This window comes from Triticum aestivum, chromosome 2A (genome assembly GCF_018294505.1).
Source record: "Triticum aestivum cultivar Chinese Spring chromosome 2A, IWGSC CS RefSeq v2.1, whole genome shotgun sequence".
Classification (NCBI taxonomy): Eukaryota; Viridiplantae; Streptophyta; class Magnoliopsida; order Poales; family Poaceae; genus Triticum; species Triticum aestivum.
The window spans coordinates 156361745-156505923 of NC_057797.1; positions in this window are offsets into that span (position 1 = coordinate 156361745).

The following is a 144179-nucleotide window of genomic DNA, read 5'->3' on the forward strand; positions in this document are numbered from 1 at the left end:
TATGCGGTCTGACTGATAAAGATCTTCGTAGAATATGTGGGAGCCAATATGAGCATCCAAGTTCCGCTATTGGTTATTGACCGGAGACATGTCTCGGTCATGTCTACATTGTTCTCAAACCCGTAGGGTCCGCACGCTTAAGGTTTCGATGACAGTTATATTATGAGTTTATGAGTTTTGATGTACCGAAGGAGTTCGGAGTCCTGGATGAGACCGGGGACATGACGAGGAGTCTCAAAATGATCGAGACGTAAAGATCGATATATTGGACGACTATATTCGGACATCGGAAAGGTTCCGAGTGATTCGGGTATTTCCGGAGGTACCAGGGAGTTACGGGAATACGAGGAAGAAGCAATGGGCCTTAACGGGCCTTAGTGGGAAGTACCAGGAGGTGGTGCGCGCCCCTCCCAAGCCCAGTCCGAATTGGACAAGGGATTTGGGGCACGGCCCCTCTCTCCCTTCCTTCCCCTATTCCCCCCTTTCCCCCCTTCTCCTAGTTGGACTAGGAAAGGTGGAAACCTACTCCAACTAGGAGTAGGAATCCAACTCCTCCTTGGCGCGCCCACAAGGGCCGGCCGGCCTCCCCCTTGCTCCTTTATATACGGGGGCAGGGGGCACCCCATAGACACACAAGTTGATCCACGTGATCATATTCTTAGCCGTGTGCGGTGCCCCCTTCCACCATAATCCTCGATAATATTGTAGCGGTGCTTAGGCGAAGCCCTGCGATGATAGTACATCAAGATCGTCACCACGCCATCGTGCTGACGGAACTCTTCCCCGACACTTTGTTGGATCGGAATCCGGGGATCATCATCGAGTTGAACGTGTGCTAGAACTCGGAGGTGCCGTAGTTTCGGTGCTTGATCGGTCGGGCCGTGAAGACGTACGACTACATCAACCGCGTTGCGCTAACGCTTCCGCTGTCGATCTACAAGGGTACATAGATCACACTCTCCCCTCCCGTTGCTATGCATCACCATGATCTTGCGTGTGCGTAGGAAATTTTTTGAAATTACTACAAGGGTACCAGCATGTCATACTTTGGTTCGGCAGTATTGTTGGACGAAGCGGCCCGGACCGACATTACGCGTACGCTTACGCGAGACCGGTTCTCCCGACATGCTTTGCACAAAGGTGGCTAGCGGGTGACAGTTTCTCCAACTTTAGTTGAACCAAGTGTGGCTATGCCCGGTCCTTGCGAAGGTTAAAACATCATCAACTTGACAAACTATCATTGTGGTTTTAATGCGTAGGTAAGATTGGTTCTTGCTTATGCCCGTAGCAGCCATGTAAAACTTGCAACAACAAAGTAGAGGACGTATAACTTGTTTTTGCAGGGCATGTTGTGATGTGATATGGTCAAGACATGATGCTAAATTTTATTGTATGAGATGATCATGTTTTGTAACCGAGTTATCGGCAACTGGCAGGAGCCATATGGTTGTCGCTTTATTGTATGCAATGCAATCGCGCTGTAATGCTTTACTTTATCACTAAGCGGTAGCGATAGTCGTGGAAGCATAAGATTGGCGAGACGACGATGATGCTACGATGGAGATCAAGGTGTCGCGCCGGTGACGATGGTGATCACGACGGTGCTTCGAAGATGGAGATCACAAGCACAAGATGATGATGGCCATATCATATCACTTATATTGATTGCATGTGATGTTTATCTTTTATGCATCTTATCTTGCTTTGATTGACGGTAGCATTTTAAGATGATCTCTCACTAATTATCAAGAAGTGTTCTCCCTGAGTATGCACCGTTGCGAAAGTTCTTCATGCGGAGACACCACGTGATGATCGGGTGTGATAGGCTCTACGTTCAAATACAACGGGTGCAAAACAGTTGCACACGCGGAATACTCAGGTTATACTTGACGAGCCAAGCATATACATATATGGCCTCGGAACACGGAGATCGAAAGGTCGAGCGTGAATCATATAGTAGATATGATCAACATAGTGATGTTCACCAATGAAACTACTCCATCTCACGTGATGATCGGACATGGTTTAGTTTATTTGGATCACGTGATCACTTAGAGGATTAGAGGGATGTCTATCTAAGTGGGAGTTCTTAAGTAATATGATTAATTGAACTTTAATTTATCATGAACTTAGTCCTGGTAGTATTAGCATATCTATGTTGTAGATCAATAACTCGCGTTGTTGCTTTCATATGTTTATTTTGATATGTTCCTAGAGAAAATTGTGTTGAAAGATGTTAGTAGCAATGATGCGGATTGGATCCGTAATCTGAGGTTTATCCTCATTGCTGCACAGAAGAATTATATCCTTGATGCACCGCTAGGTGACAGACCTATTGCAGGAGCAGATGCAGACGTTATGAACGTTTGGCTAGTTCAATATGATGACTACTTGATAGTTTAGTGCACCATGCTTAACGGCTTAGAATCGGGACTTCAAAGACATTTTAAATGTCATGGACCATATGAGATGTTCCAAGAGTTGAAGTTAATATTTCAAGCAAATACCCGAGTTGAGAGATATGAAATCTCCAACAAGTTCTATAGCTAAAAGATGGAGGAGAATTGCTCAACTAGTGAGCATGTGCTCAGATTGTCTGGGTACTACAATCACTTGAATCAAGTGGGAGTTAATCTTCCAGATAAAATAGTGATTGACAGAATTCTCTAGTCACCATCACCAAGTTAGTAGAACTTCGTGCTGAACTATGATATGCAAGGGTTAACGGAAACGATTCCCAAGCTCTTCGTAATGCTGAAATCGACGAAGGTAGAAATCAAGAAAAACATCAAGTGTTGATGGTTGACAAGACCACTAGTTTCAAGAAAAGGGCAAAGGGAAGAAAGGGAACTTCAAGAAGAACGGCAAGCAAGTTGCTGCTCAAGTGAAGAAGCCCAAGTCTGGTCCTAAGACTGAGACTAAGTGCTTCTACTGCAAAGGGACTGGTAACTGGAAACGGAATTACCCCAAATGATTGGCGGATAAGAAGGATGGCAAAGTGAACATAAGTATATTTGATATACATGTTATTGATGTGTACTTTACTAGTGTTTATAGCAACCCCTTAGTATTTGATACTAGTTCAGTTGCTAAGATTAGTAACTCGAAACGGGAGTTGCAGAATAAACAGAGACTAGTTAAGGTTGAAGTGACGATGTGTGTTGGAAGTGGGTCCAAGATTGATATGATCATCATCGCACACTCCCTATACTTTTGGGATTAGTGTTCAACCTAAATAAGTGTTATTTGGTGTTTGCGTTGAGCATGAATATGATTTGATCATGTTTATTGTAATACGGTTGTTCATTTAAGTAAGAGAATAAATTGTTGTTCTGTTTACATGAATAAAACCTTATATGGTTACACACCCAATGAAAATAGTTCGTTGGATCTCGATCGTAGTGATACACATATTCATAATATTGAAACCAAAAGATGCAAAGTTAATAATGATAGTGCAACTTATTTGTGGCACTGCCGTTTAGGTCATATTGGTGTAAAGCGCATGAAGAAACTCCATGATGATGGGCTTTTGGAATCACTTGATTATGAATCAGTTGATGCTTGTGAACCATGCCTCATGGGAAAGATGAGTAAGACTCCGTTCTCCGGAACAATGGAGCGAGCAACAGATTTGTTGGAAATCATACATACTGATGTATGTGGTCCGATGAATATTGAGGCTCGCGACAGGTATCATTATTTTCTGTTCTTCACAGATAATTTGAGCAGATATGAGTATATCTACTTGATGAAACATAAGTCTGAAACATTTGAAAAGTTCAAAGAATTTCAGAGTGAAGTGGAAAATCATCGTAACAAGAAAATAAAGTTTCTACGATCTGATCGTGGAGAAGAGTATTTGAGTTACGAGTTTGGTCTTCAGTTAAAACAATGTGCAATAGTTTCACTACTCACGCCACCTGGAACACCACAGTGTAATAGTGTGTCCGAACGTCGTAATCGTACTTTACTTGATATGGAGCGATCTATGATGTCTCTTACAGATTTACCGCTATCATTTTGGGGTTATGCATTAGAGACAGCTGCATTCATGTTAAATAGGGCACCATCTAAATCCGTTGAGACGACACCGTATGAACTATGGTTTGGCAAGAAACCTAAGCTATCGTTTCTTAAAGTTCGAGGTTGCAATGCTTATGTGAAAAAGTTTCAACCTGATAAGCTCAAACCTAAATCGGAGAAGTGCGTCTTCATAGGATATCCAAAGGAAACTATTGGATACACCTTCTATCACAGATCCGAAGGAAAGACTTTTGTTGCTAAATTCAGAAACTTTCTAGAGAAGGAGTTTTCTCTTGAAAGAAGTGAGTGGGAGGAAAGTAGAACTTGATGAGGTAATTGTACCTGCTCCCTTATTGGAAAGTAGTTCATCACAGAAATCTGTTCCTGTGATTACTACACCAATTAGCGAGGAAGCTAATGATGATGATCATGTAAATTTAGATCAAGTTACTACCGAACCTCGTATGTAAACCAGAGTGAGATCCGCACCAAAGTGGTATGGTAATCCTGTTCTGGAAGTCATGTTACTTGACCATGATGAGCCTACGAACTATGAGGAAGCGATGATGAGCCCAGATTCCGCGAAATGGCTTGAGGCCATGAAATCTGAGATGAGATCCATGTATGAGAACAAAGTATGGACTTTGGTTGACTTGCCCAATGTTCGACAAGTCATTAAGATTAAATGTATCTTCAAGAGGAAGACGGACGCTGATAGTAGTGTTACTATCTACAAAGCTAGAATTGTCGCAAGAGGTTTTTCGATAAAGTTCAAGGTGTTGACTACGATAAGAGTTTCTCAATCGTATCTATGCTTAAGTCTGTCCGAATCATGTTAGCAATTGCCGCATTTTATGAAATCTGGCAAATGGATAAACAAAGCTACACTCCTTAATGGTTTTCTTAAAGAAGAGTTGTATATGATGCAACCAGAAGGTTTTGTCAATCCTAAAGGTGCTAACAAAATATGCAAGCTCTGGTGATCCATCTATGGACTGGTGCAAGCATCTCGGAGTTGGAATATACGCTTTGATAAGTTGATCAAAGCATATAGTTTTATACAGACTTGCGGTGAAGCCTGTATTTACAAGAAAGTGAGTGGGAGCACTACAGCATTTCTGATAAGTGTATGTGTATGACATATTGTTGATCGGAAATAATGTAGAATTATTCTGCAAGGCATAAAGGAGTGTTTGAAAGGATTTTTTCAAAGAAAACCTCAGTGAAGCTGCTTACATATTGAGCATCAAGATCTATAGAGATAGATCAAGACGCTTGATAAGTTTTTTTAGTAAGTACATACCTTGACAAGATTTTGAAGTAGTTCAAAATGGAACAGTCAAAGAAAGAATTCTTTCCTGTGTTACAAGGTGTGAAATTGAGTAGACTCAAAGCCCAACCACGGCAGAAAATAGAATGAGAATGAAAGTCATTCCCTATGCCTTGGCCATAGGTTCTATAAAGTATGCCATGCTATGTACCAGACCTATTGTATACCCTACACTAATTTTGTCAAGGGAGTACAATAGTGATCTAGAAGTAGATCACTGGACAGCGGTCAAAATTATCCTTAGTGGAATAAGGATATGTTTCTCGATTATGGAGGTGACAAAAGGTTCGTCGTAAAAGGTTACGTCGATACAAGTTTTGGCACTAATCCGGATGACTCTTAGTCTTCATCTGGATACATATTGAAAGTGGGAGCAATTAGCTAAAATAGCTCCGTGCAGAGCATTGTAGACATAGAAATTTGCAAAATACATACGTATCTGAATTTTGGCAGACTCGTTGACTAAGCTTCTCTCACAAGCAAAACATGATCACACCATAGTACTCTTTGGGTATTAATCACATACAGATGTGAACTAGATTACTGACTCTAGTAAACCCTTTGAGTGTTGGTCACATGCAGATGTGAACTATGGGGGTTAATCACATGGTAATGTGAACTATTAGTGTTGAATCACATGGCGATGTGATCTAGATTATTGACTCTAGTGCAAGTGGGAGACAGAAGTAAATATGCCCTAGAGGCAATAATAAAGTTATTATTTATTTCCTTATTTCATGATAAATGTTTATTATTCATGCTAGAATTGTATTAAACGGAAACATAATACTTGTGTGAATACATAGACAAACCAAACGTCACTAGTATGCCTCTACTTGACTAGCTCATTAATCAAAGATGGTTATGTTTCCTAATCATAGACATGTGTTGTCATTTGATTAACGGGATCACATTATTAGGAGAATGATGTGATTGACATGACCCATTCCATTAGCTTAGCACCCGATCATTTAGTATGTTGCTATTGCTTTCTTCATGACTTATACATGTTCCTATGACTATGAGATTATGCAACTCCCGTTTGCCGGAGGAACACTTTGTGTGCTACCAAATGTCACAACGTAACTGGGTGATTATAAAGGAGCTCTACAGGTGTCTCCAAAGGTAAATGTTGGGTTGGTGTATTTCAAGATTAGGATTTGTCACTCCGATTGTCGGAGAGGTATCTCTGGGCCCTCTCGGTAATGCACATCACATAAGCCTTGCAAGCATTGCAACTAATGAGTTAGTTGCGAGATGATGTATTACGAAACGAGTAAAGAGACTTGTCGGTAACGAGATTGAACTAGGTATTAAGATACCGACGATCGAATCTCGGGCAAGTAACATACCGATGACAAAGGGAACAACGTATGTTGTTATGCGGTCTGACCGATAAAGATCTTCGTAGAATATGTGGGAGCCAATATGAGCATCCAGGTTCCGCTATTGGTTATTGACCGGAGACATGTCTCGGTCATGTCTACATTGTTCTCGAACCCGTAGGGTCCGCACGCTTAAGGTTTCGATGACAGTTATATTATGAGTTTATGAGTTTTGATGTACCGAAGGAGTTCGGAGTCCCGGATGAGATCGGGGACATGACAAGGAGTCTCGAAATGGTCGATACGTAAAGATCGATATATTGGACGACTATATTCGGACATTGGAAAGGTTCCGAGTGATTCGGGTATTTTCGGAGGTACCGGGGAGTTACGGGAATACGAGGAAGAAGCAATGGGCCTTAATGGGCCTTAGTGGGAAGTACCAGGAGGTGGCGCGCGCCCCTCCCAAGCCCAGTCCGAATTGGACAAGGGATTTGGGGCGCGGCCCATCTCTCCCTTCCTTCCCCTATTCCCCCCTTTCCCCCTTCTCCTAGTTGGACTAGGAAAGGTGGAAACCTACTCCAACTAGGAGTAGGAATCCTACTCCTTGGCGCGCCCACAAGGGCCGGCTGGCCTCCCCCTTGCTCCTTTATATACGGGGGCAAAGGGCACCCCATAGACACACAAGTTGATCCACATGATCATATTCTTAGCCGTGTGCGGTGCCCCCTTCCACCATATTCCTCGATAATATTGTAGCGGTGCTTAGGCGAAGCCCTGCGACGATAGTACATCAAGATCGTCACCACGCCGTCGTGCTGACGGAACTCTTCCCCGACACTTTGCTGGATCGGAGTCCGAGGATCGTCATCGAGCTGAACGTGTGCTAGAACTCGGAGGTGCCGTAGTTTCGGTGCTTGATCGTTTCCGGCCGTGAAGACGTACGACTACATCAACCGCGTTGTGCTAACGCTTCCGCTGTCGATCTACAAGGGTACCTAGATCACACTCTCCCCTCCCGTTGCTATGCATCACCATGATCTTGCGTGTGCGTAGGAATTTTTTGAAATTACTACGTTCCCCAACAGTCATTTCACTAAGTCTGAAACCTGGTATCTTTTGCACTTTTGCCATGCTTGTTTGAACCTGCTATTGAGTGAATTAGCCGTAGCTCAGTGTTCATCTTTTGTTAAGCATCTTCAGTGGATCCCTGCCATGTATTTTGTTGTCATGTTAGAGTGCTGTAGCATGTTGTTCTTGATGCATTTAAGTGGCCTCGTGCTGTTAATCGCAGATCGGTGCCATATTTGTTTTGCTTGTCATTTCCAAACCGTGCATCCGATTCCGGTGATCTTTATATCGATTTCGACCGAAATCAACTCATCTTTCCAGTGGCACTCTTGGTTTTCCAAGTTGAGGCCAGGTTCAATCATTCCTTTCCGAAACATGCATATGCATCGCGTATCATATCCCGCATATCATGCCATGTTTTGCATCATGTTGTTTGTGCATTGCACGTGGTTGATTGTGTCTCCCTTTGCTTGTTGTTCTTGCTTGGGTAGATCCGGGAGACGAGTACGTGATCAAGGAGCCCATTGAGTACGTTTATGAGGATCAAGCTAACGTCAACTCGGAGAACTTTTCAGGCAAGATGACCATACCCTCGTAATCACTTCTATCTTTGCTTGCTAGATCCTCGCTCTTTTGCTATGCCTATGCTACGATACCTACCACTTGCTTATCGTGCCTCCCATATTACCTTGTCAAACCTCTAACTCACCTTGTCCTAGCAAACCGTTGTTTGTGTTAGGGAACGTAGCAGAATTTCAAAATTTTCCTACGTGTCACCAAGATCTATCTATGGAGAGACCAACAACGAGGGGAAGGAGAGTGCATCTACATACCCTTGTAGATCACTAAGCGGAAGCGTTCAAGTGAACGGGGTTGATGGAGTCGTACTCGTCGTGATTCAAATCACCGATGGTCCTAGTGCCGAATGGACGGCACCTCCGCGTTCAACACACGTACAGCCCGGTGACGTCTCCCACGCCTTGATCCAGCAAGGAGAGAGGGAGAGGTTGATGGAAGACTCCATCCAGCAGCAGCACAACGGCGTGGTGGTGATGGAGGAGCGTGGCAATCCTGCAGGGCTTCGCCAAGCACCTACGGGAGAGGAGGAGGTGTCACGGGAGGGAGGGAGGCGCCAGGGCTTCTGGTATGGCTGCCCTCCCTCCCCTCCACTATATATAGGGGCAAGGGAGAGGGGGGAGGCGCAGCCTTGCCCCTTCCTCCAAGGAAGGGGTGCGGCCAAGAGAGGGGGGAAGGAGTCCATCCTCCCCAAGGCACCTCGGAGGTGCCTTCCCCTTTTAGGACTCTTCCCTCTAGGGTTCCCTAGGCGCATGGGCCTCTTGGGGCTGGTGCCCTTGTCCCATGTAGGCCAAGGCGCACCCCCTACAGCACATGTGGCCCCCCGGGGCAGGTGGCCCCACCCGGTGGGCCCCCGGGACCCTTCCGGTGGTCCCGGTACAATACCGATGACCCCGAAACTTGTCCCGATGGCCGAAACAGGACTTCCTATATATAAATCTTTACCTCCGGACCATTCCGGAACTCCTCGTGACGTCCGGGATCTCATCCGGGACTCCGAACAACATTCGGATACCACATACAAGCTTCCTTTACAACCCTAGCGTCATTGAACCTTAAGTGTGTAGACCCTACGGGTTCGGGAGACATGCAGACACGACCGAGACGTTCTCCGGTCAATAACCAACAGCGGGATCTGGATACCCATGATGGCTCCCACATGTTCCACGATGATCTCATCGGATGAACCACGATGTCAAGGACTTAATCAATCCCGTATACAATTCCCTTTGTCTATCGGTACGATACTTGCCCGAGATTCGATCGTCGGTATCCCGATACCTTGTTCAATCTCGTTACCGTCAAGTCTCTTTACTCGTTCCGTAACACATCATCCCGTGATCAACTCCTTGATCACATTGTGCACATTATGATGATGTCCTACCGAGTGGGCCCAGAGATACCTCTCCGCTTACACGGAGTGACAAATCCCAGTCTCGATTCGTGCCAACCCAACAGACACTTTCGGAGATACCTGTAATGCACCTTTATAGCCACCCAATTACGTTGTGATGTTTGGCACACCCAAAGCACTCCTACAGTATCCGGGAGTTGCACAATCTCATGGTCTAAGGAAATGATACTTGACATTAGAAAAGATTCAACATACGAACTACACGATCTAGTGCTATGCTTAGGATTGGGTCTTGTCCATCTCATCATTCTCCTAATGATGTGATCCCGTTATCAACGACATCCAATGTCCATAGCCAGGAAACCATGACTATCTGTTGATCACAACGAGCTAGTCAACTAGAGGCTCACTAGGGACAGATTGTGGTCTATGTATTCACACGTGTATTATGATTTCCGGATAATACAGTTATAGCATGAATAAAAGACAATTATCATGAACAAGGAAATATAATAATAATACTTTTATTATTGCCTCTAGGGCATATTTCCAACAGTCTCCCACTTGCACTAGAGTCAATAATCTAGTTCACATCGATATGTGATTAACACTCAAGGTCACATCCCCATGTGACTAACACCCAAAGAGTTTTGGGTTTGATCATGTTGCTTGTGAGAGATGTTATAGTCAACGGGTCTGAATCTTTCAGATCCGTGTGTGCTTTACAAATCCCTATGTCATCTCCTAGATGCAGCTACCACGCTCTATTTGGAGCTATTCCAAATAACTGTTCTACTTGGAGCTATTCTAAATTGTTGCTCCATTATACGTATCCTGTATCTCTACTCAGAGCTATCCGGATAGGTGTTAAGCTTGCATCGACGTAACCCTTTATGACGAACTCTTTTACCACCTCCATAATTGAGAAAATTCCTTAGTCCACTAGTTACTAAGGATAACTTTGACCGCTGTCCCGTGATCCATTCTTGGATCACTTTTGTACCCCTTGACTGACTCATGGCAAAGCACATTTCAGGTGCGGTACACAGCATAGCATATTATAGAGCCTATGTCTTAAGCATAGGGGACGACCTTCGTCCTTCCTCTTTCTTATGCCGTGGTCGAACTTCATACCTTACAACTCAGGCAAGAACTCCTTCTTTGACTGATCCATCTTGAACACCTTCAAGATCACGTCAAGGCATGTGCTCATTTTAAAGTACTATTAAGCGTTTTGATCTATCCTTATAGATCTTGATGCTCAATGTACAAGTAGCTTAATCCAGGTTTTCTATTGAAAAACACTTTCCAAATAACCCTATATGCTTTCCAGAATTTCTACGTCATTTCTGATCATTAATATGTCAACAATATATACTCATCAGAAATTCTATAGTGCTCCCACTCACTTCTTTGGAAATACAAGTTTCTCATAAACTTTGTATACACCCAAAATCTTTGATCATCATCAAAGCATATATTCCAACTCCGAGATGCTCACTCCAATCCTCAGAAGGATTGCTGGAGCTTTGCATACTTATTAGCATATTTCAGGATAGACAAAACCTTCCGGTTGTATCACATACAACCTTTCCTCAAAAATCGTCGAGGAAACAATGTTTTGACATCCTATCTGCAAGATTTCATAAATAATGCAGTAATTGCTAATATAATTCCAACAGACTCTTAGCATCACTACGAGTGAGAAAGTCTCATCGTAGTCAACTCCTTGAACTTGTCGAAAAACATCTTAACGACAAGTCGAGCTTTCTCAATGGTGACACTTACCATCATTGTCTGTCTTCCTTTCAAAATCCATATGTACCTAATAGCCTTACGACCATCAAGTAGTTCTTCCAAAGTCTACACTTTGTTTTCATACATGGATCCTATCTCGGATTTTATGGCTTCTAACCATTTGTCGGAACTTGGGCCCACCATCGCTTCTCCATAGCTCGTAGGTTCATTGTTGTCTAGCAACATGACTTCCAAGACAGGATTACGTACCACTCTGAAGTAGTACGCATCCTTGTCATCCCACGAGGTTTGGTAGTGACTTGATCCGAAGTTTCATGATCACTATCATAAGCTTCCACTTCAGTTGGTGTACGTGCCACAGGAACAACTTCCTGTGCCCTGCTACACACTTGTTGAAGTGACGGTTCAATAACCTCATCAAGTCTCCACCATCCTCCCACTCAATTCTTTTGAGAGAAACTTTTCCTCGAGAAAGGACCCGATTCTAGAAACAATCCCTTATTGCTTTCGGATCTGAGACAGGATGTATACCCAACTGTTTTGGGTGTCCTATGAAGATGCATTTTATCCACTTTGGGTTCGAGCTTATCAACCTGAAACTTTTCACATAAGCGTCGCAGCCCCAAACTTTCAAGAAACGGCAACTTAGGTTTCTCCAAACCATAGTTCATACGGTGTCGTCTCAACGAAATTATGTGGTGCCCTATTTAAAGTGATTGTGGTTGTCTCTAATGCCTAACCCATGAATGACAGTGGTAATTCGATAAGAGACATCATGGTATGCATCATATCCAATAGGGTGCAGTTATGATGTTCGGACACACCATCACACTATGGTGTTCCAGGCTGTATTAGTTGTGAAACAATTTCCACAATGTCTTAATTCTGTGCCAAACTCGTAATTCAGATATTCATCTCTATGATCATATCATAGATCTTTTATCCTCTTGACACGACGATCTTTCAACTTCACCCTGAAATTACTTGAACCTTTCAATAATTCAGACTCGTGATTTATCAAGTAAATGTACTCAACATCTACTCAAATCATTTGTGAAGTAAAAACATAACGATATCCACTACATGCCTCCGCACTCATTGGACTGCACATATCAAAATGTGTTACTTCCAATAAGTTGCTATCTTGTTCCATCTTACTGAAAACGAGGCTTTTCCAGTCATCTTGCCCATGTGGTATGATTTGCATATCTCAAGTGATTCAAAATCAAGTGAGTCCAAACGGTCCATTTGTATGGAGTTTCTTCATGCATATACACCAATAGACATGGTTCGCATGTCTCAAACTTTTCAAAAATGAGTGAGTCCAAAGATCCATCAACATGGAGCTTCCTCATGCGTTTTATACCGATATGACTTACGTGGCAGTGCCACAAGTAGGTGGTACTATCATTACTATCTTTTGGCATGAACATGTGTATCACTACGATCGAGATTTAATAAACCATTCATTTTAGGTGTAAGACCATTGAAGGTATTATTCAAATAAACAGAGTAACCATTATTCTCCTTAAATGAATAACCGTATTGCGATAGACGTAATCCAATCATGTCTATGCTCAACGCAAACACCAAATAACAATTATTTAGGTTTAACACCAATCTCTTTGGTAGAGGGAGCGTGCGATGCTTGATCATATCAAGCTTGGAAAAAACTTCCAACACATATCGTCAGCTCACCTTTAGCTAGTCTTCGTTTATTCCGTAGCCTTTTGTTTCGAGTTACTAACACTTAGCAACCGAATCGGTATCTAATACCCTGGTGCTACTAGGAGTACTAGCAAAGTACACATTAACACAATGTATATCCAATATACTTCTATCGACCTTGCCAGCCTTATCATCTACCAAGTGTCTAGGGTAATTCTGCTCCAGTGGTTGTTCCCCTTATTACAGAAGCACTTAGTCTCGGGTTTGGGTTCAACCTTGGGTTTCTTCACTAGAGCAGCAGCTGAATTGCCATTTCATGAAGTATCCCTTCTTGCCCTTGCCCTTCTTGAAACTAGTGGTTTCACAACCATCAACAATTGATGCTCCTTCTTGATTTCTACTTTCGCGATGTCTAACAACGCGAATACCTCAAGGATCATCTCTATCCTTGATATGTTATAGTTCATCACGAAGCTCTAGCAGCTTGGTGGCAATGACTTTGGATAAACATCACTATCTTATCTGGAAGATCAACTCCCACTCGATTCAAGCGATTGTTGCACTCAGACAATCTGAGCACAAGCTCAACGATTGAGCTTTTCTCCGTTAGTTTGCAGTTTAAGAAAATCGTCTGAGGTCTTATACCTCTTGACGTGGGCACGAGCCTGAAATCCCAATTTCAGCCCTCGAAACATCGACGTTTCAAAAGCGTCTTTGGTGCCTCAACTCTAAACCGTTTAACTGAACTATCACGTAGTTATCAAAACGTGTATGTCAGATGTTCGCAACAACCACAGACAACGTTCGAGGTTCAGCACACTGAGCGGTGCATTAAGGACATAAGCCTTCTATGAAGCAATGAGGACAATCCTCAGTTTACGGACCTAGTCCGCATAATTGCTACTATCAACTTTCAACTAATTTTTCTCTAGGATCATATCTAAACAGTAGAACTAAAGCGCGAGCTACGACATAATTTGCAAAATCCTTTTGACTATGTTCAGGATAATTAAGTTCATCTTATGAACTCCCACTCAGATAGACATCCCTCTAGTCATCTAAGTGATTACATGATCCGAGTCAACTAGGCAGTGTCCGATCATCACGTGAGACGGACTAGTCAACATCGGTGAACATCTTCATGTTGATCGTATCTTCTATACGACTCATGCTCGACCTTTCGGTCTTCTGTGTTCTGAGGCCATGTCTGTACATGCTAGGCTCGTCAAGTTAACCCTAAGTGTTTCACGTGTGTAAATCTGTCTTACACCCGTTGTATGTGAACGTTAGAATCTAACACCCGATCATCACGTGGTGCTTCGAAACACGAACTGTCGCAACGGTGCACAGTTAGGGGAGAACACTTCTTGAAATTGTTGTAAGGGATCATCTTATTTACTACCGTCGTTCTAAGCAAATAAGATGTATAAACATGATAAACATCACATGCAATCAAATAGTGACATGATATGGCCATCATCACTTTGCTCCTTTTGATCTCCATCTTCGGGGCTCCATGATCATCATCGTCACCGGCATGACACCATGATCTCCATCATCATGATCTCCATCATCGTGTCTTCATGAAGTTGTCTTGCCAATTATTACTTCTACTACTATGGCTAACGGTTAGCAATAAAGTAAAGTAATTACATGACGTTTAAGTTGACACGCAGGTCATAAATAAATAAAGACAACTCCTATGGCTCCTGCCGGTTGTCATACTCATCGACATGCAAGTCGTGATTCCTATTACAAGAACATGATCAATCTCATACATCACATATATCATTCATCACATCCTTTTGGCCATATCACATCACATAGCATACCCTGCAAAAACAAGTTAGACGTCCTCTAATTGTTGTTTGCATGTTTTACGTGGCTGCTATGGGTTTCTAGCAAGAACGTTTCTTACCTACGCAAAGACCACAACGTGATATGCCAATTACTATTTACCCTTCATAAGGACCCTTTTCATCGAATCCGATCCGACTAAAGTGGGAGAGACAGACACCCGCCAGCCACCTTATGCAACTAGTGCATGTTTGTCGGTGGAACCGGTCTCACGTAAGAGTATGTGTAAGGTTGGTCCGGGCCGCTTCATCCCACGATGCCGCCGAATCAAGATAAGACTAGTAACGGCAAGCATATTGAACAAAATCAACACCCACAACTACTTTGTGTTCTACTCGTGCATAGAATCTACGCAATAGACCTAGCTCATGATGCCACTGTTAGGGAACATAGCAGAAATTCAAAATTTTCCTACGTGTCACCAAGATCTATCTATGGAGAGACCAGCAACGAGGGGAAGGAGAGTGCATCTACATACCCTTGTAGATCGCTAAGCGGAAGCGTTCAAGTGAACGGGGTTGATGGAGTCGTACTCGTCGTGATTCAAATCACCGATGGTCCTAGTGCCGAACGGACGGCACCTCCGCGTTCAACACACGTACAGCCCGGTGACGTCTCCCACGCCTTGATCCAGCAAGGAGAGAGGGAGAGGTTGATGGAAGACTCCATCCAACAGCAGCACAACGGCGTGGTGGTGATGGAGGAGCGTGGCAATCCTGCAGGGCTTCGCCAAGCACCTACGGGAGAGGAGGAGGTGTCACGGGAGGGAGGGAGGCGCCAGGGCTTCTGGTATGGCTGCCCTCCCTCCCCTCCACTATATATAGGGGCAAGGGAGAGGGGGGAGGCGCAGCCTTGCCCCTTCCTCCAAGGAAGGGGTGCGGCCAAGAGAGGGGGGAAGGAGTCCATCCTCCCCAAGGCACCTCGGAGGTGCCTTCCCCTTTTAGGACTCTTCCCTCTAGGGTTCCCTAGGCGCATGGGCCTCTTGGGGCTGGTGCCCTTGGCCCATGTAGGCCAAGGGGCACCCCCTACAGTACATGTGGCCCCCTGGGGCAGGTGGCCCCACCCGGTGGGCCCCCGGGACCCTTCCGGTGGTCCCGGTACAATACCGATGACCCCGAAACTTGTCCCGATGGCCGAAACAGGACTTCCTATATATAAATCTTTACCTCCGGACCATTCCGGAACTCCTCGTGACGTCCGGGATCTCATCCGGGACTCCGAACAACATTCGGTTACCACATACAAGCTTCCTTTACAACCCTAGCGTCATCGAACCTTAAGTGTGTAGACCCTACGGGTTCGGGAGACATGCAGACACGACCGAGACGTTCTCCGGTCAATAACCAACAGCGGGATCTGGATACCCATGATGGCTCCCACATGTTCCACGATGATCTCATCGGATGAACCACGATGTCAAGGACTTAATCAATCCCGTATACAATTCCCTTTGTCTATCGGTACGATACTTGCCCGAGATTCGATCGTCGGTATCCTGATACCTTGTTCAATCTCGTTACCGGCAAGTCTCTTTACTCGTTCCGTAGCACATCATCCCGTGATCAACTCCTTGATCACATTGTGCACATTATGATGATGTCCTACCGAGTGGGCCCAGAGATACCTCTCCGCTTACACGGGGTGACAAATCCCAGTCTCGATTCGTGCCAACCCAACAGACACTTTCGGAGATACCTGTAATGCACCTTTATAGCCACCCAGTTACGTTGTGACGTTTGGCACACCCAAAGCACTCCTACGGTATCCGGGAGTTGCACAATCTCATGGTCTAAGGAAATGATACTTGACATTAGAAAAGCTTCAGCATACGAACTACACGATCTAGTGCTATGCTTAGGATTGGGTCTTGTCCATCTCATCATTCTCCTAATGATGTGATCCCGTTATCAACGACATCCAATGTCCATAGCCAGGAAACCATGACTATCTATTGATCACAACGAGCTAGTCAACTAGAGGCTCACTAGGGACAGATTGTGGTCTATGTATTCACACGTGTATTACGATTTCCAGATAATACAGTTATAGCATGAATAAAAGACAATTATCATGAACAAGGAAATATAATAATAATACTTTTATTATTGCCTCTAGGGCATATTTCCAACAGTTTGGCTATGTTACCGCTTTGCTCATCCCCTCTTATAGCGTTGCTAGTTGCAGGTGAAGATTGGAGTTTGTTCCTTGTTACAACATGTTTATTGTTGGGATATCATTATTATATCTTGTCTATTTTAATGCACCTATACACTTGGTAAAGGGTGGAAGGCTCGGCCTTATGCCTGGTGTTTTGGTCCACTCTCACCGCCCTAGTTTCCGTCATACCGGTGTTATGTTCCTTGATTTTGCGTTCCTTACACGGTTGGCTTATAATGGGAAACCCCCGAGATAGTTCGCCTTGAATAAAACTCGTCCTGATGGGGATATTACTACCAGTATGACCCGCCCAGGAGGGGCCGGCTCAGCCCTAATGGCGGGTTACATAAGAATCCCAATATACATTCAAGATGATAAGTTTATTAAACATATAAAAGGCCCAAAGGCCTGGGGCCAGCTTAAGGCCCGATATTGTAAACCGCCGTATGTAAGGAAAGAATTGTAAAGAAAGGCATGTAAAGGAAGTCACCGAGCCGGACATGATTATGAGCCGGCCGGGACTCTATAGGCCACCAGGCGTCAACCCATATATATAAGGGGACGACCCGATGGCGGCTTAGGGCAAGAAACAACCAAATCGATAACCAAGCCGGCGAGTTGAGCCCCATGGAGATCGAAACTTCAGCAATACCAATCCCAACTAGACGTAGGCTTTTACCTTCATCATAAGGGGCTGAACTAGTATAAAAACTCTCTCTTGTGTCCTTTGTCTCGATTAACCCCTTTAAGCTTCCTAGTGCGATGGCCCTACAACTAAGTCCTTGCTCTAGGACATCTGTCGTGTCAACTCCATGACAGTTGGCGCCCACCGTGGGGCCAGCGCACGGTGGATTTGAGTTCTTGAAGGGCCACTTCGAAGGGCTCAAGGGATACGCTGTGGGCCGGATGACCAAGAGTCGTCGCGGCAAGCTTTACATCGATGACGAAGACTGGGGCCCCGAGGCCGGCTCAATCGAGTACGGGTACCGGGTCCCCTTCGGCGGAATTCATGTCTTCATCGGCCGGATCGAAGAGTCGGGCCCTGAGTCGGACGTCCACACCAACCTCATTGAAATGGCTCAGCGAGCCAGGACCACCCGTGTTCAATCTGTCGTGAAGCATGCCTTTGTAGGCTGCATCCACGGCGGTGAACACTCCGAAGGATCGGTGGAAGGCGGGGAGACGGCCATCTGCTCTGATACTGCATCATCAACCGGCGAGACGGACTCGTTGTACCAGCTACAAGACGGCATGCTCGGAGGCTGTTCCGATGGCAGCAGTATTCCGGACCCCCTTGAGCCGCCGAATTGGGTCGGAGTCTTCATGGCGGGGACGCAGCCCGGGCAGAACTCTACAGCATCGGCAGCAGCAACTGCCGGGTCGGCAGCAGCCGGGTCAGGAGACCCTGCGCGCCCCCCGGCTCAGATTCTAATGGACCTCATGGATTGGCTGACGACTCTGTTAACCGCTGTGGTAGAGCCGGCAGATAAAGCCCAGCACAACATAGAAGTGGCACGCGTGCGGGAGGAGATGATGCAAGCTCAGAAAAATCTAGCCGCGAAGGAAACCCGGATGGCAGCAGAACGAGCAGCTCTGGATGCTCGTGCTCAGCAACTTCAAGCAGAAACTTTCCGGCTCTCGGTGGATCTTAACGCATCAAACGAGGTCATGAGGAGGAGGCATCAGAAAACTTAGTCGCGTCTGCCTCTAATGCTGGATTCGAGGAACCTGTTCCATACACTCGAGGCTGGGGGGAGCCACCCGCCGGAGGCAAATCGGGTCACAACACCCGGTGCACCAGTTCAGCCACGCGCCATGGAGCCACCTCATGTGAATATAGCTCCTCCTCGTTATGTGTCAACACCTCCGGGTCACTTCTCCTACCCCTTGGAAAATCTCATCACAGCGTCGGCTCATTTGGCGGCTCTCCCAATGGAAGGCGACTCACCAGCAGCAATTGAAACCCGGAGGGTAAGAGAACTACTTCAGACAGCTCTAGCCCAGCAGGATGCATACTACTACAGTCAAGACAGGATTCATTCAACTCCTCGCCCAAGCCGGAGCCCGAGTTACAGTAGGCACATGGAGTCTGCAGAGATGTCAAGTAATGCTCAACACCACAACCGGCCATATAGGCATGAGCTGGTGCGGGATGGAGCCCTTAACTTGGTGGATCAAGAGAGGATTCGTCAAGAGGCGGAACGAGCAGCTCAAATAGCGGCAGAGCAGCCGGCTCAACAAACCTTTCCGGCTTATCTAGCAACCTCGGTTGAGGCAGGAGTGGCCACAAGAACCGGAGGCGTGCCTTGCTTGATACCGGCCATACGCAATGAGCGGTTACCAAAGGATTTCAAGGGGCCCTGTCGGTGACAAAACCGGCGGATCTCGGGTAGGGGGTCCCGAACTATGCGTCTAGGCCGGATGGTAACAGGAGGCTAGGGACACGAAGTTTTACCCAGGTTCGGGCCCTCTCGATGGAAGTAAAACCCTATGTCCTGCTTGATTAATATTGATGATATGGGTAGTACAAGAGTAGATCTACCACGAGATCGAAGAGTCTAAACCCTAGAAGCTAGCCTATGATATGATTGTTGTTGTGTATGTTGTCCTACGGACTAAAACCCTCCGGTTTATATAGACACTAGAGAGGGTTAGGATTACACAAAGTCGGTTACAATGGTAGGAGATCTGCATATCCGTATCGCCAAGCTCTCCTTCCATGCCAAGGAAAGTCCCTTCCGGACACGGGACGAAGTCTTCAATCTTGTATCTTCATAGTCCAGGAGTCCGGCTGAAGGTATAGTCCGGCCATCCGGACACCCCCTAATCCAGGACTCCCTCAGTAGCCCCTGAACGAGGCTTCAATGACGACGAGTCCGGCGCACAGATAGTCTTCGGCATTGCAAGGCGGGTTCCTCCTCCAAGTACTTCATAGAAGATTTTGAACACAAAGATAGTGTCCGGCTCTGCAAAATAAGTTTCCACATATTGCCATAGAGAGAATAATATTTACACAAATCTAAACTACTGACGTATTCCATAGTGTGACACACCACGGCCAAGCCTTTATCCGAGTCGTTTCATTATCCCACCTCAGCGCGTCATGCGAGGAGGTTTCCTTGGCACGTCTTGTTAAAGTAGAGATCGTGTCCCCTTATTCCAGGATTCTCATTAATACGGGCACGGGTAACCCAACCGCGCCATTGATTACGGCACTTGGAGATAAGCGAGTTTTACCAGGCTGGTGGGGACACGTAGTTGCGTCCACCCATATAAGGGGATAAGGATCCACATTTTCACCTACACCTTCTTCCTCCCTTGCTTATCCATTCTCGCGCACTTGAGCTCCAGCGCCCAAGTCCGCACTCCCCACCTCAACCTTCTCCAGCCATGTCCGGAGCGGGAGGCAAGTGGATGGTCTCCTCCATCACGGAGGGACAAATCAAAAAACTGAGGAAGGCCGGATACTTGTCTAACGGCATTGCGTACCGGCTTCCCGAAAAGGGGCAGCTCATCCCCACCCCTAGGCCCCATGAGAGGGTGGTGTTCCTCCCCCATTTCCTCCGCGGACTGGGCTTCCCTCTTCACCCATTTGTCCGGGGGCTCATGTTCTACTATGGCCTGGATTTCCACGATCTGGCCCCGAACTTTGTCCTCAATATCTCGGCGTTTATCGTCGTGTGTGAGGCTTTCCTCCGCATCCGCCCCAATTCCGGCCTATGGCTCAAGACTTTCAATGTCAAGCCGAAGGTGGTGCGCGGCAACCAGGCGGAGTGCAGAGGTGCCATGGTGGGCAAGATGGCCAACGTCTTATGGCTCGAGGGCTCCTTTGTGGAGACCCTGAAGGGGTGGCAATCGGGGTAGTTTTACATCACCGAGCCGCGCGACCCCGAATGGGTCGTAGCCCCCGTGTTTCGATCCGGACCCCCTACGCAGCTCACCTCCTGGAAGGAGAAGGGCCTGTCTTGGGGTAAAAAAGGAGAGCTGACCGGACTCCAAACATGCATCCAAACCCTGGTGAACAAGAAGCTCAAACTTGTCAACGTTGTCCAGGTTATGCTCATCCGCCTGATCCTCCCGTGTCAGCAACGGGCTTTCAACCTCTGGGAGTTTGACCCAGCGCGGCACCAAACTCTGAGCAGGCTCTTCGACACGACGTATGAAGATGCCTGGAAGGTGCTTTTCAAGGGCGTCGAGGCCCCCGCATCCGCTACCGAGGATCGCAGATTCAGTACGCAGCGTCATGCTCATGCGATAAGCTGCTTTTTCCTTTTACAGGGTATCAGTTTTTCATAGTTTGACTCCATGTGGGGTCTAAGCTCCCTTACCTTTGACAGGATTGGCAGGTGACGTCTGGACAGATCAACTGTCCGGCTCCTTTGCCCGAAGGCCCAGCGGACGCTCGCTTGGCGAAGCTGCTAGTTCCGGCACGCTATGTGGTGCCGGAAAAGAAGGCCGCGAAAAAGGCCACGGGGACTCGAAAGAGTGCCCGGTGCCAGGAGGTGTCGGATCCATCATCCGACGGTTCTGAGGCGCATTCCTCCCGTGAAGACGAAGAGGAAGAAGAAGAGACCTCTCCCCCTCCAGCGGGAGGAGAGAAGAAAAGGAAGGCCGCCCTCTCTGGGGAGGCCGGAGGGTCCAAGAAGGGGAAAACCCTTCCTCCGGACTAATCCACCGACGCCGACGACGGCGGAGAGGAGTGGCCGCCAAGGGCCAAGCCCCTGGCAAAATCGTAAGTATCTGGATACCAGAGTAATTCATAGTATTCGTTTATTGCACAGCTTTCCCTTATGTCGAATATGTTTATGCAGCCCACCCAAAGACCGGCTCGACGCGTCGTCGAGCGGCTCCCTGGACTCGTCGGATGTGAACTCACTTCCGACGGCTTCCTCCCCCCGCCCTACGGACGACACCGAAGTGTTGTCCCAACAGGTTCCAAGCCGGGAGGAGGTGGTCCTGGAGGCGCCGCAAGGCGACCTCCCGGACTCCAGGAGTAAAGGGGATGAAACCCCCCAGGGCTCCAAGTACGGCTCTAGGCCGGACACCGCTCCGGAACCTTCAAAGGTTCCAGAGTCCGGCGGGGGACCTCCTTCCAAGAGGAGCAAGCCCATCGTGCCGGTGACCCCTGTCCAACCGGAGGCGCCGGACAATCTGTTGGAGGCGCTCCAAGGTGCCTCCATCGGCGAGGAGCACCGCACCATTATGAGTGCGGTGGTCCAGAAGGTTCAGTCCGCCAAGAGCGGACTGACTGAAGCTTGTACTAGCCTTTTAACAGGCTTTGAGGTAAGTAAAGCATGTGTAAATAATATTACTGCATAGACAGTAGCCCCTGATGCTCTGTTTGGTGTTTAGGAAGAAAAGCCGAATAGAGGATCAAATAAAATTCGCAGGAGTCTAACAAAAAGGAGTCAATATGTGTATGCAGGCTTCTCTGCTTGCGTCTGCCGCACTGACTGTGGAAGTGGACACGCTAAAGCAGAACCTCGAGCGGTCTGAGCAAGAGCTCGGGCGTGCCAAGAAGCAGCTCGAGGACAATGAAGGTAAGAAATACCTTGTTTAAATAGATATAAAAAGGTGTAATTGCAAAAAATGACAGGATTATCATGGCTATTGTAGGGGCCACGTCTGAGGTGGCGACCCTTAAGCAAGCGTTGGTCGAGGCCGAGAAGAGGGCGGCCACGGAGTGCACCGAGCGGGAGAAGTATGAGGCCGAGGTTGGCAAGGTACGGCAAGAGCTCCAGGCTCTCATGGAAAAACATGAGAGTTTGGAGCTTGACTCAAAGACGCGAGCATCCGAGCTCGCGGTGGCTATTGAAAATGCCAAGTCTGCCAAGGCCGAATCCCAGAAGACCCTCCAGGAGTTGGATGAGGTGAAGAAGATAGCGGCGGGTAAGGCATTCTTTATGCAAAGCAAACACATAAACGTGAGTTACTTGTTACTTACCCGAATCCGGAGCTCTCCAGGAGCGTTCACAGATCTTCCTCGGAGTGTGTCCGATGCCGCCGCATTCTATCGAGCCAAGGAGGGCAGCTCGATAGAGAAGGTGTTCTGGTCTCAGTATGCTGAGGCCGGACACCCCGTGCCCCTAAGCGACTAGCTAAAGCAACTGGTCGAGCTCCACAAGGCGGCCGAACAGGTCATGAAGGGCCTCATAGTTCGGCTGTGGCCTGGAGGGGCTCTGCCTGGGAGCTATTTCGGGCTGGTGCGGCGGCTGGTGGAAGCCTGTCCAAGGCTCGAAGTCGTCAAGCGCTTCTTCTGCATTGAAGGTGCCTGTAGGGCCCTTGCCCGTGCTAAGGTGCACTGGGGCAAGCTGGATGCTGAGAAGCTTGTGAAGGACGGGCCACCGCCGGGGAAAGAGCATCGCAAGCACGAGAATTATTATAAGGATGTCCTGAAGGGTGCCTGCCTTGTGGCGGATGAATGTTCTAGGGATACAATTTTTGAGTGAAACTTGCTCGTTTTGTCCTGTGCGCTGAAAACTTGTTCATATGCGCTAAGCAATGCTGTTGGAATTTAAAATATTACCTTCTGTGCGGCTATTTATCAATTCTGAGAGATGGCAAGTCGTCGGCTTCTACCCCCGTGTGCTGGGGTGTTCGGGGATAAACCTGAGCGCTCTTTTCCCCATGTTTGGGTCCTTCGAGGGAGGCGCTCAGCCCAACGAACAAGGCAATCGGACTATAATGCGTGAACACTCTCACTAAGCCATAGAATTCTATAATTTTAAATTTCGGCGAAGCCCCTGGTATTCAGAAGACCGAGTTTGGGGCGCTATTGATACGTCTCCAACGTATCTATAATTTTTGATTGCTCCATGCTACTTTATCTACTGTTTTGGACTATATTGGGCTTTATTTTCCACTTTTATATTATTTTTGGGACTAACCTATTAACCGGAGGCCCAGCCCAGAATTGTTGTTTTTCGCCTATTTCAGTATTTCGAGGAAACAGAATATCAAACGGAGTCCAAACGGAATGAGACCTTCGGGAATGTGATCTTCTCACCGAACGTGATCCAGGAGACTTGGACCCTACTCCAAGAAGTTTCTGGGGAGGTCACGAGGGAGGAGGGCGCGCCCTCTGCCTCGTGGGCCCCTCGGAGCTCCACCGACGTGCTCCTTCCTCCTATATATACCTACGTACCCCCATTAGACCAGAGACAGAGCCAAAAACCTAATTCCACCGCTGCAACTTCCTGTATCCACGAGATCCCATCTTGGGGCCTGTTCCGGAGCTCCGCCGGAGAGGGCATCCATCACGGAGGGCTTCTACATCAACACCATAGCCCTTCCGATGAAGTGTGAGTAGTTTACTTCAGACCTTCGGGTCCATAGCTAGTAGCTAGATGGCTTCTTCTCTCTTTTTGGATCTCAATACAATGTTCTCCCCCTCTCTCGTGGAGATCTATTCGATGTAATCTTCTTTTTGCGGTGTGTTTGTTGAGACCGATGAATTGTGGGTTTATGATCCAACTTATCTATGAATAATATTTGAATCTTCTCTCAATTCTTTTATGTATGATTGAGTTATCTTTGCAAGTCTCTTCGAATTATCCGTTTGGTTTGGCCAACTAGATTGGTAGTTCTTGCAATGGGAGAAGTGCTTAGCTTTGGGTTCAATCTTGCGGTGTCCTTACTTAGTGACAGAAAGAGTTGCAAGGTACGTATTGTATTGTTGCCATCGAGGATAACAAGATGGGGTATTTATCATATTGCATGAATTTATTCCTCTACATCATGTCATCTTGCTTAAGGCGTTACTCTGTGTTTAACTTAATACTCTAGATGCATGCTGGATAGCAGTCGATGAGTGGAGTAATAGTAGTAGATGCAGGCAGGAGTCGGTCTACTTGTCACGGACGTGATGCCTATATACATGATCATAGCTAGATAACCTCATAACTATGCTCAATTCTATCAATTGCTCAATAGTAATTTGTTCACCCACCGTAGAATATCTATGCTCTTGAGAGAACCCACTAGTGAAACCTATGGCCCCCGGGTCTATTCTCATCATATCAATCTCCATTACTTTATTTTACTTGTTTTGCTTTTACTTTTCACTTTCCATCTTTATACCAAAAATACCAAAAATATGATCTCTATCAGATCTCACTCTCGTAAGTGACCGTGAAGGGATTGACAACCCCTAAGCGTTGGTTGTGAGCTGCTACCGTTTTGCGCAAGTACGAGGGACTTGCGCGTGACCTCCTACTGGATTGATACCTTGGTTCTCAAAAACTGAGGGAAATACTTACGCTACTGTGCTGCATCACCCCCTCCTCTTCGGGGAAAACCAAGGCTAGCTCGAGACGTAGCAGCTATCCACGCCTTGGCCGGACAGAGCCGGCTCCTCGCTCTAAGCGGCATAAGTCTTTAAGGACTCGAAAAACCTCTCGAACAGCGACCAGCTCTCGCTTCATCATGACAGTCAGTTTTAGCTTTCTCCACTGAGGTGCTCGACCCAGCTCAACTGGGGCACAATTGCTGTGGTTCTCCTAGTGCTACCTTAGCCGATATAGCGGAACATAAGGCACCAAAACATAGGAGCCGGGCAAGCCCAACTATTGACCCAAGACATGATTCGGAGCCGATGCATATAATGCTATAAGTTCGGGGTGCCGCACTTGTTAAATTGTTCGGACTTCTCACACCATATTGAGGGGTACTAAAGCCCCTGGCGTATTTTGGTCATAGCAAAGTGTACGGATGCAACATGTCGTTAAGGAACATATATTCAAAAAGAGTAATGCAAAAATACACAAAAGCTATGCATTGTTTATTAAAGAGGGCTGCAATCAAAGCAGAACGATACAAATAATGTGATAAGCAAAATGTTGGACTATGTAACATGTCCGTTCCAGGGGCAAGCTGCGGAACAGGTATACTGTGATACAGACCACCTGGGAGTTCCGTAATGCGCCGTGGCTTGTTTGCTTCCCTGGTTCTTGCATCGTTTGTGCGGCAATTGAACTGCCAAACAGGCCTTCCGAAGAGTGGAGTCCTGAAAGTAAGAGAAAATTAAAAAATCGGCAGCCCCTGGTGCGGTTTAAGCCGTGTTTCGGGCGTGCCATGATGGTGCCCCTCCCCCTGTACCCATGGTATTTCTAGAGCGTAGTTATGTATGCGAAGTACTGGTGTCGCATTTTTGCGAGGACTGGGGTTTGGGCCGCATTGCTACGCCTGCTCGGATCGTGCCAGGCGGTCTTGTTGTAGGTTACCCCAGGCGTGCTTGATGGTGTCCGGTCGTTTAATGGCCGGACAGGAGAACTGCCTGGAGAGGCTGCTTTGTACTTCCGCTGCAAGGGCCGCCGTATGCTCCTCCATTCGGAGGGAGCATTCGGTGTTTCCATTGACCATAATTACTCCTCGAGGGCCTGGCATTTTGAGCTTAAGGTATGCGTAGTGCAGTACCGCATTGAACTTGGCGAATGCGGTTCGCCCGAGCAGTGCGTGATAGCCACTGCCGAATGGGACTATGTCGAAGATTAACTCCTCGCTTCGGAAATTATCCGGAGATCCGAAGACCGCTTCAAGTGTGACTGATCCTATACAGTTGGCCTCTACACCAGGTATTACGCCTTTAAAGGTCGTTTTGGTGGGCTTAATCCTCGAGGGATCTATGCCCATTTTCCGCACTATATCCTGGTAAAGCAGGTTCAGGCTGCTGCCGCCGTCCATAAGGACTCTAGTGAGATGAAATCCGTCAATAATTGGGTCTAGAACCAATGCGGCGAATCCGCCATGAAGGATGCTAGTGGGATGGTCCCTTTGATCAAAGGTGATCGGGCAGGAGGACCATGGGTTGAACTTTGGGGCGACTGGCTCTACCGCGTATACGTCCCTTAACGCGCGCTTCCGCTCCCTTTTGGGGACGTGGGTTGCGTATATCATGTTCATCGTCCGCACTTGTGGGGGAAAATCCTTCTGTCCATTGTTGTTCGGCGGCCGGGGCTCCTCGTCGTCATCGCTATGCAGCCCCTTGTCTTCATTCTCGGCGTTTAACTTGCCTGCCTGCTTGAACACCCAACAATCCCTGATGGTGTGATTGGCCGGATTTCGGGGGTGCCATGTATCTGGCACAAGCAGTCGAGTATTTGGTCCAAACTGGACAGGCCCCTAGGATTCCTTTTGAATGGCTTTTTCCGCTGACCGGATTTAGAGCCTCTGAATCCGGCATTAACTACCGTATCTTCAGCATTGTCGCCGTTAATGCGGCGCTTCTGCTTGTTGCGGCGCAACCTGCCACTACTGTCCCTTGTATCCGAATTGCCAGGGTTCTTGGTCATATTGTTGCTACGAGCAAGCCACCTGTCTTCTCCCACGCAAAAGCGGGTCATGAGTGTCGTGAGTGTTGTCATAGACTTCGGCAAGCCACTCATCACGGATATTGTGCTTGAAGGTTGCTAGGGCCTCAGCGTCCGGACAGTCGACTATTTGATTTTTCTTTGTTAGGAATCGTGTCCAGAATTGCCTGGCCGATTCCTCTGGCTGCTGAACTACGTGACTTAGGTCATAGGCGTCTAGGGGTCGCACATAAGTGCCCTGGAAATTGTCGAGGAATGCGGCTTCCAGGTCCTCCCAACAACTAATTGATCCTGTTGGCAAGCTATTAAGCCAATGCCGAGCTGGTCCTTTAAGCTTGAGTGGGAGGTATTTGATGGCATGGAAATCATCGCCGCGGGCCATGTGGATATGTAGGAGATAATTCTCGATCCATACCGCAGGATCTGTTGTGCCATCATATGATTCGATATTTACGGGTTTGAAACCCTCGCGGATTAGATGATTCATTATTTCGTCTGTGAAGCATAGTGGGTGCGGTGCCTCTGTACTAGGCTATATCACGATGTCTACTGTGTTCGGCCCTGCCGAATTTGTGGCCGGCGTGACGGTTACCGACTCGAGCCGTGGGACGCCCACGCGATCCATAGATCGATCTTGTTTTCCTTGCCTTGTCCTCCAACATATCTCGTAAGTCCAGCGCATATTCCCGTGCCTTGGTACGGGGTGCGGCTTGAGTGGAGGGCCAAGAGACCTCTCTGTCGCGGCCACGAGGTGGCCGGTCGGCCACATCAAGTGCTTCCTCCTCTAATCGGGGTAGCAACCTGCGCTTTGGGTAGCTCTTGGAGGGGCGTTCGAGTTTATGCTCTTCGGCCGCAAGGACTTCAGTCCATCTGTCGACTAGCAAATCTTGATCAGCTCTAAGCTGTTGCTATTTTTTCTTGAGGCTTCTTGCCGTGGCCATAAGCCTGCATTGAAAACGCTCTTGCTCGATGGGATCCTCTGGCACGACGAACTCTTCGTCGTCGAGGCTTGCCTCGTCTTCGGAGGGAGGCATATAATTATCGTCCTCGACCTCTCTGTCTGCCGCTCTCTCATGAGGGCTGGTTTCTCCATCCTCCTATGCTAAATCTTGCTGGAGGGGGTTTTCTTCGGCACTTTCTAGAGTATTATTATCTCCTGTGCTGGAATCACCGTATTTGTTTTGGCGGGATTTTGAGCAGCACCGCTGACGCCGGTGCTTAGGCTGTTTCTTGGAGGGGTCATCCTCCGCTGTTCCATCGCCATCTCCTTCTTTTGGAGTGTCCACCATGTATATGTCGTATGACGAGGTGGCTTTCCAGGGCCTGATAGGCGCTGGTTCTTCATCTCCTTCATCGGCCGTCCATATCGTCGATGTCTTCGGAGTCGAAGTCGAGCATGTCGGTTAACTCGTCGATAGTGGCTACCAAGTGGGTGGTGGGTGGGCTTTGAATTTCTTCATCGTCCAAATCCCAACCTTGCTGACCGTAGTCCGGCCAAGGCTCTCCTGATAAAGAGAGAGACTTCAGTGTCTTCAGAATATCGCCAAAAGGCGAGTGCTGAAAGATGTCCGCGGCAGTATACTCCATGATCGACGCCCAATCAGATTCGATCGGCAGGGGCGCGGAGGGTTCGGAGTCTGGAGAGGAGTCCGGCTCCTTGGAGTCACGAGTCTCGCAGAGTACGGGGCTGGTGTTTGGCTCGCTCGCCATTGGGATCGCAGCCCCCGAGGCGGCGTCCAACCACCCATCCTCGATCGGCGCAGTTGGCTCCGAATTAAGGGTTGAAGCCGATGCGGGTGCGGCCTCCAGGGCACTGTTCGGCGGCAGAGCTAGATCATGCTCGTCGTGACAGTGCGGCGCGCTCGGTAGTGGCTCGAATCCGTCGAAGATCAAGTCCCCGCGGATGTCAGCCGTGTAGTTTAAGCTTCCAAATCTGACCTGACGGCCAGGGACATAGCTTTCGATCTGCTCCAAATGGCCAACTGAATTGGCCCGCAGTGTGAAGCCGCCGAAGACAAAGATCTATCCGGGGAGGAAGGTCTCACCCTAGACTGCATCGCCATTGATGATTGTAGGAGCCATCAAGCTTGACGGCGACGACACAGAGGAACTCTCAATGAAAGCACCAATGTCGGTGTCAAAACCGGCGGATCTCGGGTAGGGGGTCCCGAACTGTGCGTCTAGGCCGGATGGTAACATGAGGCAAGGGATGCGAAGTTTTACCCAGGTTCGGGCCCTCTCGATGGAGGTAAAACCCTACGTCCTGCTTGATTAATATTGATGATATGGGTAGTACAAGAGTAGATCTACCACGAGATGAGAGAGGCTAAACCCTAGAAGCTAGCCTATGGTATGATTATTGTTGTGTATGTTGTCCTACGGACTAAAACCCTCCGGTTTATATAGACACCGGAGGGGGTTAGGGTTACACAAAGTCGGTTACAATGGTAGGATATCTGCATATCCGTATCGCCAAGCTTGCCTTCCACGCAAAGGAAAGTCCCTTCCGGACACAGGATGAAGTCTTCAATCTTGTATCTTCATAGTCCAGGAGTCCGGCTGAAGATATAGTCCGGCCATCCGGACACCCCCTAATCCAAGACTCCCTCAGGCCCCGTAAGGTGCCTAATTACACGGCTGACCTACAGCCGGGGGCTTTGATTGAGAGTTATGAGATGGCTATGGAACTGTTGGAGGTTAGCAATGTTGCAATGGCTAAGTATTTTACCATGATGTTCGATGGAACAGCTCGGACTTGGTTGAAGGGATTGCCAGCCAATTCTATCGGCTCATGGGGAGAGTTGAAAGCGCGGTTCGTCCAGAACTTTAAGGACACGTGTAAGCAGCCAATGTCGATTGTGGACCTGACCAATTGCAAGCAACAGGATGGTGAATCTACAACCCATTGGGCGCGTCGGGTCAAGGAGATAATACATTCATCTAATATGATGGATGCCAGCTCAGCAGTTTGGATGTTGGAGAAAAATTGCCATTTTGAACCTCTGAAGCAGAAGTTGGGGCGGCTTAAACGCGACTGTAATGACATGGGAATGTTGATGGCGGCTCTTGTCAAGTATGTTGATTCTGATACCACCAAGGACCCGGTGTCTGACGAAGAAAAGGCAACGAAGGGAAAGAAGAACGGCAACGGCAAGGGTCACCAGCATAACTCGGCAAATCAGGAAGGTAATAAACATAAGGCTGATGAGTTTGTTGCTAATACTAATGCGCACGGTGGTAATCAGCGGCAAAAGGTAAGACAACCCCCTCGATCGGGCGGGTTAGGCCCCACCCTTGAGCAGTTGTTGAATGAACCTTGTCCAAAACACGGCACCAGGGAGAAACCAGCCACCCACTTGTGGAAGGATTGCACGATCATGAAAGCATTTAAAAATTTAAATGCTTTTGATGGGGGTCATGGCCTAGGTGGCGGTTCAGGTGGAGGCGGCTTCCAGGGACTGGGCGCCGGTTCAGGCAGAGGAGGTTCTCACGGTCAGGGTTATCCTGGTCACCAAGGAGGATATAATCAGCAACCCGACCAAGGGAATCAGTAGCATCAATCCGGTTATCAGAGCAACCTGAAGCAGTTGAGTAGTGGACAGTATCATGTATTTACTACCAGTTTATGTAAGAGGGACCAGAAACTTCACAAGAGGGTCGTCAATGCCATTGAGCTGGCAATTCCACGTTATCTACGTTGGTCAGAGCAGCCTATTGTGTGGAGCGGAGAGGATCACCCGCCCCCGGTTGATAATCCGGGTCACTTGGATTTGGTGGTAACACCTCAGGTTGGTGGATACAAGTTTACTAAGGTGCTCATGGATGGAGCCAGCAGCATCAACATCCTCTACTATGAGACGTTCCGCCGGATGGGATTGACGGATAAAAATCTCAAACAATCCAACACTGTTTTTCACGGTGTGGTACCTGGTAAGTCGGCATACCCAGTTGGTAAGTTGAGCTGGAAGTAGCCTTTGGGGATGAGTATGACTCCAGAGCAGAAAAATTAACCTTTGAGGTGGTTAAGATCAAGACCCATATCATGCTCTGTTTGGGCGGCCGGCTTATGCCAAGTTCATGGCTCAGCCGTGTTACGTATATTTACATCTCAAGATGCCGGGTCATAAAGGCACCATTACAGTACATGGGAGCCGGAAGATAGCCTTGGAATGTGAAGAAGGTGATGCTGCCTATGCTGAATCTGTTTGTGCAATAGAGGAGTTAAAATTTTACAAGGATCATGTTGACCCGGCAGACATGACGTCATTAAAGAAACCAACAACAGAGCATGAGCCGGAGTTAAAATTCAAATCAGCTGATGACACTAAGATGGTTGACTTTGTACCTGCCGACTCATCTAAACAGTTCATCATCAGCGCAAACTTGGATCCGAAATAGGAAAGCACGCTCATCGAGTTCATCCGTGAGAACCGGGACATCTTTGCATGGAAACCTTCAGACATGCCGGGTGTCCCGAGGGAACTTTCTAAGCACACTCTTAATATCGATCCAAAGTTCAAACCTGTCAGACAGTTTCTTCGACGGTTCAATGAAGAAATGCGGAAGGCCATTGGAGAAGAGGTGGCCCGGCTCTTGGCAGCTGGGTTCATTGTGAAGGTCTTTCACCCCAAATGGTTAACTAACCCGGTGCTTCTACTAAAAAAGAATGGCACCTGGCATATGAGTGTGGATTACACCGATCTGAACAAGGCTTGTCCGGCTGATCCTTTTGCTCTCCCCCGTATTTGATCAGATCATTGATGCTACGACGGGTTGCGCACGTTTGAATTTCTTGGATGCTTATTCGGTTATCATAAGATTAAGATGGTTATCAAGGATCAGGAGAAGACATCTTTTATTACTTCTTTTGGAGCTTTCTGCTATGTGTCTATGTCTTTTGGGCTTAAGAGTGCCCAGGCGACTTACCAGCGGTGTGTGCAGAATTGTCTTCACGGTCAAATTGGGCGTAATGTTCATGCTTATGTGGATTATATAGTTGGGCGTAATGTTCATGCTTATTATGTTAGTGAAGTGCTAATTGAGTCTAAGCAACGATATCCACATTGGCAGAAGCTTGTTTATGGGGTGTTCATGGCAAGCCGGAAGCTTAAGCATTACTTTCACGGACATCCAATCATTGTGGTTAGCTCTGCTCCTTTGGGAGACATTATTCAAAACAGAGAAGCCACTGGGCGAGTCGCCAAGTGGGCAATTGAGCTTGGGTCTCATGGGTTGAAGTATGTTCCACGTACAACAATTAAGTCTCAAGCCCTGGTTGATTTCATCAATGACTGGAGAGAGAGGCAGATGCCAGAAGAGAAGCCAGACAACACGTATTGGAATATTCATTTTGATGGGTCTAGGCAGTTGGAAGGCTCGGGGGCTGGAGTCTTGCTAACTTCCCCACGAGGTGACAAATTTTGTTATGTGTTATGGTTGATGTTTCCTTGCACTAACAACGCAGCAAAGTATGAAGCCTTGCTCCATAGTCTTCGAGTGGCAAAAGAGATGAGCTTGAGCCGGGTCAGATGTCTTGGCGACTCGGATCTAGTGGCTCAACAGGTATCTGGCAAGTGGGATTCCAAGGACCCTCTCATGGCGGCTTATCGCTGAGAGGTTGATGCTGTTGCAGGACATTTTAAAGGTTATCAGGTGGAGCACATTGACCGTCGAAAGAATGAAGCAGTTGATGCTTTAAGCCGGCTGGGGTCTCAGCGTAAGCCGGTGCCACCTAACACCTTTTTAGATGTATTGCATAACCCCTCTGTCAAGTTGCCCACAGAAGAAGATTTAGATGTTCCTGACCTGGAGGCGCGGTTGGTAGTAGCTCTTCATGTCATCCCAGATTGGACGGTGCTGTTCTTGGCTTACATGACCCGGGGAGAGTTGCCAGCGGATGAGACCCTGGCTCGACAGATAACCCGGCGATCTAAGTCCATTTCAGATGGAGAGTTATATCATCGTAGTGTTTCCGAAGCGTTTCAGCGGTGTGTTTCCCCCAAAGAAGGTCAAGAAATCCTTCTTGAGATCTACGAAGGCGATTGTGGTCATCACGCCGGGTCAAAATCTTTAGTGGCCAAGGTGTTTCGTCATAGCTTTTACTGGTTGATGGCTCAAGCTGATGTAGAAGATTTGGTCAGTAGATGTGATGGATGTTAGAAATTTGCACGACGAGCGCATGTGCCAGCTCAAGAGCTCCAGATGATTCCAATCACTTGGCCATTTGCGGTCTGGGGACTTGACATGGTGGGACCTTTCAAAAGGTCTAAGGATAAAAAGACACATCTCCTGGTGGCAGTTGATAAATTCACCAAGTGGGTTGAGGCAGAGCATGTGAGTAAATGTGACGCAGCCACGGCGGTTCAGTTCACGAAAAAGGTAATATCCGTTTCAGTTTTCCACACAGTATTATCGTATTATCACCGACAATGGCACTAATCTATCCCAAGGAGCTATGGAAGAATTTTGTCAACGAGAACACATCCGGCTCGATGTTTCTTCTGTAGCTCACCCTCAATCCAATGGTCAAGCTGAGAGAGCCAATCAGGAAATTTTGAAAGGGCTCAAACCCCGGCTTATGGTTCCTTTACAACGAACGCCGGGTTGTTGGGTAGAGGATTTACCTTCAATGTTATGGAGTATCAATACTACACCCAATAGGTCTACAGGTTACACACCTTTCTTCATGGTTTATGGAGCGGAAGCAGTGTTTCCTAGTGGCATCCGTCATGACTCACCCCATGTGGCGGCTTATGTTGAGGCTAACAACGAAAAAGCCAGACAGGATGCACTTGACTTGTTGGATGAAGAAAGAGACTTAGAAGTGGCCCGGTCAGCAATTTATCAACAGGACATGCGTCGTTATCATAGCCGCCGGGTTAAGTCCAGGACTTTTTAGGAAGGCGACTTGGTGCTCTGACTCATCCAGGATCTCTTAGATGCACACAAGTTATCCCCACCATGGGAAGGACCCTTTGTGGTCAGTAAAAATTTAAACAACGGGTCATATTACCTCATTGACGTTCGAGAGCATGCTGACTCACGTAAGTCGGAAGAGGAGACCCGCCGGCCATGGAACATTGCTCAACTTCGGCCATATTACACCTGAGCACCGGCTCTCATCATGTACATACGTTCATGTTGTATATAGTATGATAAGCAATAAAGTAAGGCCATCGGTCTCTTTTCTTTTCAAAGACTATGCATTTTTATTTACAAATGACTATTAAGGAGCTGATCATATCTGAATCAAGTTTAACCTTTTTGGTCCAGCTTATGATCGTATCCGAATCTAGTAGCAAATCTCATGGTCACTTGGGGGCTTCCTGTTCAAACATAGGTCGTATTAACCAAAGAGAACATAGCTGTCGTAACCCTCTTGATCGGCTCAAGGCCAAAACTCACTGGGGGCTTCTTGATCGTATCCGAATCATAGCTTAACCCCTTTGAGTCTGACTTGGATCATATTCGAATTAGGGTCGTTAAAAACCTCTCAAGGTCATTTGGGGGCTTCCTATTCAAACATAGGTCGTATTCGAACCAAAGAGAACATAGCTGTCGGTACCCTCTTGATCGGCGCAAGCCAAAGCCACTTGGGGCTATATGGTCGTATTCAAAGCTTAGCTTAACCCCTTTGGTCCGGTTTACTGGTCGTATTCGAATCAGAAACCCCCAACCTTTTGAATACAAGATTAAAATTATGCTTGTTATCTGTCGCTTGCCTTTTAGTTTGTTGTTGTTTCAATATTACAAATAAATTAGCCTGGTCTTCTTCACCGGCTCAATTATTGGACAACACAGCCGCCCGGGTCATTCAAGCCGGTGGTTCAAGGATCAAAAGGTATGAGCTACTAAGGTATAATGAGCATTGAGTATTCAAGAAGCATTAACTTTTCATAAACATTGAGTTATCAAATTCAATCACTCGGATTATTTAAACTGGCGATCTAAGGATCAAAAGGGACAAGGTATGGTCATTACTTATCCACGCTTACCTGCTGCGTTAACTAAAAAGTTTGTATTAGCCTTTATCCTTTATTTATATTTGTTTCTACTCTTATTGAGGTAAATATATTGGCTCTACATTAGGTGTTTAAACCCATTTGGTTCTAAACCGCCATGCCGGTCTTTTCTTTGTATTTACAGGAACATAGTTCAAACATTGCAGAGACAAGCATTAAACGATGCATAAGCAAGCATTAAACATTGGCATCTAGAAACACATATTCACATATAAATATTTTATGCATAAGCAAACATGCGGTGTTTTAACAACTAAAGTCATTACAAGGCTTTATAAGCCCATGAAGATGATCATTGTCCCTCCCTTGCCGGTTCACCATCTTGAGTCTGCTGGAAGTTGGGTTTTGACCAATCAAAGCCATTCACAGCGACAAATTCGGCTTCGTCGTCAATCAGGCCGACCGGGTCAACCTCCGGGGCAAATGTATCTTCTTTCACTGGTGGGATCAAGTCTGTTACTTTATATGAGGGAGGGGCCATCTTCTTATTCTCACTATCAAAACCCGGCTGGTACTTGTCCACATTGGTGTCATCCCCAAGACTAGTCGCCTGAGGCCGGACTCCGCGGATGCAGGTATGAAGTCATCCTGATCAAAAGGAGACCCGTCGTCCTTCATGGTAGGATAGCCCCTTGCTATGTCCGCCGGGTCTAGATCTGGCACCCAAGCCTTGGAGCGGCTGAGGGCAGTCAAAGCTCCGGCTCGCGCGCAGGAGCGTTTTACTTCTTGGAACCTGGCAGGAAGGATGGATAGCGTCTTCAGAATGTCGCTGAGCCGGTTGGGTCCTTGATTAGCAGGAGAGATGGCAGCCAGAGCCCGTTGTGCGCCGATATACAATTGTTCAACCAAAGTGTATACTGCCTTCAGCTTAATCAATGGGTCTTGGCTCAGATTCTTACTTCGCGGACCTGCATAAATTTTATACAGAGTTAGTTGGCGGATTATACTCCGGTTTGGCAAAAAATATACGAAAGGTCGAATCAGGCAGCTTACCAAAGATAGCAGCAACCATCTGAGACACCCGGCCCTTTAACCCGTTCAGCTCTATTGAAATTTCTTTCAGAGCTGTTTCGGTTGTCTCAGCTCGTCGGGTCAGACGTGTTTTCTCATTTTTCCAAGTCTTCTCCTTGGCAGCAAAGCTGGTCTTCAAATTTTCCATTGCAGAAAGGCTTTTTTGCAGTTTGGAGGTGGAAGATTTGATTTCTGACTCCTGACTCGCTAGCCGGGTCTTTGCGTCAGTCAATTGAGAGTTCAATTCAGACAAGGCATTCTTTGAAATGTTCAGATAAGTCAAGACTTGGTTTCAAATTCAAAATATCCAAATTCAAGATTCAAGTCTCAAGTACTTTACGAATAAACCACTTGACACTTGGGGGCTAATGTATGCCAAATCAAATTTTTACGACTCTACAAACATATTTAAAGTCCCAAGTCCCTTACAAAGTAACAACACTTGGCACTTGGGGGCTAATGTATATAGTTCAGCGAGTTTATCAAGGTTAAGCCAGAGTGTTAAGTACTTTGAAGACGGTTTTAAATTCTAAAGTACCGATTCATTAATGATCAAAATGAACTAGTCCTTGGGGACAATAGGTGAAGTTCTGTTCTATCAATATTAGGCAAAGATTCAGAGGTAAAAGTCTCGACCTATATTTTAAGTCTACAGGTTATTCTGTTTCTCTCATAATCTGAAGACTTGGGGGCTGAAGGAATACTACTAAACCAGAAACAACGTACTTCATACTTCAACTGAAGCTGCTTGACCATCTCGATCTCAGACTCACGAATGGAGTGTACATGACTGAGATAGCCGGATAAAATGTCACTGGCATTGAGACGGTCATAGTTGGCAACGTCAAAGTGAACCTTATGCCTCTCTAATGCCTCTTGCTTTGATGTGCACCAAGCCAGCACCGTTTGGTTCCCCGGCTCAACAAAGCGGCTCCCAGTAATTTGAACATCTTGAGCAAGTGGAGACGGCGGATCGGTTGAGCTTGACGGTCCAGCTGTAGAAGGACTCATAGTGGCTTCGTCAAAAGACGGCTCCGGAGGATTTGCTTCATTGACAGTAGGCGGGTCTTCTGGAGCGTCAGTTAATGGAGAAGGCGGCCTAGCCGGGTCAGATGCCAGCACTGACGGGTCTTCCGCCGGTTTTGCTGCCTTCGCCTTCTTGGATTTAGCCTGGCCGCTAAGGAAAAATATTGCAGGATTGTCAGCATAAAGATACAATTGAGCAACCCGGAAGAAAGGAGGATTTATGATTACCCAGGAGCAGTCTTGAAAGCCGGAAATTGTGTTTGTGATGAGTCGCCTGAGGAAAGAGACACCTCCTGAAAGGATAAAAGAAAAGAGTTAAAAGAAATACAAGGAGAAGGATTCATTAAAACGAGTTAAAGACAGCAATAAGTAAACTTCGTTCGGGCGTTCCCGAGGGGTCTGTTGAAGGACGACAGCCGGTTCATCTTCAGTCCCAACTTCATGGCGGCTTTCATGTTGCTACTTTTTCAAATGAAAGTTGGGATCCAAGTGAGCTAAGGGGTTAGAAAACCTTACTTTATGGATCACTCGTCGAACTTTGTGTCTTGGTAAGGGCTCTGAGTCGGAGGAAATGATAGTTACCTCTGCTTCCCTGGCCTAACTGGCCCTAGTGTCATCCTGGTAAGGATCAGTGTCAATACGATTGTTAAAAAATTGGCCAAGGGAATCAAGGGCTACCTCCGAGTCAGACGTGTCATCAAGTTTCATTAAATCTTCAGCAGTGGTCTTCTTTTTCTTCTTCGATCTCCGGGTCGATTTCTTGGTGTTCATGGCGGCGAGTTTTGCCTTCTTGGCAGCTTCGTGATCATATTTCACTTTCCAAAAATTAGAATTGGCCTACAAAGACAAGAGGAAGGATCAGTGATAAACAATACGGCTGGACAAAATACAAAGGAAAAAAGATCAGAATATCCTTACTTCTGGTACTGGGTTAAGTTTACAGAAGGGATTTAACCCAACAATACTGCAATCTTCATACTTCCCATTCTCCAAAAGTTTGACATTGAGACAATGTCTTCTTTGGTTAGTTGAACCGGGGTATGAAGAAGAGAGTCGTCCGGGCCTCCACCATATTCATACATCAATTTTGAACGACGGCTTAATGGAATAACCCGCCATGAGATCCAGCAGCGGGTCAGATCAACGCCGGTTAAACCGTTCCCCAACAAAGCATTGATTCTTCTGATAGATGGATGCAGCTTCTTCCGCTCAGCAACGGTAAGTTTATCTGGCAGTGCGAACTTGGAGTCAAGACGATCTAGGCGGTAACCCAGCAGTGGCTTCTCGTTGGCGGGTGAGATGTCCTGACAGTAAAACAAGGTTTGGTTCCAGTACTTTGGGTGACTTGGTAAAACTATGAGAGGGAAGACAGCACCCTGCCGGCGCTGAATTGAGATGCCTCCAAGCTCTAAGCTAAGGCCGTTGGTGCACTCGTTCTGCCGGTTCAGATAGAAGTATTCTCTACATAGTTCCACAGTCAGCTCTTGTTGAAGATATACCTCATAGAGCACTTGGAAGTTACAAATATTGGATATGGAATTGGGCCCAATGTCCTGAGGATGGAGTTTGAAAAAGTGAAGAACTTCTCTGAAAAACTTTGAACAGGGCGGTGAGAAGCCATGGTTCATGTGGTCAGTAAAGACGATCACTTCGCCGTCTTTTGGATTGGGTCGTTCTTCTTCCGGGTCAGGAGCACGATAAGACATGATGCTTTTTGAGGGCAGAAACCCGATGAGGAAGAACTCTTTTAAATGATCCTCAGTTATGGTTCAGGGGACCCAATTGCAGATGGTGGGTGTCTTTGACGGCATGATGTGCAAGGAACTAAAAAAGAAACAACAACATGCCGGTTCAGTTTACGAAAAAAATAACAGTTAGGTTGATGATGTAAAACAAGTAATGGCGACTTAACTAAGGGCTAATGACATATAAGGAAAAGAAAGCCGAAGTGGTAAGCCGCCATGACTACAGATTCTTTCAAAAAGCGAATCCAGCTAAGTCTTGGCGTAAACATGTTTCACCAAGCTATCATTATTATTTTGGATCAAATGGCTGTCCCAAAAAGAAAATATTCTAGACCTAAAAATCCAGTACAGATGAGTTCGTCAGCTATAACGAAGCATCTATACAGGAAAAAGGGATCTACTGCTATCAAAAATGGACGCAAAACAACTATCGCGCGAGTTATAGCTCCTTTTTGGATCAAGAGAGGCTGTGGAGGAAGAACTACCAAAAAGGTTCATGAGAAATAGCGAAGAACACCGATGAACTCGCAAGCCCTAATGCAGATCTAAAATGTTTGCGAAGGCAAGACTTACGGATGCGGATTTGTTGCGGAGGGTCATCGCTGTTTATCTGGACAGTTCAGGTGATGCAGCGGCCAAGCTCGAGGACGACGATGAGCATTGTGGCGGCGGCGGAGCTCGAGCAGCAGCGGAGATTGCGAGAGGAAGAAGATGAAGAAGAGGGGATAATGAGAAAAACCGGCCGCGTGCCTATTTATAAGGGCAGATGCGAACAGACGGGCGCAAAAATCAAGGGAGAACCAAATAATGGTTATCCAGCTATATAGACGCCTTGATTCTCGGGAAGCATTAAAGATAAAAGGTCCATTGGAAGATGACATCATGAATGTTTTTTGTGTTTTCAAAAGATGATGTCACGGCGGGTTACAGAGTTTTTCAGACAGAAGATGGATTTGATCTAAGTATTGAAGATTGACAAATAACAAAGTTCAAAGTCAACCTGGGGCCTAATGTTGGGGATATTACTATCAGTATGACCCGCCCAGGAGGGGCCGAGTCAGCCCTAATGGCGGGTTACATAAGAAGCCCAATATACATTCAAGATGATAAGTTTATTAAACATATAGAAGGCCCAAAGGCCTGGGGCCGACTTAAGGCCCGATATTGTAAACCGTCGTATGTAAGGAAATACTTGTAGAGAAAGGCATGTATAGGAAGTCACCGAGACGAACATGATTATGAGCCGGCCGGGACTCTGTAGGCCACCAGGTGTCAAACCATGTATATAAGGGGACGACCCGGTGGCGGCTTAGGGCAAGAAACAACCAAATCGATAACCAAGCCGGCGAGTTGATCCCCTTGGAGATCGAAACTTTAGCAATACCAATCCCAACTAGACGTAGGCTTTTACCTTCATCGTAAGGGGCTGAACTAGTATAAAAACTCTCTCTTGTGTCCTTTGTCCCGATTAACCCCTTTAAGCTTCCTAGTGCGATGGCCCTAAGACTAAGTCCTTGCTCTAGGACATCTGCCGTGTCAACTCCACGACACCTCCAGCAATGCCCAACCTTCGTTTTACCATTTGTCACCTAGCCTCTTTTTCCCTCGGGTTTCCGGAGCCCGAGGGTCATCTTTATTTAACCCCCCCCCCCCGGGCCAGTGCTCCTCTGAGTGTTGGTCCAAACTAGAGCCCTTTGCAGCGCCCCCTCGGGGAAACACGAGGTTTGGTTTTAGTTGTATGGAGCGCTCATCTGAGTGTGCCCTGAGAATGAGATATGTGCAGCTCCTATCGGGATTTGTCGGCACATTCGGGCGGCTTTGCTGGTTTAGTTTTACCATTGTCGAGATGTCTTGTAACCGGGATTCCGAGTCTAATCGGATTGTCTTGGGAGAAGGAATATCCTTCGTTGACTGTGAGAGCTTGTGATGGGCTAAGTTGGGACTCCCCTGCAGGGATTTGATCTTTCGAAAGCCGTGCCTGCGTTTATGGATAGATGGGAATTTGTTAATGTCTGGTTGTAGAAAACCATAAACTAAACTTAATTAAAATGAATCAACAGAGTATGTGGCCGTGATGGTCTCTTTTCGGCAGAGTCCGGGAACAGAACATGGTCTCGTGTTATGCTTGAACGTAGGTTGTTCTAGGATCACTTCTTGATCATAGTTCATCGATTGTGCCTTTGCCTTCTCTTCTTGCTCTCATTTGCGTATGTTAGCCACCAAATATTCTAGTCGCTTGCTGCAGCTCCACCTCATACTTTTACCCTTCCTATAAGCTTAAATAGTATTGATCGCGAGGGTGTGAGATTGCTGAGTCCCCGTGACTCACATATTACTTCCAAAACAAGATGAAGGGACCGATGATACTGCTCCAGGAGATTCGACTGAGCTCAAGTGGGAGTTCGATGAGAACTCAGGACGATACAACATTTCCTTTCCAGACGATCAGTAGTGGAGCCCGGTTGGGGCGATCGGGGATATTGTTGCATTTGGGGTTTATCTTTATTTTGGTTCCGTAGTCGGACCCTGAGTGTAACTAGATGGATGTAATGATATTTATGCATTGTGTGACGTGGCGAGTGTAAGCCAACTATGTATATTTTTCCCTTATTCATTACATGGGTTGTTGTGAAGATTACCTCACTTGCAACATTGCTTACAATGCGGTTATGCCTCTAAGTCGTGCTTCGACACGTGGGAGCTATAGCCGCATCGTGGGCGTTACAAGTTGGTAATCAGAGCCTTCCCCGACCTTAGGATCCCCCTGCTTGATCGAATCGTTGGCGTTGTTGAGTCTAGAAAAATGTTTTGAGTCATTTAGGATTATATATATCGGATAGTAGGATTGTTTTTACTCCTCAGTCCCTTTGTCGCTCTGGTGTGGCATCCTGACGTAGAGTTTTGACTCTTCTTTTGTCAAATTTCACTAAAAAAATTTAGGATCACGCAGGTATCTTGGAATCATTCCGATGGTTTTGTGATGAGAACATTGTTCTTGGTGCCTCCTGACATTTAGGGGTTGTGGCAGTGTCTCAGGGAGTTGAGCTCCGAGGTGTTGTCGTCACAATTTTATCATTGCAATTCTGGAATACCTGAGTTTCGCAGACATCGAAAATCTCTTTTATGTAGTTGTTGGTGAGATAACCTCGACGCCACCCAGTACTGGGTGGAAGTTCGTGAGTATTTCCATAACTCGTATAACGGATGCTTTTCGAAGGTTGAGGTAAATGATTTCCGAAGGTTTCTTGGTTATGTGTTCAAGGATGGATATAGCTGGATATAGGAATTGCTAGCTTTGGGTGAGATATTATGCTTCCCCTGTATCCCCAACACCTGATTGCATAACCGGGAAGGGTTCGGGAGTTTCATAGGTGGGAATTCTTGTAGCTCTAGTATTTCTTCTGCGAATATTTGGTTTGCGATTGGGTAATCCTCACCAAGTATTTGTTCTTGTCCATACCTTGTTGTTTTATTCTTCTACCTCTTTCTAAGTGGCTTCTCAATTTATGGAAGTGTGACCATTTCTATTGGAATGCATTCGTTCATTTTGTTCGGATGTTAAGACTATATGTTGCAATTTCGATCCATTTGTTTCAGCTTGAATATTTGTCTGTCGTGATGCTAACGGATGTCACCCTCTTCAGGATGGTTCCTCCAACACGTAACAATCCTGAACCGCCAACACCACCTCCACCTCCGGAGGCATGGCAAGCTGTGATGGCCGCTACCAATGCAAACACGCAGCTGGTCATGCAAATTTTGCAAGAGCGCAACCAAGGGAATCATGGCCATGGCAACAATCAGAATCATTTTGCTACACTCAACCAGCTCCTCGCAAACCAGCCAAAGACCTTCAGCAATTGTGTCGAGGCAACAGACGCTGATGATTGGCTCGTGGATATCTGCAACATTTCGAGTGCAGCAACGTCAGGCCTGAGGACTTTGTCAAGTTTGCCTCGTTCCAACTCAAAGACCAAGCTGCAGAGTGGTTCCAGCAATGCAAAGATTCCAGAGGAGGTCGTGTGATTACCTGGGATGAATTCCGTCGAGACTTCAAAGCTCACCACATTCCTTAGAGTGTTGTTGAGAGCAAGCGTGAGGAATTCCGCAACTTGAAGCAAGGCAGCTTGTTTGTTTACCAGTATAACATCATGTTCCAGAAGCTCGCTCGTTTCGCCAAGTAGGACGTCGCTGACGAGAAGAGCATGATTTATCAGTTCAAAGGTGGCCTCAGAGAAGATCTTCAACTAGCTCTCGTGCTTTTCGAGCCGTAGAAGTACGATGAGTTTTACAACATGGCACTGAAACAAGAGGCTGCTCAGCTTAAGTGCGATGCTTCCAAGAAGCGAGTCAGAGATGCAACTCCTTCTTCCTCAACTCAAGTGGCTTCTAAGAAGCAAAAGTATTGGCTGCCTCCTCCTCCGTTTCGTCAGCCTTATCAGCAGAAGAGCAAAGGTGGCAATGGATCTTCCCACCCACCCAACCCAGGCTTTCAGAACAAGACTTCGTCTCAAGCTCCAAGATCAAGTGCTCCATATCACCGTCCGCTCTCGGAGGTCACGTGCAACAAGTGCCAGTAGAAGGGTCACTATGCCAACAAATGCTTCAATCAGAGGCGTCTTCCTCCTCCCCCTCCTGTGAGATCTGCCAGTACCGCAGTGGTCAAGCATAATCCCGAGCACGCCAAGGTCAACATGATGAACGCAGCTCGGGCAGAGGACTCGTCTGATGTCATCATGGGTAACCTTTCTATAACGATGTTCCTGCAAAAGTTCTTTTTGACACTGGTGTATCGCATTGTTTCATTTCTAAACCTTTTGCATCAAAGTATGAGTGCGATTATCAGCATTTGCAAAGATCCTTATCAATTATGTCCCCGGGCAAGCAAATGACAGCTAATATCTGCATCTCGGATGTTACTATCACATTGGGTGACTACAAATTTCTAGCTTCTCCTATTGTTCTGGGCGACTTGGATATTTATCTTATTCTCGGAATGGATTGGATTTCTAAGAACAAGGCTCTCCTTGATTGTGCTGCAAGGCAGATTCAATTGACACATTCGTCTGAGGATGTAATCATCTTTGCCGCTCGTGATGATACCATCCGTCTGTTTTCTCTCAATGAGAAGGGCGAGCTGGATGCCATTTCTCAGATTCCAGTCGTTTGTGAATATCAAGACGTCTTTCTAGAAGAGCTTCCAGGAATGCCCTCCACACCGGCCAGTAGAATTCATCATCGATCTTGAGCCTGGCACGGAACCTGTTTGCAAACGTCCTTACAAGCTTGGACCTGAAGAGTTGAAGGAGCTGAAGAAGCAACTCGATATTCAAGAGCGTATGGGTCTCATCCGACCAAGTTCTTCTCCATGGGGTTGTGGTGTTCTTTTCGTCAAGAAGAAGGATGGAATGGACCGACTTTGTGTCGACTACCGTCCATTGAACAAGAAGACCATAAAGAACAAGTACCCACTTCCCAACATCAACGAGCTGTTTGAACAACTCAAAGGTGCTCAAGTATTCTCCAAGCTTGATCTCCGTATGGGCTATCATCAGATTCGCATTCGTGAAGAAGATATCCCCAAGACAACATTCAGAACAATCTATGGTTCATATGAATACACTGTCCTGTCTTTCGGCCTTGTCAATGCTCCGCCAACATTCTCTCGCATGATGAACTTCATCTTCAACGCCTACACAAATGACTTCGTCTTGGTCTACCTCGATGACATTCTGGTCTTTCCCAAGAACAAGGAGGATCATGCCAAGCACTTGAGATTGGTTCTGAACAAACTCAGAGAACATCAGTTCTATGCGAAGTTTTCAAAGTGCGAGTTTTGGCTCGATGAGGTTCTCTACCTTGGGTATATCATCTCCGCCAAGGGCATAGCTGTTAATCCTGAGAAGGTGTCTGCATATGTGAATTGGGAACCACCTCAAAACGTGAAGCAACTCCGAAGCTTCCTTGGGCTCACAAGTTATTGTCGAAGGTTCGTTGAGAACTTCTCAAAGATTGCGAAGCCTCTTTCCAACCTTATCCAGAAGCATGTGAAGTACGTCTGGTCGCCTGAATGTGACATCGCTTTCAACACCCTGAAAGAGAAGTTAGTCACTGCTCCAGTTCCGACTCCTCCTGATGAATCCAAACCGTTCGAGGTCTTCTGTGATGCTTCCCTTCAAGGTCTTGGTGCAGTGTTGATGCAAGAGAAGAAATTTGTGGCCTATACCTCTCGCCAGTTGAAGCCCAACGAAAAGAACTACCCCACTCATGACCTCGAGTTGGCGGCAGTTGTCCATGCTCTTTTAACTTGGAGACATCTCTTATTAGGAAGAAAAGTGGACATCTTCACTGATCATAAGAGCCTCAAGTACATCTTTACTCAGCCCAACCTCAACCTCAGGAAGACTCGTTGGGTCGAGATGATTCAAGAGTATAATCTGAGTATTGAATATACTCCAGGGAAGGCCAATGTAATTGATGATGTATTGAGCAGAAAGGTTTACTGCAACAGTTTGATTATCAAGCCTTACCAACCCGAGTTTATGAAGCTTTCCGCAAAATCAATCTACAAGTTGTTCCTCAAGGATTTCTTGCCAACCTCCAAGTCTCTCCTACTTTGGAAGATCAGATTCACGAGGCTCAACTTCTTGATGCTATGGTGAAGAAGGTGCAGATTGGGATTGCCAAGAGTCAACCCAAGTACAAGTGCTATCGTCTTGATGGCAAGGATACTCTATTCTTCGAGGATCGCATTGTTGTTCCTAAAGGTAACCTTCGTAAAGTCATTATGAACGAAGCTCACAATTCACTCCTCTCTATTCAGCCTGGAAGTACAAAGATGTACCAGGACCTCAAGCAGTCGTATTGGTGGACTCAAATGAAGCGCGAGATTGATCAGTTCGTGAATGAATGTGATGTCTGCATAAGAGTGAAAGCAGAACACCAACGACCAGCTGGTCTCCTCCAACCTCTTGCCATTCCAGAATGGAAGTTTGACCACATTGAGATGGACTTCGTGACTGGATTTCAAAAGTCCAAGTGTGGCAATGATGCTATCTTCGCTGTCATCGACAAGCTCACTAAAGTGGCTCATTTTCTTCCTATCAAAGAATCTGTCACAGCAGCTCAGTTGGCAGAGCTATATACCTCCAGGATTGTCTCCTTGCACGACATTCCATGGTTGATATCTTCAGATCGTGGCAGCATCTTCACCTCCAAGTTCTAGGATTCTTTTAAGAAGGCCATGGGCACCAACATTCGCTTCAGCACAGCTTTTCATCCCCAAACCAGTGGCCAAGTTGAGCGAGTCAATCAAATTCTTGAAGATATGCTCAGGGCATGTTTCATCTCTTTCGGTATGAAGTGGGAAGGTTGTCTTCCATATGGCAAGTTCTCCTACAACAACAGCTTCCAAGCAACTTTGGGCAAGGCCCCATTTGAAATTCTCTATGGCAGGAAGTGCCATACTCCTCTTAACTGGGCAGAGACTGGTGAACGTCAACTTCTTGGCAATGACTTGATCACAGAGGCTGAAGAAATGTGCAAAGTCATTCGCAAAAACCTCAAAGCCGCGCAATCGCACCAGAAGAGTTACTATCATAGCAAGCATCGTGACTTGTGTCGGATTTCAGGTTCCGACAGACCCTTGAGGTTCGAACACTGGGGTGCGCGCGGAGATTTCGCCTTCTACCTACCTGTGCCCCACCGCCACGCCAAGATCTAAGCTATGGAAAGAACAGCACAAGAGACACAGGGTTTATACTGGTTCGAGCCACCGTTGTGGTGTAATACCTTACTCCAGTGTGTGGTGTGGTGGATTGCCTCTTGGGCTAATGATGATGAGCAATACAAGGAAGAACAGCCTCGCGAGGGTCTGTTCTTGGCTGGGGCGACGAACTGCTAGGAGGAGTTCAGTCACCCTTCTCTCTCTCTCTCTTCTCGATTCTCTCTCCGATTTTCCCCCTCCTACCCTGGGGGTGGCTAGTCCTATTTATAGGCAAAGGCCCTGGGCCTCTTCCCAAATATTGAGCGGGAAGGGCGCCAACAATTGGACATTTTGAAGGGGGACATCTGGTACACTTATCCTGACTAAAGTTGGTCCTCGCCTGCCAAAGGCTCTGGTGGTGACGATGGCTTGGGCTCCACAATGACTTCCTCCCTGCCGTTGGGCTGGTCTTGGTCTTGTTGCACCGAAACGGGTGCCTTTGCTTGATGCTCTCGCCAGTGCTTGCTCCCTTTGCACCAAAGAGGAAAGGAGGAACACTGCGCGGTCTGACGCCCGCCTGGCACCCTTGGTCGTCATGGCTTGCGTCATGGGCACATCGTGAGGTACCCCGCCCTGATGAGGCCGTGCCTGAGGAAGCTCTGTGTCGTCCGCCCCGCGAGGCTTGACCCCTCGCAAGGGTCTTGGGTCTGTGTTGATGAAGATGGTCCGTGCTGGGCCCCTCCTCGAGTCACACCGCAGGCCGCAGGCAGGCAAGTCTGGGGACCCCCATTCCCAGAACGCCGACAGTAGCCCCCGGGCCCAAGGCACGCCCGGACTTGGCCATGCAGGGAGGCGAAAGGGCAAGTGCGAAGCGCCGCGGGCCCTAACAGCCTGCGGCCTTGGGCGCCGCATGGCGGTTGATTGGACGTGGGCGTCTCCACTTCCCCACGGCGCCTCGGCAACTGCACGGATTGGACAAGTCCCTGCATGCAAAGCGGGTCATGATTACATGCGATCGTCGGGGCCGACGGTTGGCCCTTGCCGGTTATAAGTACGGATCGGTGCGCACCCTTCCAGTTCATTCCCCTTGCTTCTCCTCCTTCTTCATGGCCTCGCTGAGGAGGTTCTCGGCCGCAAAGAAGGGGAACACTCGCCAGGTTGAGCCTGCCTCTCCCCCGCCCAAGCGCGGCTGAGGCACCCTTGCAAACATCCTGTGGCCACCACGGCAGCTCCCCGCGGCCGTGGAGACGATTTCCAGCACGGTGACGGGCAGACTGCTACGGCCGGGGGCGCGCTTTGGTCGCACGTCCCCCTAGGCCGTGCTTTCGTGCTGCAGAGGTGCTGCCAGAGTTCGTTGTGTGGTCGGTGGAGCCGACTAGCACCCGGCTTCAACTTCCTCGCTTCCTCCTCGGCAAGCTCCCGGCCGGCGCCCCAGGCGGCCTCTGGCTTCAGGCAGACGGCAGCTGTTGCCGGGCCTCATGGGCTTCGCTGCAGGTCTCCACAGCCGGGAGCCTGGCCTTGACCCGCGGTTAGCAGACGTTTTCCCGCGGGCATGGCCTGAGCTGTCGGTGCACCCTGCACTTGAAGTTTGACGGCGATGCCACCCTCTATGTGAGGGTGTTTTGGGAAGATGGTCGCCGCGCAGGGTGCTGCCCTGAGGACGACGACCGCGGCCGGGAACCCAGCCCCGGCGATGATGGAAAGAATAGCGCTCGCGTGATTGGCGGCGCTCAGGGTTCCCCAAGCTTCACCGGTTCTTCTTCAGGCGGCGACTCTTCTAGCGATGGCCGCGGTCAGCCTCCACGCCGTCGTACATGCTTGGGAGGTGGTAGCGTGTCTGCCCGCCGTCGCGCTTCGGTGAAGCGCGAGAGGGAGTCTGCCTGAGCCCCGGAGGCAGCTCGAGCCTTCCCTGCAGGCCAGTGTGAGGCGAACTGCGCCTGATTTGTTCTTTCTTTTCCTTTTTCCTGCGTAAAAAGATAGTAGCGTGGAGCCCCGCGGGGGCGTGTTTGGGTTATTGCTGTTAATCATCGCTTTGCTTCCGTTATCGTGCCTTCCGGCTACGTGCCCGCGCGTGGATAGTTCCCGGCCCCAGCCGTGGGGGCGACCGACCCAGGCCCTGTGTTCGTGTCGCGGTGCCCGTGGGGCACGGACTGGAGGGGTGCTCCTGTAATGGACCCAGGTCGCGAAACCTTTGAACGACTAGGACAGGAACACTCGCGAGGGCGCTCGGCTGCCCCCCTCGTGAGGCCTTGCATAAGACAAATCAAGGCAGGAGAGCGAAAAGTCAAAGAACCACGAGCCAAAGATGGCAACAGCTTCAATAAAACTTCGAATGAGAATGAACAAGCCAACTGCGGAAAGCAAATTAAAAAGCCGCGTCCTGCACCTAATCTAGTCTTCGACGTCTTCTCACCAGCGCGGAGCTAAGTGCTGGCACTGGGCATGGGAGGGAGCCCCAGGGCCTGAGGCCGGCGCTCCTGAGACTCCGGGGCATGTACAGCCCCAACTCATTATTACGTGAGAGTGTCACGGGCGGCGAGCTTCATAGGCGTTGGCCTTCTTCACAGGCTCCGAGCCTTTCTTGGGGGAAGCAGGCTTCACGGGCGTTTGCCCTCTTCACCGGCTCCGGGCCCTTTCCAAAACGCGACAGCTTCACAGGCTCTGGGCCTTTTCCAAAACGAGACAGCTTCACAGGCATTCGCCTTCTTCACAGGCTCTAGGCCTTTTCCAAAACGCGACAGCTTCACAGGCATTCGCCTTCTTCACAGGCTCTGGGCCTTTTCCAAAATGTGACAGCTTCACAGGCATTCGCCTTCTTCACAGGCTCTGGGCCTTTTCCAAAACGCCACAGCTTCACAGGCATTCGCCTTCTTCACAGGCTCTGGGCCTTTTCCAAAACGCCACAGCTTCATAGGCATTCGCCTTCTTCACAGGCTCGAGGCCTTTTTAGGGGTAGAACCTCTGGAGGTGCTGGATGTTCCATGCGTTCTGAACCGGCACCCCCTCCTGAGTCTCCAAGCGCGCGGAGCCGGGCTTGGAAACATGAACAACCTTGAACGGGCCCTCCCACATGGGAGACAGCTTGTGCAGTCCCTCCCTGGAGAGAACCCGCCTGAGCACGAGGTCTCCTACCTCGAGAGTTCTAGGGCGGATGTTGCGGCAGTGATATCATCGCAGTGCTTGTTGGTACGTCGCCGCTCGTAGGGCGGCTTCTTGGCGACGTTCCTCCCCCAGCACGAGGTCCATCCCCCGCATGGTGTCCTGCTGCGCCTCGTCGAACGCCAGGACCCGCACGGAGCGACGTCGGACCTCGTGAGGGAGGACCGCTTCGGCTCCGTAGACCAGGAAGAATGGGGTCTCTCCAGTCGGCTTGGTCGCGGTTGTGCGGATGGACCACAACACGGACTGAAGCTCGTCGTACCAACCTCTACCGCAGGCCTCCAGCTTCTTCTTGAACGTCCTGGTCTTGAGGCCCCTCAGGACCTCTGCGTTGGCTCGCTCGGCCTGGCCGCTGCTTTGGGGGTGCGCCACCGAAGCGTAGCATATCTGCGTTCCAAGGTTAGCACAGTATGTTTTGAAGAGGTTACTGGTGAACTGCGAACCATTGTCTGTGATGATGCGGTTCGGCACCCCGAACCAGCTCACGATGCCCCTGATGAACTTGACCACGGAACTCGCGGGGATGGTGCGGACGGCCTCTACTTCAGCCCACTTGGTGAACTTGTCCATGGCGACGTAGAGGTAGCGGTAGCCCCCTGGCGCCCGAGGAAACAGGCCCAGGATGTCCAGCCCCCAGACTACGAATGGCCACGAGAGGGGTATAGTCTGCAGGCCTCCTGCCGGCTGATGGATTTGCTTGGCGTGGAACTGGTAGGCCTCACAAGCTTTCACCAGTTCGACGGCGTCATTGAGTGCGGTGGGCCAATAAAACCCACTGCGGAACGCCTTGCCGATGAGTGTCCGTGATGATGAATGATGTCCACAGTCTCCGCCGTGTATATCTTCCAGCGGTTCCTTTCCTTGCTCCCTGGAGATGCAGCGCAGGGATACATCATTTGGTCGCTTCCGGTAGAGCTCTCCATCCTTGATGCAGTATGCCGTGGCCTGCCGTGCCACACGCTCCGCTTCCTCCTCCTTCTCCGGCAGGGTCCCTTGTGTTAAGTAACTCCGGGGCTCCGTGATCCAGCACCCCTCCTGAGGTTCCATCATCAGGAGCAGGCGTACTCCTGAGGCCGGGCCACAGACCGGGGCTCCTGAGGTAGGTGGCTGGGGGAGCTCCTCCTGAGGCTGAGCCGTGTTTGACAATGACGGCAGGGTTGAGGGCTTGAAGAGCTGCTCCTCGAAGACGCCAGGCTCCTGAGGTAGCCGCCTGGATGACCGTTTGGCGATGTCATCGGCCTCCTGATTGGTGCCACGGGGCACATGCTGCAACTCCAACCCCCAGAACTGCTTCTCCATCCTGCGGACCTTCGCAAGGTAGGCTTCCATGTGCTCATCTTTCGGCTCGTACACCTTGTTGGAGAAATTGACAAGGAGCTGCGAATCGCCCTTGATGGTGAGGCGTTTCACCCCCAGGGCAGCTGCGGCCTTCAAGCCCGCTATTAAACCTTCATACTCCGCTATGTTGTTGGAGACCTTTTCACCTTGCTGGAAGCAGAGCTGTACAGCGTAGTAGAGCTTGTCCTGAGTATGCGATATAAGCACCGCCCCAGCCCCAGCGCCATGCCTGGAGAACGCCCCATCGAAGTACATGACCCAGCCTTCTGGTGCCTCGCTTCCCGGGGAGGGGGACCGATCCTCGTTGGCCTTGAGGCCTGGTGCCTCCGTCCATTCTGCCACAAAATCCGCTAATGCTGCTCCCGTGATGACTCTGGTCATGCTGAATTCGAGCTGAAACACTTGCAGTTCTATGTTCCACTCAGCGACCCTTCCAGCTGAGTTAGGGCTCCTGAGCACTCTCTCCAGGGGGTATGACGAGACGACCTTGATGGGGTGACCCTGAAAATAGTGCCGCAGCTTGAGCGAGGCCACCAGTAGCGCGAGGAGGAGCTTCTGAGGCATGGGGTACCGTGCCCTCGCGTCCCGCAACACCGTGCTGACAAAGTACACTGGGTGCTCAACGAAGTTGGGTGCGTCAGTGCTGGTGGCGCCCTCTGGAGACATTGGCGCCTCCTGAGGCGATGAGGCCTCCTGAGGCTGGCCATATGGGAGAGGGGCCTCTTCCGCCTCCGGTGCACTCCTCTGCGACGGCTGATCCTCCTCAGCCATGGTGGCGGTTTCTGTGGGCCTTCCTTGTTCCTGTTTTGCCTTGTCCCGGGCTGCTGCTGTGGTTTTGATTCGATGCTCCTCCCTAACCGCCACTAGGGCTGCGCTGGCGGAGTAGGGAGTGGCGGCGAGGTAAAGCAATAGGGGCTCTTGAGGGCGCGGGGCCACCATGACCGGAGGGCTGGTCAGGTATCTCTTGAGATCCTGGAACGCCTTGTCGGCCTCTTCAGTCCATTCAAAGGGCCCTTTTTTTCATTAGCTGGAAGAAGGGCAGCGCTCGCTCCCCCAACTTGCAGATGAAGCGCCCCAGCGCGGTCACGCGCCCAGTGAGCTTCTGCATTTCTCTGAGGGTCTTTGGCGGGCTCATGTCCTCGACCGCCTTGACCTTTTCCGGGTTAGCCTCGATGCCTCGGTGGGACACGAGGAAACCCAAGAGCTTGCCTGAGGGGACTCCGAACACACACTTCTCTGGGTTGAGCTGCAGGTTCACTGTGTTGAGGCTCGCCAAGGTTTCCTCCAGGTCTTGTATCAGGGTCCTGGCCTCCCGAGACTTCACCACAATGTCATCGACATAAGCCTCAACATTCTTCCCAAGCTGCAGGCCCAAGGTGATGTGCATCAGCCGCTGAAAGGTTGCCCCTACGTTATGCAGCCCGAATGGCATGCACGTGTAGTAGTACACCCCACACGGGGTTAGGAAGGCTGTCTTTTCGATGTCTTCTACCGCCATCTTGATCTGGTGATACCCAGAGAAGGCATCCAAGAAGCATAGGAGGTCGCATTCTGCGGTGGAATCGACGATCTGGTCAATGCGGGGGAGCGGGAACGGATCTTGCGGGCATGCCTTGTTGAGGTTGGTGAAGTCGACACACATGCGCTCCTTCCATCCCTTCTTTGGCACGACGACAGGGTTGGCCAACCAATCCGGGTATCGGACCTCGCGAATGACCCCAGCGGCTTCTAGTTTGCGGGTCTCTTGGACGATGAAGGCCTGCTTTTCTGTGGACTGCCGCCTTGCCTTCTGCTTCACAGGGCGCATGTTGGGCACACGTTGAGGTGATGCTCAATTATGCTCCTTGGGATCCCCGCTAACTGATCAGGCTCCCAAGCGAATACCCTCTTGTTTGTGCGCAGGAACCTGACCAGGGCCTCCTCCTGCCCGGGCTCGAGGTCGGCGCCTATGGTGAAAGTGGCATGGGTAGACCCGTCCTCATCGACGGGTATCTGCTTGGTTTCTGCCTTGTCTTGGGTGAACAACTGTTTCTTCTTGGTGGGTGCAGCCCCCTTGGGCTCGGGGGTCTCCGAGTAGGCGGGCTGTGCCAACGCCACCGTATTGAAGGCGAGCTTGAGCACTCGGAGCGCGTCTCCAGTGTCCCCGTGGACGGTGAGGACACCGCTGCTCCCGGGCATCTTCATGAGGTTGTACGCCGGGTGCGTCGCGGCCATGAACTGGGCCAGCGCTGGGTAGCCGAGGATGGCGTTGTAGGGGAGGCCGATGGGGGCGATGTCGAAGTCGACCAGCTCCGTGCGGAAGTTGTTGTATGTGCCGAAGGTTACTGGGAGCCAGATCTGTCCCAAGGAGATGGATGATCCGCCCCCAACGCCTGAGAAGGGCCGGCTGGGTTGCAGCCGTTCCAGGGGTATGCAGAGGAGGTTGAAGGCCTCAACCGAGAGCACGCTGAGGCCCGCACCGCCATCGATGAGAGTTCTGGTGACGGCTACCTGGCAGATGGTGGGGGTGCACAACATGGGGAGCGCACCCGAGCATGCCGAGTTGGAGGGGTGGTCCTCCGAGCTGAAGGTCAGGCTGGCCTTGGGCGCCGCCCGGTCCGGGAGAGCCCCCTGCTGCATGGAAGCGGTGCTGACCCGGCGGATGAACGGCTTGACGTGGTGACTTGTAGGCGGCGCCTGCGAGCCGCCCAGGAGGGCCGTGATGATCGGGGGTGTTGGTGTAGCGTGGTGGGCAGGGAAGAGGCTGTGGAGCTCTTCCCAAGAGGCCACGGAGGCTGCCGGCAGGTGGAGCAGCCATGCGCGCGAAGCGCCGGTGAGGGCCGTGGGGAGCCAGTTGGCCATGACCCTATCGTCACCTCCAGCTTTGAGGATGGCCTCCTCGTACGCCAGCAAGAAGGCCAGCGGATCAGTCGCGCCGCTGTAGCACGGCGGCGTCGTTGGCTTGAACTTGTCCGGCCACCGTACCCGTTGTAGGGCTGGGGCCAGGGCTCGGAGCCCCCTGGCCCCCGTGCTGGCGCTGACGGCCGGAGCGGGTGACGCGCTACTCATCGCGAGGCAGGTCGTGGCGGTGGTGGAAGGGAAAACTCCGGTGCACCCCTACCTGGCGCGCCAAATGTCGGATTTCGGGTTCCGGCAGACCCTTGAGGTTCGAACACTAGGGTGCGCATGGAGATTTCGCCTTCTACCTACCTGCGCCCCACCGCCACGCTAAGATCTAAGCTATGGAAAGAACAGCACAAGAGACACAGGGTTTATACTCGTTCGGGCCACCGTTGTGGTGTAATACTGTCACGACCGGTTTTCCAATAAAAATATTTATTGATAAACCAGTCTTTTGAGTCCAGTATGAGAGAAATCCTCCTCACTGGTAGACAATTTCTTGATACAATAAGCCAGTAGCATAAAATATATTACAGGGTTCAACCAAATTATTACAAGTACGCCAATAATCATACATAATGGCGGACAGGACACAGTGGTGTGGAGACATACTACTGACTCAAGGATAGGTTGGTGGTGGAAAAACACAGCGGGAAGGGAAATACAAGACTCTAAGAATATCATTTCATCGAACGTCGAGGTGAGGCTCGATAAATTTATTTGGTAGCGGAAGCGGATATAAAACAGTGACCAAATCCAGGGTCGCACGAGACTGACTGGGACTCCTCTAAGTGTCAGACTTGCTATCGAACTCTTCATCCATGAGATCGCCTTCGTCAGCATCTGGCCAAATCAACAAGCCAGTGAGTACTTTGAAAGTACTCGCAAGACAGTTCGGACGTAAGATATAACAAATGCGTGCATGGATGCAACATGATTAATTCCTTAATGCACAATAAGTAAAATTGGCATAACGGGGTAAGTAAAAAGGGAAACGGCGGTAGTCCACCTGAAATCCCACAGAGCATAAATGAGGACCGACCGGGTGTCTGAAACGACGCCTCGAAAGGTGTACAAATAAAAATAAGGAAATGATGCCACAGTCGGGCATCTTAGCGACACCACATAAAGGGCTTTTAAAAGAAATACCACAGTCGGGCGTCTGAGCGACGCCACATAAAGGGCTTTAAAAGAAATACCACAGTCGGGCGTCTGAGCGACGCCACATAAAGGGCTTTAAAAGAAATACCACAGTCGGGCGTCTGAGCAACGCCACATAAAGGGCTTTAAAAGAAATACCATAGTCGGGTGTCTAAGCGACGCCACATAAAGGGCTTTAAAAGAAATACCACAGTCGGGCGTCTGAGCGACGCCACATAAAGGGCTTTAAAAGAAATACCACAGTCGGGTGTCTAAGCGACGCCACATAAAGGGCTTTAAAAGAAATACCACAGTCGGGCGTCTGAGCGACGCCACATAAAGGGCTTTAAAAGAAATACCACAGTCGGGCGTCTGAGCGACGCCACATAAAGGGCTTTAAAAGAAATACCACAGTCGGGCGTCTGAGCGATGCCACATAAAGTGCTTTAAAAGAAATACCACAGTCGGGCGTCTGAGCGACATCGCAGAAAGGGCTTTAAATTCACCAGTAAATAATACTCATAATAAACATTCAATCCATGAGAATAAACGGGTTAGTCCATCCACAGGGATAATCATTCAACCGGACTTAGCACTCATGCGATTTATCGGAGTCTCTGTCATCAAAACTGACAATTGATTAGGATAAGATGGAACGAAACTTGACATGGAATAGATGATTTGGAGGAATATATGACTCTGCAGAGTTTGTACAAAATTTTTCCCACAGCCAACGGATTTCCGTAGTCACGAAGGACTAGTTCCGTTTACGGTATTTCGGATGAAAACACAGCTAACCGGTACACACCCATCCTACCTCTGATGCTAGGAATCACCCTAGTCATCGTCCAAGAAAAACTTTTGAGACGGGGAGATCACAATCTAGAATAGCATGGGATCAAATTTATATACGCGCTCTCTAAGGGGTGCCCCCCTCTCGGTCCCAACCGGAAACACCCATGCCCCCTGACCGGATGACTGGCTTTAATCCAGGGCCATGGAACCATCATCACGGCCTCTCCTCTTTGGTGTGTACCATGAAAGCGGTTTGCAACTTACTAAACCATATTCCTTGCGGAAAACATGTGGTAGTACAAGGAAGGAAATGATAGGTACTGGACCGATATGGTTTGACACTGAAGTCACATAGTCTGGCGTAAGACTGGCATGCTACAACACTGCCATCGTACCCATCCTCATGCCAACACATGGCCATTCATATTCACATTCATCCACGTATGGATCATCGAACTCACTTACCTCATTATCACATAAAATAACGTTCATCGGTATGCTCACCAACATGCCATGAAACTAACTAAAAGCAAAACATGCCAAGACACTCATCATATCAAAAGTTCAAACATGCTTGCCTGGTTCAGAGTAGTCGGAGCCTAGCTCGGTGAAGTTCGCGGCTCCGTCACCTCCTTCGGTATCTACGGTTTAAAGAAAGTATATGCGCTATCGTAAATACCAAGGAGTGCACAGAAAGTAAACCAAATATTTTTCAAATAAACCTGATAAAAAACTAGACAAAATTTTAAAGAGAACAGAAAAAGAATCAATCAAAAATACTTTCCTGATTAAAAGTTATAAGGGTTTTTGTCCAGGGACTTATCTGTAATGAAACAGAAGATTTCCAGGGGCTAGTTTATAAAAACAGAAAACGCTTCGGTAGCGACTACGCCAGCCCAAAGAGAAAACGCATTCTGCCCGAAGGCGCTTCCAGAAAACGATTCGAAAGAGAGAGCAGAGAGGCTAACGGTGGGGTCCCACCCGTCAGGTTCAAATGTTCAAACGGGGCGGCAGAGTTCGCCGGCGCCCGAGAGCCGCGGTGGTCGCCGGCGGCGATCCACGGCGAGGCAGAGAGATCAGAGAGTACCTCCATGCTCAGGGCACCCTTCCGCGTCAGTTGATGGTGGTGGAGTCGGTCGGCGAGCACCACGTCGACGGCGAGCTTTGCTCCGGCGGACGGCGGCTCGGGTGGTCGAGGGGCTCGTCGGAGAGGGCAGAACGAATCGGGCTGGAGGCCAAGGCGGGGCGAGGCGGCCGGAGTTGGGGGAGGAGACCTCCTCGAGGTCCCCCTAGTGGCCTGGCGGGGTGTTGGTGAGTAGTGGAGGTGCTGCGTGCACGAGAGTGAGCTCGGGACCCCTTTATATAGGCGGTCCGAGGCGGTTGCCGTGAACGAGGATCACCGGCGAGTGATTACGGTGGCGCAGTGCTCGGTCGGGGTGGTTAGGGGGTCGAGCGTCATCACGGAGGTTCAATGGGTCCGTTTTGGTGTTAAACTGGCCGGGGTTTGGGTGTTAAGGGTGAGCTCGACGGAACGGGGATGGCGCGGGCCCGTCGGCGGCGGAGAGCGCGTTCTGTGCTTGCCGGCCACGGTGGCTGTGCTACGGGCGTGCGCTGGCGTGCATGAGGCCACGTGGAGAGCCAGGGAGCGATGGGCGGCGCGGAACAGCGTTCTGCCGTGGTGTGCCTCCTGTCGGCCGCCACAGGAGGTCCCGACGCCGCAGAAGACGCCGGCGAGGGCGAGCCAGCGCGCTACCGACGCCAGGAAGGCTCCACGCACGCGTGTGAAGCTTCGGACAAGAGGAAGAGGCGGCGAGGAACGTGCCAAGGGCACTGTGGCCGCGTGACTGAAACTGACGGACGGAAGATGACACTGAAACTGAATTTTCTAAACTTTGAACAGTAACAGTGCCCACAAGGTGTTCGACCGAATGAAATTGGCCTCTGGTGATTTTTCCTTGAGCTGATTTTTGGTGGAGTGGCTTCTCCTTGCTCAAGTAGGCTGCATGATTTTTGGTGGAATTTTTGGAGCAGTGTGGATATGAATTTCACCAAATTTGGCAAATCTGGTCCAAACTTGCAGAGACTGTATTTTGAAAAATTTGAAAAGAGGAGGAGTGGATCAAGATGGTTCTGGGTTGTGGGTTCAAAGGACAATCCAGGAGAATTGGTTTGAGGTCAAAACTCAAATGAAAAAGTGTACTTGCTTTGAAAATTCCTCAGGCTCCAAATAATTTTCAGAATTGATTCGAGGGGGAAAAATAATTAGAATAAAATCCAAAACCAGTTTGGATTAGTTGGGACAGAGAACTTAGGTTGACCACAAGGGGGAGGGGAGGTTTTGGAGGGGTTTTATCTCATGGGCAAAAATACAAAGCCAAGGGTGGCTTCAAAGATAAGAAAATCCCAAATTTTCATAGAGCTTCACTTAAAAATAAAACAAGTTAGAACTCCCAAAAAAATAACTTTTTAGAGGGAACTAACAGAGAAGAAGTTTGTAAAAGATCAACCACCAAAGTTTGAAAGAAATAAAATCCTTGCCAAGGCAAAAGGAGGTTTTTAAGAGGAAGGTTTTTCTGAAAAAGAAATTTTTTAAAAAGGTCTCTCCTCAAAACCACAAAGTTTTTGATAAAAACCAAATAAAAATTTTGGAGTGTCACAAATACCCTACTCCAGTGTGTGGTGTGGTGGATTGCCTCTTGGGCTAATGATGATGAGCAATACAAGGAAGACCAGCCTTGCGAGGGTCTGTTCTTGGCTGGGGCGACGAACTGCTAGGAGGAGTTCAGTCACCCTTGTCTCTCTCTCTCTCTCTCTTCTCGATTCTCTCTCCGATTTTCCCCCTCCTACCCTGGGGGTGGCTAGTCCTACTTATAGGCAAAGGCCCTGGGCCTCTTCCCAAATATTGAGCGTGAAGGGCGCCAACAATTGGCCATTTTGAAGGGGGACATCTGGTACACTTATCCTGACTAAAGTTGGTCCTCGCCTGCCAAAGGCTCTGGTGGTGACGATGGCTTGGGCTCCACAATGACTTCCTCCCTGCCGTTGGGCTGGTCTTGGTCTCGTTGCACCGAAACGGGTGCCTTTGCTTGATGCTTTCGCCTGCGATTGCTCCCTTTGCACCAAAGAGGAAAGGAGGACACTATGCGGGCTGATGCCCGCCTGGCACCCTTGGTCGTCATGGCTTGCGTCACGGGCACATCGTGAGGTACCCCGCCTTGAACTCTCCGCCTCCTTGCGAGCCAGCCTAATGAGGCTGTGCCTGAGGAAGCTCTGTGTCATCCGCCCCGCGAGCCTTGACCCCTCGTGAGGGTATTGGGTCTGTGTTGATGAAGATGGGCCATGCTGGGCCCCTCCTCGAACCACGCCGCAGGCCACAAGCAGGCATGTCTGGGGACCCCCGTTCCCAGAACGCCGACAACCTGGCTTTCGAGATCGGAGACCATGCCTTCCTCCGCGTCTCTCCAATGAAAGGTACTCGCTGCTTCGGTATCAAAGGGAAGCTTGCCCCGAGATACGCGGGTCCTTTCAAGACCATCGGCAAAAGAGGCGATCTCACCTATCAACTTGAGCTTCCATCCAACTTTGCAAACGTGCACGACGTGTTTCATGTCTCTCAACTCCGCAAGTGTTTTAAGACTCCTGACCGCACCATCAACTTTGAAGAGATTGACCTCCAAGAAGACCTGTCTTATCATGAGCACCCAGTTCCTATTCTTGAAGAAACTGAGTGCAAGACTCGCAACAAGTCTATCAAATTCCTGAAAGTCAAGTGGTCACATCATTCCGACCGTGAAGCCACCTGGGAACGCAAGGATCACCTCCGTTCTGAGTACCCGGAGTTTTTCCAGTCCTAGATCTCGGGACGAGATCCTTTCGTAGTGGTGGAGTGTTGTAACACCCCGTGTAACATGCCATATTTGTATTCCAACTCTTGCCATTTCTGACGCTAAGTTATGATATTTCCTCGTTGCCGGGTTTTTGCCTTCGTGTTGTTTTGTCTTTGTCATGCATCTCATATAATGTCATCATGTGCATTGCATTTGCATACGTGTTCGTCTCATGCATTCGAGCATTTTCCCCATTGTTCGTTTTGCATTCCGGCACTCCAATGTCCTCTGGTGTTCCTTTCTACCTTTTTCGTGTCTAGGTGTTAAACGTTTTCAGATTGGACCGAGACTTGCCATGCGGCCTTGGTTTACTATAGGTAGACCGCCTGTCAAGTTTCGTGCCATTTGGACTTCGTTTGATACTCCAACGGTGGTTAACCGAGGGACCGAAAAGGCCTCGTGTGTGTGAAGCCCAACACCCCTCCAAAGTGGCCCAAAACCCACCTAAACTCTCTCCATCATCTAGGTCGTTCGATCACGATCGCGTGGCCGCAAACCGTGCTCAATTTGGAGCCCCCTAGCTCGTCGTACCAATAAAAAGGCATCCCCTCTCGAAATTCCGGATCAAATCCAGCCTAGACCTAGTCCTCGTCCCCTCTGCGTGGCCGGACATGTCCGACCACCGCCAATCAGGAGCTGCCACATCACCCCGCCGCCGTCTTCTCTCTCCTCCGCACCCGCGCGGTCCGCCGGAACCCGATCTGGGCCCTCCCCGGCCCGAGGCGCGCCGCCCGCCTCATCGCGCCCCCGCGCCCGACGTCGTGCTCGCCCGCACCGGCCGCTGCCTGCGCCGGCCTGCCTCGCCGTCGCCGACGCGCACGCACCGGCGAGCCTCCGCTCCGGCCGCCGCCCGCCTTCACCGACCATCGCCGCCACCGCTCCGGCGAGCTCCTCCTCCTCGACCCGCAAGTCCGGTGACCTCGGCCCGAAGCTCTCCAAGTCCGGCGACCCCCCATCTCTGGCGAGTTCTTCGAACCCCGGCGATCCTTGATCCGTGCACCGGCAAGATCTGGATTTGAGAGGGTTTACTCTAACCCTAATTCCCAGTATTTTTAGCCTTTTTCCTCATGTCATAACTTCATCACTGTTGCTCCGATTCGTGCGTGTAGCATATCGAAATGTTCATCTCGACGAGTACTTCATTTCATATCATTGTATCATGTTCATTTGAGCTCATCTTGATGCCCTAAATGTTGTTGGAATATTGCTAGTTTCTGTTAGTTTCAGTTTCATATCAGCATTTGCTCATTTGTCATTTTTGCCATGATTGATGTGTGCCTCCTATGATCTTGAGCTCTACATGAGTTTTGAAGTATGCCATGCCATCTTTAGAGGGGTGTATGCCATGTATTTTTGTGATCTCTGTGGTGACTAGCACAAGCATGCAAAGTAGCCCTCTCAATGTTGCTGATTTCAGGGACTTTGAAATATTCTAAGTCTTGGCCCTGTCATTATTTTTATGCCATGTGTTCATGTTGCTACCGATTGATCTATGCCTCTTTTGAGCATGATCAGTAAGGATGTTTTGTAGATATTGTGGTGCTCTATCCATACATGTCTTTGTTTGCATTTATGGAGCACCCTAGCTTGACTCAATCGAGCTCTACTTTTGCTATAAAATGTTCCTGCCAGTATGTTTACATGTTAAGCATTTTTGCCGAGCTTGTTGTAGTTGATGCATGCATGCTATGATGTTGTTCTTGCCATGTTTACCTTCTATGCCATGTCTACTTGCTGGGTGTATGCTTAGTTTGTCATGCAATGCCTTGTAGTGAGTGCATCGAGCCCGTAAACATGACTACTTGATATTTGTTTTGCCATGTTCCAGTTTTTCACCAAGTCTGAATCTGTTAACGATAATTGCTATGTTCACATGGTTGCCATTGTATTTTCTGATCCCTTTTGGCTTATGGTCAGTAAGGGACTTTTGTTGTGTGCTTTGAGTAGCTTCATGCCATGCCTTGCTTTGCCATGATATGTTCCTGTAGCATGTTGTTATCTTGCTCTAAACATTGCTTCCTGATGTTAAATTCCTGACATGTTCTTATTTCACTAAGTCTGAAACCTGATAACTTTTGCACTTTTGCCATGCTTGTTTGAACCTGCTATTTAGTGAATTAGCCGTAGCTCAGTGTTCATCTTTTGTCAAGCATCCTGAGTAGATCCCTGCCATGTATTTTTTTGTCATGTTAGAGTGTTGTAGCATGTTGTTCTTGATGCATTTAGGTGGCCTCGTGCTGTTAATCGCAGATTGGTACCATATTTGTTTTGCTTGTCATTTCCAAACCGTGCATCCGATTCCGATGATCTTTATATTGATTTTGACCAAAATCAACTCATCTTTCCGGTGGCACTATTGGTTTTCCAAGATGAGGCCAGGTTCAGTCTTTCCTTTCCGAAACATGCATATGCATCGCATATCACATCCCGCATATCATGCCATGTTTTGCATCATGTTGTTTGTGCATTGCACATGGTTGATTGTGTCTCCCTTTGCTTGTTGTTCTTGCTTGGGTAGAGCCGGGAGACGAGTACGTGATCGAGGAGCCCGTTGAGTATGTTTACGAGGATCAAGCTAACATCAACTCGGAGAACTTTGCAGGCAAGATGACCATACCCTCTAAATCACTTCTATCTTTGCTTGCTAGATGCTCGCTCTTTTGCTATGCCTATGCTACGATACCTACCACTTTCTTATCATGCCTCCCATATTGCCATGTCAAACCTCTAACCCACCTTGTCCTAGCAAACCGTTGTTTGGCTATGTTACCGCTTTGCTCAGCCCCTCTTATAGCGTTGCTAGTTGCACATGAAGAATGGAGTTTGTTCCTTGTTGGAACATGTTTATTGTTGGGATATCATTATTATATCTTGTCTATTTAATGCACCTATACACTTGGTAAAGGGTAGAAGGCTCGGCCTTATGCCTAGTGTTTTGTTCCACTATTGCCACCCTAGTTTCCGTCATACCGGTGTTATGTTCCTTGATTTTGTGTTCCTTACACGGTTGGGTTATAATGGGAACCCCTTGAAAGTTTGCCTTGAATAAAACTCCTCCAGCAATGCCCAACCTTGGTTTTACCATTTGCCACCTAGCCTCTTTTTCCCTTGGGTTTCCGGAGCCCGAGGGTTATCTTTATTTAAACCCCCCCGGGCCAATGCTCCTCTGAGTGTTGGTCCAAACTAGAGCCCTTTGCAGCGCCCCCTCGGGGAAACTCGAGGTTTGGTTTTAGTTGTATGGAGCGCTCATCTGAGTGTGCCCTGAGAACAAGATATGTGCAGCTCCTATCTGGATTTGTCGGCACATTCGGGCGGCTTTGCTGGTTTAGTTTTACCATTGTCGAGATGTCTTGTAACCGGGATTTCAGTCTGATCAGATTGTCTTGGGAGAAGGAATATCCTTCGTTGACCATGAGAGGTTGTGATGGGCTAAGTTGGGACTCCCCTGCAGGGATTTGATCTTTCGAAAGCCATGGCTGCGGTTATGGGCAGATGGGAATTTGTTAGTGTCCGGTTGTAGAAAACCTTAAACTAAACTTAATTAAAATGAATCAACAGAGTGTGTGGCCATGATGGTCTCTTTTCGGCGGAGTCCGGGAAGAGAACACGGTCTTGTGTTATGCTTGAACGTAGGTTGTTCTAGGATCACTTCTTGATCATAGTCCATCGATCGTGCCTTTGCCTTCTCTGCTCGCTCTCATTTGCGTATGTTAGCCACCAAATATGCTAGTCGCTTGCTGCAGCTCCACCTCATACTTTTACCCTTCCTATAAGCTTAAATAGTCTTGATCGCGAGGGTGTGAGATTGCTGAGTCCCCGTGACTCATAGATTACTTCCAAAACTAGATGCAGGGACCGATGATACCGCTCCTGGAGATTCGACTAAGCTCAAGTGGGAGTTCGATGAGAACTCAGGACGATACCACGTTTCCTTTCCAGACGATCAGTACTGGAGCCCGGTTGGGGCGATCGGGGACATTGTTGCATTTGGGGTTTATCTTTATTTTGGTTCCATAGTCGGACCTTGAGTGTAACTGGATTAATGTAATGATATTTATGCATTGTGTGATGTGGCGAGTGTAAGCCAACTATGTATCTTTTTCCCTTATTCATTACATGGGTTGTTGTGAAGATTACCTCACTTGCGACATTGCTTACAATGCGGTTATGCCTCTAAGTCGTGCTTCGACACGTGGGAGCTATAGCCGCATCATGGGCGTTACAACACATGCGACGACAAAAAAGAAGCATATTCCTTGTCCTAAGGGAAGATAACAACACGGTTGTGTTTGTCTAAAATGGTGTGAGGACGAGAATGCAATATGGAAAGTATGCCGGACGAGCTACGCTTTGGGCAAAGAACTATGGAAGATCCACATGCAGCGACGTGGGAAGACGGGTAGTGGAGCAAGGCCGGAGGGGATACCTAGAGGTCGTCGGGATGTAACTAGGTGAGCGACGGCGGGTGGAATCTATCAGCAGGTGGCGTAGGTCCTGCCGCGCCGGAGCTTGGTCAGAGAGAACGGCGTGTACCGCAGATCGGGACGTGCTGCCTCGGCGCCGTCGAACGGAGAAACGATGCACTACCTCCCTTTCCCCTGGCGGGCAGGATGCGGTCGGATCAGTGACCAACGGTGAGACAGACAGAGGCCACCGCACTCCCTTTCCCCCGGCGGACGGGATGCAGCTGGATCAGTGACCAACGGTGAGAGGGAGAGGGGGCACTGCAGCCTTGTGTGAGATACTTTGAAGAGCGACAAACCAGGTCGGTAGGATCCATTGTATATAGTGAGGGGACTACCTTTTTCTCCATAAAAATCATTTTATATTCTGTGTATGTGCCATTGAGCACTATAACTTTATTTAAAAATAACGCGGCAACGCATCAAGTTGAACTTTGTTTTCGTGCACCCGTGGTACATGACCTCCCGAGGTAAACAACCGCTACAGGCATTCAAATTAGCACGTGGGCTGCCATTTCATAAAGAAATGAGCTCCACCGTGTACCTGCGCGAGTGTGGCTGGGCACGAAGCGTGAGTACGTGCACGGTGCACCTATTCTCTTCTTGTATATGTACACCACCTACATGGGGTTGTGTGAGAGAGATACAAACCTAGAGAGATATAGTGTGTGGGTTTTTGAGAGTTTTTGGGGGGGTCAATCAAAAAATGTAACATATGCAATGTGTGTGAAATAGAGTCCTCGATATAACATATATATAGAGGGGGCGATCCATGAGAAGGTGTCCATAGAATCAAAGAGAGGGATCATGTGTGTGTGTGCGCGCGATCGATAAAGAGTGCCATCGAATTTGTGTGTGCCCACGTCAAAGATATAGAGTGACTGGCCTGCTGGAACGTGAGATGGGACACATGAAGTTTGTCTCTGTGGCATGGATACCTACCTGCAGCGCTCGACTATTGGTGTGTGGTGGGGGAAGAAGGAGGCCCAATTAACTATAGAGGTACAATGGCTGGTATATGTGTGGATAAGGAGAGAGGCCTACCTTGTGTATTAAGGAGATCGATCTGCCTCATGTATTAAGGGAGATCGATCGGCATCCATGCATATGTGCAGGATAGGAATAAGGTTGGGAGAGAGAAAGAGCTAGAGTGTCGGAGGGGGTGGTAGTGGAGTTGCTTCTAACAAATGGTGGGATAGGCTTGCTAGACAAACGGAGGGCACGCTCGTAATATCAATAAGAGAGGAGATGGCTGCTTGTTGTCTGTGCACGTGCGTGTGAGAGACGGGTCAGGAGGCATGCATGAATGATGAGGGGGGACGATGTGGCTGTGGTAAGCAGACGTAACTACATAGGAAGATCAATCGCCCTTTGTTAGAGAAAGGAGACACATAACTTGTGAGGTACATCGATCGATGGGGGGTAGTTAAAGTCGATCTAGGTATATGTTGGGAGATCGATCGGTATACATGCATGTGTGTGTTAGAAGCAAATGAGGCGCGAGGAGAAGGATAGAGAGAGAGGGATGCATGTAGGAGGTGGTACGAGAGGCATACTATATCGAGGGGGAGGAGTGTGCGAGTACGAGAATGATGAAAAGAGTGGTGGGAGTGAGGCATGGACGGTGACAAGAGAAGAGGGGAAGCTTGTGTTTGTGCTAGGCACACCTGGCTAGAGAGGCATATCGATCGATGTGTGCCGTAAAGAAGGAGCTGGGGGGCCTACACACACCGTGGGTGAACGACCTAAAGTGAAAAGACGAATTTGCGCGATGGAGCTAGAGAATGCTGAGGGAGGGTGATAGGGATGTGGGCGTGTGCATGCACATGAGAAAGTTAGCGCTAGCTACAAAGATAAGAAGGTTGTGTGGGTGTAAAAGACGTATAGAGATCATATATACTTCATTATAAAAAGTGAATTCGGATATTTGAAGAATTTATCATAGTGTTTCAAACCGACGCATGTGTGAATATATATAACGGTGATACACATGGTGTGGTTATGAACATGTTATACTACATTTAATATATTTTATCTCTACTCTTATAAAAAATAGAGTTGTTGATGGTGGTGTGCCTGCCATCCTGCATTATAGGCCGTCCGATTTATATCTGGCGGATAGCAAGGAAACTATGATGGTTGAAGTTGGCAACAATCATGATTGTAGATTCTTATTGAAATAGAGAAATGAATTCAAATTTAGTTCGAATTGCAGCGGTAGTATAGACATTTGGAATGCACTAAAATGTTGGTATGAGTAGGTTACATGCATTACACAGCAAGAGAAAATATTTAATCGGACATAACATGGATTCATACTCCCTCCTTCCATCTATATAGGGCATAATGAGATTTTTAAGACCGCCTTTGACTATTGACAAGATTAATAGTACATGACATGCACAATGTGAAAATTATATCATTGAAAGAACCTTTCACACACGAATTTAACGGTGTGCTTTGTGTAAGTTGCATGTCCTATATCATTGCTCTAATATTTGGTCAAAGTTAGCATCGAAAAACGCATTAGGCCCTATATAGATGGAAGGACGGAGTAGCTTTGAATAACATTTGTATAGTAAAACGGGGCAAGACTCTCTTTTTGTGTGGTGTGTATAGTTTTATTTTTTCGTTTTCTTTTTGGTTTAGGGAAGTGCGAATTGATTTGGTACGTACACGTACAATATTACTACACGTTAGGCTTGTCCCTAAAATTCAACCCGCGTCTTTTTATATCCTGAAAATTCAGATATCGTGCTCCCAAAACTGGCGCCTTCACAACCCGCACCTTGCTATCCCGAAATTACAACGCGCGCGAAAACTCCCTCCAGCTGCCAAATCCCGACACGCGAAATCCCCCTTCTAACCCTGAGCCGAAAGGGCCGCTAGTTCAAATCGGTGGGGGGTACTTTTGTAACACACCCTACATTTTGGACAAGCGCGTCCCTAAGTCATGCTTCACCCCCTCCCATCGCCCCCTTTTCGCCATTGGAAATCCCAGGCTGCCATAACCTCTCCACTCCAGCCGCGAAACCCCACCCTCCTCCGTCCGCCATGTCACCGCTGCCCAGCCAGAGCCTCTTCCCTGACGACGTCGTCCACCGCAACAGCTCGACGTCCCTCGTCCACCTCCCAGATGAGGATCCATCGTCCATCTCGCCATCCCGCCGGTTCAGCTGCCCTGTTCTCCACCTCCAAGGAGCTGCTCCGATGATCGCCTCGTCTATCGCGGCTGCTCCATCCCCACAGCGCCGCCTTAACCCGCTCCACCGAAACTGCAGCATCCTCACCGACTCCTCGGACGAAGCCGAGGCCTACTCGGCGCCACCAAAGAGGTCGTACACTCATCGCATCACACCTTCTCCTTAACTCGACCTCCCGGCGCATACGGTGCTCCATCCCACGCCCACATGGAGCGGCTACCTGAAAGCCGGCGCTGCGTGCGACATCTCCACGGCGGCTCTCCCCCAGTGTGAGGCCACTTCGGCGGCGGCGTCCATGCTAGCCGAATTTGCTGCTGCTGCTCCGGCTCTCGCTCGCTCGATTGCAGTGCTGCTGCTCCGGCTCTCGCTCGATCGCTCGCTCGCCCAGCTGCTGCTGCTCCGGCTCTCTCTCGATCGCTCGCTCGCCCAGCTGCTGCTGCTGCTCTCCCCCTCGCTCGTGCTGCTGCTCTACTCCGATTAAGCCACACTTCAGTCGACTGAATCGACTTTTGGGTCAGTCGATTTTCAGGGGTTGGGGGGCTCGCCGGAGTTAAGGAAGAACCACCCGCAGCGGGGACGGGGGCTCGCCGGAGAGGTACCCCACTATCTATCTTAGGGTTCAGGGTGGGGGGAGGGGGGCCTACAGGGCTGGCCGGGGCGATGGTGGTGAGTTGTTTCGGGGCGGCGAGGCAGCACTGGGGCCGGTGGTTCGGCCAGTGGTGGCTGGCGGCTCAGGGGGGTGCAGGTTGAAGATGAACTGCAGGCCCTCCCTAAACTACATGTCAAGTGCCTCTCTGCTACCATTGCGTTCCGTTTCGACAGTAGCATTCAGATTCCATAGTAAATTTTAGTTTCGACAGTTAAGTTCAGAGTCTACAGTTTTTACCTCATCTATTGTAGTCAGGTGGTTTTTAGTGATGTTAATTTTACATCCATTTTACATCATCTATAGGAGATGCTATTAGAATCCCACTTGAGATTGACGATGTCTGTCTTGTGCTGCTTCAACCTTGACGTCTTATGGCTCACCGAAGCTGCTCCAACGATAGAACGATCCATCACAACAGAGTAGTGCCCTGGACGCCGTCTACAGATTCCTCAGATCTTCCTCCACACCTCCGACAGCCACCACTGCCTCAAATTCTTCAGCAACCAACCCAATGATGCTGAGGTGGACACGGCTACGGCAAAGAGGTTGTACACTTGTTGCATCACTTATAACTATACATTCACGTCGATCCATTAGGGCTATTTTGGTTCAACGGAAAAACATCGATCCACTAGTTGTTACCATCACTCTAAATTTCTGCATGCTCTCCTTTCATAATCTCACCATATTTTTTTGTATGCATGTCAGAAATTGTACACAGTCATGCTGAACATGTAGAGAAAAAGAGAAGAGTTTTGCGTGGCAATACAATATCACGCAGACATCGCTCCTTGGTGGGTTCATTGGCAAGCCCTCCCCACCCCTCTCCAGATTGTAATCCAGAGGAAGATATCTAATCTGAGGCGGATTCAGACACCACTGACCACTCCTATTTATCCCCCAAGGTGTTTGCTCTACCTTGGCATGATGATGTAAGTCATATCATGCATATGTTGCCTTGCAGTGCCTACTTTTGACATCATATATGTCATCTTCTTAGTTTAGACATGTTCTGTAATGCCACCTGTTTAGTTTCTATATCATATATGGGAATTATGCAGTCTCATGTCTTTTAGCCAGCCGTAATATATGTGAAATGTGCAATGCCATCCTGTTTAACCAAGCATCATATATTTGAATGATATCTTGCCCATCCTTTTCTTCATTACAATTCCATTTGTCGACAATGTTTGTACATTAAACTACTCTTCCTGTGAGTCAGCCATTTGGGTGGGAGATGGAAATATCTGGAATGAAAACAAAGCCTTCAGAGCAGACAGTGCTACCTGTCGAAGCAGATCTCTTGTTGGGTCCCGATAGCTCCTGAGAGGTGGATTCAGAGACAGATGACCAGTTGTATTCCCCCACTGAGGTGTATGCTCTAACTTGGCATGGTTATACTACTCATATCATGCATACGGTGTCTTGCATTGCATAGTTTAGACATCATATACACAATATTCAACAACATGTTCTTAGTTCAGACATCATATCGAATGCCCTCTGTTTAGCATATAAATCACATATGTGAATCAAATGATGCGATCCTGATTACTTAGATAACATTTAGGTGAATTATGTCATGCGATCCTATTTAGTTATTCATCATATCTTTGAATTATGTTATGCTATGCTATCCAGTTTAGATAGACATCATATATGTGAAATTATGTCATGCTATCCATTTTAGTTAAACAATATACATATCAACTATTTCATGCCCTCTTTTTTCCACACTATCTATTGCATCTATCTCTCATACAATGTCTGTACATTCAACTATGTTTCCTGTTTATCAGCCATTTGAATTGGAGAGGGTGATGCCAGTATCTAGCGGACTAAAAACACGGTCTTCAAATAAAACAGTGCTACCTCTTGGTGGAGATAGCACCCCGGTTGTACATGCACAAGAACCAGCCCTACCACACATAACCCAAACTCTCACAGATTGTACCCGTACTGCGATGGACGGAGAACCATCTTCACCCAATCTAACCCCAGCACCAGCCGATAGTAACCCAGTTCATGTTGTCACAGCACCATCTCCACCACAGAGCTCCCAAACAAGAGCAATTAGTAAGGCAGCTCCAGTGCCCAAAGGGCCAATACTATCACGGCGAACCCCAACTCCACCAGTTAGTACGCCTATTCCTGTGGAGGAAGCACAACCAGCTAGTCATAGTTTAGCATCTATTGCATTTGATGTTGTTAAATCGTATGTGCGTATCTTCCCATCTTGGAAATATTATACTGAAGATGAAGGCAAATGCCAGTTGCAGGTGTTTGTCCAGGAGCTATGTGTAAGTAATGTTATTCATGGCAATTACTTTGCTTCGTCCCATATATCCTACCTCCATGATGGTTATAATACAACAAATTTTCCCATTTTTCTCTATAGAGAAGGACCGATTTGGAAAATAGGGATGAGGTAACCTATGCTAATACCTATGTTATCTTCAAGAATGCTTGGTGTCAGTATCGGAATTATCTAAAGAAAACGTACTTCACCGGCAAAGAAACTCATCAAATTCCCTTACGTTCTCCTGAGACACATTTACTGGACGATGACTGGGAACACCTTGTTCTGTACTGGTCCCGAACCAAGAATGTGGTAAGGTCTATGAGCTCATTTTCTATTTTTAAGTGATATATTCTTGCGTCTTACTGTAGTATGTTCATGTAGAACAAGTGCCTAAACCTGAAGAACAACTGTTCTAATTTAAGATTCCATTACTATCATAGTTCAAAATAGCGCTAGGCATTAATTGTGTGTTTTGCCACCGCCTTGCGCTTTACTCATGAAAGCGCATGCTTATGCGCAGTTATGCACAGATTATGCATAGTTACGCGCAATGCGTTTTGTCAACGCCTAGAGCCTAGGTGCGCTTAAGCGCTCGCTTAGGCGCGGCTTTTTTAACTATGATTGCTTTGCTCTTGTATCACTATATTTACTCATACAATCTTATTTTTAAATTGAACGATCCAATCGAAACTCCAATGGCACAATAGGTATGTTCACGCATGTTTCTTTAACAGGTTTTCTCTTATCAATAGCTCTGTTGATTTCAATTTCAATTGTGTATACAGTTGACTTTCATATCATGCAATAGTGTTGTTGTACATGTAGACCCATGGTACCCATCTGAAATCTTGTTTTGCTGTGTAGTTTCCCACGCTGTGTATTCTTTCACTGCTACTTTGTCTTGAACTGGTATGATTTGAACTGTGTCTCTATTTTGATTTGGCTCGGAGGACCCGGTCGTGACAATCGCAGAGGTGCTCCCTTTACTCCCTAGCCGAACAATCGGGAATGTAGGGGTAAGCACAGGAGCTAGGCAACCCAGCTTGCAAATCGCTTAAGTCAATATGGTGCATATTGTAGCGTAATACACGAACAAGGAACGAAGCCATACAAGTATAATCATATGCAAGAGGAAAAGCTTCATAAAGGAAGCCCCCAAATAAACGGGGTATTTGAATTTGTGCGTCACAAACAAAGTTTGGACAAGGAAATTTTTTACTAGCAACTTTTTTCCAAAAAAGTGTAATGCTTGGTCGAACCGAACACAAGTTAAAAATTTAAAACTTTGAGCATGAAGGTAACTTAGCTAGTTAATGTGTTCGATGTTGATGACGCAGGCCGAGATTGTGGCGGGACGAGTTCCCAGCCCCCAAGCCGGTCCCGAGATGTCCGAGTAAAGAACTCGGCTTGATGAAGTAGTGACACAACATAGTCGATGGGCGAGGTGAAAACCCTAGTCCGACCGCGGCGACAGAGCAGGCCGGCAGTGTGACGCCAAAGCCCCTAGCATGTGTTAATGAAGTGATGACGAAGCTCCCGGTCAGCCAGGTGACGTGGTACATCGGTACGCCGCGGTGACAGCTCTGCCCGGATTATCTACCTGTGCACAGAAAATAGTGCAAGCCAGAGATAATAGGAATAATAAAAAAATGTTGCATAATCAATAATTTATGCAAAGTGAGTAATAAAAGAAATATGGCCTGTGCGCCGAACACTCGGTGAGGTAGAGCTCTCTTGGCGATACTGAAGTCCCCGAGGCAACCGAACACGTCGGTATGGAAATACGACCAACAAGGTGATCATGCAAGCCGATTTACGCCGATTAGGACGACGATGTCGGCTTGCCGAAGAGACCACGTGACGCGGTCGAAGTCGATCACCTACACACATAAAATAGTGCGGTCCAAAAAGGTTAATTGCTTTTCGCAAAAATAATTTATTAAAAGATATGTGGCCTGGCGTCGAAGTCATGTCGATGCAGGGTGTCGGTGTGACACGGTGAAGGCGTAGCCAACCCCGAATTCGCAGGCCGGTCTGAGTTCCGGATGCGGCATTCGCCGAACTATATACGGAAACTGACCGAAGCACCACACCACCGTTGTTAATACATCCACTATTTGATAGACCTGTTTATAGACGATGAAACAAACCGGAGTAATAATTCCTTGGGAAAAATAAACCCAAGCAAGAAAAAATACTAGGATTAATAGCACCTGTTTATCTGTTGTAGCAATCTGGAGAAAGGTTACTCCCAAAATTAGGGCTCGATCCACACACCCATTGTCTGATGGGTGATGAAGCGGTGGCATGGCGATGCTAGCAAAGGTTGGCTCGCCGAGGAAAAGCCCGTGGTCCAGCTAATGTGATGATGTTGGTCGGCTGGTGACGCCGAAGTCTCCGGAGTAGGTTGATGAAGAGATGGCGAAGCCCCCGGTCCAGCCGAGATGTCGAAGCCTCGATGCCAGCCAATGGGTCGAAGTAGGTCGGTGTGATGGACACCGGCTTGAAGAAGCAATGATGCGGCCCTGCCGATGCAGGTCGTGACGTGGTTGATACCGGCTTGATGAAGTGACTGTGCCGCGATGTCGGTATGCCCGCTCCGTGTAATCCGTGGGACGGCGATGTTGGTGATGATTTATCCTTCGCGATGCCGGACTCTTGTTAGGCTTGCCAAGATGATGATCCGAAGAAATTGAGCTCGGCTCAACAAAGCGACGACGTGTCTAGCGCAGGTCAGCAGCCTTGGAGCAATATTGCCGGACTGGTTTGACACCAGCATGATGATGGAGATGACCTCAGAGGAGGCTTAAAATTTTACGGGCACATTTTTAAAAACGACGCACAATACCCTAGAAGAGAATTACTCTAAAAAGGTTGTTCAATATCACGTTCATAAAGAAACATGAATTCGGGTCGGATCCGTATTCGCACAGAAAACAGATCCAAAAATTGGTCCACTCATTGGAAGGTTCCCGGAGTTTGAACCGTCGGATCGAGCTGAAATCTGGAGGGGTGGTAGATATGGGAATTCCGCAGTAAATGAACGGTTGGATCTTCCAAAGGACCTCCGAGCTGGGCTCTGGAAGCCATGACCTAAACTCATCCAGATTCCCGTCCAGATTTGACAAGGCTCTGGTATATCGTAGTTTGTCGGAGATTCCTCCTTCGGAACTGGACGAAATTTTCCAGGGTTGTTGTAGACTTGACTCCGCACAATTCCACCAAAGGGATCGTCAAAGCGATGCTCTAAGAGGTGGTGGAAGCGGATACAAGTTCACTGTTCGGAAAAACAGCAAGGTCGCCTGAGGGCAATGTTGACGTTGAGCCCCCGAGCTCCATGGATGATTCCTCCATGATCTTGATAGAGATCGGAGTTGATGTTGAAGAAGGCCCTCGTCCAATCATGACGATCAGAGATGGAGTACGGTCCTCGGTCAAGCCAAGGTGACCAGTCGAGCCGGCGACGAAGATGCCGACATCGCAGTTGACATGCAGACGAGCCATCGATCCTTTTGCCGATCACACAGCAAAACTTCCAATGAAAGCACCAATGTCGGTGTCAAAACCGGCGGATCTCGGGTAGGGGATCCCGAACTGTGTGTCTAAGATCGATGGTAACAGGAGGCAGGGGACACGATGTTTTACCCAGGTTCGGGCCCTCTTGATGGAGGTAAAACCCTACGTCCTGCTTGATTTATTCTTGATGATATGAGCATTACAAGAGTTGATCTACCACGAGATCGGAGAGGCTAAACCCTAGAAGCTAGACTATGGTGTGATTGTATGTATATATGATCTATCGACTAGCCTGGCCTTGGTTTATTTAATGCACCAGAGGCCCGGGATAACAAGAGTCCTAGCCGAATACGCCGGTGGGGAGGAGTCCTTGTCTTGATCACCAAGTCTTGTGGAATCTTCCATGTATGCGGCAGCTGTCCCAAACAGGCCCATGAGTATACGGCCATGGGGGTCCTCGACCCAATCTAATAGATCGGGAGATGATGTGGTGAGTACCCCCTAGTCCAGGACAGTGTTAGTCTTCGTTCATATCGATCATCCCTACTCCTTCTCTCCCTTGATGGCGATTCTTCTCTTCTACTTCTTCTTTTGGGAGAATCTTCTCTTTTCTTGTGGGGAGCCATACACTCATTGGAGTAGTGTCCGGGTCTTCCACAATTGTAGCAATTTCGCTCTCGACTAGAAGATCTTTTGTCATTGTAGGACCTTGACTTGGTACATTTCAGCGACACCTTCACCATCCTTTATTTTGAACTTGTCAAGTTGACTTTGAAGCACATCCAACTTGGATTCCTTGATGGAGTCGGTACCTTCGTGCATATCAATCAAAGTATCCCAAATTTCCTTTGCATTCTCAAGACGGCTGATTTTGTTGAATTCTTCTTCGGGGCACAATCCGCTGAAGAGGATATCACAAGCTTGAGCATTGTATTGTAGCATCTTCAACTCTTCTGCGGTAGCTTCATGATTCGGTTCTTTCCCATCAAAGAATTCACCTTGCAAGCCAACACACACAATAGCCCAAACGGCGGGGTTATGTCCAAGAATATGCATTTTCATCTTATGCTTCCAACTAGCAAAATTAGTACCATCAAAGTAAGGACCTCTACGGTGGTAATTTCCCCCGCTAGACGCCATACTCTCCTAGGTTGTGAAACCAAGGCTATGACCACCAAAAGCTATGGAAATCAAAGCAAATGGAGACCAAAGCTCTGATACCACTTGTAGGATCGAAAGTATGTCTAGAGGGGGGGGGGGTGATTAGACTACTTGACCAATTAAAAATCTATCCTTTTCCCAATTTTAGTCTTTGGCAGGTTTTAGCTATCTTAGCATAAGTCAAGCAATCTTAACACAATTCAAGCAAGCATGCAAAGACTCTATGAGCAGCGGAAAGTAAAGCATGCAACTTGCAAGAATGTAAAGGGAAGGGTTTGGAGAATTCAAACACAATTGGAGACACAGATGTTTTTGTCGTGGTTCCGATAGGTGGTGCTATCGTACATCCACGTTGATGGAGACTTCAACCCACGAAGGGTAACGGTTGCGCGAGTCCACGAAGGGCTCCACCCACAAAGGGTCCACGAAGAAGCAACCTTGTCTATCCCATCATGGCCATCACCCACGAAGGACTTGCCTCACTAACGGTAGATCTTCACGAAGTCGGCGATCTCCTTGCCCTTACAAACTCCTTGGTTAAACTCCACATCCTTGTTAGAGGCTCCCAAGTGACACCTAGCCAATCTAGGAGACACCACTCTCCAAGAAGTAACAAATGGTGTGTTGATGATGAACTCCTTGCTCTTGTGCTTCAAATGATAGTCTCCCCAACACTCAACTCTCTCTCACAGGATATGGATTTGGTGGAAAGAAGATTTGAGTGGAAAGCAACTTGGGGAAGGCTAGAGATCAAGATTCATATGGTGGGAATTGAATATCTTGGCCTCAACACATGAGTAGGTGGTTCTCTCTTAGAAAATGTGTATTGGAAGTGTAGGTATGTTCTGATGGCTCTCTCCATGAATGAAGAGTGGGTGGAGGGGTATATATAGCCTCCACACAAAAACTAACTGTTACACACAATTTACCAATCTCGGTGAGACCGAATTGAGAAACTCGGTCGGACCGATTTAGCAAACCTAGTGACCGTTAGGATTTTCGGTGGGACTGAGATGCAACTCGGTGGGACCGATATGGTTAGGGTTAGGGCATAACGTAATCTCGGTGTGACCGATTACACAAACTCGGTGGGACCGGTTTTGGTAATAAGCTAACTAGAGAGTTGGCCAGGTAAACTCGGTGGGACCGATTTTCTCATTTCGGTGGGACCGAAATGTTACAAAAGGGAAACAAAGAGTTTACATTGCAATCTAGGTGGGACCGATCGCTCATCTCGGTAGGACTGAAACGTTACGAAGGGAAACAGAGAGATTACAACCCCATCTCGGTGTGAACGAGATCCCTATCGGTGAGACCGATTTGCCTAGGGTTTGTGGCAGTGGCTATGACATCTGAACTCGGTGGCGCCAGATAGAAAGAATCGGTGGGGCTGAGTTTGACTTTTGGTTTAGGTCATATGTGGATGTGGGAAGGTAGTTGAGGGTTTTGGAGCATATCACTAAGCACTATGAAGCAAGAACCTCATCAAGAAACACCTCATCCCTCCTTGAAAGTATTGACTTTTCCTATAGACTCAATGTGATCTTGGATCACTAAAATATAAAATGTAGAGTCTTGAGCTTTGAGCTTGAGCCAATCTTTTTGTCCTTAGTATTTTGAGGGGTCCACTTTCCTCATCCATGCCATGCCATTCATTGAGATTTTCCTGAAATATTAATCTTGGAATAGCATTAGCTCAATGAGCTATATGTTGTTAGGAATTACCAAAACCACCTAGGGATAGTTGCACTTTCAAGAATGCTATAAAGTTTCATGATGCGAGGATACGCACACGCTTCTTAGAATGGATTTGACATTCTTTTGCTGGACTGGAGCGGACTAGTTCTTTGGCCACTAGAATCTGCTTATTATCAGTGGGAGTTGGGTTTCTCTGTGCTGGAGCAGTATCTATGAAAAATGGAGTAGGTTTATTATCTACTGGCGTTTGGATCTTTTGCAAAGACCTGGTTTGTAACCCTTCAGATTCTAACATAGCCGTCTTCCCCTTGCATGCCTTATATAGAATGATGATGATTCAGTTATAAAACATGCTACAACAGAGATGGAATAGGTACTGAAGAATAGAAAGGCATGGCATATTGACATGTATTCCCTCCATCCGGAAATAAATGGATGGGTCTAGGCGTATTTCAGTTCTAGATACATCCAGTTTTATCCATTTCTGCGACATTTAATCCGGACAGAGGGAGTATGATGTAAGAGCTAGGGATACGACAAGACAACTCGGTAAAAAAACACTGAAAAACCCACCGCAGAACCAAAGTATTCAAACCCACTGATATGAGATAATACACTCATGCAGCTCAGGATGCAAAACTACCAGGCAGTTTTCCTTGCAAAAATCAACATTGTGGCCTTTAATCATACATTTTGCTACAACTAAATTTAGATCAGATAAATGTTGGATTCACGCCGATTAACAAAATACATGCTGATGTAAAAATATAGTGATATACAACAGGTACTTACATCTACATTGGAGCACAGAGAATTCCTGCAAGAATCTTTCCTCATAAACGATACCATTGCAGAAATTCTTCTATCTGTTAAGCTTATTTTCTAAAAGAGAGATGGGTAAGAAACATGTAGAAAATATGATCAGCATGCTATAAAATTTCATGATGCAAGGATACACACACGCTTCTTAGAATTGAGTTGACATATTTTTGCTAGACTGGAGCGGACTAGTTCGTTGGCCACTAGAATCTGCTTATTATCAGTAGGAGTTGGGTTTCTCTGTGCTGGAGCAGTATCTATAAAAACTGGAGTTGGTTTATTATCTCCTGGTGTTTGGATCTTTTGCAAAGGCCTTGTTTGTAACGCTTCAGATTCTAACATAGTCATCTTCCCCTTGCATGCCTTGTATAGAAGAATGGTGCTTTAATTATAAAACATGCGACAGCAGAGAGATGGAATGGGTACTGAAGAATAGAAAGGCATGACATATTGACATGTATTCCCTCCATCCGGAAAAAAATGAATGGGTCTAGGCCTATTTCAGTCCTAGATACATCCTTTTTTATCCATTTCGGCAACATGTAATCCGGACGGAGGGAGTATGGTGTAAGAGCTAGGGATACGATAGGACAACACAGCAAAAAACACTAGTTGAATGTAAAACTGTATGCTAGTGGAATACGTACAGAAATAACTAAGGCAACATACACGTGTATGATTGGGAAAATAAGATGGCATTGAAACAGAGCACTAGAAGAGCACTTCAATGGAAAAAAACATGGTATGGTAGACAGATGAAGTACATACTAATGAATAACAATGCATAAGATATTTAGAAGCATGATGTCCAAATTAAGCAGATGGCATTGCGATAGAGTAGAATGACAGTACTTAAATTTGAAAACATGTTATCATGAATGGAATAGGTACTGAAAAATAGGAAGGCATGACATATTTACATGCATGATCAGCATGCTAAGCACATGGCATTGCAACATAGTAGATACACTCCAGGACATTATATGCATGTTGTACCCATATCACAGGCCAAGTTATAGCAAGGACCTTGTGGGGTGAAAAGGATTCATCATCTTTCTGCAAGTCTTCTGAAGAACTGCCTTTACATGTTCCATCATATTGGGTATCATTGACATCAAGTTCAGTGGCCTTTACATTGCTCCGTGAGGTTCTTGTGGATATATCAGTGTGTGCAATTATATCAGACATGCATGGAAGACAACTACTAGTTAGATTTATGTAATGAGTGCCTGTAGGAGACAACATAAATAGTAGGATTGGGATTAACTAGAAGCAACAAGTCTCATAAACTAAAGGGAGAACACAGATGAAAGCTACAGAATATGTATCATTTGTACTCAAGATTAACTAGATGGCACACAAAACTATTAAAGAACAACATAGGTAATACTGGAAGTGGTATAATACTATAATCACCAGCCTATGGGATAGCATTGGCTGATGGATGATAACTATGGAATATCGTTACCTAAAGAACAAGTATCTTAGATGAACTATGGAACAACGTTAACTCCTGAACAAGACCCATAAGAGATCAGCATGAATATATAATGAAATGTGATGATCTATTTTCCATGCTTAGATGAATAACAAAGCCATAAATATTGCACACAAGTAAGATGAGGGTACAACTTATCTGGGTGCCATCCATAGGAGTGAGCATCATGTGTTGACTTGTCGATGGCCCTGCAGTTGTTGTGGCTGTCCATGTCGGGCACGCGCATTCGATGCAGGGAACTATTGAGTGGGGACTATAGCTCCCTTCTGGTGTATGCTTCCCTTGTTTGAGCAGCTGCGGTGAGTCGGAATATGGTGTGTCTGAAGATGCAGATAACGCATAATGTTAAGAACGACATATCTCTTTGATCTGAAGAATACACTAAGAGATCAACAGCAAGGTACGAGAGTGGTCACACATCTGTTGACTGAAGACTAAATTGGGGTCACACAATTTTATTTTATTTTGGTACTGTCCGATCTACGCTGGATGGCTGGCCGTCTTGTGCCACCCGGCTGACACTATTCGGAATCTTCCCCGAAGAGCCAGCGACCAACGGCAGAGCAGCCTGCCTCCGCCATCCGTGGCCCTGGCCAAAACCCCGCTCCCCGCCCCACCGCACTGTCGTGGTTGCGCCGCCCCCGGGCCAATCCACAAAGATTCCCTGTCATCTAGATTCGGCGGCGGCAAGACCTTCAACCCACGCAGCTCTAAAAGATAGCCATCTAAGCGCTGCTTCCATGGCGAACTTGCGGCCCTGCACCCTTACATTAGACACCAGCCAACCGGCAGCCTAGGAGCTCCGCCGCCTCGAGGGGTGCTGCTTCCCATTGGCAATCGATTGGCCCAGAATAAAAACTCAGACAACTGATGCCTAAATAAAGTGATTTGAGATGAGGGTGCAACCTATCTGGCAGCATGGTGAAGTAGGCAGGTCCAGCTGCCGAGTCGGTGAGGCCGGCGCGGTTGCGGTGGCGACCGGCGGCAGGGAGAGAGCGATGTCGCAACGGTCGACGGCTACACGGAAGCAGCACCAGGACTCTGGACGGATCCGAAGTTGGAGCCGCTCCGGCGCCGTGAACAATGGCGGGGGTGAATCGGCTCCGGTACGGTTCACGCGGTCGTCGTCGAGGTAGCACCAGCTGCATGGAGTAAGAGGCACACGGCCCAGTGCACGACGGCAAATGGACAACGTCTCCGACATTAGGAAGGAGGGCGGCTGTGAAATTGGTGTGGTGGGGGCGCCATGGAGGTGGGTCTGAGGTTTCGCGGCTCGGGAGAAGGGAGCTTCCCGGGGAGAAGGTGATTTGGCGCCCACGAGGTATGAATGGGGGCGGGCTGGTGGGGGGGAATTGGGAGGGGAGTGGAACCAAGTCTTACGGATGCATTTGTCTGAAATGTGAGGGGGAGTTACAGTTCTACCCTTTCCTGTAGGCTTCACGGCTTGGGTCTGTGTACTGAGGGTCGGGGATAGTAGAGTAACTTTGCTTCTTCCCAAATAGTGGGCGGGAGCGATTTCGGGCGAGGAGGGCATGTTTGTAACTATAGTGGGCGCGAGCGATTTCGGGCGAGGAGAGCGTGTTTTGAAATAGTGGGCGCGAGCTATTCCGGGCAAGGAGAGCATGTTTTGCTGACCATGGTTTATGAATTATTCGGCACATGTCATTTCGGCCGAGGAGAAGGCACGCTTGGATGAAGTTACGAACCTACCCTCGATGTACAACCGGCCAATTGATGTGTGTCCCGCATAGGACGGTAATTTCGTGTCTCCCGTTTATTTGCTTGGGCGAATTCCACCGAGCAGAGAGGATGTTTAACGGTTCGTTCAAATTTTGGGAGAACAAGCATCCACGTCTACCTTACCAAGTTGATTCGGATCAAATTTTGAAATATTAGCTTGCCACTTCTTTTTTAGATGGAGAGATGATGCTCGGGAGTAATGTGTTTTTACATGCTTGCTTGCTAGCGATTTACTATATGACGAATAGTTAACCCACTCAAAAACGCGAATCAAACCCAAAATGAAATATCTCGATTCAATGAAATAGCTTGTTCAGTAGGTCGAAATAGTGAAATAAATCCAAAATTGAACACCTCAATCGAGTAGCATGTTGTACAGTATTATAGTACTCCATGAACATGTTGAAAGTCAAATTAATGAACTTGTTTGATATACGCATATATCCGTTCATGTGTGGATTGCAGACAACATGTTCTCCAATTTAAATATTTGAATGCAAGTTTATTCGAAGCATGGTTTATATCAGTCTTTGATGCATAAAACGCGACCTCCCCCTCTCCCGGACTCATGTTCTCTCTTTCTCTCTCTCTCTCTCTCTCTCTCTCTCTCGCAGACAATCTTCAATTATGTCGCACCCATCCGACACAAAAACCTTGTTGGTCCCTCTCCCTTTCTATCTCTCTCTCTCTCTCTCTCTCTCTCTCTCTCTTTGTGTGTGTGTGGGGGGGTCTTTCTAGTTCGCATGCATATATACACCATCTATAGGTCTCTCTCGCACACTATGTATGATACTATAGCTAGTCCAAGCTAGATATCTTGGGTGCACTCATCGTACGCACACAAATTCCTTGGCTCTTTGCCCGTAACTCTCTCATGCACCACTATGTCGTCTCGGAGCTCTTCCCCCCTCTCTCAAACTCTCCATCCACCTGGGTCACACATACACATGCATATCTCACTCACACTCGATAGGCCCATCTAAAACTCTATCTCTCCCCCTCGTTCTCTCTCCATCTCACACGCGCACACACACAATCTCATGCCCAGCTAGCCAAGTATGATGGCCTCTCACTCAATTGTAGGCACACGAAGTCCCCCCTATATGTATATGACTAGCTAATCTTAGTCTCCATCACAAACATGTGCATGGTCTATCTCGATTTCTCTCGGGGCATCTTTCTATTGTGCACGCACTCCCTCGATCTCCCACCCATATAGTCCCCTCACGATCCCGACGGGATCTCTCTATCACAAACACACCCTCTCTCCCTCCCCATGCGTCCATGCCATCCATGTGTCCCTCTCGACCTTTGTTCCTTGTTGGCCAGACCTCTATTGGACATGTGCTACAGGGGTGTCTCCCTCCGTTGCAAACAATCACACACTAGCTATCTTCGTGTATCTCCTCGCCTCGCTTTTCCATCTCGGAGATGCATGCGTGATATGTTCACATAAGAAACGAAAAAACACTCTCTCTCTCTAATTTATCGTTTGTTGTCACTTTCTCTTTCACACACATACTCTTTTTGCACACTTACTCATTCTCCTTCACACGCACTTGATCTGTCTCGACTGAGGCACTCTCCTCGGTCGATAGCATATAGATTTATTGAAAAGTCAAACATCACAAAGTTTGACCATGTACGTGGAGAAAAAGAATTACATCTAGTACGGCAAAAATATACCATTAGATTCACCATGAGATGTAGTTTTGTATGATGTACCTTTGGTATTATAGATATAAATAACATTTGCGTAAACCTGATCAAAGTTTCCAAAGTTTAACTTCTAAAAAATTTACATGCACTACATTATCGAGTGGATGGAATATCTCTTTCCCCCTCTCAGCTATCTAACACACCACTCAGCCTTATCGGGGCTCCTCAATCTCTCTCAAACTTTATTGGTCAGTTTGGTTCGTGACCTGACCCTCATGCCTTGATGGCCGGTACTTCCTGGTGTGGACGTGAGATGTAAAATATTTCTGCCTGCCAGGCTTGTGTGGTGCTGAAGCGTTTGGTTCATGCCTTGGCCAGGCAAAGCATCAACGTCCCATCAATCAATCCATGCATCAATTATTTCATGCTAATATCCATCCACGTTGCTGTTAGCCTCGTGGCCACACGACCAAGCATGGCCAGGCATTCGAAATCGGTCGCCTGGGCTAGGCTACTTGTAGTGTATGGAGTTTAGCCAGGTTAATTAAAGTGCAAGGGAACCCAGGCCAGGCGGGCTTTCTTTTTCACAGGGTAGCAACCAAACAAGCATGCATGAAATCCAGCCACAACCCCAGGCCAGGCAAAAGATGCTTAGGACGCAAGCCGAACTGGCCTTATGTCTCCCTGGTTCAGACATACACAAGTCTTGCTCGCGCTATACATATAGACCCATCCAACACTCTCCGCCCTTGTTCTCTCTCCATGTGACACGCATCCCCCTAAGTACCATAATCCCTCACTCCATCATAGGCGCAAGCACTCCCCCCCCCCTCCTAAGTATGATTATCTCTTACTAGCCATCAGGAACACACGTATTGCCTCCTTCCATCCATACGTCTATCTCGATAACTCTCGGGGCATCTTCTATCACGCACACACCTTGTCACTCGATCTCCCACCCATGTAGTCCCATCACGATCTCCAGGGGATCTCTCTATGACAAACATACACTGTCTCCTCCCCATGTCTGCATTTTCTCCGTACGTCTCTCTCGGCCTCTCTCCCTTGTTTGTCAGACCCCTCTTGGCCACGTGCTAGGGATCTTGCTCTCTCGGTTCCAAACAACCACACACTATCTCCTCACCTTGCCTCCATTGTCGAAGATGCATGTGTGATATGTTTGCATAAGACACGCACGCTTTTTCTCTACTTTTATCGTGTGTTGTCCATGTCTCCTTCACACATGCACACACACTTTTCTCTCTCTCTCTCTCTAGTTAGGGACTCTGTCACGTCCATAAGCATATGGATGTTTTGAAAAGTCAAACCTCAGAAAAGTTTGACCAGGTATATGTGGAGAAAAACATTTACATCTGGAACAATCATTAGATTGATCACAGCATGTACTTACTTCATACTATCATTTATCTTTGGTATTGTAGATATAAGTAATTTCTTTATAAACTTGGTCAAAGTTTCAAAAGTTTGACTTAAAAAATGTTGGAACTACATTATCGAACGGAGGGAGTAGCTCTCTCTCTCTCTCTGCTATTTCTCACGGGCCTCCCCTCTCACTCGAACTCTCTATACCGACGGATTATACGCTCACTGTGTCAGCGTATAGCTCCGTATATTGTTTAGTTGAGCAGTCAACCAATCCACATGCTGCCTTGTCAGCTCCTGTTCTGTATCTTCGTGTGCTGGCCCATGTGGCAGTGGGTGAAAATAAGTAAACTAGAGGCCCATCTGACACACGGTGAAGTAAACAAAGTTGAAACCACTCGGGGTAGCACCCCACACGCTAGTAAATTGATGGCGCATTGAGGACAAACTTCTTGCGCGTGAAGGATGCACTCACGCACAATTCACCACTGCGCGGCGGCATGCACAGAAGAACGCACTCGCACAAACCCAACACACAACACACACCAGCACACGTGTACATCGGCGTCGCCGCTGGTTGAGATGGACGGTGAGGCAGCCAACAAGCGGAGGTGGCTCGAGCCAAAACCGCATCCGACGAGCCTGGACTTCATCAGCAGCCTCCCCGACAACATGCTGCTCATCATCATCGGCTCCTCCCCACAAAATTTGTTGTGCGGACCGCCCTGCTCTCCCGGCGGTGGCGCCCCCTCTGGCGCTGCGTCCCCCTCAACCTCACCGTCGACAGCCGCATCTACAACGGGTATTGCAAACACATGGCCGCAGTCTCCAAGATCCTTTCATCGCACCCTAGGCCAGCCAGATGCCTTGACATCTGCATGTTCATTACCAACTGCAAGGTTCAACCCAAGTTCGACGAGTGGTTCTTATCCCCCGCCCTAGATCACCTCGAGGAGCTCAGCTTTGAAGCTAGATGATGTCGCTCTCTGCCACCGTCCGCGCTCCGCCTCACGCCAACGCTGCGCCGCGCCAGCTTCAGCTCCTGCTATCTTACCCAGATTAATGTTGCGCCCTCCCTTCTTCGCCCTCAACTCAAGCAGCTCGACCTCTTCGATGTTGTCATCTCGAAGAAGGCTATGGAGCACCTGCTCCGTAGCTGTACTACGCTCGAGTACCTTCGTCTTGAGCAGATCCACGGTTTCATTAGCCTCCACATCGCCTCGACGAATCTCCGATGGATTTATGTGTCTTGCTGGCCCCGCGACAAGACATCAATTGGGAAGAGATCACTCTAGTTGTTCCACGTTATGGTCATTGAGAATGTGCCTTTCCTTGAGAGATTGCTTGTATCGGCTCTAGAAGGTCCAACAAAAATCAGGGTCATTGACGTGCCGAAATTGACAGCGTTGGCGTACTCGTCTGCCAAATTCTCTGAACTCTTCATTGGATCCGTAATCGTTCAGGTACAACACTCATCTTCTTCTCCGTCTTCTTGAAATTCACATTTTTAATTTCTTCTTGATGTATTTACGACTGTCTTCCAGAAAATGATTCCCACAAGCTTGACCCAGTCCATGCGCACAGTGAAGATCTTAGCACTAAAATCTATCGGCCCCAATCTGGATCAAGTTGCTGGATTCCTTACATGCTTTTCGTGGATGGAGAAGCTACTCATCAAGGTGAAACTTCTTTCCTATAAGTAAACGGTAATCACAACGTAGCTCAATTTTTTCGTAATTTTCCCAAATTACGATGACAAGTGTAGTGTTCAAAACTGCATCTACGCACTGCACCGAAAGAAATGTTTTTAGTATTTTTCTCACGTGATCACCTGCATCGTTTTTATGTTGTACTACTATAGTAGCCTAGGCTAGTCATAGTGGAAAGTAACTTAGACTACTCCAGTAACTCTATGGTTACCCTAAGAGCAAGTACTACCTCCGTCCTGGTTTGCTGTTCCAATTTTGTAGTATCAAAATTTGACCATAGATTTAACTGACAAAATGTTAATGCATGTCACTAAGAACTATATCGTTGGATTCATATTTGAACATAATTTCAAATGGTGTAATTTTTAGTGACATGCATTGGCATTTTATTACGTAAATCTATGGTCAAAATTTTATACTAAATACGAGGTAGTATTCCCACCGTCCCAAAATTCTTGTCTTACATTTGTTTAGATACGGATGTATCTAACACTAAAATGTAACTAGATACATCCGTATTTAGACAAATTTAAGACAAGAATTTTGGGACGGAGGGAGTACAAAAGTGGGATATGTAGGCCAAAACATGTGCCAAATTCACTTGTGATGCATTTGGCATCGATGCCCCTCCATTGCTCACCTGGTGCCCCGATCTGGATCACCTACTTTGCTCCGGTGCCAAATTAACTCACGCAATGAAAAAACACTGTGTGGGAGAGAGAGAGGACTGAGGCAATAAAAACACTTGTTTGGGAGAGTGAGAGGCTGGTGTAGTTGGTTTGATTGATTTGTTTATACATGTGGGTCTGTGTGCACAGCGGTGCCAACTCTCTCACATCGCGAGAGGGGTGCCAAAATCTTTTGATTTGACATCGATGCGTATTATGTGGCATACTTTTGCGAAATATGGCATCGGCCACATAGTGGAAGGCAACAAATGCCCAAGCTCTTCACGTGCTCCTAGTTAAATGAGAGGAAACAGAAAGAGAGAGAGAGAGAGAGAGAGAGAGTGAAAAAATATCACTAGCCAGCCAACCCTATCGTATGAGCAAATGATATTGGTACCTCTTGATGACACGGCAATCTTATGCAGCCAGCTGCTCTAATACGTTCTCTTCTTTTGCAGATAAAAAAAGACCCGAAAGTGAAAAATGTGATGCACTATAACAATCTCATCGAATGCCTTGATCTCCATCTTACATAAATTGATTTGATCGACTACCGAGGCAGCACATCTGAGATTAAATTGGCCATGTTCTTTGTTCTGGAGGCAAGTGTGCTCAAGGTAATGAGGTTTGGCGTTCTCTGGCAAAACAATGAATGGCGTGCTGATCACTGCAAGCGTCTAAGCCTAAATGACAAAGTCTCCGCAGAAGCTGAATTTGTTTTTGAAACATCAAGTGGCCAGAGACTCAAAAACTTATTTGCCCATTAGTGACTTGTTAGGGCGGTGGATTTTAGTTTGTATGATAATGTTGCATCCACCTAAAGTAACGAAAGTTCTTATGTAAACTTCCTAGTAATTCCCTCTTTGTAGGTGCAGTATTACTCCTAACATTTGTAATATCAGTTTGAAACTTGTAATATATCCGTGTCCTATTCCTACGTTTTCAAAATCCTGCGAATCAAACAGGTCCTGAGTTGGTGATGATGTTGTTCCTCCCATCTTTCACCAATAGCCGTCGGATCTAGATCTGACGCATACAAACCAAGCTTCTCCATTTTTGCAAAAAGATGCCCGCACTTGTTCCCTATTTACAAACAACTCCTTGTCTCTCACAATCAGCATTATCTCCTCCCCACCACATCTAGAAGGCCGTGGAAAAATCTGGCGGGATGGCTGCCGCCGGAGCCGTCCACCCCCAATCTTGGTGTTCCGTGCAATGCACGGGCATCTACACATGGGAAATTATGTCAAACAGGGCTAGTTGTAAGCAGGGTAGCTCTACAGCCATGATGATAGTGACTGCAGACGGTGAGGCTGACTATGGTATGCCGAACACGACGCCTATACTCAGGTGTCATCTCCGGCGCAGGGTCTTGTCACTTCACTGTGAGGAGCAGCACGTAATAATTTGACCAACGGGTAGTACAGTGCTAGTACTCCTACTACTACATTGGTAGTACTACTACTAGTACTAGTAGCACCACCGTCTGGATTTAGGAGAACTACCACGTCCATCTGGATTTTAGTATTTGACTAGCAATATCTAGTAATGCATGTCACAAAAAAATGTACTACTCCCTCTGTAAATAAATACATGGTGTTTTATTCCTATCGGCGAGAGAACTTAATGTTTTTTTGCTAACTAGAGTACTAATAGGATTACATGCAATGAACTAAACACTGCATGTCATGTTTGGTAGTCTCAAGTCATTGAAAGCATGCATGGCCCACATCTCCCATTGGTTGATATGTCACGAAATAAGAAACAAGGAGGGAGTTAATGCACCGTGCCTAAGTATTTTGGGATTATTTGGTTTTCGTAAGGTGACTTACACAACATTTTTGTTTACATGCATTAACATTTTATTAGTTAAATCAAAGGTCAAAACTTGGCACAAAATGTAAAGGGGGCCAATAAACCAGTAAACATCAAACTTCTCTCGTTTGGCCCCAACTAGAGGTCCGGTGAGATGACTATACTGCACCGGCACGGAGAAGGACGCAGCTTCATTGACTTACGGCAACTGCCTATGGGTGAATGACACGTGGGCCCAGGGGGTGGCTGGCCCACCTATCATACAGCCAAAGGCAGGTGCAGTAGAGGGCCGAGGAGTAGTATGAAATTCTACACACCTACGCACACTAACCAAGGGCAAGAGTGATCACTCGAATCGCAAGATCAGTTGACTAGAAGCTAAGCTAGACCCATGGAGGCGATGAGCGCGAGCATCAACCGGCTGTGCCAGATGGTCCACGACACCGGCATGTGGCCTGGCACCGAGGAACGTCTCTAGGTAGTATTGCTTGAGGTCGCCAAGGCGAGGGGCCGCTTGGACGACAGCTTCGTCTCCTTGTTCGACGAGGTCCTCGTCGGTTTCCTCGACAAGTTCACCATCGTCAAGAAGCTTGCGGACGACTTTGACGTAAGCCTCCAGCCAACATGCCCAGGCTCTGCGATGCCTGCCACCCTCAACGACCACTATGGTGACAACCTCTTCGATGCACTAGTGGCCCTACGACTGCCCGCCGTCCCACCGGAGAATGTCCACCTCGAGGTCGCGCTCGCCGCGCAGCGCGTGGCGCAGCAAGACACCATCGACATAATCACCCACGTCTACGCGCAAATCATCCACAAGGACTACTACATGCAAGACGAGGATGATAGGACGCTGGCCTTCTTGGACCGCAGGGCAACCTTGGACGGCACTGTTCAGAAGCACGTTGAGCTCGCCGCCAACGCCGCTGCTCCTCACACGTTGGTTGGTGACCCGGCGCACTAGGGCGTGAGGATGTCGTTGATGGATCCGTATGTATTTTTATCTTTCCTTCAAATCCATGTAGTAGTATATGATACTACAGTAATTATCTTACCTTTCGCATCAACTTCATAATTTTCGTACGTACTCCATGCATGAATGGCGCCAGTACCAAACTTCTCATTACTCTAGGGAAAATCGTTATTTTCTATCTATCGGTCGCGCCATGGAGCAGAACCAAATTTTACAAGTTACGAGTTCAAAAGGAAAAGCCTGTCGTGTTCGTGTCGCACCCCCACACGGTTGGCCCGGCACGCCGCTCAAGCGGGAATGCGTGCGGTGTTGCATTTTCACTTACAAGTGGGACCGCAGTTGAGCAAACCGACTATTGGAAAACCCCCACCCCGCCCACCACCCGATGGCTGGGAAAACAGGAGGGAGAAGAGATGGTTGTAGCACGGACTCCAAGAAAATTGGTGTCGGATGGGACTCGTGTGGGTGGCGTGTGCCGTACTGCTAGACATGAATGCTAGTTATGGCCCATGCCACCCCACTATATCGAGCCTATATCGAGGTGCGTAAAACAAATTTCCTGCAGTCCGTGCTCAGCCCTCCTCTATCTCTCTTCTCAGCCAGCCAGCGGACGCGCGGAGCCCATCGTCTGTTTGCTCACATGCGGCCCCACATGTCAGTGAAAACGCAAGAGGACCCACTAAACCTGCACATCTTTCACCTCGACATGCTGGTGATGAAAAACAAATCCAATAAAGATCTTCGGTGGCCGCTTTTGGAGTTACTCAAGAGTAGTAAGATTCTATTTACAGTTTAACCCAAGATGCACATCTCGTGGCTTCAACTACCACTCTATTTTCTTTCATGACACGACCTGGATGCTGGATGTCCCACGTGTCGGCAAAAGGAGGAAGAACCCGACCAAATCTTCGGTTGTGCTCTCAGATTAGACTAGTTGTGCTAACTTAAAAATTTTATTGTGTACTCCCTCCGTTCCAAAATACTTGACTTCCATTTGTCCAAAAAATGGATGTACCTATATACTAAAACATGTCTAGATACATATATATTTTGACAAATAGAAGGCATGTATTGTGCAACGGAGGGAGTAGAATGGATGCAAGTTTTTGTATTGCGAAGAAGAGTACATGCATATATTGATAGAGCACAATTTAGTAGATGTTCTGTCACTTTTAGCTAGCACAGAGGCTAGAGATGAGATTAGTGCACTTGTTGATACTCCTACTAGAATAGAGGCTAGACATGAGACTAGATGCGAGGAAGCAACGTCTACTTCTTTACAGTCGAAGAAGCAAGAAGCACACAAGATCGAGCCTCCGCAGATCAACAATGAATTCATCGAGAAGGCACTAATCCAACTTACAAGAGTAGTAAAATGTATTCTTGTGGTTCTTGTTTTCTTTGGTTTTGCTTTTTCTACTCAAAATTATTGTTGGAGTTCGTGCAAAACGGAGGTCCGTTTGGGGTCGTGCGTTGGAGTTGGCCTTACAAGTGGGACCGCAATTAAGGATACCGGCAAACCCCCACCTTGCCCGCCACGCGATGGCTGAAGTTAGAGAAACGACAAGGTTGAAGAGATTGCTCTAGCACGGACTCAAAGAAATAATATGGTGTCAGATGGATGTCGTGGTGGTGGCGTGTGCCGTACTCCTGGACGTGAATGCTTGTTTTGGCCCATGCCACCCTACTACTCCTACTACTTACTCCTACTATATAGTACTAGTATCGAGGATTCGAGGTGCTGGTTAAGTACAGCGAACACATTAACATATGGCTACAGTAAAAACACCCGCCCGACGCGCGAAGCATGTGAAGCTAGTAAAAGTAGTGTACTACTATTGTTGATTGGCCTCATCCGATAACCTGTTGCAATGCACGTACAATAATGTATTTGGAAAATATATTTTTGCCTCGTCGCACCACTCACTCAGAGAAGCGACTCGAAAGCCGTTCATAAATTTAATAAGTTTATCACAGGCATATCGTTTTATTACATACAACAGGTCATCAACCCACATCGACAATGAGGATACATTATGAATACTAAAGTTTTCACCACACAACAAATAACAAGCAATGAAATGAACTTCAACTCAACCATTCCTCGGCATTGGAAACGCTTGCTTTGAACCACAAGTGATTCTCTGGGACGGGCCATCGATTGTCGATCTGGAAACCAACGCAGGACTGATCATCCAGGCTGAAGCGGCCTACTATATCAGTACGAGGGTAGGGAACCACCCAAATGTCTGAGGTATAGACACAGTTGCTTCTCATAAATGGTATTGTTAGCGTTGTGTCAACAACAGTTGGATCGCCTTTCACCATCATTGGATAGTTTTGTCCAAGGAAGAGCAAGTTTTCTCCAAGACTATCAATTCTGTACCAGGGAGAAGGAGTTGGCGCTAGCACACTAGTATCCATCCCGAATACCATGCAACGGGTGTTGGAATAGGTCCCAAGAGTGCGACTATGGGAGACTACACCTGCTTCCTTAGCAGTAACATCATCAATGGGTTGTATACACAGAAGAAGAGGTGATCCATCGGAATTAGTTGCCAAGCGCCATAGTGTATAAGGGCGTTGCTCGTCCTCATGCTCGTGATCATCACCATCATCATCTCCCCCTTGGTTATAAAAAATTTCAAGTATAGGTGGTGGGATGTTCACAGGACCTTGGAAACACAAGAAGAAGGTTAATTAGTAAAGGGAAACTTGCTAACCCGCATGCATGTGGATGAAACAATTATAATTACAGTGGAAGACAAACATACCGAAACTACGAGGATGCCATGCAAAAACAGTGCCATGAGTGGTGGCAGCAAACACAAGGCCCTCGTATTGAATTGCATCACAATACTCATTCGTGTACAGAAACTGATTTTTGAGCAATATCCATCGAGTCGAACCACGAAGGACGGCAACAAGCTTGTCGAAGATGGCAACAACTTAATAGTTGTTGTAATTCCAAGAGCGGTTGGGAACTCGACAAATTGCTATCTTCCGTAGAAGACAGTCACCATGATCGTATTTGAACATGCGTACAATACCAGTGTGCTCAACGTCTGGGCAGTCTGCAGAGATTTTTGGAAGTGGAACCCGGTCACGAGTGTACACATTCACAAGTTTCCACTCGCAGTTGGACCCAATGTAAACAACCCAATCTCCATTTGCGCCTGCCCAAGCCTTGCCCTCAAGCGATGGCATCTTAACATCATACGTATCATTATCAAGCGGCATCAACTGGCACAGGGAGAGGCCTCCGTCGTGCCAACGCCAGTCATCAGGGTCACGGTGAAGAAGATAGGGGAGATCAAACCGCTCCTTGACTCTTGGGTTCTTTGTAATGATGTTATTAGTTGAGTCGAGAACGAGCCTGAATGAACCTACCATGCTAGCCGAGGTGATGACGTCGCACCGATCAATGAGTTCCTCCACCATGTCATCTTTCAGATCGGGGCAAGAATAACGGGGTCGTTTCCGGCCTGTTCCCTCCATGGACAAGACGAACGAACAATGGCAGAAGAAAGGGTGAAGGGCTGAAGGAAAATGGAGGAGGGAGAGGAAGAGCGTGCGACAGCAGTTCCAAATCAAGAGGGAAAGGTGAAGAGTCGGCGGACGGTTGCGAGTTTGCCACGGTTCACGAAGAGGCGCCCTGGCCTACACGTCCGTTCAGAAATACTCCTACTACTCGCCGTCATCTCACTGATATGTTAGAACGGGACCACATGTCAACAAAACAGGGTGTGTAATTTCTCGTGCAAAATGCAATCTGGCCGCGTTGGCCTGAGGTGCCGCATTAGTTATCGACCTTTATTTTTTTAATGGCGTGCTGGCCAGTTTTGAAGCACGAGTAATTGGTACTGTATGCAGAGAAAATATAAACTAATCTATCACTACTCCACCTCCAGTACTAGTAGTACCACCCTCTCTCCAGATCTAAAAAAGACGGCCCCTCTCTCCCTCCTCACCGGTGGTCACAGATCCGCCGGGGAAGAAAAGTACGCGCGGTGTTGACGCACTCGTCGTCGGCGAGTGTCATAGTTTTGTCACGGCAAATGTCCTAGAGAAAGGACTTAGTCGTGGAGCCATCGCGACGGGTTAGCTTGAAGGGGTTAAAGCGGACACAGGGACGCAAGAGAGTTTATACTAGTTCGGCCCCTTCGATGAAGGTAAAAGCCTACATCTAGTTGTGATGAGATTGATGGGGTTTCAATGACTAGGGAGCAAACAAGCTTCGCCTATGTCTCGAGTTGTTGTCTGTTGTCTGAACCGCCGCCAGGTCGTCCCCTTATATACACGGGTGACGCCTGTCGGTTCACAGATTCCCAATACCGGCTCATAGATGTGTCCGGTTTGGTCTCTACTTATTCCTAACTTACAATACAAGTTACATACCAACGCCGGTTTACGGCTACAGGCCTTGAACTGACTATGGGCCTTGAGCCCTCATCTGCCTTCTCGGGTTTCAACATAGTTAACTACTCAAGAAGTTAACCCGGCCCAGACAGGCCGGTTTACGCCCAGTAGTGATATCCTCAACATTAGGCCCCAGATTGATTTGAACAGGTTCATGTCAATCCTTAGCAAAAATCTTCATCTTCAACACCTTCTTGTAGTTTGTTGAATCGCCGTGACGTCATCTTCTCTGGTCGTTGTAAACCGGCGTGACGTCACCTGTTATAAAGAAACTTATCCATGATACCTTTTTTGTTTAATAGGTCGGCGACAATCGAGGCGACAACTCCGTTTCCAGACCCACGGTTCCTTGATTTTCGCGCCTGACACATGCCCCTTGCCTTATAAATAAGACCGAAGGGTCATTTCTTTTTCCCCTTCGTGCCCTTCTGCTTCGTCTTCCCCGCATCGTCCAGCTTCGGAGCTCCGCCGCCATCGACGACTTCTGCTCCAACCTTGGCCGCTGCATCACCCTGATTGTACCAGAGCATCGCGGCGACCTTCTGTTTCTTCCTCGGCTCTGGTGAGTTCTTCACCATTTCCTCCGTAGATCCGTTCTAGGGTTTCCAAGTTCTCCAGTGTTCATCGTCTGCTTCGTACTCATATGATAGATCCTAGATGAACCTGCGAACCTTTGCTCTGTGTAGCGGTAGTTCTTAGCATCCTCCTTTACTTATATGCCTCAAGACCATAGATCTACCTGTATCTCTGCCCATTGATTCGGTACTGTTCTTTTTTGAACCTTGAATATTTTCCTTCTTTTTTGAACTTGCTTCAGATCCGTCGCTGTAGAGAAATCTTGTGAAATCTGTTTCTGTACACTTATCTATCCGCAATCACAACTGTTTCAATGCTTAGATCCGGCGGTTTAACTTTGTAGAAAAATTGGCAAACCGGTATATACCATTAGTCCCCTTGTTGAACTGCCAGATGCTGTTGCTTCATTAAACTCCGGTTTAGATAGAGCTGTCTCCAGTTTAACATTGTACATACCAATGCACTTTAATAAATGCATTCTTGAACCGGAATTACCTATCTTGTAGATTTCATCATGGCCAAGCAAGTATATGAGTGCAACTGGGTTCCTTCTCACGTCACAGAGACTCAACTGAATAATTTAGTCCTGGTCGGCGCTTTAGGCAGCAAAAACACCATCCATTGGAGAGCTCCTGGCGAAGAATGCCCTCCCACGCCTCAAGAAGGAGAGGTCGTCATTTTCGTAGATCACTTAGCCCGGGGCTTTAAGCCGCCCGGTTCTAAATTTTACCGGGACGTTTTAACCGATTGTCAACTCCACCCACAAGACACTGGTCCCAACTCTGTTACAAACATGTGTCACTTCCAAGTGCTCTGTGAGGTGTTTTTTCAAGAGGAGCCCACAGTGCAGTTGTTCAGAGACTGTTTCCATCTAAACCGCCGTACTGAGTTTTCTGACGGTTCCAATACGGAATTGGGCGGTGTGGCGATTCAGAAAAGGAAAGAGGTCACATACCCTCATGCCAAGCTGCACAGCCACCCCAAAGAGTGGAATCAAACATGGTTCTATTGCAGAGACACCTCCCCCACTGGTGAAAATCCTTTGCCTAGCTTTCGTCCGGAGCGGCTTAGCAATACACACCCCTTTCCGCAAAGGTTGACTGCCAAGGAGAGAAGCAAATACGCTCCTCAACTGTCCAAGCTTAGAGCCTTCATGGCCAACGGTTTAACAGGAGTTGATCTCGCTCGCTATTGGATATCGTGGAGCATACTGCCCCTTAGTCAGCGCTCCGGTTTGATGTGTGAGTATACTGGCAGTGTTGATGACCCATTGCGAAATGCTAACATCTAGCTTACCGATGAAGAAATCATAGAGGCTGTGAATAAAATGCTGAATGAACCGGAACACGTTTGTGCTCAAACCGGCCTGCTTCCCTTCTGTGCCACCAACAAACCGCCAGCTGTAAGAGTTTGATTGTTCTTTTTTTCTGAACCTGTTATTGATATATCTGGTCATTGTTTAATATCAATGCATGTTTAAACAGGGCAATGATCCGTTTTGGAGCAAGAAACTACCGCAGGAGAAACCAGAAAAACCAGACAAACCAGAAAGATCAATCCGGCAAAAGACTAAAGCTGTGAAGAAGACTACCCACAGGAAAAGAACCACTGCATCCTCTGATCCGGTCGCTGATGATGATGTGGGTAACCCGGACCTTGAGGTAGAACTTGATTCACTTGGCTTATTTTTCACGCGCCTTATTGATGATGATATTTGTCAGGATGATGCCGAAGCCAGTCATGCTGATGTTGCAGAGGTAATTATTCTTTCCTCCGATTCAGATCCTTTGCCTTCACTAAAAATCCGTTAGGCAAACCAGAAGGTTAAATTTTCTCATCCTCTTGCTTACTTGGATCCCAAATTTCTTATGAAGACCCAACAGCACGAAGCTCGCCGCACGACCCGGCATAGTGGCCAGGTAGTTACCTCCGCCGGTTTACCGAATAGTCTGGTTCGGAAACGTCATTCAGAGGTCTCTAATTTGCCTGTCAGTGCTTGTCCTAAAATGGGCTGTTTTCGTCAACCTCTTAATCTGTCTGACTCCGATTATCAGGTCACTTCCCATTCATCATCTGGCGAGTCATCAGCTACCCAGCTGCCGCCGCTCAAAACGGTGCTTGGGTAAGCCATACTTATCATAATGCTTCTGGTGTATTACTTTGTAGCATATACTATACTGACCTTTGTTACTCCTTTCAGGGCCAAGCCTAAGCCAAGCAAGAAGGCTCGCCTATATAAAGCGGCTGAAGAAGATGCTATTCCTGAACCGGACAGAGTACTCAACCCTGAAGCGGCCATCCGTGAGGATGTGCCAAACGACCCACCACCACAAGATGATGATTTTATTACTGAAGAGAGACATGTTGATACCTTCGGTCCTGTTGACCACCCCAAAAGCCCCATCCAGATTGAGAAATCCACCAGTCCGTCCAAGTTTACTGATAAACTGACGGCCCCAATGCAAACCGGCGATGCCAAGGATGATGAAGTTGTTATTACTGGCATTGGCCATACAGAGCCAAGCAATCATGTCGCTTTGTCTAAACATACTGCCAAGGAATAATTTGCTGCCTTTGGCAAGGGCAAGTGGAATGTTGATCTGGCGACTTATGCTGCTCTGAATGCCCAAGACATCCATTCTGGCTATCTGAACCGGCTGTATACCAGTCGTGACTATGAAGCCGGTCTGGTTAACATGATGAAAGATAAATATAAGGTAACTTCCATATGCTCCTTCCTGCTTGTATGCTTCAATTCTTGCTGACTCGCCTAGCCCCCAAGGACCGGTTTGTAATCTTCTTTCAAACCGGGACTTACTAACATAAATCTTAAAGCCTCGAAATTCGCTGATGTAGCCCCCAAGGGCCGGTTCAACTTAGTGTAGTTAAATCGGGACTTAAGTAATTAATATCGCCGCATCAGAACTTATTTGAACAAATAGCCATTAGCCCACAAGTGCCAAGTTGAATACTTGTATTGAGCTTGGGACTTTATTATCAAGTGAAATATGAAGATCAAATAGGCATTAGCCCCCAAGCGCCAAGTGCATTACTTGTTATGTGGTTGGTGCTTCAATTCTTGCACTGCTTGCTGAATCATATAACTGTCTGTATGCAGGCTGAGCTGAAGACAAAAGAGACCCAAATCGCCGATCTCCAAGAAAATCTGAAGTCCCAACAGACTGAAACCTCAAAAGCAAAAGAGGAGTTGACCAGCGCCTTAAGCGTCATGGAACGGCTTAAGAAGGATTTCAAGAAGGAGCGGGCGGATTGGGCTACTGAAAAATCCGCTTTAACCAAACGAGCAGAAGACGCCGAGGCTGCACTAAAACCGGTGGTGGATGAAATGACCAGCATAAAGCGGCACGTGCATGCCATGACCGCTGCTATCTTTGGTAAGCCGATTGGATTTCTGAATTGATTCTGCCGTCTTACAGAGCCGCTGGTTTGTTAACCCTTTGTGATATTTCAGGGACACGCATTGGTCATTTGGGGTTAGATGTGCGGAAGAAATTGAAAGCCGCCTATAGTTGATCAAACAACTGTACACTGGTGCACAGCGGATCATCTATACTGCATCCCACAACAAGCCGATGCCCACTTTGATTCAGGACACTCTGCAGAAACTGTCACTGCTTCCTGCCCGGTTTGAAGAGCTGAAGAAATCTGCCGCTCGAACAGGTGCGATCAATGCCTTAATCCGGGCAAAAGCTTGGGTGCCGGATTTTGATCCTATTGAAGCGGCTTAGGGCTATCCCAGCTTGAAGGAAGATGGGTCAGAGTTCAGTGAAGCGGATCTGCGAGCAATAAAACGGGAGGTGCGTCCGCTAGCTTGTCAATTGGCTGAAGAAGCAAACTTGTCTCATTATCAAGCCCAATATGACAATCAAAACAAGCGAGTAGCTGCACCAATTCATGAAGCGGAAAATCTTATCCCTCCAATCCGTAAGCATACTTACGCTCCCGATATTGAACCGTCGTTGCTGATCCATGATGAAGCTGTCTTTCGAGCATTAATGGGAATCTACTGGACAACTGTTGATTTCTAGCCACTGGGTAGAGAAACTGAAGTTGAAGCGGCACGGGATGACCCACAACCATCAGGCCAGGCTGGTGACCAAGCTTGAACCGGCAGCCGGTTTAAACTGCTTCTCCTTTGAAAAACAATGATCTTGTTTTGGGCACCGTGTTGCCTTGTAATAGGCTAGCTGATACTCTTGATCTTAATATGCCTTCGTGCATAACCACTGCAACTTGTGCTTTCTTTGGGTGATGAACTTTCCAAAGTATTTTCTGCAACATAAAAAATCTTAAAGTGCCACCACGGTTGTACCGTCAGGCGGAGTACGATGTCTGCATATATAAAATCAAAATATCTGAAATTTAAGCATATGATCAAATCTTTGAGATACATAATACTTGCCATCGTTGGGCATGAAGTTGGCTTAGCCAATCTTGAAGCGGAGGTTTCATAAACCCACACTGTTGGAGGAGATAGTAGCTCCTGTATATATATAATGCCGGTTTACCATGTAAACCGTGTCGGGTTATAAAACACCGTGTTACTCCGTAATAGGATGTTAACAAAAAATCAAACCGAGCAAATAGTCTTCGGATTAAAAATGGACCGTGTTCCGTCAATTGACAGTGTGAACCGGTTTAAAATTTTGTCGGTTTAAAAAAACGCAACAAAAAGAAAGAAATATCTATCAAAGAAAATTGTGAAGCAAAGGCAATAATAAAACCATTTGCAAAAAGAGGCTTATTTGAGCCGATCAGATGGCGTTACCATGGTCGGACATGACCAAGCTCCCGATAGGTGTAGCTATGGTTCAAGTCAGCCTGGTCCCCAAATGAAACCGTGGCATTTATGCCGATCAAGAGGCGTGACAATGGTTCGGGTTCGACCAAGCCTCCAAGTGATTCTGTGGCCTTAGGCCGATCAAGAGGCGTGACTGGTTCAGACGTGACCAAGTCCCCAAGTGATCTGGTGGCTCTCGCCTATCAAGAGGTGTTGCATTGGTTCGGACACAACCAAGCCCCCAAGTGATATAACATGATGCTTTTGAAAAGCTAACTCAAGGGGTAAACCGGAGGCTGCTTTAGAACAACTCCGTGTAACCACACATGATGTAAAAGGATAGATACCCCGCTTTAGCTGAGGTTCCGGTTTATTATATTTAATCATAATATATACATCGTCGTAATATGTACATAAGTAGAGCCAATGGCTCAGGTATAGTATGGCCGAAGATGAGCTATGTTCCACGGCCTGTTGGTCTCCTCCTCTTATGTATGTGAGTCTTTATGCTCTTGAATATCGATCAGATAGTATGACCCATTGTGCAGATTCTTGCTAACCACGAAAGGTCCCTCCCAAGGTGGGGATAGCTTATGCATATCAGTGTGATCTTGGATGAGCCAAAGCACCAAATCTCCTTCCTGAAAGGTTCTGGTTCTGACTCGGCGACTGTGATAACGATGAAGATCCTGTTGGTAAATCGCCAAGCGGGCGGCTGCTATGTCACGTTCTTCATCCAACAGGTCCAAAGCGTCTTGCCGTGCTGTCTCGTTGTCCGCTTCAACATAAGCCGCCACACGAGGTGAGTCATGACGGATATCACTCGGGAGAACCGCCTCCGCTCCGTAGACCATGAAGAACGGCGTGTATCCTGTTGATCTGTTGGGTGTAGTATTGATGCTCCATAACACAGATGGTAACTCTTCTACCCAACAACCCGGAGTTCTCTGCAGAGGAACCATAAGCCGGGGCTTGATGCCTCTCAAGATCTCTTGATTAGCCCTTTCTGCTTGACCATTGGACTGTGGGTGTGCCACTGATGAAACGTCAAGCCGGATGTGCTCCCGTTCGCAGAACTCCTTCATGGCACCCTTAGACAAATTGGTACCATTATCTGTGATGATACTGTGTGGAAAGCCAAACCAAAAAATCACTTTTTTGATGAACTGAACCGCCGTGGCCGCATCACACTTGCTAACAGGTTCTGCTTCCACCCACTTTGTAAACTTGTCAACCGCCACCAGGAGGCGGGTCTTCTTATCTTTCGACCTTTGAAAAGGCCCAACCATATCCAGCCCCCAAGTCGCAAACAGCCAAGTAATTGAAATCATTCTCAATTCTTGAGCCGGCACATGAGCACATCTTGAAAACTTTTGGCAACTATCACATTGTCTGACCAGATCCTCCGCATCAGCATGAGTAGTTAACCAATAGAAGCCATGACGAAACGCTTTAGCTACCAAAGATTTTGAACCGGCGTGGTGACCACAATCTCCTTCGTGGATCTCACGCAAAATTTCACAGCCTTCTTCAGGAGACACACAGCATTGAAACGCCCCTGATACACTGTAATGATGCAACTCGCCATTGACAATAGTCATGGACTTGGACCGCCGGATTATCTGTCGGGCCAGAGTCTCATCCTCTGGTAACTCGCCCGGGTTCATGTATGCCAGGTAAGGAAGCGTCCAATCCGGAATGACATGAAGAGCTGCCACCAATTGAGCCTCCGGATCAGGAATAGCCAAATCCGCTTCACCAGGGAGCTTGACCGACGGGTTGTGTAGTACATCCAGAAAAACATTGGGCGGGACCGGTTTGCGCTGAGAGCCCAGCCGGCTTAAAGTGTCTACCGCTTCATTCTTCCGTCGGTCCACGTGGTCCACCTGATAGCCTTTAAAGTGACCTGCAACAATATCCACCTCACGACGATACGCTGCCATGAGTGGGTCCTTGGAATCCCAAGTGCCAAATACTTGTTGAGCCACGAGGTCCGAGTCACCGAAGCACTTAACTCGACTTAGATTCATCTCCTTAGCCATCCAGAGACCATGGAGCAAGGCTTCATACTCAGCTGCATTGTTAGTACAAGGGAACATTAAGCAGAGAATGTAACAAAACTTATCACCTCGTGGGGAAGTTAATAAGACTCCAGCCCCCGAGCCTTCCAATTGCCTGGATCCGTCAAAATGGATGGTCCAATATGTGTGATCCGGCTTTTCTTCAGGTGCTTGCATTTTCGTCCAATCATTGATGAAATCAACAAGTGCTTGAGACTTAACCGCCGTCCGAGGCACATACTTCAATCCGTGCGGCCCAAGCTCTATAGCCCACTTGGCAATCCGGCCAGTCGCTTCCCGGTTCTGGATGATATCCCCCAAAGGAGCAGAACTGACCACCGTAATTGGGTGCCCTTGGAAGTATTGCTTAAGCTTCCGGCTTGCCATAAAAACTCCGTACACCAGCTTCTGCCAATGCGGATACCTTTGCTTGGACTCAATGAGTACCTCGTTGATATAATAGACCGGACGTTGAACCGGATGCTCCTTACCTACCTCCTTTCGCTCCACCACAATAGCCACGCTGACCGCACGAGCATTAGCAGCAACATATAGTAGTAACAGCTCCTTGTCAATGGGAGCAATGAGCACAGGCGGATTGGCCAATTTCTGCTTTAAGTCCTCAAATGCTTCATCAGCAGTGGAACTCCAGACGAACTGATCCGTCTTCTTCAACATCTGATACAAAGGGATTGCCTTCTCACCAAGGCGGCTGATAAACCAGCTTAACGTGGCAATCCAGCCTGCCAGGCGTTGAACATCATTGATACACTTCGGTTTAGCAAGGGAGGTGATGGCTGTGATCTTCTCCGGATTAGCCTCAATTCCCCTGTTGGACACCAGAAAACCTAATAGCTTTCCCGCCGGTACACCAAAGACACACTTGTCCGGATTAAGCATCATCTTGTACGTCCTCAGGTTATCAAAGGTTTCCTTCAAATCGTCAACCAGAGTCTCCTTCTCCCTGGACTTAACCACGATATCATCCATGTAAGCATGTACATTACGGCCAATCTGCTTGTGAAGACAATTTTGTACACACCGTTGATATGTTGCATGGGCACTCTTGAGCCCAAAGGGCATAGACACATAGCAGAAGGCTCCAAAGGGAGTTATGAATGTCGTCTTCTCCTGGTCCTTAACTGCCATTTTGATCTGATGATAGCCAGAATATGCATCCAAAAAACATAAATGCTCACAACCCGCCGTAGCATCAATAATTTGATCAATACGGGGGAGGGCAAAAAGATCTGCTGGACAAGCCTTATTAAGATCTGTGTAATCCACACACATGCGCCAGGTGCCGTTTTTCTTAAGGACTAGCACCGGATTGGCAAGCCACTCAGGGTGAAAAACTTCAACAATAAAACCAGCTGCTAAGAGCCTGGCTACCTCTTCTCCAATCGCCTTGCGTCTTTCTTCGTTAAACTGGCGGAGGAACTGTTTCACCGGTTTGTATTTAGGATCCACATTAAGGGTGTCCTCAGCGAGCTGAGTTGCCTCGGTGCACCTGGCATGTCAGAGGGCTTCCATGCAAAAATGTCCCGATTCTCACAGATGAACTCGATGAGCGCGCTTTCCTATTTCGGATCCAAGTTGGCACTGATGCTGAACTGCTTGGACAAATCGCCAGGTACGAAGTCAACAAGCTTAGTTTCTGCTGCCGATTTGAACTTCAGGGCCGGATCATGCTCCATAGTTGGCTTCTTTAATGGAGTCATGTCCGCCGGATCAACATTGTCCTTATAATACTTCAGCTCCTCAGTGGCACAAACCGACTCTGCGTAGGCCGCATCTCCTTCCTCGCACTCAAAAGCAATTTTACGGCTTCCGTGAACCGTTATTGTCCCCTTGTGACCCGGCATCTTGAGCTGCAAATACACATAACAGGGCCGTGCCATAAACTTGGCGTAGGCCGGTCGCCCAAACAGGGCGTGATATAGACTTTGGATTTTCACCACTTCAAACGTCAATGTCTCCGACCTGGAATCATGATCATCTCCAAAGGCCACTTCCAGAGCTATCTTACCAACAGGATACGCTGACTTGCCAGGTACCACACCGTGGAACACCATATTAGACGGTTTGAGATTTTTATCTGTTAGTCCCATACGACAGAAGGTCTCATAGTACAAGATATTAATGCTGCTCCCTCCATCCATGAGCACCTTGGTGAACTTGTAACCTCCCACCTAAGGCGCCACCACCTGAGCCAACTGACCCGGATTATCAACCTGGGGAGGTGTCTCTGCTCCATATGATTGGCTGTTTAGACCAGTGTAGATAACGGGGCACGGCCGGTTCAACAGAGTTGACTGCCCGCCTCTGAACCTTCCGGTCTCGCTTGTCCAAGCTAGTGGTGAAGACATGGTACTGCCCACTATTCAACTGCTTTGGGTTGCTCTGATAACCTGACTGTTGCTGCTGTTGGTTGTAACCACCCTGGTTGTTCTGATTATTTTGATTATTATGTCCGCCCAGATTACCATTAAATCCTGAACCGGAATTTCCTCCACCGTAACCCGGCCCGGATCCTGAGCCACCGCCGGAGCCGTGATCATACCGGAAAGCATTAGAATTCTTGAACTCCTGCATAATGAAGCAATCCTTCCAAAGGTGGTTTGCTGGCACCTCCTTCGTTCCATGTCTTGGACAGGCCTGGCTTAGTACATAATTTAGGCGGTCCGGGTTAGGGTTGGGTGCTCCATTGCGATTTGGCGGTTTACCCCTGCATCGCTGGCCCTTGTCCTGCGCGTTGGTGTTAGCCACAAAGTCCATGTTGCCATCCACTTAACGCTTGCCTCCGCCACCATTGCCTGCCAAGTGATGCTGCTGACCTTTGGAATTGATGTTCCTCTTTCCCTTCCCTGCCTTGTCATCATCAGATTTGGGATCCTTGGTACTATCAGAATCAGCATAGTTTACCAAAGCGGCCATGAGGGTCCCCATGTCAGTGCAATGGCGCTTCATCCGTCCCAACTTCAGCTTTAGGGGCCCAAACCGGCAGTTGCCTTCTAGGGTTAAGATTGCGATGTTAGCTTTGATGCGGTCTGATGAATGCAACACTTGTGAGACCCGGCGCACCCAATGAGTCGTCGATTCTCCTTCCTCCTGGACACAGGCAGCTAAGTGCACTATCGACATAGGCTGCTTACATGTATCCTTGAAATTACTGATAAACCGGGCTCGTAATTGGGCCCATGAACTGATAGAGTTGGCCGGTAAGATTTTAACCAAGTGTGGGCCATTCCTTCAAGCATCATGGTGAAGTACTTCGCACATGCCGCATCATCCACATCAAGTATCTCCATGGCCATCTCATAGCTCTCCACCCATGTCTCTGGGTGTTGATCCGCCGTGTAATTTGGTACCTTGTGCGGGCCCTTGAAATCCTTGGGCAGGCGCACATTGCGTAAAGCGGGGACAAGGCAAGGCACCCCCAAAGAGCTAGAAGTAACACCGGGTTTGACCGAAATAGTTGGACGAACCGGTGTAAGCTGTCGAGCCTGATATTGTGCGGCTAACTCGGCCTCCCTGCACGCTCGGGCCCGGTCCACCACTTCCTGAGCGCTATCAGCACCACCCGCCGGATTGTTGCCGCAGGGTGCTCCACGTCGTTCATTACTTGATACTGCTGGTTCATCCATACGCCTGCTATAGCTCCAGCTGGGACGAGGGGTCGAGTGGATCCGGTCGCGGCTGTACGAGTATGCTTCCTGTTGGACCAAAGCTGTCCTAAGAAGCTCTTTGACCCATCGTGTCTCTACCGCCTGCGGCGAGTCACCTTCAAATGGAATGGCCTCCAGCCGAGCAGCGGCGGCAACGAGATTGTCCATTGGGTTGGAGTAGTGACCCGGAGGTGTTGAAACAGCCTGAGGTATAACAGTGTTTTGACGAGGCGGATTCATCGGACGGGGCTGAACCGGCGCACCGGTCCCCGGAGCTTCCGGTCGGTTTTCCTCCAGTGGATTACTGGTTCTTGCTCCTGGGGTGTTGAAAAGGTCTCTGGCCTCAAAAACCGAAGGCAAACGGGATCGGTACTTCCTCTTCATGACTTCATGCGACGCGTTCTGGTCCAACATGAGCCTGTAGGCTTGTGCGTCTAAAGCGGCCCGCTCCATGGTCATCTTGGCACTCTCAGCTGCCAGGTCCGCCTTGGCCTGGGTGATCTGTTCCTTCACCTTCGCAATCTCCGTGTTGTGGGCTTCCTGATCCGCCGGATTAGCTTCTGCCATAAGCACAGCCAATGCATTAAATAGATCTGATAGAACTTGAGCCGGCGGGCGTGCAGAGCTTCCTGCCCCGGCAGCTGTCGCTGCTACAGAATCGGAGGTTATTCGCGCAGCGGTCAAAGAATGAAGAGCTGCTTGTGTGCCGGCCATAAATATTCCAACTCGGTTGGGTAGATCAGAGGGGTCCGGAATACTGTTGCCATCGGAACAGCCCCCAATCCGGCCATCTTGTAGATGATATAGAGATTCGGTTTCTCCAGTTGGTGACTCGTTGCCGGAATAAACGACGGTCTCGCCGCGAGATTCCGATCCATCCTCGTAACTTCCTCCATGGATGACCCCCACGAAGGCACGCTTCACGGCCGGTTTAACCCGGGCGGACCGCGCACGCTGAGCCCTTTCGACGAGGTCGGTGCAGATGTCCGGCTCAGGGCCCGGTTCACCGATCTTGCCGATGAAAACGTGTATACCACCGAAGGAGACCCGGTACCCGTACTCAACTGAGCCGGCCTCGGGGCCCCAGCCTGCATCATCGATGTAGAGCTTGCCGCGACGACTCTTAGTCATCCGGCCCACAGCATAGCCCTTGAGTCCTTCAAAGCGGCCCTCCAAGAACTTGAAACCATCGTGCGATAGCCCCACGGTGGGCGCCAACTGTCGTGGTTTTGTCACGGCAGATGTCCTAGAGAAAGGACTTAGTCGTGGAGCCATCGCGACGGGTTAGCTTGAAGGGGTTAAAGCGGACACAGGGACACAAGAGAGTTTATACTAGTTCGGCCCCTTCGATGAAGGTAAAATCCTACGTCTAGTTGTGATGGGATTGATGGGGTTTCAATGACTAGGGAGCAAACAAGCTTCGCCTATGTCTCAAGTTGTTGTCTGTTGTCTGAACCGCTGCCGGGTCGTCCCCTTATATACACGGGTGACGCCCGTCGGTTCATAGATTCCCAATACCGGCTCATAGATGTGTCCGGTTTGGTCTCTACTTATTCCTAACTTACAATACAAGTTACATACATATGTCGGTTTACGGCTACAGGCCTTGAACCGACTATGGGCCTTGAGCCCTCATCTGCCTTCTTGGGTTTCAACATAGTTAACTACTAAAGAAGTTAACCCGGCCCAGATAGGCCGGTTTACGCCCAGTAGTGATATCCTCAACAGCGAGCGAGGTCACGCACTGACGACAAGGCCGTCCACTCAGACCTAGCGCCCGCGTGGGATGGCCTCTGTCCCCAAGCTCGATGTCGTAGTGTGTGCGGAGGATGACGGCCACGAGCGAAGCCACTTCCCGCTGACCCTCAGGTACGCTACCTCTTTTCGAACCATAACCTTGTTCTATTGCCCCATCTGCCACGTCGTTGCATGTGGATCTTTTTCCACTCCACCATCTTCCCAATTTGCTATCCTCTGCTCTGCTGGCCACGCAGACGAAAACCATAATTTGCACTATTGAAGGAAACCCTACTTCATGCAGACTAATCCATGTCTGGGTTGAATAAGGAAAGGAAGGTAGACTGTACTGTCCAAGAGAGTAGGCATCGAACCCGCATCTAGGTTGAAAAGGGGAAAATCAGTAGCTAAGGAACAAGTCTCGTGTCCCTTAGCTGAAGAAGGGTAGAAAGGCATGACACGCAATAGACAATGACCAGGTCGGTCGGTTTGTTGTCCTCACATAGGAAAAAGGTGGCTAAAGAGAACAAAAATGGGACGTAATCCACATATGCTCCCTGGATATTTGTTGCTCTGGGCAACCATACCTCCCTCACCACTTTGCGTTCGTGGAGGTACATCGTACTGGTGTGCCCATTGTCCAAATGGGCCTCCCATGCTCTTATTGCCACTTTTTTAGCTGTTAGTATAACGCCAGCAGTCAAGTCAAGCAATGCTACTGCTAAAGTGATGCCACATTTAACTAATGCCGCTCTTAGTCTAATGCCACCGATAAATTTAAGCAATGCCATTTAATGTCACTGGATTATTTCAGGGTTAGCTGTTGATTGTGGATGTATTAAAGATGTTTCAGCTAAGGCATTCTAATGTTGTTGCACAGCCAGTATACCAACGATGAAACTTGTTACTACCTTCAGATTTTTGCACTGTTAATGCTTATAGATTACATACCTCACTTTCATGAGATAAGTTAATTTTTTTGTACAGTGTCACCAAAATGCCAAGGCGCTGATGTCATTTTATTTTGGTTAAACTGCACAGACAATTATGAAGACAAGAGGAAAGGTCAAGAGTGGGCACCTCCTCCTCTGGCTGTTCTTTTGATTCGTTCGATCAAGTTTTTATGTTTGATCGATTATCAAGATTGGGATAGCAATTTTTAAGGTCCCCCCAAGTTCGAAATGATATTTACCTTGGAGGTACATGGTTTGCAATTTTTTTATACTGTCATTAGTTAATAATTCTAGTTACCTTCAGACTTTTGTATTTGGTTTAATGCTCATGCACGGCTAGTATACCAATGGTGAAACTTGTTACCTTTACATTTTGTATTGTTAATTTTTATAGAAACCTTCCAGTGCTAGAGTTTATTGAAATCTGTTCAGTAAAACCATTGTACTGTACCCTGTAATAAACTAACTACTCTATTGTTGCAGTGGCCACTGGATTAGTGTATATTTGTAGTATTCGAATGGTGTTGCATTAGCGTATGGACATAAATAAAGTGTGGCAAGCTTTCCCAGATATGTGCTCAAGAAAACTACTACCTATTTTTCTAAATACTAGACGTTTGGGTACTTTAAATTGAACCGTGAAAACTTCTTACATTAAGGAACAAAGGGTGTAGAGTTCACTCAAATTATCCTGGTAAAGCTAGTCACACCTTTGTTAAAATTAATGTTCATTATGTTATCGGAGGAGGTCTGTATGTTTGTCTCTAATGCCTGTCGACTACATACCTGACATCATGATGTAATGTTAAGTCATTTCCTTTTGTACAGTGTCACTGAATTGTCAAGGCGGTGATGGCATTTTATTTTAGTAGAACTGCACAAAATTTGCTTAAAAGAAGAGGAAAGGTCAGGAATGGCTCAGTTTTTCAGAAAAAACTATGTATGCCTTCCTGACATCAGCCGTTGTTGCTTTATTTATGCCTTCAAACAGGTGGTTAGAAACAGTCTTGCTACCTTTTCCCATTAAGAAATTGGAATGCTTATATTTCTGAGTCTATGCTTCAACTAGTGCCACTTTTAGAGTAATCACACTTTCAATATCTACGCAAACAGGGATGCTCGATTTTAGTGGAACTGCACAAAAAGTCCAACTGGTTCAACATTAGGAGCATGTTTTTTTCCAAACCTTTATATCCAATTGGTGGCACTATGAGCTGTTCATTACGAAGATACATGGTTTGCTACTATCTTACTACTCTTTTTGTACTGTCATTAGATAGTAATACTAGTGGTTTGCATGTGAATTTATTGGAAGGGTGGACCTACATTGGAGGTGCAAGAGAGGATTCAATGATTGGATGCTCAATTTCGGTTGTATTGATTTCACCTCTTCCATCACTGCGAACATGGATATCCTTGGTCCGATGAAGAATAGGCGCTATATTTCTGCTCTGAACTAGCAAATCAATTCAGTATGAAATTGTCCAGGGCAGAACATAACTGTATCAGATTGTCCAGTGCAGAACATGACAGATGCTAAGCGGAAGAGACATGTTTAAACCGAAAATACAAGGTGTGGTATATGTTTACCAGCTGCTTGATATTTGTGCAGACAGAGATGTCTGCCCGTTGCTATTTGGCAAACAAACAAAGTGTCCACAATTTTGGTTGAACTGCACAAGAGAATAGTATAGTCACTGCATGCAGTGCCATTTGAAAATAGACACAGAAAGATTGGATAGTCACTTCATGGACTGCAGAAAAGTAGTACTGTACTATTTATTGGCCAACACTAAGTGCTTCATTGCTTTGGTCTGATTATACAATGGGTATCATTTTGCCTAAGTTAAAGTTTGTATTCTGAAAATAGTCTCGCGGTGTGATCAAGAGAAGACCAAATCATATTGCAGTGGATGTTCCTCCATCATGTGTGGTTCATTCTCATGGTTCCAGTTGTTCATGAAACCACTTACGTTTGCAAGAGGAATTGTAGACTTCACAAACAAATTTGTCTTTCAGTCTGTACTGAATGTTGGCCAAGAGAAGCATCCATGTTAGTAGGAAGAACAGATGTTTTTTCTAGATCTTTGCTTTTGGAGCTACATATTTGTATATGATCTATGAATCATTGAGATGCATTAACATGTTGATCTTATGTATGGGAATCGTACTAGTTAGTTTTAGTTGCGACGCAAGATCCGATCTTTGCTTTTGGAGCTACATATTTGTATATGATCTATGAATCATGGAGATGCATTAACAGTTACTTATTTCTGTTCGCTCAGTGTTTACAACTTACTCATCGATCACTAGTTAGCCTACAAATGCGCTCCTGGTAGTTTTATTTGCGACGCAAGATGCGAAGTGGCAGTTTTTTGAACAAAAATGCCTACCTCTGAAGAAACTGACAAGCTACACTATCGATCCTACACGGATAAAAATGCCTACCTCTGAAGAAGTTTATGCCTAATTAATTCCGTGAGCAAAGCAGCAAGACCAAGGCATAGCAATAATTAATGGCATGCAGAAGTTTAAGCCTAATTAATTCCAGCGATTTAACTGGCTGCATGCGTGCCCTTGGCTGCAACTCGTTGCATGCTGCTTCGCGTACTGCCTGTGAGTGATTCTGAGTGCCTGCATGCAGCCGGCCATAATTAAGGCAGCTAACTGATGCGAAAAAGATACGCTTTAACAGTTGCGGGCTTTTTAAATCCGTGGAATCATTATTGACAAGGAGGGAGATGATTCGAGTGCACTCGTTTGACTGCCATGCCAGCATGCGACCCAGATGGGACGGGACGGCGCAGTCATAATTTCAGTTTCGCTAGTTTTCCACGGCAAGCTGGCGCGCTAAGCCATTATGCATTGAATTCCGATGACCGTCGCGCTACCTTCCGCCTATAAGTACTGCTTCTCGGCCTTCTCCGGTGCCACCGTGACCCAACTCGCCATATCCTCATAATCCCCCACCGGCCCGACGTCGCTCGCCACGTCCGCCATGCCCCTGCCCGTCCGAGGTAGGCGACGCCGGAGGCGGTCACAACCGGAACTAGTGTTCGGGTTTTCACCGGAAGGCAGACGGAGGGAGGAGGCATTCTATGTGTCTTTAGATGGCAATGCGGAGATCGAGGAGTTGTTGGAGCGCGACTGCATGGCGGAGGAGCCGGAGTTGTTGGAGCGCGACCACCTGGCGGAGGAGCAGCGTATCGCCGATTTGTGCCGCCAGCGGGACATGGAGCAGCAACGCACCGACGCTCTGAGTCGCGAGCAGAGCGCCCGCAACTGGGCCGACTACATGGAGGCTGGCGCCCGGCAAATAGCCCTGGAGGCTGTCGGGCACACACACGTTCGCGACGCCGATTTTTACTACCAACTCGTCAAGTGGGTTTCCCGCTTGGAAGCCGAAGCTTCGGTGGACCACGCCGGCATGGAAAGGGTCAACGCGCACGAGCAACATGCCCTATCGCACCTCTTGCAAGTCCGAGACGAGGCACACGACACCGGTGCCGGCGTTTAGCGTGTACCACAGATGGCGGTCGGCATCGTCTAGTTAGCTAAGAGTAAGTTAGTACTTGTACGCTACTAGAGTATTAGTTGGAGTAGATAGTTAACTTGGCTATGATGGTTGTCAATGTGGAAGTTCAGTACTCTATATGTGGATCAGACCTGTTACTTTGCTCTGAATGTTGAACTTTCCGTTTGAACATATGGAATGGGCTGTTATTTTTTAAATGGGTTGTATTTGTCCTCCACGGGTTTAGAGGCTCACTTATGGGCCTAGCAAGTTGACACGTACACAATCAGGAGATGATTGTACGGGGAGAGGATGACAGCAGGAACCCGCCAAGGTCATGGCAGTACGCAAGCAAGTGCCTCCTTATTTCAAGCCAATAAAAAAATGGCTCCTCCTAGTGGATTTCTGACATCTGGGTCCCATACCATTGTCAACGTAGTCAATAAATGAGAGAATTGCACAACGAGCGGCTGACACCAGGGACCCAGCAGCTCGCCCAGTTATTTTTGTTTTGGTTTAATTTGATAAATGCCACTCCAAATCTGGTGTATCCGATAAATGCCACTGCAATTTCCAAACTTTGAAAAATGCCATTTCATGCCAATTCTAGTGGCATTTTTCGAAGTCTGGAGTGGTGTTTTTCAAAGTTTGCAAACTACAGTGGCGTTTTTCAAAGTTTGCAAAAATTGCAGTGGAATTTTTCAAAGTTTGGAAATTGCAGTGGCATTTTTATGAATCTCCATAACTGGAGTGGCATTTATCTAATTTGTTTTTGAGACGGAAGCAGGGTGTCAACTTGGCTGTGCGGGTCACTCTGGCCTGTCTAGACAACCTTTTCTTTTATGTTTACCACAGACCAGCCTAGTAGTTTTTTTTCTTTCTGAAAATGGCTAGCCCAGTTTTTTTGTGATTTGTCAAGTAAGTCACTTTATCAAGCCTGTTCGGCTGCAAATCTTTCAAGATGAGGAGAGCTTCATTCGGCTCGCCGAGAAAATGGCCTATCAGTAACGAGAAATGGGCTGTACATTTTTAAAACACATCAAACCGGCAATTAGTTTCAAATAACTTTTTTTCATTTCGAGATTTTAAATTGCATTGATTTTTATGTCTGGACAATTTATTGGATTTTATATTGATATACATTTATTTTTAAAATCAGTCTGAATATGACTCGAAATTTCGGAATTAAAAACAGTTCAGACCGCACCGACATATGCAAAATTTCGTATAATTTTTTAACCGTGGCCACAATATGGGATGTAATGCTAACAAAAATAATATGGGCTCCAAAAAACCAGTAAGAATTAGAAAATGGGCTGTAAATTATTTGAAATAATGGCAGATGGGATGTATGTTGTTTTCCACAGATTTGAGACTTTCCACAGATGGCCTGTATACTGTTGGATGTCCATCCAACGGCCGTCGTGCTTCTTCAATCTCTGCTCTTCCTACTCCAGTCGCTCAAACAAGCGCCGGTGGGACTGCCTGCTCCCTCCTCCCCGCGGCCGGCTATGCTGTCGCGCAGGCCTCGCCGCCCCACCATACTTCCATCGCTGGCCTAGCCATCCCTCTACTCACCCAGACCTGCTGTTATTCTTCGGCGACGGCAGACGAACCAGTAAACCCTCGTACAGTCGTACTCCCCTCCACATGGGAAACAAAAACAACTACCGAGTCTTCCCTGCCTCCGTGTCGTTCCATTCCTAGGCCTCACCGTCGTCCACCGCCCTTGTGCTCTCGGCGTGGCGTGGTCAACGACCGACATGCATCTGAAGTGGACTGTACGTGGAGAGGCTGACAGCTGGGTCCATGGCCGCACGCAAGGAAATGCCTCCTTATTACGCGCAAAATAATGATCCCTCCACCTGATATCTGCGACCCACCGAAAGGGCCTCTGTATTTCGCGAAAAAAACGTTACCACCGCTGATAGCTCGAACCCGCCAGCTATATCTTTGCACGCAAGGAAGTGCCTCCTTATTATGCACAAAAAATGAATACTCCCCGTGCTAGCTGGGACCCAGTATAGTGGGCCTACTAAGTTGACGGGGACAAAGGGATTTGTCAACTTAGTCAATATGCACAATTCTAGCTCGACTGACCGTACAATGTCCATCCAACGGCCGTAGTGCTTCTTCAACCACTGGTCTTCTTGCTCCAGCCGCCCAAAGCAGCGCCGGTCCTGCCGCCTGCTCCTGCCTCCCGTGGCTGGATGTGCTGTCGTAGAGGCCTCACCGCCCCCATACTATTCCCACTGCTGGCCAGGCCATCCCTCCACTCCACTCACCCACACCCCCTGTTATTGTGTGGCGATGGCAGCGCAGCCGAACCAGTGAACCCTCATACTTCTCTCCGCGTGGGTATCCACTACCGCGTCTTCCTCGGCTCCGCGTCTTCCCCTTCCTAGGCCTCGCCATCGTCCACCGTCGTGGTGCTCTCGGCGCGGCGTGGTCAATGTGGTCAACGGCCGAATTCCATCAGAAGAATACTGTATGTGGAGAGGCTGACAGCTGGGTCCATGGCAGCCGCAAGGAAGTTCCTCCTTATTACATGGAAAATAATTATTCCTCCACCTGACAGCAGGGACCCACCGGACGCCCACCAGTATTTCGCGGAAAAAAAGTTTGCCCCTGACTACTGGGACCCACCCGAGGGCCACCATATTTCGCGAAAAAAACATTCCCCCTGCTATCGGCTCGGACCCATCGGAAGTGCCTCCTTATTATGCACAAAAAAAATGAATACCCCCTGCTAGCTGGGACCCACATTGGTGGGAGGCTGACTTGTGGGCCTACTATGTTTTACGGGGACGGGGGGCTTTGTCAACTTAGTCAATATAAACGATTCTATCTCAAGTGACCGTACGAGGTCCATCCAACGACCGTAGTGCTTCTTCAACCTCTAGTCTTCTTGCTCCAGCCGCCCAAAGCAGCGCCAGTCGTGCCGCATGCTCCTGCCTCCCGTGGCTGGTTGTGCTGCCGCGGAGGCCTCACCGCCCCTACTATTCCCATCTCTGGCCAGGCCCTGCGGCGACAGCAACCTCACACCGCAGCCGAACTAGTGAACCATCTCACTCCTCTCCGCGCGGGCTTCCACTGCCGCGTCTTCCCTGGCTCCCCGTCGTCCCCTTCCTAGGCCTCGCCGTCGTCCACCGCCCTGGTGCTCTCGGCGCGGCGTGGTCAACGTGGTCAAGGAATGACTTCCATCGGATGTGGACTGTACCTGGAAAGGCTGACAGCTGGGTCCACGGCCGCAGCAAGGAAGCGCCTCCTTATTACACGGAAAATAATGATTCCTCCACCTGACAGCTGGGACCCACCGGACGGGCCACTGTATTTCGTGAAAAAAAGTTTCCCCCTGACTGCTGGGACCCACCAGCTACATCTTCGCACGCAAGGAAGTGTGTCCGGGCAAAAAAATGATTCGCCCCCCTGACTGCTGGGACCCACCAGCTACATATTCGCAGGCAAGGAAGTGCTTGACAGTCGGGACCCACCTGGTCGAAGCATACGTAGCGTTGTCATTCTGGTCGCGAACATGTACGTACGTATATACTGGTGGATGTAGAGGCGCACACGTGTCATAGTAGAGGCGCGTAGTGTCATAGTAGAGGCGCACACGTAGCATGTACACGTACGTACATCGACCAGGGTGCAAGAAAGAAAATACGGCCATGTATGTGTACATACTGGCGGGGTCTCGAACACCTACTCGCGCATACGTACGGCCAGGGCTAGTGTACATGGCTGGGTCGGAACGGAGAAACAGCATCGTCATCGTGTTCATGGGGAGGAAACGGAATGCGTCGTGTTCATGGGGAGGCAACGGAATGTGTCATGTTCATCGGGATGCAACGGAACGCGTGGGAGCCAACCGGCTGGGTCGGAACAGAATGCGTGGTCGTGTTCATCAGGAGGGCTTGGACGGAACAGATGATGGAAACAAGGCCTGGCGTACTGCACAACGGAGGAAACGGACCTCCTACGTTTGGAATGGGGTCTTGTTGATCGGGAGGGGTCTGGCGTACCGCAAAACGGAGGAAACGGACCTCCTACGGTCGAAATGGGGGTCCTGTTGATCGGGAGGGGTGTGGCGTACCGCAAAACGGACGAAACGGACTTGTGTTGGAGCGCTACGGTCGAAACGGGGGTCCTGTTCATCGGGAGGGGTGTGGCGTACCGCAAAACAGGACTCGACGGGATACTGTTCATCTCCACCGTCGACCTCCTCCAGCCTCCACAGGCTATCGTCGACCTCCTCCAGCCTCCACGGGCTCCTGTTCATCCAGCCTCCACCGTGCGCTACTCCACCGGCTACTGTTCAACCACCCCTCCACGGGCACCCCTCCACCGTCTACTGTTCATCCAGCCCTCCACACCACGGGGTCCTGTTCAACCACCCCACCACAGGCACCCCTCTACCGTCTACTGTTCATCCAGCCCTCCACCACACCACAGGGTCCTGTTCATCCAGAGGCAATGCCACCGCTCACTGTTCATCCAAACCCCCCGCAACGCTCACTGTTCATCCCAGAGGCAGCATCGATCGGCTTCAGTTAGCAGCAGTAGCGAAGGAATCGCTCGATCGGGTTCAGTTAACAACCATCGATCGATCGCTCGGGTTCACTAACGCGTAGCCTGCAGTGCAATCACTCGGGTTCAGTTAGAGCCCAACGCCTTGCTCGGGTTAAGTTAGAGCCAACGCCTCGCACACACGCGCGTACGTGTACGAGAGAAACGCGCATCTCTCGCTTCTACCACGGTTTTTTCCGTCATGGACGGCCCAAAGAATGTCATGCAGCTGCGTCTCCGGCCTGCCCAGGACGAAAAGCCCATTTTCTGTCATGGCTTTTTGTCATAGAAGTAGGAGCCCACCACGTCTATGATGATACCGGGTTTTGTCACAATTATCGTCATAGAAGTGTCCTATGTATGACAGAAAAAAAAATGTTCGGCCCAAAATGTCACGGATGTGTCTTTTTTTGTAGTGTGGGTGAGGGAGTCCTGGATTAGGGGGTGTTCGGATAGCCGGACTATACCTTTGGCCGGACTCCTGGACTATGAAGATACAAGATTGAAGACTTCGTCCCGTGTCCGGAAGGGACTTTCCTTGGCGTGGAAGGCAAGCTTGGCAGTACGGATATGTAGATCTCCTACCATTGTAACCGACTCTGTGTAACCCTAGCCCTCTCTGGTGTCTATATAAACCGGAGGGTTTTAGTCCGTAGGAACGACAATCATACCATAGGCTAGCTTCTAGGGTTTAGCCTCTCTGATCTCATGGTAGATCTACTCTTGTACTACCCATATCATCAATATTAATCAAGTAGGACTTAGGGTTTTACCTCCATCGAGAGGGCCCGAACCTGGGTAAAAACATCGTGTCCCCGGTCTCCTGTTACCATCCGCCTAGACGCACAGTTCGGGACCCCCTACCCGAGATCCGCCGGTTTTGACACCGACATTGGTGCTTTCATTGAGAGTTCCTCTGTGCCGTCGCCATCAGGAAGGATGCCTCGTGCCGTCTTTAAAGACGGCACTGTTGCTAAGGGAGCTTTAGCTGTCGGCTAAACTCTCCGGCGAGGTGGTTTCCTTATGACCGCCTGTTCGGCTGCTGCGCCGACGATGACCTCTTGGGTCATCAAAAGAAATCTTCACGTCAGCTCGGAATTTGCCGAGCAGCTAGATCCAATGGAGCTCTCTTCCCTAAACGAGCTCTTGGATCGCATCGCCGCCCTGGGAGTCGCTACGGATTACGACCAGATTGGGCCTAAACCCGATCTGAGAGAGATTAACTCTCCCCAGGTCACCCATCACGTTGTCGTGGTAGAGGGACAGTGCGGCGACCCTTCATCTATCTTAAGGACTAGCTATGTCCGGATTCCCGATCCCTCCAAGCCGGATACCCGCGGAGGGGAGGACATCACTCAAGACCTGAATTTAAAATCAGGCGACGGGCTAGATTCATTGGACAGCATCCAAGAATCCAAACTTCCGAGTTCGGAAACTCCTTGGCCCCTGGGTCTCAGATTGGGTGAGGTTTCGGATTTGATTCCACCCACCCACCCTTACATAAGCGATCTATCCCAAATTAGGCAAGAGCCCAAAGAAACAGTACATCATTACTGGGCCAGATTCCTCCTGGTTATGAACAGAATAAAGGACTGCCACGAGGAAGACGCAATTTCATTCTTCTGCAATAATTGCATGGACAAGGGAATCCTCAACGCCATAAGTCTCCATGATATTACACGCTTCGCTGACTTGGCGTCCAAAGTACGAAAGTACTATGCGATCGAAAGGGCCTAGAAAACCAAAATAAAATTTTGGGACAATCCGGTCCTGAATACAAACCCATTCTGAAATAAAAGGGTGCATCATCGCCAGACACCCGGGTTCAATACCAAAAAGCAAAAGCCCTCTACAGGGCACGAAACCGTACTGGAAGGATGGCTTAATGGACCCTATAAAATTCACAGTGCAGAGGGCACCACACCAACTCACAGCCTTAGAGCATGTTGGATACTCCGGCAGGTGGCAAAAATTGGCGAAGATCTTCTAATTCCAGAAGCCACAAGAAGCCACCCAGAGACACCAGTACAGTATTAACAGTCTTCGAGACTTTCGCATCAAATAATATGCGAAAAAGAACACTCCGCAGCCTTGCTGAAGTCTACCAAGTAGCAACAATAAACCCATGTAGTGACACGGCTATTACTTTTAATGCCTGTGATGAACCTAAATTCCGAACAGCCCGAGCACCAGCCGCATTGGTCCTCTGTCCAATAGTGGACGGCTTTCATCTTACCAAGGCACTCATGGATGGCGGCAGCGGATTGAACCTCATTTATGAGGAAACCCTTCAAAAAATGGAAATAGACTGGAACCGCATTGAGCGAAGCAGCACAACCTTTAGAGGAATAATCCCCAGTCGGGAAGCGCGTTGTACAGGAAAAATCAAAGTAGATGTGGTGTTCGGCACGCCAGATAATTACAGGTCCGAAGAGGTCATATTCCAAGTGGCCCCATTCAGTAGCGGATATCACGCTCTGCTAGGGCGGGAAGCATTTACAATCTTCCAAGCAATACCCCATTACGGGTACATGAAGCTCAAAATGCCCGGGCCTAACGGAATCATCACTCTCGCTAGTGATCTGGACATAGCACTCCATGCTGAAAACAAGACAGCCGCACTGGCCCTCGAGGCTCTATCCGAAGCCCTAGCGGCTGAGGAACTGACTGTGCTGCACTCCACGGTGAATAGGGACGATGTGATACTCGACAAAAGATCCAAGTCCACCTCCTTTAAACCGGGGGAAAAAATAGTCAAATTCCAGGTCCATCCATCGGACCCGAATAAAATAGCTTCCATCGGGGCACAGTTAAACCCTGATGTAGACGCCGCACTACGAGAGTTCCTGCGAGAGAACTGGGACATTTTTGCCTCGCACCCTTCAGACATGCCAGGAATCCCACGCAGGCTGGCCGAACACAGCTTAAATATCCTAAAAGGATTCAAGCCAGTCAAACAGGCTCTTCGGCGTTTTTCCGAACCTAAGAGACAAGCCATGGGAGAGGAACTAGCCAAGCTATTGGAGGCCAGATTCATCAAAGATATAAAATACCCGGACTGGCTATCAGACCTGGTGATGGTACCAAAGAAGGACAAATCCTGGCGCCTGTGCGTTGATTTTAAAGACCTTAACAAGGCTTGACCAAAGGATCCCTTCCCTCTCCCCCGCATCGATCAAATTATCGACGCTACCGCAGGACACGATTCGTTGTGTTTCCTCGACGCATAGTCCGGCTACCATCAAATAAAGATGGCAGAGTCAGACCAAGCCGCAACGGCATTCATCACACCATACGGCCCATTCTCCTTCAACACAATGCCCTTCGGGCTCAAAAACGCCGGCGCAACATATCAGCGCATGATTCAGACATGTCTGGCAAACCGGATCGGCAAAACAGTGGAGGCATACGTAGATGATGTGGTCGTTAAAACAAGACATGTCGAATCTCTAGTAGACGACTTGAGGCTAACATTCGATAACCTCCGAACATACGACATCAAGGTCAACCTGGAAAAATGCGTTTTCGGTGTTCCAGCCGGAAAGCTCTTGGGCTTCATTGTATCCGGTAGACGAATTGAAGCAAATCCAGCCAAGATCCGAGCTCTGTCACAATTGGATATCCCGAAGGACCTCAAACAAATACAAAAATTAACCGGATGCGTGGCGGCTCTAAGCCGCTTTATCTCCCGCTTGGGAGAAAAGGCCCTACCCCTTTACCGCCTCATTCGGCGCACCGAACACTTCAAGTGGACGGATGCAGCCATGGCCGGACTTGTCGAAATAAAAGCCATCTTGGCAATAAACCCAGTCCTGGCCGCGCCAAACATTGGCGAACCAATGCTATTATACATTGCAGCAACCCATCAGGTTGTAAGCGCAGTGCTCGTCGTCGAACGAGAAACGGACGGACACAAATTCCCCCTTCAAAAGCCAGTCTACTATGTGTCCACTGTCCTTACTCCGTCCAAGTCACGGTACCCGCATTATCAAAAGATTGTGTACACGGTATTTATGGCATCCCGGAAGCTGCGACACTACGTTCAAGAGTGTTCAATAACAGTAGCCTCGGAAGTGCCACTTAATGATATTATAAACAACCGCGACGCGATGGGCCGGATTGCAAAATGGGCCATTGAGCTCCTCCCGTTCGACATAACTTACAAGCCACGGCGAGCTATCAAGTCGCTAGTTTTCACCGACTTCGTCGCAGAATGGATGGAGGCCGAACTCCCTAAAGAGTACGGCACATATTCAAACTGGGCCATGCACTTCGACGGCTCCAAAATGTTGGCCGGTCTAGGGGTGGCGTCGTTTTGACGTCCCCCACAGGAGACACAGTTCAATACGTACTCCAGATAATGTACACAGACTCCAACAATGCAGCCGAATATGAGGCCTTTTTACATGGTCTCCGGATGGCAGTATCCATGGGCATTCAACACCTAGAGGTGCGTGGGGACTCGAACCTTGCAATATCCCAAATAAATGGAGACTTTGATGCCAAGGATCCAAAAATGGCAGCTTATCGCAATGCCATCCTAAAAATGTCAGCTCAGTTCGAAGGGCTCAAATTTCACCATATAGCCCGGGAAAATAATCAGGCGGCAGATGTCCTGGCACGCATCGGCGCAAAACGCGATGTAGTCCCCCCCCCAACATCTTCTTGGAAAGGCCGTTCAAGCCATCCGTAGTATGGGAAGGGGAACCCGCAATAACAGCCCGGACCCAACCGCACTGCCCGACACCGAACACTCTGACATAATTGGAGGCTCTGCCAATGAAATAACACCTTCGGTCCACGTAATAATGGCCATCATCGCCTTGTGGACAGAACCATTCCTCGCCTACCTTACTAGGCAGGAACTCCTCGAGGACCAAAATGAGGCACGCTACATAGTGCGGCAATCTAGAGCCTACAAAGTCCATGAGGGAGAACTTTATAAGAAAAGCACTACCGGAGTCCTTCAAAGGTGCATCTCCGAAGAGGAAGGGCGGAACCTCCTGGCTCAAATTCATTCCGGACTCGGCGGTCATCACACTGCAGCTCGGTCCCTTGTAAGCAAGGCCTTCCGTACAGGCTTTTATTGGCCGACGGCCCGGGCAGACGCCCAGGACTTAGTCCAACGATGCGTCGGTTGCCAGCTTTTTGCAAACCAAAGCCATATGCCACCCACCGCCCTCCAAACTATCCCCATCACTTGGCCCTTCGCTGTCTAGGGGCTTGACATGGTTGGACCCCTTAAAGGTGGAACCCACAAGAAAAAATACTTACTGGTCATGGTGGATAAGTTCACCAAATGGATAGAAGCCAAGCCTGTTAAGACGGTCGAATCTGGACTGGTGATAGACTTTATATCCGGGGTTGTACACCATTACGGCATCCCCCACAGCATCATCACTGATAACAGCACGAACTTTACGGCCGACGAGGTAAAATTCTGGTGCAAAAACATGGGCATCAAGCTTGATTATGCTTTCATCTATCACCCACAAACTAACGGCCAGGTCGAACATGCAAATGGTCTTATCATGAGCAGCATCAAACTCAGATTAGTGCGGTCCCTTAAGGAATCTAATACGCACTGGGTAGAGGAGCTCGACTTCGTACTCTGGGGGCTGCGGACCACGCCGAATCGCACCACCGGATACACACCATTCTTCATGGTGTACGGCGCAAAGGCAGTTTTGCCCTGCGACATAATTCATGACTCACCTCCAGTGCGCATGTACGAAGAAAGAGAAGCCAAGCTCGATCGGCAGGACAGTTTGGACGCCTTGGACGAAGAGTGTGATGTGGCAAAAGCCCGTTCCGCATTCTATCAATAGCAGGCTCGAAGATACCAAAGCAGAGTAGTACGGGCCAAAACTTACAACGTTGACGAATTAGTTCTACGCATGCCGGACAAGAAAAAGGACAAACTCAAGCCCAAGTGAGAAAGTCCCTTCATAATTGACCAAGTCCTGACTGGTGGAGCGTACCGCATGCGAGATGCATCGGATAACCGACTCGAGCCGAACCCATGGAACGCAGCCCGTCTCCGAAGATTCTATGCCTAGCACCGGACTCTATGTTCGTCTCCTTCCTCTGTCCATTTTTTATATACTTTCTGTCTTACATTTCTCTCCTTCTCCCCTCTGTCTCTCTTATAGCCTTTAAAGGCTCATAAAGTGACGCGCTATCTGCACTCATTAAACCTGGGGGCTTCTTTAAACAGAAGCTTATTTATACGGGCTTCATGCCCAACACATGTGTCACACTTCCGCATGTACCTTTTATTCACCATAATATGCATCGATATGACTTAAGTTTTGGCCAAGCTGGGTTGCCTGGCTCCTGTGCTTACCCCTATGTTCCCTATTGTTCGGCTAGGTGGTAAAGGGAGCACCTCTGCGATTGTTACTGTCGGGTCAGCCGGATGTGTACCTCAGACTGGGTGAAGCCTAAAGCTAGCGTTCTTAAGGGAATATTCGGTAGGTGAACTAAAGATGATCTTTTTTCACTTATTTATCTATACGCCCCCAGATGTTTTTCCTACGTCTCTTTTCGCAGAATGGACATGCACGTTAGGGCATGCCTCCCAGGGAAAGGAACCCCTAACAGAACTATTCTCCCTGGAAGATGTTTCTTACTAACCATGTAATATAACATAACTAGTTTGGCACTTGTTTGTTCAAGCACTAATGACCCCTACGCCTGGTCTCCATGCATACCCCGGTTCTTATATAACTGCGAGGGTATTCGGACACACTCAGGACCGTCGGGTCCCGAGGTTGAAGCGAAAAGGTCGGCCATGACAAACGATCTACAATCTGGCTAGAAGGCATTACACATGTCAATTAAAATCACATAGTCAATCTGACTGATTGTATTCCTCTTAATACCATCTAACAGGCTGTCTAGCTTACAGTCCTGTTGGGAATACTTTGCGGCCAATTCTACTTGGCCGTATACTAAGCTCACAGGGATCTCCTTCCCATCGGGCCCCACGGGTCCGACCTCGGACATGTGGTTTGGGTCAGCCTTCGTGTACCGCGTCTTCACCATGGCCCATGCCTCCCTGGCGCCTTGACGGCAGGCCGACATCTTCCACAATCGGAAGCGCCGCTGCGCTCCCTTCAGCTTCTCTACAAGCTCTCCAAGGCCTTCGGGCATGGAGACGGATGGCCACAAGGCCTGGGCGACGCCTTGCATCACTTGCCGAATTCGCTCGTGTAGTTGTGAGAGCTCGGGAAGAAGGTCACCCGTAGAACCGGGCATTTCCTCTGCAGGACGACCTGTTAGCATACCTACAGACATTACTCTGTTAGTCGACTTCCTCGCCGAACTCTTTTTTCAAAGTTTGTTTAAGCACTTACTAAATATGTCGCGTCAAAGCCGCTATTCTCCTTAACGGAGTCCACCAGCTGGGCACGAACATCCTTCAGTTCAACGCCCGGCTTGGTGTTGGCATCTTGGAGATCATTCTTCTCCTGCCTCACCTTTATCAGCACACTCTCACTAGCCTTCAGCTGGCGTAGGAGTTGTTGCTTTTCCGGATTTAATCCGGCGCCATCTGCAATTTCATTTGTCAGATTTGCACCCACGCCGCACTTTGCAAAATACTTATCTTTCGAAGCGTATATTACCAGAGGGGGTCTCCTTGGGCTCCCCTGCCGCGGCTATTGTGGCCTCAAGTTGGGCTTTGCACTCTTCCAGCTCCCGGGACAGTAGGGTATTCTTTTCTGTAAGAACCTGCATAACAAATGATCCTTAAATCAGTTATTCTAACTGTTTCAAGTCTCGGGGCTACTGGTATATATATAATTACCAAAATTTTCTTACCCGTATGTCTTTTACATATTGCTTCGTGGCTCTGGCTAGACCATTTTGAGCGGCACGGAGGTACGCATCTCCCGAATTGAAGGCATCCAATGCCTCTTGGGAGAAACAAGCGTCGCAAAGAACTGTCCGACGACGCCTGTGGTTCATGGCACTCTCCACCACAGAATTAGTGGCAGACAGCCTGTCCGCATCCTCTGTCGGAGGAGCGTCCGGTGCGCGCCTTGTGTTCGCCTCCGCTTCCGGACCAGGCTTTGGAGCCTGGCTGGTGGAGGCGCGATTGGCAACCTCTCCAGATATAGTCCGGCGAGGTCTCTTCGTCCTGAAGAAAGCACAAGCATTAATATGCCTTGAAGGAATAACACCTGGGAATAAGATGGCGCGCTATACCTTCGTGCCGGCGTCTCAGTCCGGACCGCACTTCTTTTTAGCCCGCGGGGCCTTGCCGCCCCTTGTTGGCTAGTCGCCGCAGGCTTGGCCTCCCGTCTCAAGGACCTCCCCTGCAAAACATGGTTGTCATACGGCAATTGAAAACACGCGAGGATAGATCCCTTTTCAAAGTGCTGGGACTTCGGTCTTAGTTACCTGTGAGGCTGGGAGTAGCCCTGGGTATTCGGCTGTAATGGCCACCAAGGTGTTGTCCTTGCTCAATTGATGAAACACCCCATCAATCAGCTCCACAGATAAGTCCGTATCCTCTTGAGAGGCCGGGTCGAGGGACCGTCCCGGATCCTCGGGTTGTGGAGGAGGGCTATTTATTTCTTTAACAGCCTGGCGCAGTTCCTGCGTTGAAGTCGTTAGACAGAATATTTAACGATGGGAATATAAAATGGATGGGCAAGTAAAAGTGTCCACTTACCCAACTTGGGGGATTGTACATAGAAAATCCACCCTGTGGGTTGACGCGGAGAAATTCCTCCTCTTCTCCCTTGTACAAAGCGGACAAGATCTTTATTAGAGCGGCAGCCGAATCCGGCCCCTTACGGCCGTGGCGGGTGCCGTCGTCCTCCCCATTGAAGTCCCACATGGGGTGGCATCTATACTGAAGCGGCTGCACCCCTCGCATGATGCATGCGGCCATGACCCCGATCATGGTCAGGCCGGAATGAGCTAACAATCTTATCTGGCCCATCAGGTAAAGAACGTCCTTGTCGCTTTCCCTCTAAGGGCTCCATGGACGCCAGCTTAGTCGCTTCTTTAGGGGAGCACTATCGAACTCAGGGAGGCCGATCCGGACAGGATCCGGCAGCGAGACGTCCTCTATATAAAACCATTCCGAAGGCCAGTCCTCGGACGCCTTCTTTGGGGTTCCGGATAGATATCCGGTCCCGGCGATGCGCCACACTTCGGCTCCGCCCACTTGATATATTGACCCCTTCTGAGAACGGGGCACAAGGCAGAATAGCCTTTTCCACAGCGTGAAATGAGCCTCACAGCCAAAAAATAGCTCGCAAAGGGCTACGAAGCCCGCGATATGCAATATGGAGGCAGGCGTGAGGTTGTGCAGCTGGAGGCCATAGAACTCTAGGATCCCCCGGAGAAACGGATGAATTAGAAATCCGAGCCCTCTTATTAAGTAAGGGACAACGCATACCCGCTCTCCTTTGGAGGGATTAGGGGCGCTCTCCGCTTGCTCTCCGCCATTATAGGTGGCAAGTCCGGCTCGAACTGGGACCATATAGGCCGGGGGGAGAAATCCCTTGGTTTGGAGCGTCACTAGCTCGCTGTGCGGGATGGAGCATCTCTCCCAATCTCCAGGGTGAGGGCTGGAAGGACGACAGGAGGAGCTGCGGGGCCGGCCATGATAGAATGGACCTCTGTCGGATACGCTTTGATGAATACTCGCGGAGGGGAGAAGGTGTGGTTTGGATCTAAATCCTCGTCCCCTTAAATAGGCGGCTCATTCACGCAGCTAGGGGTGTAAATGTAAAAACACCCTGACTTTTCATATTCGTTTGACACGTGGAAGACGGCCATTATTGGGTGTAGAAGCCAAGGAGCGCTACAGTTACAAGAAACCAGACATTATTCAACAGGTACACGGAAGTTGGAGGAGAACCCGCCTTGCAATTCCAAAGACAATTTGCGCGTCGGACTCGTCGTCATTGAAGCCTGGTTCGGGGGCTACTGAGGGAGTCCTAGATTAGGTGGTGTCCGGATAGCCGGACTATACCTTCGGCCGGACTCCTGGACTATGAAGATACAAGATTGAAGACTTCGTCCCGTGTCCGGAAGGGACTTTCCTTGGCGTGGAAGGCAAGCTTGGCGGTACGGATATGTAGATCTCCTACCATTGTAACCGACTCTGTGTAACCCTAGCCCTCTCCGGTGTCTATATAAACCGGAGGGTTTTAGTCCGTAGGAACGACAATCATACCATAGGCTAGCTTCTAGGGTTTAGCCTCTCTGATCTCGTGGTAAATCTACTCTTGTACTACCCATATCATCAATATTAATAAAGCAGGACGTAGGGTTTTACCTCCATCGAGAGGGCCTGAACCTGGGTAAAAACATCGTGTCCCCGGTCTCCTGTTACCATCCGCCTAGACGCACAGTTCGGGACCCCCTACCTGAGATCCGCCGGTTTTGACACCGACAGTGGGCAACCGGCCTTTAGTGAATAGGGGCGAACGCGCTAGAGACTACTTGCAGCACGTGCAAAGAGGCGTGATGACGGAACTTATTACGTGAAGAAGATGTATCAAGTGATGTTAGAGGCTTACAAGATCCCTGGAAGGTTCTTGAGGAACTCAGGGCCATGTGACTTTCTGTCCGATGCTATGGAAAAAAAGAGCCCCCTGGCCGTGCAAGGGGTATAGGTGTTAATGTCCCGCACAAGAGGGCTTTCACACTCAACAAAGAAGAGAGGCTCATGAAGAAAAAATCAAGGAGTGAAATGAAGCACAATAAATTGTATGAAAGGTTGAGGAAGGACATGTATTCGGCTGTTCGAAAGGACATTGAGGAGTCAATGATGATGCAGAAGACTCTAACACTGACAGATAGCCAGCAGATGGGAGGGGAGGCGGGCATGGAGGATGCTCCTTATTGCGTGACAACACCGCACAAGAGTAGTTGTGCATCAGCTAACCCCGGCGTCACTGAGACTGCATCTGCTCATGATGATGCTATATCTGATCTATCTGGAATGAAAGACATACTGAAGGGCGTGCTTAGACATTATGAAGGTACATTAAAATGTGCAACAGCCTGGGTTTGCCCACCCTTCTTGGAAGAGGGCCTCTTGTTGGACAATGTGCCATTGAAGCCGGGCTGTGTGAAGTGCTACGTGACTGAAGTAAAGTCTGGATTCTATGAATTTGCCCTGAAGAATGTCCTAGGAGACTTTGATGAGCAAAGGACCTTGGGAGAAATGCTGTTACATCACATACAGTGGCCACGAAAGGAAATAGAGTTCATCAATGAGATCCCTGAAGCCCCGCCAAGAGCAACCAATGTCGCCCCTCAACCAGTGATGCTCTCCTTGCCACAGCAGATCTCGCGTGCTTCCCCCAAAGAACCTAATACTCATAATCCGATGGTTGATGCATCAACTTGTGATCAGCCGGCCTGACTTTGTGCCGTACATGCCATGTCATCCTCCGCCCCTGAGCAGCCAGTGGCAAGGCCTACAACTGCTGAAGATGCACCACCGATTCAGATGTCGACCGTTGAAGCAGCAGGGGGAGACCCAGCTGCAGCACATGCTCAGCAGACCAACCTGGTGGAACGGACTGCTAAGCAGTCTGATGCTTCGGAACCGCCTGCTAAGTAGTCTGTAGGTCCAGAACCGACTGCTCGTCAGTCCGTCGGTCCGCGGTCGCGTGATCACATAGCAATGCGTCAGCACTTCCTGCTCAGCAAACAAACGCGTTGGCACGACCTCCTCAGCACACCGACAAGTTGGCACCACTTGCGCGGAAACCCGACATAGCTTCAATGCATGGTCAGCAGTCTGGTGCATCCGCTCCTACAGCCCAGTAGTCCATCACAACAGCACCGCTAGCTCAGCGGTCCCACATAGATAAATCGTCTGCTAAGCAGTCCGTCGAAGCTTCACTGTCTGCTCGGCAGTCTACCTTGCAGCCAACCAGATGTTCTACTAGAAATGCTTCAAGTATGAAGAAGGAAGAGGCCAAAAAGGCTGCACCCGAGAGGAAGCGCAGTGGGAGAACAAAGAGGGAAGAGAACGATTGCCTCTTACTTAAAGCACTCATTGCCCAGAACCAAATTAACAGCAGGTTGTTCGAATCGGGGAGTAATATTATTTCTGACGGCATGAATGATGAAGAAGTAGAGTTGTTGCTTGCTAAAAGTAAAGCAGCCATACTTGAAGCATGCAATTACGTCCATGGCCATTCATTTCTTGTTGGCGAATACTTTGATGAGTCCGGCTCCAATTGCTGCGAGTTACATGAATATTGCATGGATCTAATGTCAGCAGTTCATCATGGTTTGCTAGTCCACTACAACAGAGATCATTTCCAACATGATGTTGGTTCCATCAATGTGAGTTTCAAGGACTTACATCTCTTCTTCAAGTTCAATGAGCTTGATACCACTCTTGTTAGACGCCTGATTTTGTAAGTACCTAACAAACTTTGATCAACTTCTCCATACAAGGTTGTAAATGATAAAAAGCTAACTACATTTTATTCCTCTCAGGGGATTGAACGCGCAGAGAAGAAGAAGGGAGAGTGTGTATTTCATAGATCTTGCATTAACAAATGGCACAACATTAGATGGTAAGGACCTATGGGAGTGGGCCATTAACACGGTTGTCCGTCTCTTCGAAAATACATCCCATGCAGAATCATTTCTCTGGCCATATCATGAACAGTAAGTCAAGTAAACAACCACGTATACATTGATTGTCTTTCAGATTTCAACATAATTCGTAAGTTCATGGCTTTCTTAATATGTAGCCATCACTAGATATTGGTATTCATTGTTCCAAACAAGAACACAATTTACTACATGGATTCTCTTAGAGAGTCAACAAATGCTCAGGATCTGGCACATCTTCAGCAGTTCATGGATAGGTATTGAATTCTATGATGTTGAAATTAATTTGCATTCATATCTGGTTCAATAATTGATGTTGTCAAAATTTATCTTCATTTGCAGTGTGCTCGCATTGTATAAAACTAAACCAGGGAACCTGTTCAAGAGGGAACTACCTCTACAACACGAGATCGTTTCTCCGGTGACACACCAAAATCCGTTATTTTCATAAAATTTATCCAATAGCCCGCAAATACCTTTTTCTTATGCTAGTCAAATGTTCAAGCTTCTAAATAAATCAGTTTCTATTTTTGACCAAAGAAAAAATATTACATCTAACACCGGTTAGGTTGTTCCTAACAGGACAAATACATGACTAATTAATTCTGTATAAAAAATCCAGTGTCCTCAGCAACAAGCAGGGACCAACCTTTGTGGATACTATGTTTGCAGACACATGATCTCCATCTACAAATTTGCTGATAGTTGTGACGATCATCGCGAATTAGTACCAGTAAGTCTATATTAATTAATATCTTCTACTCCACTCATATGGCACATTCTGATCTTAAAAATACTACAGCTCATCTTAGAACCAAGGACCCCTGAAACACTCCCAGTTGTTGAATTGCTGATGGTTAGGAGATTTATCAGTGACTTCTTCCTGAATCACTACATCAATCCCACCGGTGATAATGAAGATTTCAGCATGCATTCTCCTGAAACATTGAGTAAGAGTTAGCTGCTGATAGGGATGGCAATGGGTAGGGTATGGGCGGGTATGACCTTCTTCTGCCCAAACCCATACCCACAGAAACCTTCTATACCCACCCATTTCAATACCCATGGGCATAAATTGATACCCTTGCCCATACTCATCGGGTATCCTATACCCAATGGGTATCCGATGGGTACAATCTATGCCATTTTAAAAAATAGAAAAATGAGTCTAAAATTCAAGTGATGATGGGCAAGTAGTATAGCATTGACGCGGCCTGCTTCGGTGGGTGGTCTCTTGGAGGAATCGAGTGAGTATGAGCAATGGTTAGTGGTACCCCCTACATTGTGAGAGGCGACACTGGGAATTGGGGGTCGCTAGATCAAGAGATGGGCAGGTGTTCAATGACGATAAGTAGAGATATCATCACTTCGGGGAGACACATATGACGTAGGAGGAGTGGCGATCAAGTACATGTGGCCTTGTGTGCTATGGATGGTTTAGGGAATACAAGATTTATGGTGGGCCATGAGGGTTGGATGTTGACTCCACATATCATAGGAGTTAGTTTCATTTAACATTGTTTGTGGGTATCCATTAGGTTATCCATGGGCACAATTTCATACCCATGCCCTGCCCATATATTTTGCGGGTATGGATACCCATTACCTGTGGGTACAAAACCTCTCCAAGTATTGCACATGCCCTTGTTTTCGGGTAGGGTACCCGCGGGTACCCATACCCATGGGCAAAACTGCCATCCCTAGCCGCTAAACATATACGCATGGATCCATTGTTTTCCATCAGATGAGGTCTTCGTATTTCGTACACTATGATTAATTATGTAATGCATATATGTGTCGGAAAATCATTGGAATTTAGCTACCCATATGTTCAATTGCAATTGTTGCGAAATCTGATGAATATTTTTCCTGTGGACACCATTTGTTCAATTGAATATTGTGGTGAATTTGCTTTTTGCATGCCGATTCAAAATGGGATATTTTGTTTTAACCTGGCAATTGGTCCGCACACGGTTCAACAAAATGAGTGTGTGCGATCCACATCGGAAAGCATACGTCAATCGTAGTTGAACCGTCGGTGATACACAACAGATCGCAAACGATTTGCAGCGCTACTACGTGTGCGTAGCATCTCCGGAACCGTTTGTGATATCACAGTATCGCACACGAGTGCTCGGAGTAAACCGTGCCCGATGTAAAATACAATCCCAGTCGTAATTTTTTCAGGAAACGTGTGGGATCCCAAACAAAAAGCACACGTCACTCTTGCCGCAACCATCGGCGATACACAACAAATCACAAATGATCTACAACACTTGTATGTGCGCGAAGGGGCTCCTAAACCATTTGTGATAGAACATTATCACACATGGTACTTGTTGGGAAACATGTGCGATGGAATCTTGCATGGCAGACGGGTTCCGCAGAAAACACGTGTGCAATGGGGCACATATCACACACAATTCATATGTTGGCCCGTGTGCCTTACAAACTGTTTCCCAGACAGTTCATTATGACACACCATTTGGTTTCATCGTATCATTAGAAACGTTTAATCACCGATCCCACACGTGTGAAGGAATTTAGTGTGTGTTGCATCGCACACGATTACACTTTGCAAGGCCTCTGGATCATGGCTCCATATCCCCGACAGTTTCTGGGTCGTGTGGGAAGGACCCCCTATCGCCCACACTCACTTGGCAACAGTTCCAAATGTCATCGTGGAAAGGGGTTAAAAACCGTGTGTATAGCACCGATGTGTACCAGCGGGGAGACAAATGCCTATGCTAAAGGTGGGGCCCGAGTCCCCGACGTCGACTGGCACCTGCTTCGTCTTGGCCCGATCCTGAGAGAACAATTGCTTCTTCTTTGCGGGCGCGGCCCTTGGGACCTCTAGAGTGTCTTTAGCGCCTACTCGTGTGGCTGTCGTGGCCTTGAAGGCGATCTTGAGGGCTAGGAGTGCATCTCTAGTGTCCCCCACCACTGTGATGATGCCACTGCTTACAGGCATCTTGACGACGTTGTAGCCGGGAAGCGTCGTCGCCATGAATTTGGCGAGGGCCGGATACCCAAGCATGGCATTGTATGGGAGGTTGATGTGGGCGATGTCGAAGTCAATGAGCTCGGTACGGTAGTTGTAGCGCGTGCCTAAGGTGAGCGGGAGGCGTATCAGCCCCAAGGGAGCGGTGGAGCCGTCGACCACCCCCGAGAAGGGCTTGGTGGGCGTGAGCTGGTCATAGGACACCTGAAGCAGATCGAAGGCTTCTACGGAGAGGACGTTGAGGCCAGCACCGCCATCGATGAGTGTCCTGGTGACCACAACATTGTTGATGGTGGGCGTGCACAACATGAGGAGTGCACCGGTGCCGACCGTGGTCCTGGGGTGATCCCTGGGGTCGAAGGTGATGGTAGTCTCAGGCCCGACGCGGCCTGGAGGAGCCCCCTGTCGCGACTGAGTAGCTCCCAGCAAACGGAGGAGTTCCTTGACATGGTGCCCCGAGGACAGTGCCTGTGACCCATCGAGGATCGCCGCGACCTCATGGGGCATCGGGGCCATGAAGCATCTGATGAGCGTGACGCATAGCTCCTCCCAAGAGGCCACCAAAGACTTCGGCAGGCTGAGCATCCAGGAGCGTGGCACGCCCGTGAGGGACATAGGGAGCTAGTTCGCCATGACCTTGTCGTCGCCGCCCGCCGCCCGGATGGCCTAAGTGTACACCCGAAGGAACTCCGCAGGGTCCGCCGCGCCATCATACCGCGGAGGCAACGCCGGCTTGAACTTCAGCGGCCACCATATTGCCGCAGGGCGGGGGAGGCCGAAGGACTGCGACGCCTCCGAATGCGCCCAGCGGCCAGGCGGGTGGGGCGACACCTGCCATGGGAACCACGCAGCATGGGCGGAGCGTAGCTGATGAAGAGGCAAAGCTTCGACATGCCCCTACCTGGCGTGCCAAATGTCGGATTCAGGGCTCCACTGACCCAAGAAAGGTTCGAACTCTAGGACATGAGCAAAGAACTCAAACTATCCAACTAACCAGCCCGTTGCCCCATGGCCTAGCTCGATTCGCGTGAACAAGGAAGAAGATGAACACGACAGTTTAGCCAGGTACGGGCCACCTTGCGGTGTAAGACCCTACTCCTGCTTTGTGGTGGATTGGCCTCACGAGGGGCAGTGGATGAACTAGTACAAGGGATGAATAACCTCGCAAGGTCTCTGGGTGAGGGTGGAAAGGATCCGATCTCCCTCCATGGTGGTGGCTATACTATATTTATAATGACCTCGGTCCTCTTCCCCGGAAACGTAGGGGGGAAGGGATCCCACAGTGGCCAATTTGAAAGGGGACAAGTAGTACATCTTATCCTGACAAAAGCCTACAAAGCTTCTGGTCGTGACACTGCGGTGGGCTCGGCGATGACATATGTCCTACTGCACTGGTGGTCTTGGTTTTGTGGCACCGGAATGGAAACCTTTGCCTGATTCCCCGGGAACCCATGCATGTCCTTTCCTCCTTAGCACCAAAGAGGAAACGGCCTTCTCTATGCCTGCTGGCGCCCGCCTGCCTTGGTCGTCATGGCTTGCATCATGGTAGCCTCATGAGGCTGGGTACCTGCATAGAAATCTCCGCTCCTCGAGAGTCCATCTGGGGAGGCCGCTCCCTTGAGAGGTCTTGGTGTTTTCCGCCCCACGAGGCTTGGCCCCTCGCGAGGGTCTCGTCTTGGTGGTCTTGTAGGTGGGCCGTACCAGGCCATCGATGAAGCCACGCCGTGGGCCACAGGCAGGCAAGTCTGGGTACCCCGGTTCCCAGAACGCCGACAACAGGTCCCTAGTACCTTGTCTTCTCACGTTCCCCCCAGGAGAAGCCTGGCAAGAAAAGGTTGAAGGGCCCCAGATTAACCTCGCTGCCGCCCACATTTCCTTCATGAGACCACTGAGCATCGCGACTCAGGGGCCTCACTAGTCACGTAGCCCCTCACCCCTTGGTTTCGTCCTGGCATCATGATCAGACATCCCAATGGTGGCCGAGGTATGCACGGGGCTGGCCCGTGCCGGTGAAGAGCGCAAAGGCAAACAAGAAGGAAACCAAACGCGAAAAGGAAATCATGAAGTTCCAACAGTTATTACAAGCACCAAGTGTCAAATTCAAACAAAGTCTTACGCCTCCACGAAGCATGAAAAGTGTCGCGGGATAAATTCTAGGAGGAGGGGTCATCGTCGCCATGGCTGTCACCACCATCTGCCTCAGCCGCGATGGGCTCATCTTCAAGATCATTGGCACCGCCATCGCCACTGTTGCTGCCACACACCCCAGCTACCGCAGGGTCGGTGTTAGGGTTGCAAGTGAACTTCCCCAATAGCACGGTCAGATGGCCTTTCATGGCTGCTGCCGTGGAGGCGTGAAACTCGAGAGGGACCGGGCCAGTCACTGCGTCGAAGTTGAAGCTGGGATTGCGGAGGTAAAGGTGGCTGAAGACGTGTGTCACTGCCATGGAGAAGAGGTTGTGGCACTCCTCTTCCAGGACGGAGTCCACCTTGGCGGCGGCACCTTCAAGTTCCTCGGCAAGCTTGAAAGAGAGCCTCACGTAGCCGCCCTCAGGCATCTTGAGTGGGTCTTTAAATCCTCCTCTGCAGATGGACTGTAGCGCCTGGTGAGCCCTGAGCTCGAGGGAAGGGAAGGTGCCGTGCACCGCAGCCGCTTTTCCTTTGGCGTTGGCAAGGATCTTCTCCCTGGTGTCCAGCTGGGCCATTGCCTCAGAAACGTGCTTGGCGTGGGAAGCTTGGGCTTCAATCACCTCCTCCTTCAGCTTGGTGATACGTCCATTTTGCATCATGCTTTTACATTGATATGTATTGCATTATGGGCTGTTATTACACATTATAGCACAATACTTATGTCTTTTCTCTCTTATTCTACAAGGTTTACATGAAGGGGGAGAATGCCGGCAGCTGGAATTCTGGACTAGAAACGGAGCAAATATTAGAGACCTATTCTGCACAACTCCAAAAGTCATAAAACTTCACGGAGAATTATTTTGGAATATATAAGAAATATTGGGCGAAGAAAGCACCAGAGGGGGGCACCTGCCATCCACAAGGGTGGGGGCGCGCCCTACCCCCTAGACGCGCCCCCTGCCTTGTGGGCCACCTGGCAAGCCCCTGATTCCCATCTTCTGATATATGGTGCCTTTTGACCAAGAAAAAATAAAGAGGAAGCTTTCAGGACGAAGCGCCACCGTCTCGAGGCGGAACTTGGGCAGAACAAATCTAGGGCTCCGGCGAAGCTGTTCTGCCGGGGAAACTTCCCTCCGAGAGGGGGAAATCGAAGCCATCGTCATCACCAACGATCCTCTCATCAAGATGGGGTCAATATCCATCAACATCTTCACCAGCACCATCTCCTATCAAACCCTAGTTCATCTCTTGTATCCGATCTTTGTCTCAAAACTTCGGATTGGTGCCTATGGGTTGCAAGTAGTGTTGATTACTCCTTGTAGTTGATGCTAGTTGGTTTATTTGGTGGAAGATCATATGTTCAGATCCTTAATGATAATTAATACTCCTCTGATTATGAACATGAATATGCTTTGTGAGTAGTTATGTTTGTTCCTGAGGGCATGGGAGAAGTCTTGTTATAAGTAATCATGTGAATTTCGTATTTGTTCGATATTGTGATGAGATGTATGTTGTCTCTCCTCTAGTGGTGTTATGTGAACGTCGACTACATGAAACTTCACCATGATTTGGGCCTAGGGGAAGGCATTGGGAAGTAATAAGTAGATGATGGGTTGCTAGAGTGATAGAAGCTTAAACCCTAGTTTATGTGTTGCTTCGTAAGGGGCTGATTTGGATCCATATGTTTCATGCTATGGTTAGATTTATCTTAATTCTTCTTCCATAGTTGCGGATTCTTGCGAGAGGGCTTAATCATAAGTGGGAGGTGTTGGTGTCAAAACCGGCGGATCTCGGGTAGGGGGTCCTGAACTGTTCGTCTAGGATCGATGGTAACAGGAGACAGGGGACACGATGTTTACCCAGGTTCGGGCCCTCTCTATGGAGGTGATACCCTACTTCCTGCTTGATTGATATTGATGAATATGAGTATTACAAGAGATGATCTACCACGAGATCGTAATGACTAATCCCTAAAAGTCTAGCCTGGCTATGATTATGGTAATGATTGTCCCTATCTGGACTAAGCCCTCCGGTTTATATAGACAAACTGGAGGGGACTAGGGTTGTACAAGGTCGGTTACAGAGAAAGGAATCTTCATATTGGGTCGCCAAGCTTGCCTTCCACGCCAAGGAGAGTCCCATCCGGACACAGGAGAGAGTCTTCAGTCTTGTTTCTTCACAGCCCATTAGTCCGGCCCATGTCCAATAGGTCGGACGCCCGAGGACCCCTTAGTCCATGACTCCCTAAGTAGCCCCCGAACCAGGCTTCAATGACAAGGTGTCCGGCGTGCAAATTGTCTTCGGCATTGCAAGGTGTGTTCCCCTTTCCGAATACTTCAGGATAGTCGTCGGACGAAATGACAGTGTCCGAACCTGCAACACAAGTACCACAGCCGTAGAGTATAGTATTTTACGAGTCCAATCTGCTGATAATAATTTTTATAACATGACATCATGCTCGCTCGGTTATTTATTTCGAACCGTTTCCTATCCCGTCGTTCCACGTTTCGTGGCATGGTTGTTATTGGCATGTCCTGTCAAAGTAGAGATCGTGTCCCCTTATTGTGAGATTATCATCAATACGAGCATGGGTAATCCAACCATTCTGTTGGAAAGATTCCTTAGGAGGAGGCGTTCAATACTCGGTGCCTTTATAAAGGAACCAAGGGCCGTCTTTTTACGCCAAACCTCTCCTTAGCCTTTCCAACCTCAAGTTCTAGCACCCAAGGTTCGACTTCATTGCTCCAAGCTTCCCCATCTTGTCTGGGCCCAGCCCTCAAGGTCGATGGGTGGCTTCCTCCGTTACAGAGGAGGATATCACAAAGCTTTGGGCGGCTAGATACCTGGCCGCAGAGATCCCCCACAGGCTTCCTGCTCAAGGACAGGTTATTCCGACCCCCAGATCCGGCGAGAGGGTCGTATTCATCCGTCACTTCTTCCTAGGGCTAGGGTTCGCTCTCCACCCCTTTGTCCGGGGGGTAATGTTTTATTACGGACTAGATTTTCATGATCTAGCTCCGGATTCTCTCCTCCATGTCTCGGCGTTCATCATCACGTGTGAGGCCTTCCTCTGAATCCCCCCACACTTTGGCCTATGGCTCAAGACCTTTAGTGTGAAGCCGAAGGTATTCGACGGGGAACAGGAGGAGTGTGGCGGTGCTGTAGTACCAAGTGGGGAGCAAGCTTACCAACACTTTTTGGCCAAAAGGCTCTTTCACCGAAACTTCCAACCAATGGCAGCAGGAGTGGTTTTACATCACGGAACCCCGTAGTACCAAGTGGCTAGCTATATCCGCGTTCCGTTTCGGCCGTCCATTATAGCTTGCATCATGGATCCATAAGGGGCTGGACTGGGGATCAGTTGATGAAGTGCAGACTCTATAGATCCGCATCCGAACCGTCCTTGAGACGGACATCGATCTTGTCGACGTGATTCAAGTAATGCTAGTCCGCCGAGCTTTGCCATGCCAGCGTAGGCCTCTCCGCATGTGGGAGTTTAATCCGGAAGGACCACGAACCCGCCAACACTTCTTCGGCATTATGCACAAAGGGATGTGGAAGTTGTTTTTAGGAAACAAAAACATTGGCCGGACACCACTGAGGACGCCGGCCTCGACTGCAACCGTCCAGATACCCCGGTAAGCACTTGAATTCCGAACACTTTGTATTTAAGTATGCCGTAATACATTACTGAGCAAACTATCTTGTTCCAGGGCTAGGTAAAGAAAGCGGAACTAATTAGGTGTTCGCCCCCCCCCCTTCCCGAAGGCTCAGCGGATCCTGTATTAACAAAGATGCTGGCCCCGGCTCCATACCAGATGCCTGTGAAGGAGAGCAAAGCGGAGAGTGGGAGGACCAAAGATGGCCTCCATCCCGAAGGTATATCAGACATTGTGTCCGGGGGAATCAAGATTGGGAGGTCAACATCTCTCCCCCCCCAATAGAAAGAAAAGGGTCGCCTCCAAAGATTGGGAGGAAAAGGCTCCTAAGTGAGGCAAGATGCCTTTGACGGGTGGCTCGGGCTTGGAGGACGACGTCATCGCACAGTCCCACGATGAGGACAAGCCTCGGGACAAATCGTAAGTGAACAAGGGTGTTTTAAACATGTTATGTTCCTTGCTTGTAACGTCTAGAATATATGTTTTTTGCAGTTCGGCACGCAGTCTTCTTCAACAGTCCTCTTCCTCGGGGGACCTTCTCCCGGAGATGATGGAAAGCGAGACACCTCCATCGGTCTCCTCGCCCAATAGGGCGGACAACTTCAAGGTATCATCGCAAGGGGTCTCCCCCGATCAACAAATGGTGCAAGGGATGAAGACACCATTCGAAGGTGATACTTCGGAGGCCCAGGGTCCGGTGGCCAATAATGGAAGTCCCGAGCAGTCCGGTCTATAGCCGGATACGAATAAACGGATTCCTTCAAAGGGAGGCCGTACTCCTTCAGCAGCTTCCGGGGACCCATAGGCACTGGATACATTGACGAACATGCTGCGGCGGGCATCCGTCTCAGAGGAACATCGTACCTTGATGGGCACAGTGGTTGAAAAGGTCATGTCCGTGAAAAGCGGATTGAATGAGGCCTTCGTGAGCCTGCTAAGAGGCTTCGAGGTTTGTACTATAATATGTTCGATTGTGTTTTATTCACAAAATACAACTGTGTATAGATAGTATCCCCTGAGACTCTAATTGGCTTCCCGAGGGAGGCGATTTGAGGATCAAAAGATATGCCCAGGAAATAATCTAATCAATTAGAACACAGGCTGTGACCTCCCCAGTAACTGCCCGAACTACAGAAGTTGCGGATTTGCAACACAAGATTGATGAGGCAGATAAGGATATCGCGCTTATCAACAGGCGACTTGACAAGGCGCAAGATATGTTTTTTGGGGCAGCCATACTATGCACGTGTTTACAATATAAGCATGATGCAAAGAATTGTGCAATAAGATGTACGTATCTGCAGATGGTGCTGCTGCAGTCGAGGTCCTTCGGGTTGAGCTAGCCCGGGCCAAGGAGCAGGCCCGGATTAGTAATGCGGCTGCCAAAAAGGCATCTGTCGAGCTAAAGGTCGAACAGGCTGCTTGGCACCGATGCAAGGAGAAAATATCCTCGATGACACTTGAACTAAAGGAGGCCGTTAGCCGCTGCGGATTTCTCGAGAGGGATAATAAAGCCAAAATGGCTGATCTTGACAAGGCCTTACAAGAGCAAAGAAAGGCCCGGTCCGAATCTAGACTGGCCCGGGAGGAGATCCGGGAAGCTGGGGAGATCGAGGCTGGTAAGGCCTTTTTACTGCAAACTAAGTTCGGCGATCCGAATTATGCCCCGCTTAATCAAGTGTGGAGTTCTGCAGATGCTTTATTGGATTTGCTGAAGAGTGCTTCCGATGCGGCGAAGTTTTACTAAGCGCAAGAAGGGTATGCAACAGAGAAGCTTTTCTGGTCACAATTTGGTGCGTCAAAGCGCCCATTGTTGCTGAACAAGCAGATGACCCAATGGACACAACTGCACCGGATATCCAGCGCTTCCATGAAAGACGTCGTAGTCCGGCTGTGGCCGACCGAGCCAATTCCGGATAGTTATTTTGGTTTGGTGCGGTGACTTGCTGCCACGATGTCGTCCATCGACGCCGTTAAGCGATCAACATGCATTGAAGGTGCACGGATGGCCTTTGCCCGTGTGAAAACATACTAGACAAAGATGAAGGCCATCGATGTTGAAGTGAAGAGTCCACCCAAGGGCAAGGACCATCACGCAGTAGAGCATTATTTCAAAGATGTTTTAGAGGCTGCCCGGTTGATAGAGGGTCAGTGCTCGAAAGATATGATATTCAAGTGAGATGTATTGACATTGTGAAAAACGGTATCATGAAATAATAAGGTTTATTTTAGAGTTGCTTAAAAGCTTTGGATCCTCCTGTGCGGCCGTTTTTATATAATCTGAAAGATTTCCAGTCGTCGGCTTCAGCCCCCTCGTAGGAAATACGAGGGTGTTCGGAAAAGAAACTGATCACTCTTAACCCAACGTCTTGGTCCAAAAAGGAGGTGTCAATGCGGTGAACTAGGCAATCGGACTATAGGGCGTTAACACTTTCACTTAGCCATAGGAGTTTTATGGTGGATCTACGATATAGATCCTGTTATGTACGTAGTTGTCCCAATGCAGTGCGTTACATGTATGGCCCGAAAGAAGGTCCTTCATATAATACGGGGAAATCTCAAAAGATCTCGATAAGTCGTCGAGCGGTTAACCAGCTCTCGCCGCATCATGACAGTCGGTTTTCGGCTTTCTCTACTGAGGTGTTTAACCAGATGAACCGGAAACACAATTGCAGTAGTTCTCCCTTTACTACCCTAGGCGATAGAGCGGAACATAAGGTAGCAAGCACACGAGCCGGGCAACCCAACTATTGACCCAAGATATGATTCGGAGCTGATGCATATAAGGTCAAACTCGCGACGCCGAAGTATGCTATGAAGCTGTTCAGACTTTGTTGGCAACTTATTTTGTTCCTATGTCGAGCCCGTGGCAAGGTATGCCGGGGTGGGTGTGTGAAACAACCAAAAGGAGCAAAATTCGGTTCTTTATAGAAAACTGGATACCGGATACGGAGTATATTCACTAGAACCTAGGTGACATGCCAATTGTCATTTTATAGATGATAACACCACAACCCAGGCTATTTGACATGCCGGGGGTCGGCGGCTGAGGAAACATGCACTTTACATGCTCGAAAAAAATAGAGAGTGCGGTCTAAAAAATTTATTTTGGACCACCTGTCGCATGTCTGCGCCGCCTTTCCTCAGTGGAGGGGCTCCTTAACAGGAGTAGCCTTTGGGTGAATTTATGAACCCGGACTCTCATACCGTCTATGAGATGACCAGCCTTTGCGCTACCTGTGGCAAAGGATAATGGAAAAAGAAAGAGTAATTTAGTAAAAGGGAAAAGGAAGTAGTTTATGGGAGTACTTGTAGATCCATCTGTGTTATGCTTCCGCCGATGCCCAAGCTATTTGAAGTGCATAGTTATGTATGTGCAGTACACATTTCGCAGGTATATGAGGCGGACTGTTGGGGAACGTAGTAATTTCAAAAATTTCCTACACACACGCAAGATCATGGTGATGCATAGCAACAAGAGGGGAGAGTGTTGTCTACGTACCCTCATAGACCATTCGCGAAAGCGTTATATCAACGCGGTTGATGTTGTCGTACGTCTTCACGATCCGACCGATCCAAGTACCAAAAGCATGGCACCTCTGAGTTCTGCACACGTTCAGCTCGGTGATGTCCTCGCCTTCTCGATCCAGCAAGAGGGGCGAAGTAGTAGATGAGTTCCGGCAGCACGACGGCGTGGTGACGGTGTTGGTGAAGAACAATCTCCGCAGGGCTTCGCCTAAGCACTACAAAAACTAGGACGGAGGATAAAGTAGAGGGGACAGGGTTGCCGGCACACTGCTTGGTGTTTCTTGATGTGTCTTGGGTGCTAACCCTACCCCTCTATTTATATGTTGAGCCTTGGGGTTGAAACTTGGATTAAAAGCCTCCACAAAGTCGGTTTCACCCTGAAAGGCAAGAGTCCTTCTCGGACTCCAGGGCCAGACGCCAGGGACCCTGGCGTCTGGCCCTATGTTGAGCCTTGCGGTCGAAACTTGGAGTAAAAGCCTCCACAAAGTCGGTTTCACCCTGAAAGGCAAGAGTCCTTCTCGGACTCCAGGGCCAGACTCCAGGGACCCTGGCGTCTGGCCCCTGGACTCCGCAAAACTTCCTTTTGCACTTTCCAAAAACCTTGTGGGCTTTCCCCTTTGGCCCAAATAAAGCTTTATCGTACCCAAACATTTCGGGAAACATCCGGAACCCCTTCCGGTGAATTCTGGAACCCTTCCAGTGACAAAACACTATTATCCCTTATATCAAACTTTATCTCCGGACCATTCTGGAGTTCCTCGTCATGTCCGTGATCTCATCCCGGACTCCGAACAACATTCGGTCACCAACATACATAACTCATATAGTACTATATCGTCAACGAACGTTTAAGTGTGTGGACCCTACGGGTTCGAGAACTATGAAGACATGACCGAGACACCTCTCTGGTCAATAACGAATAGCGGGACCTGGATGCCCATATTGGCTGCTACATATTCTACAAAGATCTTTATCGATCCAACCGCATAACAACATACGTTGTTCCCTTTGTCATCGGTATGTTACTTGCCCGAGATTCGATCGTCGGTATCTCAATACCTAGTTTAACCTCGTTACCGGCAAGTCTCTTTACTCGTTCCGTAATACATCATTCTGCAACTAACTCATTTAGTTGCATTGCTTGCAAGGCTTAAGTGATGTGTATTACCGAGAGGGCCCAGAGATACCTCTCCGACAATCGGAGTGACAAACCCTAATCTTGAAATACGCCAACCCAACAAGTACCTTTGGAGACACCTGTAGAGAACCTTTATAATCACCCAGTTACGTTGTGACGTTTGGTAGCACACAAAGTGTTCCTCCGGTAAACGGGAGTTGCATAATCTCATAGTCATAGGAACATGTATAAGTTATGAAGAAAGCAATAGCAACAAACTAAACGATCAAGTGCTAAGCTATAGGAATGGGTCAAGTCAATCATATCATTCTCCTAATGATGTGATCCCGTTAATCAAATGACAACTCATGTCTATGGTTAGGAAACATAACCATCTTTGATTAACGAGCTAGTCAAGTAGAGGCATACTATTGACACTCTGTTTGTCTATGTATTCACACATGTATTATGTTTCCGCTTAATACAATTCTAGCATGAATAATAAACATTTATCATGAAATAAGGAAATAAATAATAACTTTATTATTACCTCTAGGGCATATTTCCTTCACGGACGGCGGAAGCCGAACTGCTAGTCTTGCTCCAAACTTGGTCGATCCTGTTGAATGGAGACCGGTGGCTTAACGGCCAACAAGGTATGTGGTTTAATGAGACCACTGTGTACTTCGGCTGAGGTCGACGTAGTGTGATCCTCAATCCGGAGGGAGTGTCTCTCCAGCTCCCCTGTAGAGTCGTGTGTCACGTATACCATGTTCACTGCTTTCGCTTCGGGGGGAAATTGCTTCTGACCCCCGGAATTTGGTTGGAGAGCCTCTTCGTCATTGCTATCGCCTGGCGGCCCCCTCCCCTTGTGTTCGGCATTGAGCTTGTCGGCCTGCTTGAAGACCCAACAACTTCTGTTGGTATGATTAGCTGGTTTGTTGGGGTGGCCATGAATCTGACAGGGCCGGTCCAATATCTTGTCCAAATTGGATGGTCCATCTCTGTTTGCCTTAAATGGCTTCTTCCGTTGACCAGATTTGGGGCCGTTGAATCCGGCGGTAACCGCTGTGTCATGCGTTCTTTTGTTATCACTGCGGCGCTTGTTTTTGCTGCGTCGTGGTTTACCATTGCTGTCCCGGACTTCGGAAGTGCCCGGTTCGCTGGCGTTGTTGCTTCTACGAGCGAGCCAGCTGTCTTCTCCCACGCAAAAATGGGTCATTAGAGCGGTAAGGGATAGCATGGATTTTGGTTTTTTTTGACCGAGGTGGCGAGCGAGCTACTCGTCCCGGACACTGTGTTTGAAGGCCGCTAGGGCTTCTGCGTCCGGACAGTCGATGATTTGGTTCTTTTTAACTAAGAACCTAGTCCAGAGCTTCCTGGCTGACTCTCCGGGTTGCTGGATAATGTGACTTAAGTCATGGGCATCTGGTGGCCGGACATATGTACCTTGGAAGTTGTCAAGGAAGGCCTCTTCCAAGTCCTCCCAGCTGCCAATAGAATTTTTGGGCAGGCTGTTTAGCCAGTGCCGAGCTGGTCGTTTGAGTTTTAAGGGGAGGTATTTAATGGCGTGGAGGTCATCTCCACGAGCCATATGAACGTGGAGACTAAAGTCCTCGATCCACACGGCGGGGTCTGATACGTCTCCGTCGTATCTATAACTTTTGATTGTTCTATGCCAATATTCTACAACTTCCATATACTTTTTGGCAACTTTTTATACTATTTTTGGGACTAACATATTGATCCAGTGCCCAGTGCCAGTTCCTGTTTATTGCATGTTTTTTGTTTCGCAGAAACCCAATATCAAACGGAGTCCAAACGGAATAAAAACTGATAGAGATTTTTTTGGAATATATATGATTTTTGGGAAGAAGAATCCACGCGAGACGATGCTCGAGGGGCCCACGAGGTAGGGGGCACGGCCCAGGGTGTCAGGTGCGCCCCTGACCCTCGTGGCCACCACGTAAGGCGGTTGATTCCCTTCTTTCGCCGCAAGAAAGCTAATATCTGGATAGAGATCGTGTTAAAATTTCAGCCCAATCGGAGTTACGGATCTCCAGGAATATAAGAAACGGTGAAAGGGAAGAATCTGAGAACGCAGAAATAGAGAGAGACAGAGAGACAGATCCAATCTCGGAGGGGCTCTCGCCCCTCCCGTGCCATGGAGGCCATGGACCAGAGGGGAAACCCTTCTCCCATCAAGGGAGAAGGTCAAGGAAGAAGAAGAAGGAGGGGGCTCTCTCCCCCTCGCTTCTGGTGGCACCGGAGTCCCACCGGGGGCCATCATCATCACTGCGATCTACACCAACACCTCCGCCATCTTCACCAACATCTCCATCACCTCCCCCCCTCTATCTACAGCGGTACACTCTCCCGCAACCCACTGTACCCTCTACTTGAACATGGTGCTTTATGCTTCATATTATTATCCAATGATGTGTTGCCA